General features: G+C 52.1%; 2 protein-coding genes across 2 annotated transcripts; both read right to left on the bottom strand.

Annotated features, from left to right (window-relative positions):
• Positions 1–6,184: 6,184 nt before the first annotated feature.
• Positions 6,185–29,536, bottom strand: SELENON (selenoprotein N). The gene is given in 17 exon segments (XM_038758646.1): positions 6,185–6,524; positions 7,575–7,676; positions 8,829–8,941; positions 9,612–9,717; positions 16,189–16,377; positions 16,670–16,751; positions 18,441–18,578; positions 18,928–19,052; positions 19,146–19,169; positions 19,171–19,359; positions 19,765–19,904; positions 20,352–20,469; positions 22,837–23,113; positions 23,858–23,923; positions 28,721–28,788; positions 29,103–29,209; positions 29,530–29,536. Coding segments are annotated over 17 exon segments (2,022 nt in total). The 3' UTR covers positions 6,185–6,353.
• Positions 29,537–30,082: 546 nt separating this feature from the next.
• On the bottom strand, positions 30,083–87,309 carry MAN1C1 (mannosidase alpha class 1C member 1). The gene is given in 13 exon segments (XM_038758009.1): positions 30,083–30,297; positions 30,707–30,822; positions 31,607–31,779; positions 33,371–33,527; positions 33,529–33,591; positions 34,411–34,526; positions 35,916–36,009; positions 37,680–37,803; positions 39,016–39,110; positions 43,864–43,944; positions 44,252–44,367; positions 68,990–69,086; positions 86,373–87,309. Coding segments are annotated over 13 exon segments (1,827 nt in total). The 5' UTR covers positions 86,841–87,309; the 3' UTR covers positions 30,083–30,170.
• Between the last annotated feature and the right edge of the window lie 24,870 nt (positions 87,310–112,179).

Genomic DNA, 112,179 nt, shown 5'->3' with positions numbered 1-112,179 from the left:
CTACTGATCTACATTAATATCTGCCTCACAGCACTTATACGCATTCATTCGATCGTATTTATTGAGCGCTTACTGTGTGCAGAGCACTGTACTGAGCGCTTGGGAAGTACAAGCTGGCAACGTATAGAGACGGTCCCTACCCAACAGCGGGCTCACAGTCTAGAAGGGGGAGACATTCATTCATTCATTCAATCGTATTTATTGAGCGCTTACTGTGCGCAGAGCACTGGACTGAGCGCTTGGGAAGTCCAAGTTGGCAACGTATAGAGACGGTCCCTACCCAACAGCGGGCTCACAGTCTAGAAGGGGGAGACAGACAACAAAACAAAACATATTAACAAAATAAAATAAATAGAATAAATATGCACAAGTAAAATAGAGTAATAATAATAATAATAATGGCATTTATTAAGCGCTTACTATGTGCAAAGCACAAAGCACTGAGCGCTTACCGTGGGCAAGGCGCTGTACTAAGTGCTCGGGAGAGTGCCACCCAACAATATAACAGACATATTCTCTCCCCGCAATGAGTTTATGGTGTAGAGGACCTCACTAAGTGCTGGGGAGGTTACAAGGTGATCAGGTTGTCCCACAGGGGGCTCACAGTCTTCATCCCCATTTTCCAGATGGGGTAACTGAGGCCCGGAGAAGTGAAGTGACTTGCCCAAAGTCACACACCTGACAATTGGCGGAGCTGGGATTTGAACCCATGACCTCTGACTCCAAAGCCCACGCTCTTTCCACTGAGCCACTCTGCTTCTCTATAAATATGTACAAACATATATACATACATATACATACACATACACAGATCCATAATTTATATATATTAATGTCTGTCCCCAACTCTAGACTGCAAGCTCGTCGTGGCCAGGGAGCATGCCTACCAACTCTACTGTATTGTACTCTCCCAAGTTCTTAGTACAGTGCTCTGCACACGGTAATCAAATCAGTCGTATTTACTGAGCGCTTACCGTGGGCAAGGCGCTGTACTGAGTGCTCGGGAGGGTGCCACCCAACAATATAACAGACACATTCTCTCCCCACAATGAGTTTATGGTGTAGAGGACCTCACTTGGCCTCCCCAGTGCCCTGGAGACAGAGTCAATCAATCAATCGTATTTATTGAGCGCTTACTGTGTGCAGAACACTGTACTAAGCGCTTGGGAAGTACAAGTTGGCCCAAACGGCACCCGGGGATTCCCCTGGCTTCACTCATATCAACCCCACAGGTGAAACCACAGGGCTGGGAGGCAGAGGTCCTGGGTTCTAATCCCGACCCCGCCAATTGTCTGCTTGGTGACCGTGGCCAAGTCACTTCATTTCTCTGTACCTCAGTTTCCTCATCTGTTAAATGGGGATTGAGACTGGAAGTCCCCCGGGGGGCAGGGACTGCGTCCAACCCGATTTGCCTGGATCCACCCGAGCACTTAGTACAGTGTCCAGCCCATACGAACCGCTTAACAAATACCACAATTATTATTATTGTTGTTAAATGCCGGGGAGGCCGCAACCCGGGGTTCAAGGCCTGAGGCTCGCCAATGTGAGACTGTAAGCACGTTGTTGGGTTAGGGATCGTCTCTATCTGTTGCCAAATTGTACTTTCCAAGTGCTTAGTGCAGTGCTTTGCACATAGTAAGCGCTTAATAAATGCCATCATTATTATTATTATTATTATTATTCTCTGGGCCTCAGTTCCCTCATCTGTAAAATGGGGACGAAGACTGTGAGCCCCCTGCGGGACAATCTGATCACCTTGTAACCTCCCCAGCGCTTAGAGCAGTGCTTGACACATAGTAAGCGCTTAATAAATGCCATTATTATTATTATTCTCTGGGCCTCAGTTCCCTCATCTGTCAAATGGGGATGAAGACTGTGAGCCCCCCGTGGGACAACCTGATCACTCTGTAACCTCCCCAGTGCTTAGAACAGTGCTTGGCACATAGTAAGCGCTTAATAAATGCCATCATTAGTATTATTCTCTGGGCCTCAGTTCCCTCACCTGTAAAATGGGGATGAAGACCGTGAGCCCCCCGTGGGACAACCTCATCACCCTGTAACCTCCCCAGCGCTTAGAACAGTGCTTGGCACATAGTAAGCGCTTAATAAAATGCCATCATTAGTATTATTCTCTGGGCCTTAGTTCCCTCATCTGTAAAATGGGGAGGAAGACCGCGAGCCCTCCCGTGGGACAACCTCACCACCCTGTAACCTCCCCAGCGCTTAGAACAGTGCTTGGCACATAGTAAGCCCTTAATAAAATGCCATCATTAGTATTATCCTCTGGGTCTTAGTTCCCTCATCTGTAAAATGGGGATGAAGACTGGGCGCCCCCGAGGGACAACCTCATCACCTTGCAATCTCCCCAGTGCTTAGAACAGTGCTTGGCACATAGTAAGCGCTTAATAAACGCCATTATTATTATTATTATTCTATATACACATATATTATATATCGATAATACAATAGATTATATATAGATAAATATATGTAAAGATATATATCGATAAATACGATAGATATAATAATATTATATATTATTATTATTCTCTGGACCTCAGTTCCCTCATCTGTCAAATGGGGATGAAAACTGTGAGCCCCCCGTGGGCCAACCCGATCACTTTGTCACCTCCTCAGCGATTAGAACAGTACTTGGCACATAGTAAGCGCTTAATAAAATGCCATCATTAGTATTATTCTCTGTGCCTTAGTTCCCTCATCTGTAAAATGAGGATGAAGACTGGGAGCCCCCCTGGGACAACCTCATCACCTTGCAACCTCCCCAGCGCTTAGAACAGTGCTTGGCACATAGTAAGCGCTTAATAAATGCCATCATTATTATTATCATTCTCGGGGCCTCAGTTCCCTCACCTGTCAAATGGGGATGAAGACTGTGAGTCCCCCGTGGAACAACCTCATCACCCTGTAACCTCCCCAGCGCTTAGAACAGTGCTTGGCACATAGTAAGCGCTTAATAAACGCCATCATTATTATTATTATTCTATATATATTATATATCGATAATACGATAGATTATATATCGATAAATATATATAAAGATATATATCGATAAATACGATACATATAATAATATTATATATTGTATATATAATACTGTTATTATTATTATTCTCTAGACCTCAGTTCCCTCATCTGTCAAATGGGGGATGAAGACTGTGAGCCCCCCGTGGGACAACCTCATCACTTTGTCACCTCCTCAGCGATCAGAACAGTGCTTGGCACATAGTAAGTGCTTAATAAAATGCCATCATTAGTATTATTCTCTGTGCCTTAGATCCCTCATCTGTCAAATGGGGATGAAGACTGTGAGCCCCCCGTGGGACAACCTCATCACCTTGCAACCTCCCCAGCGCTTAGAACAGTGCTTGGCACATAGTAAGCGCTTAATAAATGCCATCATTATTATTATTATTCTCGGGGCCTCAGTTCCCTCATCTGTCAAATGGGGATGAAGACTGGGAGCCCCCATGGGACAACCTGATCACCTTGCAACCTCCCCAGCGCTTAGAACAGTGCTTGGCACATAGTAAGCGCTTAATAAATGCCATTACTATTATTATTATTCTCTGTGCCTTAGTTCCCTCATCTATCAAATGGGGATGAAGACTGTGAGCCCCCCGTGGGACAACCTGATCACCTTGCAACCTCCCCAGCACTTAGAACAGTGCTTGGCACATAGTAAGCGCTTAATAAATGCCATCATTATTATTATCATTCTCGGGGCCTCAGTTCCCTCACCTGTCAAATGGGGATGAAGACTGTCCTCGTGGGACAACCTGATCAGCTTGCAACCTCCCTAGTGCTTAGAACAGTGCTTGGCACATAGTAAGCGCTTAATAAATGCCATTACTATTATTATTATTCTCTGGGCCTCAGTTCCCTCATCTGTCAAATGGGGATGAAGACTGTCCCCGTGGGACAACCTGATCAGCTTGCAACCTCCCCAGCGCTTAGAACAGTGCTTGGCACATAGTAGGCGCTTAATAAATGCCATTACTATTATTATTATTCTCTGTGCCTTAGTTCCCTCACCTGTCAAATGGGGATGAAGACTGGGAGCCCCCGTGGGACAACCTCATCACCTTGTAATCTTCCCCAGCGCTTAGAACAGTGCTTGGTACATAGTAAGCGTTTAATAAATGCCATCATTAGTATTATTATTCTCGGGGCCTCAGTTCCCTCACCTGTCAAATGGGGATGAAGACTGTCCCCGTGGGACAACCTCATCAGCTTGCAACTTCCCCAGCGCTTAGAACAACGCTTGGCACATAGTAAGCGCTTAATAAATGCCCTCATCATCATTATTATTATAATTATATTATAATTATAATAATTATAATAGCAATACTAGCGGGGTGGGGGGTGAGGACCTGTCCACTCACCTGGCGGCCCCTCGGCCAGTGCCGCCGCCGACACTTCCGCTTCCGCCGCCGCCCCCGGAAGTGACCCCTCCCGATCAACGCGCATGCGCACCGCGCCCCCGCGGCTAGGGGGCGTCCGCGCGCCGTCCCCAGCCGGAAGGCCACGCCCCCCGCCCGCCCGCCACGGCGCCTGCGCATTGTCCCCGTTGGGGGGGGGCCTCCAGCGCCCCCTCGCGGCCGGCCCCGCGGGGGTCCCGGCCTTATACGACCCCGCCCCCTGCCGGTCAACCAACGGAATCTTTGAGGCGCCTACTTTATTATTATTAATAATAACAATACAAATTTTGGCATTTGTTAGGAGCTTACTGTGCGTCAGGCACTGGACTAAGGGCTGGGGAATAATAACAATAATAATGGCATTTATTAAGCGCTTACTATGTGCAAAGCACTGTTCTAAGCGCTGGGGGGATACGAGGTGATCGGGTTGTCCCACGGGGGGCTCACAGTCTTCATCCCCATTTGACAGATGAGGGAACTGAGGCCCAGAGAAGTGAAGTGACTTGCCCCAAGTCACACAGCAGACAAGTGGCGGGGCCGGGATTTGAACCCATGACCTCTGGCTCCAAAGCCCGTGTCCTTTCCAAGCGCTATGTGCAAAGCACTGTTCTAAGCACTGGGGAGGTTACAAGGTGATCGGGTTGTCCCACAGGGGGCTCACAGTCTTAAGCCCCCATTTTACAGATGGGGGAACTGAGGCCCAGAGAAGTGAAGTGACTTGCCCAAAGTCACCCAGCTAATTGGCTGAGCCGTGATTTGAACCCATGACCTCTGACTCCAAAGCCCGGGCTCTTGTCACTGAGCAACGCTGCTTCTCATAAGACTATGAAGACTGTGAGCCCATTGTTGGGTAGGGACCGTCTCTATAGGTTGCTGACTTGGACTTCCCAAGCGCTTAGTACAGTGCTCTGCACACAGTGATCGCTCAATAAGTAATAATAATGATGGTACTTGTTAAGCGCTTACTATGTGCCAAGCACTGTTTTAAGCACTGAGGTAGATACAAGGTGATTAGTTTGTCCCATGTGGGGCTCGCAGTCTTAGTCCCCATTTTACAGATGAGGGAACAGAAGCACAGAGAAGTGAAGTGACTTGCCCAAAGTCACACAGCTAAGTGGCAGAGGCGGGATACGATAAATACGATTGAGTGAACGAATTTATTAATTCAATCGTATTTCCTGAGCGCTTACTGTGTGCAGAGCACTGTTGAATCCAAGCAAATCGGGTTGGACACAGTCCCTTGTCCCACTTGGGGCCCACAGTCTGAATCCTCATTTGACAGAGGAGGAAACAGGCCCAGAGACGTGAAGTGACTTGCCCAAGGTCACGCGGCAGACAAGTGGTAGAGCAGGGATTAGAACCCACAACCTTCTAACTCCCAGGCCCGGGCCCTATTTGCTCCACCAATTCTCCCCTGACCCCTACTGACCCAGGCCAGACCCTCCCCAGGGGATTTGTTTGTTTTAATGGTATTTGGTAAGCACCTACTATGTGCCAGGCACTGTACTAAGTGCCGGGGTACACACTGGATCGTCAGGGCGGACACACTCCCTGTCCCACGGAGGGGGTCACAGTCTAAGTCGGAGGGAGGGAGAGCACGTACGGAATCCCCATTTTACAGATGAGGAAACTAAGGTCCAGAGTAGTGAAGCGACTTGTCCAAAATTGACAGGGCGGGCACGGGTCAGCGTCAGAATGAGATTCCCGAGTCCTCTGATTCCTGGGCCCGGGCTTCTTGTGTGCGGACATGTTCCTTCTGAGGGAGCGGAGCAGGGAAGCCCTCACCCCTCAAGAGCCAGCCGTCCCGCCATCGGGCCGGATCCCTCTGGGATTTCGGATCCGACCGTCACAAAGGTCGGCTGGCCGAGGGGAGCGGCGGGGGCGGTTCGGCCCCCGCTCGGCCTCGGGGCCAGCTTAGGGCCGGAGGAAGGGGCCGGCCCGCTGCAGCCCCTCTCGCAGGAACCGGGCGTAGGTGGCCGTGGCCGGGTCTTCCAAGGCGGCCGTGAAGCCGAAGGCGCTGCCCTCACCGGCCTCGGGCTGCAGGGACGTGATGTCCAGAAAGTGGTTGGCATTCATGTGGTGGACCTACGACAGAGGGGGACGGGGGGTGGCCGTGGGCCGGCCAGGGAGGGGGGAAGGGGAGGGACAAATAATAATAATGACGGCATTTGTTAAGCGCTTACTACATGCCGAGCACTGCTCTAAGCGCTGGGGGGGGATACAAGGTGATCAGGTTGTCCCACGTGGGGCTCCCAGTCATTCATTCAATCATATTTATTCTCACTTCTCACCCTGGGCTTCAGGGCTGTCCATCCCCTCGCCCCCTCCTACCTCACCTCCCTTCTGTCCTTCTCCAGCCCAGCCCGCACCCTCCGCTCCTCCGCCGCTAATCTCCTCCCCGTACCTCGTTCTCGCCTGTCCCGCCATCGACCCCCGGCCCACGTCCTCCCCCGGGCCTGGAATGCCCCCCATCCCTCTGCCCATCCGCCAAGCTCGCTCTCTTCCTCCCTTCGAGGCCCTGCTGAGAGCTCACCTCCTCCAGGAGGCCTTCCCAGACTGAGCCCCTTCTTTCCTCTCCCCCTCGCCCCCCTCTCCATCCCCCCCCATCTTGCCTCCTTCCCTTCCCCACAGCACCTGTATATATGTATATATGTTTGTACATATTTATTACTCTATTTATTTATTTATTTATTTTACTTGTACATATCTATCCTATTTATTTTATTTTATTAGTGTGTTTGGTTTTGTTCTCTGTCTCCCCCTTTTAGACTGTGAGCCCACTGTTGGGTAGGGACTGTCTCTAGATGTTGCCAATTTGTACTTCCCAAGCGCTTAGTACAGTGCTCTGCACATAGTAAGCGCTCAATAAATACGATTGATGATGATGATGATGATGATATTTATTGAGCGCTGATGGGAAGTCCAAGTTGGCAACATCTAGAGACGGTCCCTACCCAACAGCGGGCTCACAGTCTAGAGGGATCCACAGTCTTCACCCCCATTTTCCGGATGAGGTAACTGAGGCTCAGAGAAGCGAAGTGGCTCGCCCGAGTCCCACAGCGGACACGCGGCGGGGCCGGGATTCGGACCCATGACCTCTGCCTCCCAAGCCCGGGCTCTTTCCGCAAGGCCTACCACGGTGCCGTTGGCGAGGCAGATGAGCATCTCCACGGGGAAGCTGTACTTCTCCAGGTGCCGGGCCGCCAGCTCCCGGTGGGCCTCGTTTTCAGGGTGCTTCTGCGGGAGGAGAGGCGCCGGTGGGTTGGGGGTGGCACCCCTGGCTCCTCCCGCCCGTCCATTCATTCATTCAATCATATTTATTAAGCGCTTGCTGTGTGCGGAGCACTGGACTAAGCGCTTGGGAAGTACAAGTTGGCAACGTATAGAGACGGTCCCTACCCAACAGTGGGCTCACAGTCTAGAAGGGGGAGACATTCATTCATTCATTCATTCAATCGTATTTATTGAGCACTTACTGGGTGCAAAGCACTGGACTAAGCACTTGGGAAGTACAAGTTGGCAACGTATAGAGACGGTCCCTACCCAACGGTGGGCTCACAGTCTAGAAGGGGGAGACATTCATTCTTTCATTCCATCGTATTTATTGAGCGCTTACTGGGTGCAGAGCACTGTACTAAGCGCTTGGGAAGTACAAGTTGGCAACGTATAGAGACAGTCCCTACCCAACAGTGGGCTCACAGTCTAGAAGGGGGAGACATTCATTCATTCATTCAATCGTATTTATTGAGCGCTTACTGTGTGCAGAGCACTGGACTAAGCGCTTGGGAAGTACAAGTTGGCAACGTATAGAGACGGTCATCATCATCAATCATATTTATTGAACGCTTACTATGTGCAGAGCACATAGTTTCTCCCGCTCGTCCCCCCTCCATCCCATCTTACCTCCTTCCCTTCCCCACAGCACCTGTATATATGTATATATGCTTGTACATATTTATTACTCTATTTATTTATTTTACTTGTACATATTTATTCTATTTATTTTATTTTGTCAGTATGTTTGGTTTTGTTCTCTGTCTCCCCCTTTTAGCCTGTGAGCCCACTGTTGGGTAGGGACTGTCTCTATATGTTGCCAATTTGTACTTCCCAAGTGCTTAGTACAGTGCTCTGCACATAGTAAGCGCTCAATAAATACGATTGATGATGATGATGAGCACTGTACAAACTGGCAACATCTAGAGACGGTCCCTACCCAACAGCGGGCTCACAGTCCAGAAGGGGAGAGACGGACAACAAAACATATTCACAAAATAAAATAAATAGAATAAATATGTACAAGTAAAATAGAGTAATAATAATGATAATAATGGTATTTATTAAGCGCTTACTATGTGCAAAGCACCGTTCAGCCCCCGGCGGACCACTCACCCGCAGCTCCTCCAGCTCCTTGACCAGAGACCAGCTGCTGACGAAGCTCTCGTTGAGGAGGGCGAGGACGGGCGAACTTTCCAGGACGGTCTCCCGGAGAGTTCGCCCGGAACCTGGCGGGGCGGGGTGGGGGGGGGACAGGATCAATCAATCAATCAATCAAATCAATCAATCAATCATATTTATTGAGCACTTACTGTGTGCAGAGCACTGGACTAAGCGCTTGGGAAGTCCAAGCTGGCAACATCTAGAGACGGTCCCTACCCAACAGTGGGCTCACAGTCTAGAAGGGGGACAAAGAGAACAAAACCAAAGATACTAACAAAATAAAATAAATAGAATAGATAGGTACAAAAGTAAAATAAATAGAATAGATAGGTACAAGTAAAATAAATAGAATAGATCGATACAAGTAAAATAAATAGAATAGATAGGTACAAGTAAAATAAATAGAGTAATAAATATGTACAAACGTATATACAGGTGCTGTGGGGAAGGGAAGGAGGTAAGATGAGGGGGATGGAGAGGGGGACGAGGGGGAGAGGAAGGAAGGGGCTCAGTGTGGGAAGGCCTCCTGGAGGAGGTGAGCTCTCAGTAGGGCCTTGAAGGGAGGAAGAGAGGGCAGAGGGAGGGCATTCCAGGCCCGGGGGATGACGTGGGCCGGGGGTCGATGGCGGGACGCGTCCCGGGTCACCAGGGCTGGGGGGACACGGACCCTCTGCCTCTTTGGGGTGGCGAGCCGCGTCCCGGGAGGAAGGCAGGCCCCCCACCCCGGCCCCTCACCTCAGCACGACTGGTCATCCAGAGCTCCCCACAGCAGGACCGAGTGCACGAGTTTCTTCTCCGCTTTCGCCCGCTCAAAAGCTTCGGTGAACGGCAGGTAGCTGACCTGGGAGACCCCGGTGGGAATAAGGCCAGGGGGCGGGTAAGGTGACATCATCATCATCATCACCACCATTGATATATGTATTGATATATGTTGCCAACTTGTACTTCCCAAGCGCTTAGTCCAGTGCTCTGCACACAGTAAGCGCTCAATAAATACGACTGATTGATTGATTGATAGTTTATCCATTCACTCAATCGTATTTATTGAGCGCTTACTGTGTGCAGAGCACTGGACTAAGGAAGTCCAAGGTGGCAACATCTAGAGACGGGCCCTACCCAACAGCCGGCTCACAGTCTAGAAGGGGGAGGCGGACAACAGAGCATATTAAGAAAATAAAATCAATAGAATAAATCTGTACAAATAAAATAGAGTAATAAATCCGTATAAACATATATACAGGTGCTGTGGGGAGGGGAAGGAGGTAAGGCGGGGGAGCTGTGGGCGCTTGCTGTGTGCAGAGCACTGTACTAAGTGCTTGATTTTATTTTATTAATGATGTGTATTTATTTATAATTGTATTGATTTATATTGCTTACTCTATTTTACTTGTACATATTTACTATTCTATTTATTTTATTTTGTTAATATGTGTTGCTTTGTTGTCTGTCTCCCCCTTCTAGACTGTGAGCCCGTTGTTGGGTAGGGACTGTCTCTATACGCTGCCAACTTGTACTTCCCAAGCGCTTAGTACGGTGCTCTGCACACAGTAAGCGCTCAATAAATACGATTGAATGTACTATCCTATTTATTTTATTTTGTTACTATGTCTTGTTTTGTTGTCTGTCTCCCCCTTCTAGACTGTGAGCCCATTGTTGGGTAGGGACTATCTCTAGATGTTGCCAACTTGCACTTCCCAAGCGCCTAGTCCAGTGCTCTGCAGACAGTAAGCGCTCAATAAATATGATTGAATGAATGTACTATTCTATTTATTTTATTTTGTTACTATGTCGTTTTGTTGTCTGTCTCCCCCTTCTAGACTGTGAGCCCATTGTTGGGTAGGGACCATCTCAAGATGTTGCCAACTTGCACTTCCCAAGCGCTTAGTCCGGTGCTCTGCACACAGTAAGCGCTCAATAAATACGATTGAATGAATGAATTTACTATTCTATTTATTTTATTTTGTTACTATGTCTTGTTTTGTTGTCTGTCTCCCCCTTGTAGACTGTGAGCCCGTTGTCGGGTAAGGACCGTCTCTATAGGTTGCCAACTCGCATTTCCCAAGTGCTTAGTCCAGTGCTCTGCACACAGTAAGTGCTCGATAAATACAATTGAATGAATGAATGAATATTTACCGAGTGCTTACTATGTGCAGAGCACTGTACTGAGCGCTTGGGAGAGAGCAATACAACAGGGTGGGCAGATGTGTTCTCATCGTCTAGACTGTGAGCCCGCTGTTGGGTAGGAACCGTCTCTATATGTTGCCAACTTGGACTTCCCAAGCGCTTAGTACAGTGCTCGGCACACAGTAAGCGCTCAATAAATACGACTGAATGAATGAATGAACGTGTTCTCTGCCCACCATGAGCCTACAGGCTTGAGGGGGTGACAGATGCTAATATCTAAACAAATAAATTAGGGCTGTGTTCGCAAGTATTTATTTACTATTTATTTTGTTAATGATGCATATAGCTTTAATTCTATTTGTTCTGACGATTTTGATACCCGTCTACGTGTTTTGTTTTGTCGTCTGTCTTCCCCGTCTAGACTGTGAGCCCGTTGCTGGGTAGGGACCGTCTCTAGATGTTGCCGACTTGGACTTCCTAAGCGCTTAGTACAGTGTTCTGCACTCAGTAAGCGCTCAATAAGTACGATTGAATGAATGAAAGTCGTGAGCCCCATATGGGACAGGGACTGTGTCTGGCCTGATTAATTTGTATCTACCCCAGCGCTCAGAACAGCGTTTGACGCACAGTAAGCGCTTAACAGACACCATGAAAAAATCAGGGTGCTGTGGGGCCGAAGAAGGGGTAAATATCATCAATCGTATTTATTGAGCGCTTACTATGTGCAGAGCACTGTACTAAGCGCTTCGGAAGTACAAATTGGCAACATCTAGAGACAGTCCCTACCCAACAGCGGGCTCACAGTTTAAAAGGGGGAGACAGAGAACAAAACCAAACATACTAACAAAATAAAATAAATAGAATAGATATGTACAAGCAAAATAAATAAATAAATAAATAGAGTATTAAATATGTACAAACATATATACATATATACAGGTGCAAGCATATCACATGTCCAAAGGTCACAGATCCAAGTGCGTAGGCGACGCAGGAGGGAGAGGGAGCCGGGCAAAAGAAATTTTAAATTGGGGAAGGACTTTTGAGGAGATGTGATTTTAAGAAGGTTTAACTGGGGAAGGCTGCTTGGAGGAGGTGGCATTTTTAGGCCAGCCAGCGGAAACTATAGTAGTCCATTCCAGAGAAAGGAAGAAAATAATAATAATAATAATAATAATAATAATGGCATTCATTAAGCACGTACTAGGTGCAAAGCACTGTTCTAAGCGCCGGGGAGGCTACAAGGTGATCAAGTTGCCCCACGGTGTGCCAGACACTGCGCTAAGCACTGAGATTGGTGCAGTAGTCGGATCAGGCTTTAATTCTATTTGTTCTGACAATTTTGACACCGGTCTCCATGTTTGGTTGTCTGTCTCCCCCTTCTAATAATAATAATAATGATGATGGCATTTATTAAGCGCTTACTATGTGCAAAGCACTGTTTTAAGCGCTGGGGAGGCTACAAGGTGATCAAGCTGCCCCACGGTGTGCCAGACACTGTGCTAAGCACTGAGATTGGTGCAGTAGTCGGATCAGCCTTTAATTCTATTTGTTCTGACAATTTTGACACCGGTCTCCGTGTTCGGTTGTCTGTCTCCCCCTTCTAATAATAATAATAATAATAATGATGATGGCATTTACTAAGCGCTTACTATGTGCAAAGCACTGTTTTAAGCGCTGGGGAGGCTACAAGGTGATCAAGCTGCCCCACGGTGTGCCAGACACTGCGCTAAGCACTGAGATTGGTGCAGTAGTCGGATCAGGCTTTAATTCTATTTGTTCTGACAATTTTGACACCTGTCCCCGTGTTCGGTTGTCTGTCTCCCCCTTCTAATAATAATAATGATGATGATGGCATTTATTAAGCGCCTACTATGTGCAAAGCACTGTTCTAAGCGCTGGGGAGGTTACAAGGTGCTCAGGTTGTCCCACGGGGGGCTCACAGTCTTAATCCCCATTTTCCAGATGAGGTCACTGAGGCCCAGAGAAGTGAAGTGACTCGCCCGAAGTCACCCAGCTGACAACTGGCGGAGCCGGGATTTGAACCCACGACCCCGGACTCCGAAGCCCGGGCTCTTTCCACTGAGCCACGCTGAAGAAGAGCGATAGGAGGAATAACTGGTGTTTAACGTGTCTGCTGTGTGACCTTGGGCAAGTCATTTAACTTCTCTGAGCCTCAGTTCCCTCATCTGTGAAATGGGGATGAAGACTGTGAGCCCCCCGTGGGACAAGCTGATCACCTTGTAATCTTCCCCAGCGCTTAGAACAGTGCTTTGCTCATAGTAAGTGCTTAATAAATGCCATCATTATTATTATTATTATTATTATTTAAAGCATTATGAATCCTCATAGCCAAGATCAGTAGATAAAGAGTGTTTTATCACTTTAAAGAATCACTCCATCATCTCCGGTCCTGGGCTTCCTGGTTTCCCAGCCGCAAATCAATCCCTTGCCCTTAGCGGACTCGGCTGAGTACGGGCAGGGATCACGTCTACCGACTCTGTTTTATTGCACGCTTCCAAGCGCTTAGTACAGTGCTCTGCACACAGTCGGCAATCACTAATAACACTGGTTGACTGATAAAGTGGGGGGACAATCCCTGTTCTCCCACTCTTATCAATCAATCAATCAATCGTATTTATTGAGCGCTTACTATGTGCAGAGCACTGTACTAAGCGCTTGGGAAGTACAAATTGGCAACACATAGAGACAGTCCCTACCCAACAGTGGGCTCACAGTCTAAAAGGGGGAGACAGAGAACAGAACCAAACATACCAACAAAATAAAATAAATAGGATAGAAATGTACAAGTAAAATAAATAAATAAATAAATAAATAGAGTAATAAATATGTACAACCATATATACATATATACAGGTATAATTATTATTAGAATAATAATAACTCTTTTAATCAATCAATCAATCGTATTTATTGAGCGCTTACTGTGTGCAGAGCACTGTACTAAGCGCTTGGGAAGTCCACATTGGCAACATATAGAGACGGTCCCTACCCAACAGTGGGCTCACAGTCTAAAAGTCTTTTAGTCTGGGAGTCCAGTGTGAAACAGCGGCTGTGTCTGATTCATTCATTCAATTCATTCAGTCGTATTTATTGAGCGCTTACTGTGTGCAGAGCACTGTACTAAGCGCTTGGGATGTCCAAGTCGGCAACATCTAGAGACGGTCCCTACCCGACAACGGGCTCCCAGTCTAGAAGGCAGAGACAGACAACAAATCAAAACATTCGTTCATTCATTCATTCAATCGTATTTATTGAGTGCTTACTGTGTGCAGAGCACTGTACTAAGCGCTTGGGAAGTCCAAGTCGGCAACACATAGAGACGGTCCCTACCCGACAATGGGCTCCCAGTCTGGAGAAGCAGCGTGGCTCAGTGGAAAGAGCCCGGGCTTTGGAGTCAGAGGTCGTGGGTTCAAACCCCAGCTCCGCCAACTGTCAGCTGTGTGACTGTGGGCAAGTCACTTCACTTCTCTGTGCCTCAGTTCCCTCAACTGTAAAATGGGGATTGAGACTGTGAGCCCCCCGTGGGACAACCTGATCACCTCAGTGCTTAGAACAGTGCTTTGCACACAGTAAGCGCTTAATAAATGCCATTATAAAAAAAAAAAAAGGAGGTGAGCGCTCAGTAGGGCTTTGAAGGTGAGGGGGGGGAGAGCTCCAGGTTCGAATCCCGGCTCTGACACGAGTTCCCTGTGTAGCCTTGGGGAAGTCACTTAACTTCTCCGTACCTCAGCTGCCCCAGCTGTAAATTGGGGATATAATCATACGTAAACCCTACGTTGCAGGGATGCTGTGAGGAGTAAATAAATAAATAAACAATAATAATAATAATAATAATAATAATAATAACAATAATAATAATAAGAAGAATAACTGGCCATGCTCAAAATTATAATAATAATAACAATAATTAAATAATAAAAATAATAACAATAACGATAATAATAATAATAATAATAAGAAGAAGAACTGACCATGCTCAAAATTATAATAATAATAATAACAATAATTAAATAATAAAAATAATAACAATAACGATAATAATAATAATAATAAGAAGAAGAAGAAGAAGAAGAAGAACTGGCCATGCTCAAAATTATAATAATAATAATAAAAATAATAAAAATAACGATAATAATAATAATAATAAGAAGAAGAAGAAGAAGAATAACTGGCCATGCTCAAAATTATAATAATAATAATAACAATAATTAAATAATAAAAATAATAACAATAACGATAATAATAATAATAATAATAATAAGAAGAAGAAGAAGAAGAAGAAGAACTGGCCATGCTCAAAATTATAATAATAATAATAACAACAATTAAATAATAAAAATAATAACAATAACGATAATAATAATAATAATAATAATAATAATAATAAGAAGAAGAAGAAGAAGAAGAAGAAGAAGAAGAACTGGCCATGCTCAAGATTATAATAAAAATAATAACAATAATTAAATAATAAAAATAATAACAATAACGATAATAATAATAATAAGAAGAAGAAGAAGAAGAAGAAGAACTGGCCATGCTCAAAATTATAATAATAATAATAACAATAATTAAATAATAAAAATAATAAAAATAACGATAATAATAATAATAAGAAGAAGAAGAAGAAGAAGAAGAAGAAGAAGAATAACTGGCCATGCTCAAAATTATAATAATAATAATAACAATAATTAAATAATAAAAATAATAAAAATAACGATAATAATAATAATAATAAGAAGAAGAAGAAGAAGAAGAACTGGCCATGCTCAAAATTATAATAATAATAATAACAATAATTAAATAATAAAAATAATAAAAATAACGATAATAATAATAATAAGAAGAAGAAGAAGAAGAAGAAGAAGAAGAATAACTGGCCATGCCCAAAATTATAATAATAATAATAATAACAATAATTAAATAATAAAAATAATAACAATAACGATAATAATAATAATAATAATAATAATAATAATAATAAGAAGAAGAAGAAGAAGAAGAAGAAGAAGAAGAAGAAGAAGAACTGGCCATGCTCAAGATTATAATAATAATAATAATAACAATAATTAAATAATAAAAACAATAACAATAACAACAACAATAATAATAATAATAACAATAACAACAACAATAACCCGCCGTGCCCAATGCCCCCAGGACCCACCTTCTTGAAGGGGTACATGGCCACCTCCAGCCGCCGGGCAGCCTCCTCCCGGCTCAGCGCCCGCCGCCACTGGATCTCCTCGAACACAAACGGGCCGGGTTCCCCCGAGGCCGGGCGGCCGCCCAGCGCGCGGCCCAACTCGTCCCGGATCCCGGCTGGCACCGAGGGGCCCAGGGCCTCCAGCTCCATCTGCGGGGACGGGGGCGAGGCTGGGCCAAGCGCCCGGACACCCTCCTCGGGGCAGGGGGCTCGGGGCTCCAGCCAGGACAGGGAAGACGGGGGGGGGGGGGGGGGAATCAATCAATCAATCGCACTGATTGAGCGCTTACTGTGTGCACAGCACCGGACTAAGCGCTTGGGAAGTCCAAGTTGGCAACACCTAGAGACGGTCCCTACCCAACGGTGGGCTCCCAGTCTAAAAGGGGGAGACGGAGAACAAAAGGGGAAGGAAGGTGAGGAGAGCAGGGGTGGGACCACCCACCTGAGGGAGGTAGCCAATGTCCACCTCCATGTTGCTGTGCTGGTCAGCCCCGTAGAGCCACTCCATGTCCACGTTCAGGGACCTGGGGCGGGAGCAGATAATAATAATAATGATGGCATTTATTAAGCGCTTACTATGTGCACTGTTCTAAGCACTGAATAATATCATAATGGCACTTATTAAGCGCTTACTATGTGCACTGGTCTAAGCGCTGAATAATATAATAATGGCACTTATTAAGCGCTTACTATGTGCACTGGTCTAAGCGCTGAATAATATAATAATGGCACTTATTAAGCGCTTACTATGTGCAAAGCACTGTTCTAATCAATCAATCGTATTTATTGAGCGCTTACCGTGTGCAGAGCACTGGACTAAGCGCTTGGGAAGTCCAAGTTGGCAACATCTAGAGACGGTCCCTACCCAACCGCGGGCTCACAGTCTAAAAGGGGGAGACAGAGAACAAAACCAAACAGACTAACAAAATAAAATAAATAGAATAGATAGGTACAAGTAAAATAAATAAGTAAATAAATAGCGCCGGGGAGGTTACAAGGTGATCAGGTTGTCCCCCGGGGGGGCTCACCGTCTTCATCCCCCATTTTCCAGATGAGGGAACTGAGGCCCAGAGAAGTGAAGTGACTTGCCCAGAGTCACACAGCTGACAAGGGGCGGAGTTGGGATTTGAACCCATGGCCTCTGACTCCAAAGCCCGGGCTCTTTCCTCTGGGCCACGCTGCGGATGGCGGCCGGGCGGTGGGTCGGCCGTGGGGGTGGACAGGAATCCCCGGGAGACGGCGCGGGGGCTTTGGGAGCCCTCAGCTTCACCCCCGAGAGAGGAGCAGTCTTGGGGGAAGGGGTTCGGTGCCCCCTCCCTCCATCCCTCTCTCCCCTGAGCCGCAGCCCCCTCCCCGGTCTCCCCACCGAGACTGCGTGGCTCGGTGGCAAGAGCCCGGGCTTGGGAGTCAGAGGTCGTGGGTTCTAATCCCGACTCTGCCACTTGTCTGCTGTGGGACTTCGGGCAAGTCACTTCGCTTCTCTGGGCCTCAGTTCCCTCATCTGTAAAATGGGGATTAGGACTGTGAGCCCCCCGTGGGACAACCTGATGACCTTGTAATCTCCCCAGCGCTTAGAACGGTGCTCTGCACATAGTAAGCGCTTAATTAATGCCATTAAAAAAAAAAGTCACTTAGCTTCTCTGGGCCTCAGTTACCCATCCGTAAAATGGGGATGAAGACTGTGAGCCCCAGGTGGGACAACCTGATTACTTTGTAGCTACCCCAGCGCTTAGCACAGTACTTGGCACATAGTAAGCGCTTAACAAACACCAACATTAATTATTATTATTATTATTATTACTATGATTAATATTCTGGGGTTTAATCCCTCAAGATACCAAACAATCCCTGTGCCGGCCACCTGGGGGAGCGCTGGGACCGGAGATCAATCAATCAATCAATCAATCGTATTTATTGAGCGCTTACTGTGTGCAGAGCACTGTACTAAGCGCTTGGGAAGTACAAGTTGGCAACATATAGAGACGGTCCCTACCCAACAGTGGGCTCACAGTCTAAAAGATCAGTGGCCTGGGGCCTGACCTCTGACCCGGGCCTGACCCCTGACCTGCCGGAGGAGCAGGGAACCCCGATCCGGCTAATCCCCCATCCCCACCATCGCCCGGCCCGGATCCATCGGATCCATGGGTGCTCACACTCCCGCTCCGGAGGGGCGGCCCCCGTCCCCGGGGCCAGGGGGACGAGGGGGTCCCCACCTGTGGTTGGGGACGAACAGCTTGAACTCGCGGACGTGGGAGGCGTCCCGGGTCAGCACGACGTGGCCGGCGAACTGGCCCGGAGAGAACCAGAAGGGGAAGTCGGGCGGCTCGTTCAGCTGGAACTCGGCGTGGATCCTGCGTCCGGAGGCGGGAGAGACCCACGGCTCGATGGGGCCCGGGGACGCAGATCCCCAAGGTGGAGACCCTCGCCTCCCCTGAAAGGCTGGGGACTGGGAGGAGGGCGGGAGGGGACCGGGCCACGCTGCCCTCGCTCCATTCTCCATGCTCAGGGGCAGGGAGGGCGCGGATGCCCGGTTCCCCCTCGTCCTCGGCCCCGAGCTGTTGCCGCCGTCGACAGTGAGGAGCAACATGGAGCTTCTGCTTCCCTTCCCGCCCTGGCCCCAGGGATGGAGTGGTGGAACCATGGAGCCTCCCCGAGGAGCCGGGCCCCCGCCAGGGACTCCGGCCATGCCGCGGGACTCACCGGAACACGACAGTGTAGTAGAAGTCGCTGATGGCGGAGAGGCAGGCCACGGCTCCTTGCGGGGCGAAGCGGGTCTTCACAAAGGGCCGCGGGTGGAACATGCTCAGGAGGCGATGGAGGATGACCTGCGGGGACGGAGGCCCCGCTCAGCGGGGCGTCCGGGGTGCCTCCCCCCGACCCACCCCCTTGGCGGGCAGGTGGGCGGCCGGGATCCTCACCTCCCTGCCCCTGGGCGCGGGGGGGGTAGAAGCGGTCGTTGGACAGGTAGCCGGTGAAGATGGTCAGCTCGCTGGGGACGATCCACCAGGGCTGGCCCAGCTCCAGCCGGTCCTCAGGGGGCAGGAAGGCCTTGAAGTGCCGGGCGGCGAACTGGCCCAGGGGCGAGGCGGGGGCCGTCCAGTTGCGCAGGCCTTTCAGGGCCAGGTGGGAGACCTGGGGGCGGGGCTGGAGTATCGGACCGGCCGGGGGGGACGGATGGGGCAGGCTGGGGGGCCGCCCGAGCATCCCCTGTCCAGCAGTGACCCCGTCTGGGGCCCGGGAGGACTGGGCCCCCCACCCCGTCCCTGGAGCTGGGGGTCCAGCAGGGCCTTCGGCCACTCTCCCAGGGCACCCCGCCCACCCACCCGGCGCTTAGAACAGTGCTTTGCACGTAGTAAGCGCTTAACAAATGCCATCATCACCCACACTGAGACTCAGAGTCCCGAAATCTGGGGGGATGGGGCACCCCAGAAGCAAGGGCCGAAGAGGCCGGCCTGGGGGGTGAGAGGGGAGGGGTGGGTCAGTGTTTGTGGCCACCCCAAAGGGCCCGGGCCCACCCCCTCACGGCCGGACACTCACTCCCAAGAAACCGTCTTTGCTCTTGGTCATCGACTCCAACACCAGTGGCTGGAACCTGGCCTCTATGGACAACGTCTCCCCGTCGGGGTCATCTTCCGCCGCCTCCTCCTCTTCCCCAGAGCCCCCGGCGGGCACCCCGCCTGCACACCGGACACCTCAGTGTCTCCCTCCGCCCCCGCCCTCGGGCTGTGGGGCTTCAGCCAAGCCCCTGCCCTTCTCTGGTCCTGTCTCCCCACCAGCGCCGAGTCTCAGGCCCCCACCCGGGTGGGCCCCGGTCTGGCTGGGGGCGTAGGCCTGGGTTCGAATCCTACTCTATGTCTACCCCATCCCTGGCTCTAAGTGGAGAAGAGAGCTGCTAACGGGGGGCCGGGGGGTGGTCACGGATGGGTCCAGACAGGAGTCCGGGCCACCGCCTTCTGGCCAGAGGAGGCAAGAGGTGGATGGATTATCCTCACAGACTCCCACGGGGCCGGGATCCTCCCGGCTCGGGGCCAGCCGCCCACCCCACGGCCGGGACCGGGCAACCCCCCCTGCCCCCGGGACCTCCCGCAGGCCGGACCCTCCCCTCGGGCCCTTGGGCTTCTCACCGGTCAGCTTCTCGGCGATGGGCTTGAACTCCTCGGGGCTGAGGGTCATGTCCTTGTCGGAGTCCAGCGAGGAGAACAGGAAGAGGCCAGCGGGGCCCAGAGATCGGAGCGCAGCCTCCTGGAGCGGGGAGGGGAGAGGGCGGGCTGCTGCCGGCTGGACCGTCGGACACCGGGGTCCAAGGCCCAAAGCCCGAGGCAGGAGAGAGGCGCGCTGGCCCGGGAGGGAGGGTGAGGGGGCCCAGAAGGCAGATTGGGAACATCCTTCCGGACTGCCACCGGCCCCCGAGTGGACTCTGGGTACCCGCTAGACCCTTGTTCGGTCTCCTTCTGGGCACCTGCTAGACCCTCATTCGGTCTCCTCCTGAGCAAGCCTCCCGCCTGCCCCTCGTCCCATGAGGACGGTGTTTCCGTCTGTACCCTGGTACGTCCCTCAGTGCCCGGCCCCAACACTGCCAATGCCATGCCAGTTTCCTGGGGCAGTCCGTGGGACCTCCAGCGCTTCCTGGGCCGCCACTAACGCTCCACTCCGGCGAACTCTTCATGGGCCGGGGACATCCTCTGACCCGGGCATTGTTTTTTTTAAGCGGTATCCGTTGAACACTCTTCACGTGCCAGGCATTCGTTCTGACAGCCGGGATGGGTACAAGATAATCCGATTGGACACAGTCCACGTTCCCCAGGGGGTTCCCGGTTTTATTCCCCATCTTACAGATGAGGGACTGAAGCCCAGAGAAGGGAAGTGGCATGCCTAAGGCCACACAGCGGACACATGGCGGGGCCGGGATGAGAACCCAGGTCCTTCTGACTCTCAGGCCCGGGCTCTACCCACTAGGCCGCGTGGCTCTGCTGTATTTGCAGAGTGTGAGGTGGAAAGAGCCCAGTCACTTCACATCCGTGGCTCAGTGGAAAGAGCACGGGCTTTGAAGTCAGAGGTCATGGGTTTGAGTCCCAACTGCCACATATCTGCTGTGTGACCGTGGACAAAGTCACTTAACTTCTCTGAGCCTCAGTAACCTCATCTGTAAAATGGGGATCAAGACTGTGAGCCCCACGTGGGACAACTTGATCACCTTGTATCCCCCCAGCGCTTAGAACAGTGCTTTGCATATAGTAAGCACCTAACAAATGCCATCATCATCATTATTATTATTACTATTATCTCTGTGCCTCACTTACCTCATCTGTAAGATGGGGATGAAGACTGTGAGCCCCGTGTGGGCCAACCTGATCACCTTGTAACCTCTCCTGCACTTAAAATGGTGCTTTGCACATAGTAAGCGCTTAATAAATGCTATCAATCATTATTATTATTTGCAGAGTGTGAGATGGCGAGGGGCTGGGGAAGTTGGCGGTTCGGGGGCCGCTGCCATTTCTGAATCCGAGGCACGGGGGAGGTCGGAGACCCCCGTGGCATCCCTTGGGTCCCTTGCACCTCGTGGGCAGTGAGAGGGGTTAGAGCCACGAGTAGCCAGGGGGATCAATCAATCAATCGTATTTATTGAGTGCTTACTGTGTGCAGAGCACTGTACTAAGCGCTTGGGAAGTACAAGTCGGCAACACATAGAGGCAGTCCCTACCCAACAGTGGGCTCACAGTCTAGAAGGGGGAGACGGACAACAAAAGGGCAGAGGCCTAGCTGGGGCCTCTGCCGGGGACAAAGAGGCTGCCGGCCAGTCTTTCCTTCATTCGACCGTATTTATTGTGTGCGGAGCACTGTACTAAGCGCTTAGAAAGGGCAGCTGAGCTATAAAGAGAGACAATCCCTGCCCACACCGGGCTTACGGTCTAGAACGGGGGAGACAGACACCCCAGGTGGGTGACTGTGGGCGAGCGCCTTCGCCTCTGAACTCCCGCTCAGTCGGTGGTGTTTATTGAGCGCTTACTGTGTGCAGAGCACTGGACTAAGCGCTCTGGAGAGGATGGTACTGCAGGGGGTGAGGCTGGAGGCCCGTGGTGGGCAGGGCAGGGGCCAATCTGTTGTTGTGTTGTGGTGTCCCAAGCCCGGGGAGCGCTCGGAAAGGAGGAGTGAAGGAAGGGATCGATCAATCAATCAATCGTATTTACTGAGCGCTTACTGTGTGCAGAGCACTGTACTAAGCGCTTGGGAAGTCCAAGTTGGCAACATATAGAGACGGTCCCGACCCAACAGTGGGCTCACAGTCTAAAAGGGGGAGACAGAGGACAAAACCAAACATAGTAACAAAATAAAATAAATAGAATAGATACGTACAAGTAAAATAGAGTAATAAATCTGTACAAACATATCTACATCTATACAGGTGCTGTGGGGAAGGGAAGGAGGTAAGATGGGGGGATGGAGAGGGGGACGCGGGGGAGAGGAAGGAAGGGGCTCAGTCTGGGAAGGCCTCCTGGAGGAGGTGAGCTCTCAGTAGGGCCTTGGGATGGATGGAGGGAAGGGATGGGTAACGGGGGGCGGGGGGGGGTGTGGTCTCCGGTCCCCCAGAGGGTGGGGGGCGTCACTGACCTGCAGCCCCTGGGCCCGGGCGGCCCGGTATCCCGCGTAGCGGTGGGAGGCGGCGGCCAGCAAGGCGGCCAGCAGGGCGGACAGCAGGCCCAGGCCCACCGCCCCACGACAACGGCCCCGGCCCCGGCCGGGAGGAGGCCCCGGAGGGCGGCCCGGAGGAGGAGGAGGAGGAGGAGAAGGAAGAGGGGGTCCCGAGGGTCCCGGCCCCGGGGGCGGTCGGGGGGAGTGGCGGCGGGGGGGGGCCGCGGGCCCCCGGCCCGGCCCGGCCCATGGCCGCCTGAACGCGCGCCCTGAGCTCTCCTCTCCTCCTCCTCCTCTTCTTCTTCTCCTCCTCCTCCTCTTCTCCTCCTCCTCCTCCTCGGTCCCGTTACCCGCCCTCCTCGGTGCCCCTCCTCCTGCTCCTCCTCTTCTCCTCCTCCTGCTCCTCTCCTCGTGCTCCTCCTCCTCTTCCTCCTCCTCCTCCTGCGGGGCCGGGAGCGGGAGGGGGGAGGAGGAGGAGGAGGAGGAGGAGGAGGAGAAGAGGAGCAGCACGAGGAGGAGGAGCCGGAGGAGCACGAGGAGGAGGAGGAGGAGGAGGAGGTGGGGAGACAGAGACACAGAGAGAGAGAGAGACACACACACGGAGAGACACACAAAGACAGTGACAGAGCAGGGGGCCGCCCGGGACAGCACAGCCCCACAGCCCGGGACGGAGAGACGGGGCGGGCGGAGCTGCCCGCAAACACACACACACACACACACACACACACACACACACACACACACACACACACACACACACACACACTGACAGTGACAAGCACACACGGGCACACAGTGACGCGCACACACACACAGAGACACACACTGACAGTGATACAGTGACACACACGGACACACAGTGACAGACACATGGACACACAGTGACAGACAGACACGGACGCACAGTGACACACACAATGACACACACACTGACAGTGACACAGTGACAGGCACACACAGACACACAGTGGGACACACACACACACACACACACACACACGCCCCTGCCAGGTGTCTTCCTTCACACGAGGCCTCGGCCGTTCGTCCTGCCGGGCCGGAGCGGGCACTGGGGTCAGGGGTCAGGGGTCAGGGGTCAGGGGTCGGCACTGACCCTCCGGCCCAGCCTCCAAACCACAGACCCTGAAGAGCCGGGGGTCGCAATTCCTGGGGAGGGGGTGCCTCCCGCCGGGGATGCCTGTCAAAAACTCATCACCCTGCCACGTGAAAACAAAGGCGGGCTCTGACATAGTTTGTTTCCATTTACCTCCAGAAGATCTCCCTCCCCTACACAATAATAATAATTGTGGTATTTAAGAGCTTACTATGTTCCGGACACCGTACTAAGCGCTGGGGTGGATCCAAGCCACTCGGGTTGGACACAGTCCCCGTCCCACGTGGGGCTCCCAGCCTCCAACCCCACCCTTCCCCACAGCACCTGTATATATGTAGATATGTTTGTACATATTTATTACTCTATTTATTTTACTTGTACATATCTATTCTATTTATTTTATTTCGTTAGTATGTTTGGTTTTGTTCTCCGTCTCCCCCTTTTAGACTGTGAGCCCACTGCCAACTTGGACTTCCCAAGCGCTTAGTACAGTGCTCTGCACACAGTAAGCGCTCAATAAATACGATTGATTGACTGATTGATTTTACGGAGGAGGGAACTGAGAAGTGAAGGGACTTGGCCGAGGTCACCCAGCAGCCCAGTGGCACAGTTGGAATTAGAACCCAAGACCTTCCGACTCCCAGGCCTGTGCTCTAATAATAATAATGATGGCATTTGTTAAGCACTTACTATGTGCAAAGCGCTGTTCTGGATCCAAGGCAATCAGGTTATCCCGTGTAGGGCTCACAGTCTTAATCCCCATTTTCCAGATGAGGGAACTGAGGCACAGAGAAGTGAAGGCCCTACTGAGAACTCACCTCCTCCAGGAGGCCTTCCCAGACTGAGCCCCCTCCTTCCTCTCCCCCTCGTCCCCCTCTCTATCCCCACCGTCTTACCTCCTTCCCTTCCCCACAGCACCTGTATATATGGATATATGTTTGTACATATTTATTGCTCTATTTATTTTACTTGTGCATATCTATTCTATTTATTTTATTTTGTTAATATGTTTGGTTTTGTTCTCGGTCTCCCCCTTCTAGACTGTGAGCCCACTGTTGGGTAGGGACTGTCTCTATATGTTGCCAACTTGGACTTCCCAAGTGCTTAGTACAGTGCTCTGCACACAGTAAGCGCTCAATAAATGCGATTGATTGATTGAAATGACTTGCCCAAAGTCACACAGCTTACAAGTGGCGGAGCCGGGATTTGAACCCATGACTTCTGGCTCCCAAAGCCCGGGCTCTTTCCATTGAGCCATGCTGCTTCTATCCACGCCGCTTCCCCTTTACGCCCCTCTGACCCCGGGGGGGGAAGCCCCCCTGGCTTGCCTCCGAAGGCATCCAACTGCGGGCGCTTCCAAGTGATCACCAAGTTATCAGAGAAGCAGCGTGGCTCAGTGGAAAGAGCCCGGGCTTTGGAGTCAGAGGTCACGGGTTCATATCCCGACTCCACCAATTGTCAGCTGTGTGACTTTGGGCAAGTCACTTCACTTCTCTGGGCCTCAGTTTCCTCATCTGTAAAATGGGGATGAAGACTGTGAGCCCCCCGTGGGACAACCTGATCACCTTGTAACCTCCCCAGCGCTTAGAACAGGGCTTTGCACATAGTAAGTGCTTAATAAATGCCATTATTATTATTATTATTATCACCACCGATGTTTGGGGACACCTCAACTATGACAGATGCTATTAGAAAACGCAACGCTGTTCTGTCCCGGAGCCAAGCTAACAGGGAACAAAGAAGATTGATGAGGCGAATTCCGGGGAGACAAATTAGGGGTGTTTGCTTTTCCACATCCCTTAATTCTCCAGGAGGTTGGTGAGCAGAGGCCTTTGGCAGCTGGTTTCTGGCGGGGGGCCGTCCACGGCCTGGCCCGGAGTGGGCAGCCTCTAACACGTCCATGATATTGCTCGGGGCAACGGACGCTCTGGTAATAATAATAATACTGATGATAGTATTTTTTAAGCACTTATTACGTGCCAGGCACTGTACTAAGCGCTGAGGTGGATACAAGTCAATCGAGTTGGACAACGGAGGCTCTGGTAATAATAATAATGATGATGATAGAATTTGTTAAGCACTTAATGATGTGCCAGGCACTGTACTAAGTGCTGAGGTGGATACAAGTCAATCGAGTTGGACAACGGAGGCTGTGGTAATAATAATAATAATAATGATGATAGAATTTGTTAAGCACTTTTGATGTGCCAGGCACTGTACTAAGCGCTGAGGTGGATACAAGTCAATCGAGTTGGACAACGGAGGCTCTGGTAATAATAATAATGATGATGATAGAATTTGTTAAGCACTTATGATGTGTCAGGCACTGTACTAAGCGCTGAGGTGGATACAAGTCAATCGAGTTGGACAATGGAGGCTCTGGTAATAATAATAATACTGATGATAGTATTTGTTAAGCACTTATTATGTGCCAGGCACTGTACTAAGCACTGAGGTGGATACAAGTCAATCGAGTCGGACAACGGAGGCTCTGGTAATAATAATGATGATGATAGAATTTGTTAAGCACTTATGATGTGCCAGGCACTGTACTAAGCGCTGAGGTGGATACAAGTCAATCGAGTTGGACAACGGAGGCTCTGGTAATAATAATGATGATGATGATAGAATTTGTTAAGCACTTATTATGTGCCAGGCACTGTATTAAGCGCTGAGGTGGATACAAGTCAATCGAGTTGGACAAGGGAGGCTCTGGTAATAATAATAATAATAATAATAATAATAATAAATAAATAATAATAATAATGATGATAGAATTTGTTAAGCACTTATGATGTGCCAGGCACTGTACTAAGCGCTGAGGTGGATACAAGTCAATCGAGTTGGACAACGGAGGCTCTGGTAATAATAATAATGATGATGATAGAATTTGTTAAGCACTTATTATGTGCCAGGCACTGTACTAAGCGCTGAGGTGGATACAAGTCAATCGAGTTGGACAACGGAGGCTCTGGTAATAATAATAATGATGATGATAGAATTTGTTAAGCACTTATGATGTGCCAGGCACTGTACTAAGCGCTGAGGTGGATACAAGTCAATCGAGTTGGACAACGGAGGCTCTGGTAATAATAATAATAATGATGATAGAATTTGTTATGCACTTATTATGTGCCAGGCACTGTACTAAGCGCTAAGGTGGATACAAGTCAATCAAGTTGGACAACGGAGGCTCTGGTAATAATAATAATGATGATAGAATTTGTTAAGCACAAACTTAGAGAAGCAGCGTGGCTCAGTGGAAAAGAGCCCGGGCTTTGGAGTCAGAGGTCATGGGTTCAAATCCTGGCCCCGCCAATTGTCAGCTGGGTGACTTTGGGCAAGTCATTTCACTTCTCTGGGCCTCAGTGACCTCATCTGTAAAATGGGGACTAAGACTGTGAGCCCCACGTGGGACAACCTGATCACCTTGTAACCTCCCCAGCGCTTAGAACAGTGCTTTGCACATAGTAAGCGCTTAATAAATGCCATTATTATTATTATTAAGCACTTATTATGTGCCAGGCACTGTACTAAGCGCTGAGGTGGATACAAGTCAATCGAGTTGGACAACGGAGGCTCTGGTAACAATAATAATGATGATGATAGAATTTGTTAAGCACTTATGATGTGCCAGGCACTGTACTGAGAGCTGAGGTGGATACAAGTCAATAATGATTATGGAGGCTCTGGTAATAATAATAATGATGATGATAGAATTTGTTAAGCACTTATCAATCAATCAATCAATCAATTATTATAATAATGATGATGATAGAATTTGTTAAGCACTTTTTATGTGCCAGGCACTGTACTAAGCGCTGAGGTGGATACCAGTCAATCGAGTTGGACAATAGAGGCTCTGGTAATAATAATAATAATAATGATGATAGAATTTGTTAAGCACTTATTATGTGCCAGGCACTGTACTAAGCGCCGAGGTGGATACAAGTCAATCGAGTTGGACACAGTCCCCGTCCCACGTGGGGCTCACAAGTCTCAACCCCCGGTTGACAGATGAGGTAACTGAGGCACAGAGAATAACAACAATAATAATAATGATGGAAATTGTTAAGCGCTTACTATGTGCCAAACACTGTTCTAAGTGCTGGGGAGGATACGAGGTGATCAGGTTGTCCCACGGGGGGCTCACAGTCTTCATCCCCACTTTACAGATAAGGGAACTGAGGCCCAGAGAAGTGAAGTGACTTGCCCAGGGTCCCACAGCAGACGCGTGGCAGGGCTGGGGTTGGAAGCGATGACCTTACGACTCCTAGGCCCAGGCTCTATCAATCAATCAATCGATCGTATTTATTGAGCGCTTGCTGTGTGCAGAGCACTGTACTAAGCGCTTGGGAAGTACAAGTTGGCAACATATAGAGACAGTCCCTACCCAACAGTGGGCTCACAGTCTAGAAGGGGGAGAACTCCGCCTATCCACTCTGCCTATCCACTCCGCCATGCTGTTTCGTGCCCCTGATTCGCGTGGCTGGGGGCCGGGGAAGGAACGGGTCGACTGCTTGGATAGCAGCTCTGTCGCCTTCCGGCCCCTGGCAGGGACGGGCTGACCAACCTCGCTGAAAACCCCGTTTTCCTCGCCCAACTCTCCGGTGGCCGGCGGCGAGCGGGGCGGGGTGGACGGCCCATGCTGGTTTTGGACCCGTGGCTGCCCTTTGACCCCGGACCGAAGAAAGGTGAGGTGACACCCCAGCTGGACCCCCCCCAACTCCAGCCTTCCCCGTCCCCACTGACCGATCGGTGCCACGAGAATCGGTGCCGACTTCCGCCAGCTTCAGGGCCAACAGCAGGGCATCTGATGTCTGGGATGGGCGGGTGGGCGGGCAGCAAGCGTTCAGGCTGAGATTCCTATTATTATCGCAATAACTGTTAGCACTTAGTCTTATGTCAAGCACTGCTCTAAGCGGTGGGGTCGATACAAGTTAATCAGGTCGGACGCAGTCCCTGTCCTGCACGGGGTCACAGGCTAAGTCGGAGGACCCTCGTTTTACAGATGAGGAAACTGAGGCCCAGAGAAGCGAAGCGACTGGCCCAACGTCACCCGACAGGCAGCTGGTGGAGCCGGGGTCAGGACCCAGGTCCTTGGACTCTCAGGCCCCGCTGCCTCCCCTCAGACGGATTCATCTTTGGTAGCGTTTCGGAAGTGTTCGTTCCCCGGGGAGAGGAGGCTCCGGCCAGTCCCGGTGTGAGAATCCGGGTCGGTCCGGAGCGAGCGGCCGTTCACTGGAAGAAATCCCACTGAAGGACCCGAGGATGGGGAAGGACAACTGGTCCCTTCTCTCCGGAGTGCCAATCCCGGCGCGATTCCGGATGGATGACTGTGGCCTCTCCACCTGCCACCACCCAGCCCGACTACGCACTGGCTAAATTATTTCTTACATCAAGTTTTATTGTTGATCGGCCAGTCAGGCAATAATATAGCAAGGGGGGGCTTTTCTGGGCCTAACGCTCACCTGACCCAACCCGACCGTATTTCTGCCAGGTCTTTTATGCCGGCCCACAGGTCGGCTAGTACAGCGGTGGAGAAGGTCCGGGAGACTTACGGAACATTTAGTTTCAAAGAAAAGTAGAAACCTCCGAGGTGATAGAGGCGGGTTACATGTCGGGGGTGGGTGGGTGGGTGCGGGGGAACGGGAGGGTAAAAAGCACATAATAAAATATATAAAACGCACTGGGATCCGGAGAGGGCCGGACCGGTTCCTGGTTTGGCTTACAATGTCGACATCACTTAGAAAGCACACGCCATATCGAAAATGGTCATTATAAAAGCAATAAAATCCAGCTGTATAGAAAAGGCCAAATGAAACCCAGACAAAAACGGAAAGGAAGGAAAATTAAAAGAAGATACGTCTCGTGTGGCAAAACCTGCGACCCTCTGGCCCCCGGGAAGAAGAGTCGGTGGGTTTCATAGAAATTCTCCTTAGAAAGGCGGCGGGGTGTGTGTGGGGGGGACCCCCTCCCGCCCCCCGGGCTGATCAGAGCGGCCCTACCCAGCCTTCCGTGCTCAGATGAGCCTCCTCACGGAGGAGAAGAAGGTGCTGGATGGATGGGGAGGCGCCTCCCCCCCGTTCCTGCCCGGGCACGGATGGACGGCCCCCGAATACCATTCTGGGAACGGGCCGGACCCCACCCACGGGGGCCGGAACCACCCGGCCGGGCCCGGCAGTGGACACCCGGCCCGCGGTCAGTGGGCCGTGCTGGCTTGGTCGCGAAAGTTCGTGTGGTTCACGGGGAGGGGGTGGGCTTCCGTGTTGAACACCCAGTCTTCCAGGGAGAGCAGGTGGTCTTCCGAGAACAGGAGATACAGATACCTGGGGGGGCGGGAGACACGGGATCAGGGCGCCGCCGGGGCTAGCGGGGAAATCGGGGGAAGGAGACCCGAGGAAGCCCCGGCTGCTTCTCGCCCCGGCACCCCCTGATGTCCCGGCAACGACAACGGCAGTCGGCGCTCGATTATCCGAAGGGGACGGGGTGGAGAGTTCACAGTGACTGGGGCATCGCAGGGGGCTTGGCTCCTCCTGCAGCCAGGAGCCCCCCAAGAGTGTGGGCCGTGAGCCGGTGGGGAGGAGAAGGAGAGAAAGGGGCAAGGGAGGAAGCGCAGATGGGGCAGCGGTGCCACCTGCCCGTGGCTCGGGGACCCGGTGAGAGGAGGCCCCGGGAGCAATTAGCGGTGGAGGGGGCCGGCGGGAGGAGCCGAAGCCTGGCAAGATCGGAACTCACTTGAGCGTCTCGGCCAGGAAGAAACTCTGTTGCATGTTGTCGTGGTTGGGGGTCGTGGTGTAGACGTCCCGGATCCCGGAGAAACCGGCTCCCACTCGGCAATACTTCTCCAACGCCTAGGAGGGCAGGGGGTCAGGGGGTGTTTAGCGCAGAACGAACCGGGAGAGGGGGAAGACGTCGGCGGATCGCCTGCCGGGGCCCCGATTCCCAACTCCCGTCCCGCCACAGCCCGGTTCCGGGGAAGAGCCGAACCCCGGCCTGTGAGTCGGAGAAATCGGGACGCTGTCGACGCTGCAACTTCCCGTTCCCACTCAGGGTGGGTCAAGGCAGGGCCTGGAGCCAGAAAGTGGCCACTATCGAGGGCTCGGGACTCTTGGCTCAGCAGAGGCCCAAGCCCTCTGGAGGGGCATCTATACTAGCCAGTAAGCCTTTCTACATTAGCCGCTTGAAAGAAGCGATACGGGGAAAGCAGAATTGCTTCAATTTAGGGCTGGCGTCTCCGTGCCCCCCATCCCGCCCTCTTCCTTGGGGTGATCCCGGTGGGCCTCTTAGGCCCCAAACCAGTGGCCCCTAAATGCTTTCTCGTTCATTCATTCAATCGCATTTATTGAGCGCTTACTGTGTGCAGAGCACTGGACTAAGTGGAAAGTATCCGCTGCCCGCCCACCTCCATTCCCTTTGTTGGCCTACAACCAGGGGCCGTCCAGGCCCGTCCGTCGTGATGGGGGCAACCACGGCCGGTCGCCGGGAGGGAGGCTGAAGGGATCTGGTCCGGGGAAGGGAGAAGGCAGGGGCGGGCTGAGGTGAAACAGGAAGCATCGACCCTGCGGGTGTTCCCGGGGGAAGCTCCCTGGGGGACAACCACCCCTCACTCGGGAAGAGGGGACGGGGTTGACGTACCAGGACCACCTCCCAGCCCCACTGCCGGTACTTGGGGTCGTGGGTGATGCGCCACATGTACATGTAGCTTTCCACCACTTCCGGACGCAGGATGTAGTAGCGCTCGCTCAGCCTGGTCGCCATGGCTTCGCTGCCCGAGTCGAAGCGGAAAGCCTCCGGCCCCAGCTTGGTGTCTGCGTGGACAAAAAAACCCGAGGCTTCTGGGTTCCGGGAGTTCAGTCTCAATCGATCAATGGTATTGTGTTTTGTTTTGAAAATGGTACTCGTTAAAAGCTGACTATACGGCAGGCACCGTACTAAGCGCCGGGTTAGATACGAAGCAATCAGGTTGGACATGGTCCCCGTCCCACACGGGACTCACAGTCTTAATCCCCGCTTTACAGGTGAGGGAAGTGAAAGACAGAGAAGTGAAGTGACCGGCCCAAGGTCGCAAAGCAGACACGAGGTGGAGCTGGGATTAGAACCCAGGTCCTTCTGACACCCAGGCCCGGGCTCTAGCCACTAGCCCACGCGGCCTCTCAATCGTGCACTTCCTGTGTGCATTCAGGGGAGGACGATGCCACAGGGTTGGCGATAGACATGTTCCCTGCCCACAGCGAGTCTAAGAGGAGGATGGATCTCTGATCTCTGATCCATCGATTGGTCAATCAGTGAACGATCGATCCATCGTTGGTATTTAATGAGCGCTTCCCGTGTGCAGAGCACTGTAATAACTGCTTGGGAGAGTACACTCCAAAGAGAAGCAGCGTGGCTCAGTGGAAAGAACCCGGGCTTTGGAGTCAGAGGTCATGGGTTCAAATCCCGGCCAATTTTCAGCTGTGTGACTTTGGGCAGGTCACTTAACTTCTCTGTGCCTCAGTTACCTCATCTGTAAAATGGGGATTAAGACTGCGAGCCCCCTGTGGGACAACCTGATCACCTTGTAACCTCTCCAGCTATTAGAACAGTGCTTTGCACATAGTAAGGGCTTAATAAATGCCATTATTATTATTATTACACTACAATAGAGTTGGAAGACACTTCCCTACCCACGAGCTTACCGTCTAGAGGGCCAATCGATAGGAATGGCCAAGCACCTCTGGAGGGCTGCCCGGAGCAGGCCGGAAACAGAGGATCCATTTCCTTATGTCATATTTATTTGACATATTGACATAAATATTGTACATATTTATTACTCTATTTATTTATTTATTTTACTTTTACGTGTCTATTCTATTTATTTTATTTTGTTAGTATGCTTGGTTTTGTTCTCTGTCTCCCCGTTTTAGACTGTGAGCCCACTATTGGATAGGGACTGTCTCTATATGTTGCCAACTTGTACTTCCCAAGCGCCTAGTCCAGTGCTCTGCACACAGTAAGCGCTCAATAAATACGATTGATGATGATGTCCTCCCGGTGCAGCTGCCCCGTCTGCTGGGAGGAGTTAGCAGGGGAAACTCTGGGGAGTGTGGGCTAGTGGCTAGAGCCAGGGCCTGGGTTCTAATCTCAGCTCGGCCACTTGTCTGCTGTGTGACCTCGGGCCAGTCACTTCACTTCTCCGGGCCTCAGTCCCCCTCTTCTGTAAAATGGGGATTAAGACACTCGAGCCACATGTGGGACATGAACCGCGTCCAACCCGATGAGTCTGTATCTGCTCCAGCGCTTAGTACGGCGCCTGGCACAGAGTAAGCCTTTCACAAATACCTTTAAAGCCGGCCCCCTTGCCCAAACCAAAAGCCCGGACCCTCCTCGGCCCTCTCCGCGGAAGACGTCCCCGTGGGCTACCTGAGCGGGCGTACGACTCGCGGCAGGTGCGCGTGATCTCGGCGGCCAGTTCCATGTAGTGTTTCCTCTTGGGGCCGGTGGCGCCTTCGGCCCCGAGGGCGATCATGCCCCCGGAGAAGCAGGCCAGGTGCCCCATCTTGTGATCCAGAATGCCCCCCCCGCCACTCGGCGATGTAGGTCAGCCCCCCTGCAGACTTCTTCACCAGATGGGCCTCTATGGCCTGGAGGCCGAGGGCGGGAACGAGAGGGACGAAGACGGATGTCAACGGAAACGTCCACGGCCTGGTGGGCGGGGGTGTGGGCAGCCTGGGAGTTCTCCAGGGGAACTAAGGGCGGTCGGACGCCGGTTCCCCTCCCCATCACGCCCCTGCCCCCCGCCAATCCTGGGGGCCACCCTGCTCCGGACTGTGCCGGGCCGACGGGGAGGGAACGCGGGAGAAGCGGGTGGGCAACCCGGGCCGAGGTTGTACCCGTGAGGTTCTCGGTCCGCCGCCGAGGCCGCTGCTTCCCCTGGGGGCCCCACCCTGGCCCACGCCCATTCGTGCCCACCCTGCCAGGAGGGAGGCCAAAACGAAGCAAGCCGAGGGGCGGGTGGCAGGACGGGGGCCCGTCACACGAAGGAAAGGAGGAGGGGAATGGGCGGCCAACGGCCAGAGCTGTGGGTAGGTGCCAGAGGGTGCAGCCCGACTCTCTGGGGGCTTGCCAAGGCCTGGCTCGGTGGGCAAGAGTGGTTGCTGCCGGCTCCCTTACGGCTGGGGGAACCTTCCACTCGCCCAGAGAGCTGGAGCAATATGGGGTGGAGAATAACGGGATAAGGAGAAGATCGCCCACCCCCTGCCTTCCCGCACTCAGCTACCCTAACACGATACCACATCACCAATCCCAACCCTTCCGGGGCAGCGACTCAGGTTGCCAGGCCTGGGCACAGAAGGACAGGGAAGGAAGAGACACCAGGGCCCCGTCTGGTAGTCACCCGTGCTCCCCTCTCGCCCCCGGCTCGTAGCCCCAGGCTCTGTGGGCTCCCCGGATTCGGCCCTCACCTCCAGCGCGTCGTCATACATTTTCTTGGCCTCGGTATCCGTCTTGTCCGACGCCAGCCAGGACTTGATCAGATATTCGTAGAAGCTGTCCCCGAGCCCGCCGATCGAGACGTGGTCTGTGGGGGACACAGGCCCGGGAACGGTCACCCCAGGTGGGCCCAGTCCCTCAATCAATCCGCCACCGTCGCCAAGCACCACCGATCAATCAAAACTGTGTATGGAGCGCCTACTGTGAACAGAGCCCCACACTAAAGGCTATGGAGAGTCCCACAGAGTAGGAAGGCACGATCCCCGCCCTTGGGGACCTTAACGTCTAGCCGGGGACACGGACACAGAATGAGCGGTTCTGGATAAATACTGGTGACCGTCCACTTGGCAGGGACGTCACCGGACTGGGGATGGGGTGACAGGACATTTGGACGGCCAGTTCTGACCCCACCAAGAGGCGGTCGGGGGTCCCCAGCATTGCTGCAGAGCCCTTCGCCCCACGTTCCTCCGGTACTAATAATAATAATAATGATGGCATTTGTTAAGCGCTTACTATGCGCAGAGCACTGTTCTAAGCGCTGGGGGGGATACAAGGTGATCAAGTTGTCCCACGTGGGGCTCACAGTCTTAATCCCCATTTTACAGATGAGGGAACTGAGGCTCAGAGAAGTTAAGTGACTTGCCCAAGGTCACACAGCACACATGTGGTGGAGCCGGAATTCGAACCCATGACCTCTGACTCCAAAGCCCGGGCTCTTTCCACTGAGCCACGCTGCTTCTCCTACTAAGACGGGGAGTTCACTGGTGACCCCAGAGCAGACCGACCCTAGTCAGCAGGGAACCTGCTCTGGGCATGGCCAGGGCCCCGGGGCCAGTGTGGACTGCAGTGTGGACCGCAGTGTGGACCGCGGTTCCGCTCTGGCTCGGCCGGACTTCGGTCCGGAAGCCGCCTGCAGCCAATCACAAGAGAGCAGCAGCAGGACAGAAGCCCGCCCTGGCCTCCTTAGTCCCTCGCTGCGACTTCGTTGGGCCACTGGTCCCTTAGATGGGGGAGGGATTCAGGTCTTGGGCCGTCCCCCCCCCCCCCCATCCTGACCTGACCCACCTTCCTGCCTCCCACCCTGCCCTGGGAGGAGTGGTGCGGGGGCAAGGGGGTTGCGTCCCCAGAGCGTGTGCACCAGTGGGTGTCCCCCCCACATGGGCACCATCTCAGCAAGGCTGAGGCTCCGCAGGCCGGGGGGCACCCTGGGTCTGCCAGGGTCACCCGACAGCTCTTCGGCCTCCCGGGGCTCTGGGAGCACCAGACGGCAGAAGTATCTAGATTCAGCTACCGGATGACCTTCTGGGAGTGCGGCTTAGAGCCGGAGGCTGAAGCAGACGGGCCGGGTCTGAGGGGAGGCTCCCCCAAGAAGAGGGGTCTGGGCAGAGACAACCCCCTCGTCCGTCCATCCGTCCATCTCAGCGTCAAGTACCAGTCCCGCGTCCCGGCCCGGCCCCCGACGGTGCTCTGTACGTACGCTGCACCCAGCTCCCAGTTGCGGGGCTCAGGAAGTTCGGATACAGGCCGTGAGGTTTCTCGATCCTGTTCAGGACCTGGCGGATCGTCTTCACCTGCACGGGGAGGGGGAAACGGGTCAGTCACGGAGTCTGTGGACGAGCCGGACCCCCTCACCTCGGAAAGGGCTCGGAGAACCCCTCCGGGGTGACGGGGACAGTCCAGCGGTCTGCCCAGTGCTTGCTTCTGCTGTGGACCTGCTGGGCCCTCCCTCCCCGCCCTCATTTCCCGACTCCTTCAAAACCACTGATTGACTGACAGGGCAGGGAACTGGTCTACCAAGTTCATTCATTCATTCAATCGTATTTATTGAGCGCTTACTGTGTGCAGAGCACTGTACTAAGCACTTGGGAAATACAAGTCGGCAACATTTAGAGACAGTCCCTACCCAACAACGGGCTCACAGTCTAGAAGGAGGAGGCAGACAACAAAACACGTTGTATTGCCCTCTCCCAAGTGCTTTCTTTTTAGAAAAGGGTATTTGTTAAGTGCTTATTATATGCCAGGCACTGTACTAAGCACTGGGGCAACTGCTCAGGCAGGCCCGATAGACCGCCCGGCTCCTGAACGTACACCGGAGAAGCAGCGTGGCTCAGTGGAAAGAGCCCGGGCTTGGGAGCCAGAGGTCATGGGTTCTAATCCCAGCTCTGCCACATGTCTGCTGTGTGACCTTGGGCAAGTCACTTAACTTCTCTGAGCCTCAGTTCCCTCATTTGTAAAATGGGGATTAAGACTGTGAGCCCCACATGGGACAACCAGATCACCTTGTATTCCCCCCTCAGCGCTTCGAATAGTGCTTTGCACATAGTAAGTGCTTAACAAATGCCATCATTATTATTGTTATCATACGAGCTCATCAGGCTGGACACAGTCCCTGTCCCACATGGGGCTCACAGTCTTATCCCCATTTTACTGAGGAGGGAACTGAGGCCCAGAGAAGTCAAGTGACTTGCCCAAGGTCACCCAGCAGACAAGCGGCCCAGACCCGGCCTCTAGCCACTAAGCCATGCTGCTTCTCGGGTGTATGTTCGGGAGCCGGGCGATCTATCGGGCCTGCCTGAGCAGGTGCTCTTTAGAGATGCCTCTTCTCTACCCACAGGTCACCCCCGTTGAAGGGCGTGGCTGGGGAGACTGGGGCGGGCGGAGCGAATCCCGCAGATTTCCACGTGGGGGTCGGCCAGGGAGAAGTGGCAGTTTTCCGAGGGGCAGCGCCTGCCCAATTCGCCGTTGCCTTCTGCTTAGCTTGAACTGCTGTGTTGTCACCTCGGAGCAAATGGGGATGAAACGCACAGCAACCCCGTGGCAAGCTTCGTCTCCTCTGGGGGCTCGGAGAGATGGCCCCTCGCTACCCTCCCCTGTCCCGTCGCTGGGTGGGGTCGGCGAAGGGCACGGACGGTTGGTAAATTAGTCTTGGCATGATGCCCCGCTTCGCCGCCCGCTCTGGCAGAGTGCGACAGGACCGGGGAGGGGCTGCGGACAGCACATGTGCCCGTCCGGACGGAGCGTGGATGAGGCGGCGGTGGAGGAAATGGATATGAATGCCGCCTCTTCGAGGCCGGGAGCTATCACGGAATTTCTCCTCAGTGGGAGGCTCTCCGGGGGGCCCAGTCCCCCGCCTTGCGGGAGAAGGGGCAGTCAGGACTCAGTGGGCTGTCCTTCGGCCCCAGCGGGGAGCAGTTTGACGACCGTGTCCCCCCCCCCCGCTTTCCAAGCACGGCCCACTTGCCTTCTCGGTGAAGAGGGGGTTGCCGGACAGTTCGGTGAGATGGATGAACTCCAAGTGTAGAGACCCGAATTCGGCCAGGATGCTGCTTCCCGCGGATGCCCAGCCCCAGCTCCAGCTCAGGCCGCTGAGGGGACAGAAGCCCCGGCCCCCGGTCAGCAGTCTCCGGCGGGCCCCCAGAACCGTCTTGGGGACGGGAAGCGTGGCCTCGGGGAAGGGGGGCAAATGGTCCAGGTAGGAGAGGGGACACGGGACGGGCCACAAAAGGGCCCCTGGAGCCCTCTGTTTCCTTCCCACCTTGGCTTCCCAGGTCCCACCCCCTCCACGCCCCATCCTCTCCTGTCCCCTCTCCCAGCAGAGAGCGGTCAGTGGGTCGGTTGGTCAGTGTCGGGGGGCTTGGGAGCGGTGACAGGGAGATCCCAGACGGCCAGCCCCTCCGGCCGGGCTACCCATGGGCCTCAACAGCTCTAATGAGGGACAGTCCTCGTGTTGGGGGGTCCGGGGAGGGGTGCTGGATCTGGCACAGGGGAGCAGGCTCCCTGTGGGCCAGCCCCAGGGGGAAGAGCGGGAGAGGGAGTCGGGGAAGGGGAAATGATGCACGCGCACTGAGACCACACACGAGCAGGGCTGCGGGAACCTCTCCCGGTGGTGCGGGCCTTCAACCGGGATGATGGATCCAGGCCGGGAACATAGACCTCTTATCTTTCTGCACAATCTCTCTGGTGGGGCCTTTCTCCATGCCCCTGTTCCCACCCTCAGGCAGAAAGAGGCGCGCCCTGACAGGGATCGGGGCCCAGGCCAGACCGGTCCCCTAGGTCACCGTGGCAGCCCGCTCAAACCGCCCCTCGAAGGGACAGGATGGGTTGGGGAGGGAGGGAGAGAGGTAGAGAGGAAAAAAAAGGAGGGAGGGAGGGAGCTAAGGCGGTCAACAGTTGGGGAGCAGTGCCAGGGGGAGACCAGGACAGACTGGGTGGGCTTGGCAGCTGGTGGAAATTTTCCTGTCGGATGTCAGCTGCTGTCTAACAGCTTGGACAGCGTTTAGTGAATAATTGATCGATCCTGCGGGTACCGAGTCCTCCGGCAGGTTTGGACTGATGAACGGCCTGTCAAGATGCAGTTTTCTCATGCTCTCTTGACGTGGTAGCGGCTTTTAATTTTGGCGTCAGACCCAACCCTTCCTCCTGGGCTCCTGAGCCCGTGAAGGGTCTAACTATCCCTTATGGGCTCGGCACCTTACAAATGGGCCTGAGGCAGAGAGAGCCCGTGGAGAGAGCAGGAGGAGAGAGGCCGGGGCCCCCGATCTCCATGGACGGCGAGGGGCCGACCCGACGTGTCCTACCTTCCCAGGTTGATCACTCCTCGCGGGATTCCAGTTGGGGTGTTGAAGGCCGGCAAGAGTTTCTCTCCCAGTTCAATTGCTTTTGTTCGGAATATCTGCAACAGAAGGAGGGTTAGAAGGCCTGGGAGCCGGGGGCTGGGAGCAGGCCCAGGGGGTGGGCTGGGAACGGGCCTGGGACCTAATAGGCTGGTGTGGGCTCATAAAGCGCTTCGTACAGTGCTTTGCACACAGTAAGTGCTCAATAAATGCAACTGAATGAATGAATGAATGAAAGACCGGGGCGGGTGGGAGGAAGGAGCAGGGAAGAAGTTAGGGATGGTGATGATGACGGAGCGGAAAGCAAGTCCCAGGTGACTTAGGCTGTTTGGGCAGCTGAAAACTCGAAACTTGGGCCAAAGTGCTGACCGTTGATGATGATGATGATGGAGACGAGGGGTAGACCGCCAACCTCCCCATTGTCTAAGCACTGCTGAAATCACAAATCTCCTCCAGGAGGCCTTCCCAGATGCATCTCTCATCTCCCCAGGTTATATCCCCCCACCTACCCACTTAATAATAACGAATACTGATAGCATTTGTTAAGCGCTATGTGTCATGAACTGTTCTCAGGGCCGGGGAAGATGCAAGATCATCAGGACGGACGCTGTCCCTGTCTCACACGGGGTTCACAGTCTAAGTAGGAGGGAGGATGGGTATTGCACTCCATTTGAAAGATGTGGAAACCGAGGCACAGAGAAGTGAAGTAGCTTGCCCAAGGTGGCCCAGCAGACAGGTGGAGCAACCGGGATTAGAAGCCGGGTCCCGCGACTCCCGGATCTGGGCTCTTTCCACTCAGCCGTGCTGCTTTCTAATACGACTTGGCACAGGTCTGAGGGAGTTGTGACCAACTTTCCCTCCGTTTGTTTTACCAAGGGGGCTGAGCCCCCCCAGGTAGGAGGACAGGGGTCTCTGCTCCTGTTAGTTTTGTGTCTTTTACTTCCTTTCATTCAATCCTATTGATTGAGCGCTTACTATGTTCAGAGCTCTGTACTAACCACTTGGGAGAATACGACGCGGGGTGCCTGAGTTTTAGTCCTGCTGACACCGCTTAATCCACAGAGTGTGTAAAGCCCTTTGCACAATGCTCTGCCCACCGGACGCTCAGTCAGAACCCATGTGGAGGGGGAGGAGCTGGGGGAGGTGGACGGGACCCAGGAAAATTTATTCTTGAGTATGTACAAGCCTGAGGTATCTGGCATACGTGGGCTTAGGACTCTCACAGCCTCCCTGCACGGGCCAAAGGGTAGTCCTCCCATTTTACAGATGGGGAAACCAAGACCCAGAGAGGTCGAGTGGCTTGCCCAGGTTTCCTCGGCACATCCCGGAAAGCGTGGCCCGCTTATGTTGTCCCGCTGCGTTCTCGGGATCGGGTGGGATCCTGGGCAAAGCTCGGGTGGTTCTGTTCTTGACAGGAAGGGGGGAGACAGACTGTGTCTTACCCCCTGTACCAGAGAGGGTACCTGGGGAGATGAGCTGTGCCTCCCAGGGTGTGTCGGGGGTCCACAGTGATTGAAGCCTCGCAGACTGAAGCCTTGAAGGCTGGCGTGGCTTGGGAGGCGGGAGGTGGGGGTGGTTTGGAAGAACCCCTTAATTTGGGAATTGCTTTGAAGTTCCCCAGGGATGGGAACGGCTCCTTAACTTCAAAGGGCGGGCGGGAGGAGGGGCCCGGCGGACTTGCGATGAGGTTGGGAGAAGGGGAGAAGAGAATGTCTGCCAGGTTGGGACGGTGGTTACTGAGCGTTTAGTAGAGTGCTCCGCACACTTGAGGCACTCAATAAATACCACTGATTGATAACGCAACGGGGAGGGGGCGAAGGGGAGAGGGAAGGGCAGCAGTGGCAAAGTGCAGATTTCTGGGAGCCAGGAGACCGAGGTTCTAATCCCGGCTCTACCTCTGGCTCTTTCTGGGCCTCAGTTTCCTCAGATGTGAAATGACTCTATCTTCTCCTCTTACCTCTCACCGACTGTTGATGTGAAAGTGCCCTGGGGCCCTAATCAACGAGCCCAGCCCAGCCTGTAACCTCTCACTCAGTCAGTCAGTCAGCCAGTCATTCAGCAGTTCCTAGCTGTGGCCATCACTGCGGCCTCTGCCCTGGCTTCGCACTTTCTCATCTCTCTCATCTTCCCACCTGTGTGTGTCTCAATGTCCTCCCCCGGCCACTTCCCTCTGCCGAGCCTTTGATGACACAACTCTGGTTAACCGAATGTCCCTCGGGGTGGAGACGGTGGCGGGGTGGGTGCCTTCGCCACTGCGCCCGAGCTGGGCGGACGGACAGGAGGACCGTTCGGCTGGGTCTCTCAGTGCAATCAATACACAGAAGCCTCTTCGCCTGCCCGCAGGATGATCCAGTTGCCTGACCTGCCCCAGCGACATGGACTGTCACAGTGCCCAGGCGTTTGGGGGTGGCATGACCCCTCTCCTCACCCGTGTCCTCCTTTAGACTGGCAGGGATCCCTATGTGAGACAGGGTCTGACCTGATCATCTTGGATCTACCTTGGTGTTTGGTACAGTGCTGAGCACATACGAAGGGCTTATCAAATCCTATCATTATTCTTACCTTTCTCAGGTGGCTCGAGGGCAGTCCGGCTTAGAGGCAGGGGGATGGGCTCTATGACCTCCAAGGCCCCACAGAGCGATGGGGGAGGCTCCTAGCACGAGCCAGATCCAGGTTTCTCGAGCCAATCCCTTTTTTTCTCCAAGCCCACTGCCAGGCCCCTGCTTAGGGTCACACGGACGGAGGCCTTGGGGCAGCTCGGCTGGGCCCACCCGTGAACGGTCAACCGGGAGTCGGCCGGGAGTTCCCGGCTAGGCCCAGTCAGCTATCGCCATTCCCGCGGCCTCCATCCGGACCTGGCTCCCCCAACACGCCTCCCTGCCTCCAATTGACTCTGGGCTGACGATGGCTTGGGCCGAGCACTGATCTCTACTCGGGAGGTTCACAACTCCATCCTCGGGAGGAGCCCCACAGTGACACTGGGGAGGACGGCGTGGCCTAGCCGCCGGACCCCGGGCCTGGGAATCAGAAGGACCTGGTTTCTAATCCCAGTTCCGCCACCTGCCTGCTGTGTGACCTTGGACAAGTCACTTCAGTGTACCTCAGTTACCTCATCTGCACAATGGGGATTAAGATTGTGAGCCCCATGTGGGACCTGATTACCTTGCACCTACCCCAGAGCTTAGAACAGTGCCTGGCACATAGTAAGCACTTAACAAATATCATGAAAAAAAACGCTCTGACCTCGTCACCCTGGTTTCGGGCCAAGTCCACCCCGCAATTCTGGGGAAGCAGGAAAGGATTTCTTGGAGGAGGGCTCAGGGGTTGGACGTTGGTTTTCAATCAATCAATCAATGGTATTTATTGAACTCATACTCTGAGCAGAGCACTGGACTGAGCTCTTGGGACAACGCAATAAAATGAAATTGGCAGACGTTCCCTGCCTGCAAGGAACTTTAAGTCTAGGGGAGACGTTAAAATAAATTCCGGATATGGACGTAAGTGCCGTGGGGCTGAGAGTGAGGGGACTAAAGGGTACAGATTCAAGTGCAAGGGTGATGCCTGAGGGGCTCTGCCCTCTGGGCCGGGCCGGCGACAGCCTCTGGGGAGGAGCTGGGATGCCCAAGGACTGGAAGCCGCCCAACCCCGACTCGTGGTGCTAACCACTTGGCCTCAGCTCTGACACAGAAGCGTTAGCACAACTGCACATTCAACGGGGGCTCTGATCTGTCCAGGCCAACAGCCCTGCTTCCAACTAGTTCTGTTCTCTGGGGGCTTTCGCGCCCTGTGGAATTTCCCCTGCCCCTGGTTCTCTGGTCCCTGGCGCTCAGCAGGTGCTCTATCAATGCTCCTGAATGAAGGATCGATCTTTGATTTTGAGGGGCTATGTCCCGATCGGGGCTTGGTGCAAGGCAGGTGTTTAGTACCCAACTAAGCCCTCATTTCCTTTACTACCCTGTAAGCGCCTGATAATAATAATAATAATAACGATGGCATTTGTTAAGCACTTACTATGTGCAAAGCACTGTTCTAAGCACATGGGGGCATACAAGGTGATCAGGTTGTCCCACGTGGGGCTCACAATCCTAATCCCCATTTTACAGATGAGGTCACTGAGGCTCAGAGAAGTTAAGTGACTTGCCCAGGGTCACACAGCAGACATGCGACAGAGCCGGGATTCAAACCCATGACCTCTGACTCCCAAGCCTGTGCTCTTTCCACTGAGCCACGCTGTAATGTTCAAATCCAGAGTTTATTTCAATGTCTGCCTCCCCTCTGGATCGGAAGCTCGCAGAGAATGTCTCTACTAATACTGTCGTCTTGTCCTCTCCCGAGCACTGGGGGAGGGAACGGGGAGCGGGGGCCCTGTGGGTGGGAACAGGGAATGGAGGCCCCGCAGATGGGAGTGGGGAGTGGGGGTCCTGGGGATGGGAAAGTACATATTTATTGCTCTATTTATTTATTTATTTTACTTGTACATATCTATTCTATTTATTTTATTTTGTTAGTATGTTTGTTTTGTTCTCTGTCTCCCCCTTTTAGACTGTGAGCCCACTGTTGGGTAGGGACTGTCTCTATATTGTGATGCCAATCTGTACTTCCCAAGCGCTTAGTACAGTGCTCTGCACATAGTAAGCGCTCAATAAATACGATTGATTGATTGATTGATTGATATGTTGCCAATTTGTACTTCCCAAGTGCTTAGTACAGTGCTCTGCACATAGTAAGCGCTCAATAAATACGATTGATGATGATGATGATGAAAGGGGAGCAGCATGGGCGCACAGGGACCAATGGTCCTGTCAGTCTCACCTCTTGGCCGGTCAAGTAATACGCTGACAGGAGCCCTCCGACGTAGCGGATGTTCACTTCGAACAAGGAGGCCTCGCCATTCTGGAATGAAGGACACGAACGGACCAGACGGATGGTCACCGCGGGGGTCGTGAGGCTTTGGGGTCCCCTCGTTCCTCCCCAGCAGCCCCAGCCACTCGCAATCCTCCGCTTGTGAGCATCCTTGGTGGTCGGACTGGACTCGGGAGGAGTCCAGTCCTTGGGGTGGCCAGGGCCGCCAGGGTCAGGGGTCAGTGATCACCCCCGGGGCTCAGAGCAGTGCCTGGCCCAGAGTAAACGCTCAGCAGCAAATCCCGCCGCCGCTCCTAACACCAGCCCGATGATGCGAGAAGGGAGCCGAGGGACTGACCACGTTCACGTTGAAGCTGTTTTCCACCCAGCTTTTGGCCTCCTGGAATTCGTCCTCCAGCTCCATGATGTAGAGGGTGTCCAGCGCGTCGATGACCGTCGCCCCTCGCAGGCCTCCTGCCGGGGCACAGAAAGAGTCGCGCGTGAACTCGGACCCCCGGTCTCTCCACTGAAATCCAAGTCGGAGCCTCCAGGGCTGGGCCTGGAGACCGGAAGCTCCTTGAGGGCAGGGAACGTGTCTACCCTGGAGAAGCGGCGTGGCTCAGTGGAAGGAGCCCGGGCTTTGGAGTCAGAGGTCATGGGTTCAAATCCCGGCTCCGCCAACTGTCAGCTGTGTGAGTTTGGGCAAGTCACTTAACTTCTCTGAGCCTCAGTTCCCTCATCTGTAAAATGGGGATTAAAACCGTGAGCCCCCCGTGGGACAACCTGATCACCTTGTAACCTCTCCAGCGCTTAGAACAGTGCTTTGTACAAAGTAAGTGCTTAATACCAAAATTATTATTATTATTATTATTAGTTTTACCAACTCTGTTGTGTTGGACTCACCCAAGTGCTTAGTACAGTGCTCGGCCCACAGGAAGTGCTCAATAAATACCATCGATTGACTCACTCTACCTCTGGCCGAGACTTGTTCCTTATTAAAACCACATTTACATTTTCCTGGCTCCGTCACTTGTCTGCCGTGGGACCTCGGGCAAGTCACTCCACTTCTCTGTGCCTCAGTGACTTCATCTGGAAAAGGGGGATGGGGACCGTGAGCCCCACGTGGGACAGGGACTGTGTCCAACCCGATTTGCTTGGATCCACCCCAGCGCCTGGCACATAGTAGGATCTTAACAAATACCATTATCGTCATCATGAGGAAACTGAGGCCCAGAGGAATGAAGTGCCTTGCCCGAGGTGATGGAGCAGACAAGTGGTGGAGCTGGGATTAGAACCCAGGTCCCACGGACTCCCAGGACCGGGCCATATCCCAGCCAGCCGGCCTCTTTCTAGACTGTGAGCCCACTGTTGGGTAGGGACCGTCTCTATATGTCGCCAACTTGGACTTCCCAAGCGCTTAGTACAGTGCTCTGCACACAGTAAGCGCTCAATAAATACAATTGATTGATTGATTGATCACCTCCAAGGGCCCTTCCCCACTTAAGTTCTCACTTTCCCTACTCCCACTCCCTTCTGCGACACCCTTGAGCTTGGATTGGCTCCCTTTATTCACCCCTCCCTCAGCCCCACAGCGCTTCTGTCCATATCATCATCATCATCATCATCATCGATCGTATTTATTGAGTGCTTACTATGTGCAGAGCACTGTACTAAGTGCTTGGGAAGTACAAATTAGCAACATATAGAGACAGTCCCTACTCAACAGTGGGCCCACAGTCCATCATTTATTTATTTCTATAATTCTAATTCTAAGACATTTCTAATGTCTGTGCCCCCCTAAAGACAGTAAGCTCCCTTGTGGGCAGGGAACGTGTCTGTTACATTGTTGTACTGTCCTCTCTCAAGCGCTCAGTCCAGGGCTCTGCACACAGAACGCGCTCAATAGTTACGATTGATTGTTAAGGAGAGGCAAGGAGCGAGGGGGTGAAAGAGCAGCGTTGCTGGGTCAGGCTGATGCCATGTGTTCCCCCTCTTTCCCTCTCACCCTCTCCCTTCTCTCCCGGGTCGAACGGGGTCGGGCGGAACTTGTCCCGGAGGTTACCACACAGTCAGTGGACGGATCGGTAATATTTACTGGGCGCCTACTCCTATTAGCCAAGAGAAACGTACCCAGTGCCAAGCAGCCGCCCCGGGGCTCCCCGGCACACTTTCAAAAAATAAAAATAGGCCTCGGCCCAGCCTAGGACTGCGAATTCCCAGAGCAATACGCTAATGGCTGTACTTCATTTGCCCACATAATCCTCAAAGCGGTTTCTAATCTGTTGGGAGACGCCAGGGAAGTTGGATTTGCTCAGCTGGGAGGGGGCGGGAAAGGGGGAAGGGGGCCTGGCTGCTAGCTGGACTTTCCTGAACGAGGTGCTGAGACCTCCCAGCCAAGCCTTTTGGGGAGGGATTGGAGATTTGAGGCCTTCTTTTAAATACTCAAGCACATCTAAGTATTTAAGTGTTGCCATCTTGTACTTCCCAAGCGCTTAGTACAGTGCTCTGCACACAGTAAGCGCTCAATAAATACGATTGATTGATTGACTGATTGATCTAAGGATCCCATGCAAATTCATTTCATTAAGTTTTTAGCCACAGGGGACAAGAAGGGAATGTGTCTGTTGTGTCGTTGTGCTGTCCTCTCCCAAGGGCTTGGAGAAGCAGCGTGGCTCAGTGGAAAGAGCCCGGGCTTTGGAGTCAGAGATCATGGGTTCAAATCCCGGCTCCACCGCTTGTCAGCTGTGTGACTTTGGGCAAGTCACTTCACTTCTCTGGGCCTCAGTTACCTCATCTGGAAAACGGGGATGAAGACTGTGAGCCCCCCGTGGGACAACCTGATCACCTTGTAACCTCCCTAGCGCTAAGAACAGTGCTTTGCACGTAGTAAGCGCTTAATAAATGCTATTATTATTATTATTACTACAGTGCTCTGCACACAGTAAGCACTCAATAAATATGTTTGACTGACTGACCTGATTAGCGCTTAGTAGTGTTTGGCAGAAAGCAGGTGATTACCAAATGCCACTATTATTACTATCAGGGTCTGGAATTTCTGCACTCTCCCCTACTTCTAGGACACGTTGGTAGAAAGAGACAAGACAGTGAAACAGAGACTAAAACAGGGAAATCAATCAATCAATCAATTGTATTTATTGAGCGCTTACTGTGTGTGGAGCACTGTACTAAGCGCTTGGGAAGTACAAGTTGGCAACGTATAGAGACAGTCCCTACCCAACAGTGGGCTCACAGTCTAGAAGAGATGGAAGGGAGAGATGGAAGACTGAAAGAAGACAGAGACAGAGAAGAGATACCAAAAATGGAGAGACAAAAGAAGAGAGGGAGGGGCACAGACAGAAGAGAAGGCATCTGCTTACTGCGTGACCTTGGGCAGGTCATTCAACTTCTCTGTGCCTCAGATGAAATATTTAAGCACTCATTTGTGTAAAAATCAAAACTGTGGTACTTGGTAAGCACTGACTGGGTGCCAAGCTCTGGACTAGGCTTTGGGATAGTCATTCGATTGTATTTACTGAGCGCTTACTGTGTGCAGAGCACTGTACTCAGTGCTTAATAAATACAAGATCATCATTTTGGACACGGCTCCTGTCCCCCGTGGCTAAGACCACCATGAAGTGAACTGGCGTGGGATCCTTAGATGTCTTTTGCGAACTCAAAGGAGGTCCTCAAACCCCTCCCCTACATGGTGACCGAAACTGGGTCCCCTGGCTGGGTCAGTCGTATTAATTGAGTGCTTACTGTGTGCACAGCACTGTGCTGTGTGGTGGGGAGAGCACAATGCACCAATATAACAGATGCATCCCCTGCCCAGTCTAGAGGCTGGGCTCTGGGGCCCACGTGGGGCTCACGGACTAAATGGGATTGATTGATTGATTGATTCCTTCATTCATTCAATTGTATTAAGGGCTTACTGTGTGCAGAGAACTGTACTAAGCGCTTGGGAAAGAACAATCCAACCAATGACAATCCCTGCTCACAACAAGCTCACAGTCTGGGGGTGGGGGGGAGTGACAGACATCAATCAATCAATCAATCAATCAATCGTATTTATTGAGCGCTTACTATGTGCAGAGCACTGTACTAAGCGCTTGGGAAGTACAAATTGGCAACACATAGAGACAGTCCCTACCCAACAGTGGGCTCACAGTCTAAAAGGGGGAGACAGAGAACAGAACCAAACATACCAACAAAATAAAATAAATAGGATAGAAATGTACAAGTAAAATAAATAAATAAATAAATAGAGTAATAAATATGTACAACCATATATACATATATACAGGTATATACATATATATATACATCAATATACATCAATACAAATAAATAAAATGACAGATCTATACATAAGTGCTGTGGGGCTGGGGGTGGGGGAGAGCAAAGGGAGCAAGTTGGGGCGATGCAGAAGGGAGTGGGAGAGGAGAAAAAGTGGGGCTCTGTCTGGGAAGGCCTGGGAAGTCTGGGATGTTGAATCCCCATTTTACGGATGAAGAAACTGAGGCCCAAGGAAGTTGGGTGGCTTGCTGAAGTCACAGAGCAGGAAAGCGGGATTAGAACTCAGGTCTTCCGGTCACCAGGCCTGGGCTCTGTCCACTGGACCACACTGCTTTTCTTCTCCTTCGCCTGCCAACTTTCCCTTGTGGGGAAATCAGGCCTGAGAGAAGATATGGAGCAGCGAAGCCTGGAATGGGGCGCTGGGGTTGAGGGAGGATAAGGAGCAGTGAACCCGGGAACGGAGAGCTGGGGCTGAGGGAAAATGAGGAGCAGCGACCGCTGGGATGGATGAGATGCCGAGCCTCGGCCCCCATCTCCCCGGGCTTGGCCGCCAAGCGATGGGGTTAGGCAACACTAACGGCCCCGGATGCTTTGCAGAAGCCAGAGGAATCTGGAGCTGTTCATTAGGGAGCGGCAGCCTGGCTCGGGAAGCCAGCCGGGGGATCATCGTCGGTCAGGGAGCCGTACGGGCTTCACCCCAAGATACTAGAAGAAGTAAACAAATTCCCAGACAACCATTACGCAGTGGTGGAGCTGTTTGGTGTAGGAATTGTAGGGCAGGGGTAGGCGTCCAAGATTCAGGACAAATCGCTTTTCACGTCAAGAGACGTGAGCCTCTGGGAGAGATGCCACCGGGAGAGACGCCCCGGGCAGAAAGAGGGTAACAGTGCCAACTTGGGTCTCCGAAGGGACTCCTTCAGAGAACTGCACTCACTGCATCAAGGGCTGGGGCGGAGGGGGGTGGAGGTCGATAGATGCCAAGAGGCAACAGATGTGAAGTCCGATAGCCAGATGAATGATGACAGTCGGGAGCAAAGAGTGGAAGGAAAGCTGCGAGGCTTCATTCACCCCAGTGAAACAAAGACTCCAGAGCAGGGGAGGAAGAAGGCCTTGAGCCTTGGCCTTGGACGACAGCAGTTCTGCCCCAGCTCCCCAGAGGCCACTTTTTTTTACCCCAAGGGACTCTGGCGAGTGGGTAGCTAGGGGAGGTCCACTTTCTCTCCCCGCCACTCCAGGCCCCGTGGACTACTGACAGGGCGGCGGGGTTGGAGGTCACCTCTCCGGCAGCGTCGCGGGCCCCACGGGGCCAAAACCGGCTCCGGCTTGGCCAGGGGCTGGCAACCTCATGCAGGCCCAGATTGGGCCCCGGGAGCTAAAGAGCCTTGGCTCTTGGCACCTCGCCCGGCGCGGTTCGGTGCCGAAGCCAAGAAGACGGGTTTCTTCACGCCAAAGCAGACGCACAGTTCCATTTCCTGATCGTCGGACCCCAGGAGACGGACAAATCTTTCCAGAGGAGAGGCCGTTTCCAGTTCCCAGAATCAGGGCCCCACTTCCCTCCCCTCCACCACCGGTGGCCGGCCCGGGGTGGACCAATTCAAGCGCTGAGCGGATTTTAATCCGCTGGGCTCTGGGTGCCAGCGTATGAACGTTCAGAAATTGAGGCGGGATTGTTTCTCCAAAGCGTCGTTAATTCTGTAGTAGCTCCAGCTACTAAATGGCTAGAATCGCTCGTGATTGGTTTGGGGCACAGGCCTAAGTAGACGGGAGGGCTTGAAAGAAAGAGAGGCAGAGAGAGGGAAGCCGGGGAGCCTGGATGGGGACGGTGGGTCTGTCTGTCCATCCGTCTGTTTGTTTTATTGTACTTGCTAAGCGCTTACTGTGTGTCAAATGCTGTTCTAACCTCTGGGGTAATAATAATGATGTCACTTATTAAGCACTTACTATGTGCGAAGCCCTGTTCTAAGTACCGGGGAGGTTACAAGGTGATCAGGTTGTCCCATGGGGGGCTCACAGTCTTAATCCCCATTTTACAGATGAGGGAACTGAGGCCCAGAGAAGTGACTTGCCCGAAGTCACACAGCTGACAGTTGGCGGAGCCGGGATTTGAACCCATGACCTCTGACTCCAAAGCCCGGGCTCTTTCCACTGAGCCACGCTGCTTCTCATCGGGTGGGTACACGTTAATTAGGTCGGACACAGTCCCTGTCCCGCATGGGGGCTCACAGTCTTAAGTAGGAGGGAGCACAGGTATTGAACCCCCATTTTACAGTTGAGGTGACTGAGGCCCAGAGAAGTGAAGTGATTTGCCCACAGTCACGCAACAAGCAATTGGCAAAGCCGGGATTAGAACCCGGATCTTCCGACTCCCAAACCTTGGCTCTTTCCACTATTACGTGCTGTGGATATGGGTGTTTCTGCCCTCCGTGAGTTTTGCCCCGTTGGGTCTTTGAAGCGTTTCTTCCGCTCCCCCCACCCCCTCCCCTCTTCTTATAGCGTGGCTCAATGGAAAGAGCCCAGGCTTTGGAGTCAGAGGTCATGGGTTCAAATCCCGGCTCCGCCAACTGTCAGCTGGGTGACTTTGGGCAAGTCACTTAACTTCTCTGTGCTTCAGTTACTTCATCTGTAAAATAGGGATTAAGGCTGTGAGTCCCCTGTGGGACAACCTGATCACCTTGTAACCTCCTCAGCACTTAGAACAGTGCTTCGTACATAGTAAGCGCTTAATAAGTGCCATTATTATTCTTCTAGACTGTTAGCCCACTGTTGGGTAGGGACCGTCTCTATGTGTTGCCAACTTGTACTTCCCAAGCGCTTAGTACAGTGCTCTGCACACAGTAAGCGCTCAATAAATACGATTGATTGATTGATTGATTTCGGCCTCTCCCAAGCGCATAGTACAGTGCTCTGTGCTCTGTAAATACCACTGATTGATTAATTGATGGCGGTTGTCTGTCTGTTAATAATAATGGCATTTATTAAGCGCTTACTATGTGCGAAGCACTGTTCTAAGCGCTGTGGAGGTTACAAGGTGATCAGGTTGGCCCACGGGGGGCTCACAGTCTTAATCCCCATTTTTACAGATGAGGGAACTGAGGCCCAGAGAAGTTAAGTGACTTGCCCAAACTCATACAGCTGACAAGTGGCGGAGCCGGGATTTGAACCCATGACCTCTGACTCCAAAGCCCATGCTCCTTCCGCTGGGCCATGCTACTTCTCTAAGTCTGTTGCACTAGAAACAGTTTTTGTTGGGCCCCCGCAGTCAGCAGGGGCAGGGAGGCTTGACCTGACTGATTCAAAGCCTTTCCAGAATGTTCCCTGCCTGCTGAGTTTATTATTATTATTAATATAATATATTAATTATAATATAATTAATAATACTGATAATTGTGGTATTTATGCACTTACGATGTGTCCAGCACTGTACTAAATGCTGAGGTAATAACAAATAAATAATTATTTATTTATTATAAATCATTACATTATAAATTATAAATCTTCCCCTCCTCCTCCTCCCCATCCCCCCCGCCCTACCTCCTTCCCCTCCCTATAGCACCCGTATATATGTTTGTACAGATTTATTACTCTATTTTAATTGTACATATTTACTATTCAATTTATTTTATTTTGTTAATATGTTTTGTTTTGTTGTCTGTCTCCCCCTTCTAGAATGTGAGCCCGCTGTCGGGTAGGAACCGTCTCTAGATGTTGCCAACTTGTACTTCCCAAGTGCTTAGTCCAGTGCTCTGCACACAGTAAGCGCTCAATAAATACGATTGAGTGAATGAATGAATGATGGTATTTGTTAAGCACTTGCTATGTGCAAAGCACTGTTCTAAGCACTGGGGAGGTTACAAGGTGATCAGGTTGTCCCACGGGGGGCTCACAGTTTTAATCCCCATTTTACAGATGAGGTAACTGAGGCCCGGAGAAGTTAAGTGACTTGCCCAAAGTCACACAGCTGACAGTTGGTGGAGCCAGGATTTGAACCCATGACCTCTGACTCCAAATCCCGGGCTCTTTCCACTGAGCCACGCTGCTTCTCCAGTGAGCCCACTGTTGGGTTCATTCATTCAATCAATCGTATTTATTAATCAATCAATCAATCAATCAATCAATCGTATTTACTGTGTGCAGAGCACTGTACTAAGCGCTTGGGAAGTCCAAGTTGGCAACATATAGAGACAGTCCCTACCCAACAGTGGGCTCACAGTCTAGAAGGGGGCTCACAGTCTAGAAGGGGGCTCACAGTCTGTGTGCAGAGCACTGTACTAAGCGCTTGGGAAGTCCAAGTTGGCAACATATAGAGACGGTCCCTACCCAACAGCGGGCTCACAGTCTAGAAGGGGTAGACAGACAACAAAACAAAACATATTAACCAAATAAAATAAATAGAATAAATATGTACAAATAAAATAGAGTAATAAAATCGGACAAACATATATACAGGTGCTGTGGGGAGGGGAAGTGGTAAGGCGGGGGGGTTGGGAGGGGCAGGAGGGGGCTCAGTCTGGGAAGGCCTCCTGGAGGAGGTGGGCTCTCAGTAGGGCTAAGCGCCGAGCACTACCCTGAGCGCTATCCTAACCCTTCTCCACTCTCCAAACGGCTCCGGGTTGGGAGAGGGAGTCTCCCTTGGAAATGGGCTCTGGTCTCTCGCTACTCAATCCCTGGAAATCTTACCAGCTGCCAGGAAAAAACATCACCCAGGGCGGCCCAGAGACCTGCCAGCTTTCCTTCGCTGCCACCGAAATCTTGCCATGCCTCTGGCAAACCCCTCTCTTCCGCGTGCTCCAAATACACCCATCCCCGCTCCGGCCGCACTTGGATTGGAGAGCTCTGGGCTCCGACTGGGCTTCCCGGGAGCCTTTGTTGGCCGCTGCGGCCAGAGGGATGGGGGATAGGCCCGGACGGCTAGGCTGGATGGATGCGCAAAGGCGGCTGGGTTCGAATAGACTGTGCACCCGCTGTTGGGTAGGGACCGTCTCTATATGTTGCCAACTTGTACTTCCCAAGCGCTTAGTACAGTGCTCCGCACACAGTAAGCGCTCAATAAATACGATTGAATGAATGAATGAATGAATCAGATCAGGGCCTGGGCGCTTCTAGGTCTGGGTCCTGGGCCGCCAGCCCTCCCATCTGCCATCTTCCCTCGCGGCCACCGCTGCCCAGGACCGGGGCGGGTGGCAGTCCCAGGGGGCCAGGGGTGCTGTTGGGAGCGGTGGCATCCTCTGTTGGGTAGGGACTGTCTCTATATGTTGCCAACTTGTACTTCCCAAGTGCTTAGTACAGTGCTCTGCACACAGTAAGCGCTCAATAAATACGATTGATTGATTGATTGATCCTCTCCCTGCCACCACCTTCCAGAAGAGCAGCCTCCAGTGTTGGTGGCGCACGCCACCCTTGCCCCTACTCCCGACCTGACTCCACGTCCCGGCCCCGCAGCCAATGAAGGTGCCCTCGGGCACACCGCTGAAAAACCTGGGCTCCATGACGGCCTACCAGGCGTACACGTCAGCCAGCCGCTACTCAAAGGGACGGAAGCAGCGTGGCCCGGGGAGTCAGAGGACCTGGGTTCTAATCCTGGCTCCTCCACTTACCTGCTGGGCGAGTCACTTCGCTCCTCTGGGCCTCAGTTCCCTCCTCTGCAAAATGGAGAGTTGATCCCTGGTGTCTCACCTACCTGCTCTGTCAGCCCCACGTGGGACCTGATTATCCTGGGGCTCACGGTCTAAGTAGGAGAGAGAGCAGGCATCGGACCCCAGTTTTATAGAAGAAGAAACTGAAGCCCGGAGGGGCGAAGTGACTCACTCGAGGTCACACGGCGGGCAAGTGGCCGAGCCAGTATGAGAACCCAGGTGTCCCGCCGCCCAAGCTCGGGCTCTTTCCACCAGGCCGGGCTGCCCAAACTGGATGGGAAACGGCCCAGGCTCTGACCACCCTCTCTTTGGCGTCCCGCTCTTCCTTCCTTCCGCTCTCTCTCCCCCTCAGAGCCCGCCCGGCCTTGCCCAATGTCAGTCCCTCCCTGGGACCATTGTTCGGTGGCCCTCTTCTCCTCCCTTCTGCTAATTATATTTCCCCATTGAAAAGCTTATCGGTGTTGGTGGTAAACGATGTAATCGGATTCCCCGGGCTGGAATCCAAGGAATAAAGGCGGGCGGGGAGGAGAAAATCATTAAGTGAACTTTTGATTAAAAGAAATAATTGGATGGGTAGAAGCAGGTGCTGGCGATTTCTCAGCCGCCGCCGCCAGCTTTCCGGACTGGAGGGGCACGCTTTAGAGTCCAAGTGAACGTCGTGGATCGGTTCTGCGGATGGAGCCTTTCCCCGGGCAGAGGATTCCGGGTAATCACAAAGGCCGGGACCTTTGGGAGGCCCCCTGCTTGGGACCGCAGCACAGTGGGGCCTGGTGATGTTTGGGAAGTATTTTGCTCTCGCCTCATCCGGGGTTTGGTGGGGAGGGGTCCAGTCTTTCTGGGGACAATCTTGGTGCTAGGGGAGACACGAACCCAACTGCTGCCACCAGCTGTTCCCCCCACCCCACAAAAGGGAGGGAGTGATAATCTGGGCCAGCTCGGGGGGGTATGGGCAGTGCCACAGAGACCCGCTTCTTGCTCATTTTGCATTATGAGGGTGAGAAGGGAACCGGGATTTTGTAGGGGTTGGCCAAGAGGGACGGGCTTAGGAGAGCCAACGGGCAACGGAGGCTGCCATCTTGATGCTTTTCCGCTCTGACTGGAAACTCTGCGGTCTCGTCAAAGCCCTGGGAGGAGCGAGGGTGGGAGTCCCGCTCCCACGGTGTGGGAGAGAGGGAGGAAGAGGGGGGCGGCATTACCACCCACCCCCACCCGAGTGGGAAGCTGCTCTGACCCTTCCGGAACAGCCAGAGGGGTGGGAGAGCTGAAGGCAGGGAGGAATCCGCAACTGATCCCTCGGCCCCCGCGCCCCCCAATCCCCTTGGATCGGTCACCTTGAGGGCTTCAAATGCGCCTCTCCTTCCCTTGGGCTTGTGCCGGACTGTGAGAATCCACGGACTCCCTCAAACTCCCCCCATGAGGATTCCCACCACCGAACAGGTTGGTCCGGGAATTAGAGCAGATCTATCTTCATTCGGATCGGTGCAATTTCCTGCCTCCAAAATTATGTCTCTTGAGCCACCTCATTTATCTTGGCTTGCCAAAACTCTTCCAAAACAAATCCTACTCCTTCGGGGCCTGTACCAGCAGTGCGGCCTAGTGGGAAGAGCCCGGGCTTGGGAATCGCAGGACCTGGGGTTCTAATCCCGGGGTCGTCCCTTGTCTGCTGTGTGACCTCAGGCAAGTCATTTCACTTCTCTGGGCCTCAGTTCCCTCTTCCGTAAGATCGAGATGAACACCGTAAGCCCTGTGTGGGACAGGGACCGCAACCAACCGAAGCTCTTAATCTACCTCAATGCTTAATACAGTGCCTGGCATATACAAAGCGTCAGTCAGTCAGTTGTCTCTACTGAGCACTTGCCGGGTGCAGAGCACTGCACTAAGTGCTTGGAAAAGTACAATATAACAATAGACACGTTCCCTGCCCATAACCGGCTTACAGTCTAGAGGGGGAGGCAGGCATCGATATAAATAAATGAGCACTTAACAGATAGCATTTTTTTTAAAAAAAGAGAGCCACCCACTTACTTTGAGTGCCCACCCATGGCCGGAACGCCCCTCACCCAGCAGGTGCCCAAATGAGTTTGCCAATAAATGAAAATGAGCCCTAATCATGAACTTAAAGTGGACAGAATGGGGACCTTGGTGCTTTGTTCTTGGATTTCCGGGGAAATTGGCCTGGGCCTGTGCGACTTCCAGCGGTCCCTCCTCTGCCCTCGCAACCGGCGGATATCTCTTTAATCATCATCAATCGTATTTACTGAGCGCTTACTGTGTGCAGAGCACTGTACTAAGCGCTTGGGAAGTACAAGCTGGCAACATCTAGAGACAGTCCCTACCCAACAGTGGGCTCACAGTCTAAAAGGGGGAGACAGAGAACAAAACCAAACATACTAACAAAATAAAGGAACATTTTCCATGCAGAGGCCCTTCCCAACCCAACCGAACATCGTCCTTAGCCGCTGGGCCCCGAGCGTCCTGTTTCTGTGTGCTGAGCGTCAGCTGGGGTCAAGCGGCGGGGCAGAGATGAGACGACATGCCCGCACACAGCGCCGGTCCCACCGGGCGGGGGAGAGAGAGTCCGGACTCGGCCCCCATTTTATAGATGGGGAACCCGAGGCCCGGAGACGACAAGTGACTCGCCCCAGGTCTGACGGCCGGCCAGAGCCGGGATTTCGCTCCTCCGATGCCAATCTACTTGCTATACCTCAATTGTGTCTATCGTACCGCTGACCCCTCGCCCACATCGTCCCTCTGGCCCTTCATATACGACAGACCACCCCTCTCCTCACTTTCAAAGCCTTATTAAAAAAATCACCTCTCTTCCAGGAGGGCTCCCCCGACTAGGCTCTCTTTTCCCCTACTCCCTCTCCCTTCTACGTCATCTGTGCTCTTAGATCTGTCCCCTTTAGGCCCTGGAAATTCACCCCACCCTCAGCCCCACAGCAGTTATGTCCCTATCCATAATTTAGCTGAACAGCTGTCTCCCCCTCTAGACTGTAAGCTGGTTGTGGGCAGGGAATGAATCTACAACCTCTGCTGTACGTCACTCTACCAAGTACTTAGCCCAATGCTCTGCAGACGGTAAGCGCTCGATAAATAGCATGGATTGATTGATTGATTGTCTTCTCACTCCCCCTCCCTGGCTCTTTCCCCCAGCCCACCCAGCCTACGGAAAGACAAAAGAGGACAAAGAGAAATGACTGTTCCTTTATCAGCCCCTGCCTGGAAAGAATTCGATCGAAGAGCAATTGGAACAGACTCCCTTCTACTCTGCATTTCCAAGTGGGATCTTATTTGGATGCCTCTGACGGGGGTTTTTTTCTTCCTCTCCCCCCTTTGCGAAGTGCGCCGGTATTTAGAGAAAATTACCAGCTGGGTGTCTATTTGAGGAGTGATGGCAGAAAATATGAATGTTTACGTAACCCTCTCCAAAATCCCAGCTCCTAGCAACTCCAGGGGCGATGGAGCCCTGCCTTTCTCTGGCAGGGCCCAGAACGGGGAGTCACAAGATCCAGAGAGAGACGTGCCCTTTTAAAAATCCAAACTTTTCCCGGCTGGGCTGCAGCCGGGATGGGATGGGATTCGATGGGCTCCGTGGGAAATGCTCCCTCAGAGGTAACTTGGATCGGATCCTTGTAGGAGCGGTGTGGCTCAGTGGAAAGAGCCGGGCTTTGGAGTCAGAGGTCATGGGTTCAAATCCTGGCTCTGCCAATTGTCAGCTGTGTGACTCCGGGCAAGTCACTCAACTTCTCTGTGCCTCAGTTACCTCATCTGTAAAATGGGGATTAAGACTGTGAGCCCCCCGTGGGACAACCTGATCACCTTGTAACCGCCTCAGTGCTTAGAACAGTGCTTTGCACATAGTAAGCGCTTAATAAATGCTATTATTATTATTATTATTATTATTATTATTATTATTATTCTGGCTTTGACATGGCAGGAGGGGAGAAGGCGGGGGCGGAGGGGAGGAGGTGTCAGGCTGCCCTTCAAGGGGCTCAGGCTGGCAAAGCCCGCTCCCCTCCCACTGGATCCTGGTGAGAGCGGGCAGTGACAGACGAATGGATCAGGGCATTGTGACTAAGCACTTACTATGCGCCTAACACCACGCTACGCGCAGGGACAGACACAAGATGATCTCATTAGACACCTTTTAATTAATTAATAATGGCATTTATTAAGCGCTTACTATGTGCAAAGCACTGTTCTAAGCGCTGGGGAGGTTACAAGGTGATCAAGTTGTCCCACGTGGGGCTGACAGTCTTAATCCCCATTATACAGACGAGGTAACTGAGGCCCAGAGAAGTGAAGTGACTTGCCCAAAGTCACCCAGCTGACAATTGGCAGAGCTGGGATTCGAACCCCTGACCTCTGACTCCAAAGCCCAGGCTCTTTCCACTGAGCCACGCGTGCCACCAAAATAAAAAAAAGTGTCCACAAATGCCCCTGTCTTACAGGGGCATTCACAGTCCGAGAGGGAGGAAGAGCAGCCATCTTCGCCATCACGCTCCTGAAGAGAAAACTGGGGCCCAGAGAGGTGGAGTGACTCGGCCAAGGTCACACAGCAGGCCAGTGGCCGGGCTGGGATTAGATGGGTGGCCAGAGGGCTCTCGCCACCCTAGTCGGGGGCAGAAGGGAAGACCAAGGGACAGAACTCTGGGTCCGACTGACCTCGAAAAGCGCCTGCACAGGGGTGGAGGAAGTGACAATCAATCAATCAATCAATCAATCAATCGTATTTATTGAGCGCTTACTGTGTGCAGAGCACTGTACTAAGCGCTTGGGAAGTACAAGTTGGCAACATATAGAGACAGTCCCTACCCAACTGTGGGCGTTGGAGCACAAACCCTCCGACTGGACTCGTCAGAGCTAGACGGGTGGATTTTTGAAGCGGTGGGGTCTAGTGTTCACAACTCTAAAATTTATTTGACTGTCTCTCCCCACAACCCCCCAGACTGTTTAAGCTTCTGGCGGGCAGGGACCGTGTGTCTCCCAGCTCACTGTTCCAAGAGCTTAGTACAGTGCGCTGCACACAGTAAGTGCTCAATAAATACTATTGATTGATTGGCTAATTGATAGTGGGAAGAGCACAGGACTGGGAGTCAGAGGACCTGGGTTCTAATCCCGGCTGCTTTGTGACTCTGGACAAGTCACTCCACTTCGGTTTCCTCACCTGCGGACCGGTTATTCAGTACCTGTCCTTCCCTTCTGCTTACACGTGGTGGGACAGGTATTGTGTCTGACCTGATTATCTTATCTCTATCCCAGAGCTTAGTACAGTACTTGGCACATAGTAAGCGCTTAACAAATACCACAATGATTATTATAATAATACTGTTCTGGACTGCTTAAGTCTGCTAGAGGACTTACACTTTGGGTATGTCACTCTCTGCCCGGAACTGGAAAAGCTTGGGATCTGGAGGAGGGATATTCTTAATTTTGATGTCTGTCTCCCCCTCTAGACTGTCAGCTGCTGGTGGGCAGGTAACAACGCCTGCCAACTCTGTTGTACCGTCCTCTCCCAAGTGCTCAGTAAGTGCTCAATAAGTATGACTGATCGATTGAAACCGTGATAGGCAGGGAAAACCAATCCCCAAGACCCTCCAGATGAGGAACTTTAAGTCAAGTGGGAGAATCCGGGTGGGCCTGCAGTACTGCGGTTTTGTTTCCAACCTTATTATAATAAGTGCCTGCCTGCTCGTTGGCTTTTTTTCTCTTTTAAATAGTATTTGTTAGGCGCTTACTATGTGCCAGGCACTGTTCCTCGACGGCTCGGGAACTTACGAGTCACAACCAGGAGGACAAATGTCTTCTCTGGGTGTGATTCCACAGCTCTCGCCCATCTTCTTATAATAATAATGATAATTGTTAAGCACTTACTATGTGCCAAGCACTGTTCTAAGCGCTGGGCGGGATACAAGGTAATCAGGTTGTCCCACGTGGGGCTCACAGTCTTAATCCCCATTTTACAGATGAGGTAACTGAGGCACAGAGAAGTTAACTGTCACACAGCTGATGAGTGACGGAGCCGGAATCAGAACCCATGACTTCTGACTCCCAAGCCCATGCTCTCTCCACTGAGCCACGCTGCTTCTAACCCAGTGCTTAGTACAGTGCCTGGCACATAGTTAGCGCCTAACAAATACTATTTAAAAAAGAAAAAAAAGCCAACCAGCAGGCAGGCACTTATTATCATCAACATCATCATCATCAATCGTATTTATTGAGCGCTTACTATGTGCAGAGCACTGTACTAAGCGCTTGGGAAGTACAAATTGGTAACATATAGAGACAGTCCCTACCCAACAGTGGGCTCACAGTCTAAAACTTATTATAATAAGGTTGGAAACAAAACCGCAGTACTGTAGGCCCACCCGGATTCTCCCACTTGACTTAAGTTCCTCATCTGGAGGGTCTTGGGGATTGGTTTTCCCTGCCTATCACGGTTTCAATTCATCAGTCATATTTATTGGACACTTACTGAGCACTTGGGAGAGGACAGTACAACAGAGTTGGCAGACGTTGTTACCTGCCCACCGATAGCTGACAGTCTAGAGGGGGAGATGGACATCAAAATTAATGACGGATATGGACGTGAGCGCTGTGAGGCTGAGGATGGGGTGAATACAGGGGGCAAATCCAAGGGCAAGGATGACGCAGAAGGGCGAGGGAGTACGGGAAGTGAGGGCTGAGTCGGAGAAGGTCTCTGGGAGGAAATGGGATTTTAATAGGGCTCTGAAGGTGGGGAGGGGGTGGTCTGAAGGGGGAGGACGTTTCGGGTCCGAAGCAGGACGTGGGCGAGGGGTCGGTGCAGAGCTAGACGAGATGGAGGTACAGTGAGTATGTTGGCATCGGAGGGGCGAGGTGAGCGTGCTGGGTTGTGGTAGAAAATTGGTGAGGTAGGAGAGGAGGGGGCAAGGTGAGGGCTTTAAAACCTAGGGTAAGGCATTTCTGTTTGTTGCAGAGGTGGCTGGGCAACCGCTTGAAAGTCCTTGAGGAGTGAAGGGAAATGGACTGAACGGTTTTTGGGAAAGCAAATCCCCCTAAGGTTACACATCCACCTCAGGTGGCACTTTTAATTCTCCAGTGGTTTTCTGAAGAGAAGAAATCAGCGACTGGTTCCACATTCAGGGACTGAGAGTGGTCCGTTCTCCGATTCAGATGGCGGAAGAATGTGTGCCTGTACTTGGGATTGTGACGCTGCTCCCTGGGAGAGGAGGGTTAGCTCCTTCCAAACTAAATCCTCTTGCTGTGAACAAAGCTCTATTGTTCCCAAAGGAGAGATTGAGGCCCAGGTGGAAAACGTTGAGCTGGACCGGACTGGGAGTCTGAGAGATAAAGCTCCCCGCAGGATCCGGATGCCCAGGAAAGTGTCAAAGCAATTTCCTGCCCCTGAAATGCTTTTCACGCTCAGATAACTCAAAAAATGGATAAAAGGCTTTGTTTCAAACTCTCCCCACCTAATCACCTGCAGGCTGACAACAAGCCTGTGGAGCCCCAGTCCACTGTGGAGGGGAGGGAAGGAAACCCTCCAATCTGGGCGCTTGAGAAGAGCTGAAAAATCAAAGCGCTGCGCCCCTGCCTTGGCACTCTGGACCCCAGTGGAAACCCACTGGGGAGGAGGGCATGAGAGGAGTGAGGGGCAAACCGCCAGCCTCATCGTCAGTTCCTCTTGACGAGCCCTCCACCCCGCAGCCTCGGTCTCACTACCTTTCTGGAGCTCCTGGGGGGAGGCTCTGCCGATCTGGCAGGGCGGGTGCCCGTGGCGGAGGAACGGATCGTGGGGGCGATGGGGAAAACTGCTTTGCTTTCACAGTTGCCCAACTGTGGGGATTCCCAACCCTGCAAATGCTCCCGCTCTGGGGCTCCAGAAGGGAGGAGGGGGGCTTGCTCCGGGGACTCCCACACTCCCCAAACGGCACACCCTCCCAGATGGACATAAGATTGGGCCAAAGTCTCGTGGGGACCTTCTCCCCCTTCCCGGATCGGGATCACATGCTGGACGACGGGCAAGATGAAGCAACTGCAATTACTCCTCCAGCAAGAGTTCCAAGAATTGAGCGTGATCGGGGGCGGGGAGACAGATTGGGTTTGGGCCCAGAACGGACCGGGCAGAGGTCAGAGCCTCCTCACGGGCTCGGATTGTGAGCCCAGCTGTGCCGACGACACGTTTAGGGCCAGGGGAAAGGGGTAAGCATTCCCAGCAATGTGTTGCCCGGGGCCATGAGCACCCCCATCTCCCCAAATCGGGGAGCCTTCCCCCGCCACCAGCCAGCCTCCCAGCCCTTGCCACGTTGTGGAGCTCGGCCTGCATCTCTTGGGGCTGATGATAATAATAATAATAATAATAATAATAATAATGGCATTTATTAAGCGCTTACTATGTGCAGAGCACTGTTCTAAGCGCTGGGGAATTTACAAGGTGATCAGGTTGTCCCACGTGGGGCTCACAGTCTTCATCCCCATTTTACAGATGAGGGAACTGAGGCCCAGAGAAGTGAAGTGACTTGCCCAAAGTTACACAGTTGACAAGTGGTGGAGCCGGGATTTGAACCCATGACCTCTGACTCCAAAGCCCGGGCTTTTTCCACTGAGCCACGCTGCTTCTCTGATGGGCCACCTTGGGCTCCCTCACTCCTCTGTCTGGCCTAGCCCCAAGCCCCTACCCAAACCTGAATTTTCTTCCCACCGTTAGGCACGATGCCCCGTGATTCAGAAGGCTGGGACCAGCAGGAAGAAAGCTTGATGGGGGTGGCGGGCTCCAGCGTGGCTCAGTGGAAAGAGCCCGGGCTTGGGAGTCAGAGGTCGTGGGTTCTAATCCCAGCTCCGCCACTTGTCAGCTGTGTGACTTTGGGCAAGTCACTTAACTTCTCTGGGCCTCAGTTCCCTCCGCTGTAAAATGGGGAATAAGACTGTGAGCCCCATGTGGGACAACCCAATTACCTTGTAACCTCTCCCCGCCAGCACTTAGAACAGTGCTTGGCACATAGTAGGCGCTTAGCAAATGCCATCATCATCATCATCATTCCCTTCTACCTTCCAGGGTGGAGGACGGTAAAGTTCTTCCACTAGGAAGCAAGAGACAGCAATCAGCAATGAGAAGCAGCGTGGCCTGAGAACCAGGGGACCTGGGTTCTAATCCTGGCTCCGCCATTTGTCTGTTGTGTGACCTTGGGCAAGTCACTTCACTTCTCTGGGCCTCAGTGACCTCATCTGTAAAATGGGGAATAAGACGGTGAGCCCCATGTTGGACACGGACTGTGTCCAATCTGATTATCTTGTATCTACTCCAGTGCTTAGTACAGGGCCTGGAACATAGTAAGCGCTTACTGAATACCATTAAAAAAAAAAAGGCAGGGAGATCAAAACACTCCTGCAGGCAAAGAATGCCTGAGCAGAGGGGACACAAACTCACCTTTAAAATCCCCAGACTCAGTGGGACGATCTCAAGAACAGTGCTTGGCACATAGTAAACACTCAACAAATACCATCTTTATGATTATTTCCTGAAAGGAGAAAACCTGGAAGCTGTTGCCGCCCCAGGGTGGGGAGGGAGAAGTTTTGGGGAGCATTCCTTCCATCGTATTTATTGAGCGCTTACAGTGTGCAGAGCACTGTATTAAGCACTCGGGAGAGTATAATAAGCAGATATGTTCCCTGCCCACGACGAGATCAGAGATCCTGCCGTGGCCGGAAACTTGACCAGCAAGGTGGAGCGTGCTGATGTCAATTTCCAACCGGCTCCCTCGGGGTCTGGGAGCCGATGACAGCGTGGTAGGGCCCGAATGGACGGAGGATGGAGGGGGGAATGTGGGAGGCGGTCCGGCTGGATGATGATGATGGCATTTATTAAGCGCTTACTATGTGCAAAACTCTGTTCTAAGCGCTGGGGAGGTTACAAGGCGATCAGGTTGTCTCACGTGGGGCTCACAGTCTTAATCCCCATTTTACAGATGAGGGAACTGAGGCACAGAGGAGTTAAGTGACTTGCCCAAAGTCCCACAGCTGACAGTGGTGGAGCCGGGATTTGAACCCCTGATCTCTGATTCCAAATAATAATAATAATAATAATAATAATGGCATTTATTAAGTGCTTACTATGTGCAAAGCACTGTTCTAAGCACTGGGGAGGTTACAAGGTGATCAGGGTGTCCCACAGGGGGCTCACAGTCAATCCCCATTTTACAGATGAGGCAACTGAGGCCCAGAGAAGTTAAGTGACTTGCCCAAAGTCACACAGCTGACAATTGGCAGAGCTGGGATTTGAACCCATGACCTCTGACTCCAAAGCCCGGGCTGGATGCTATGGCAGGAAGTTGGTCTGTGAGCTTGCTGTCGGCAGGGACCGTATCTGTTATACTGTTGTACTGTCCTCTCCGAAGCGCTTAGTACAGGGCTCTGCTCACCGTAAGCACTCAATAAATACCACCGACTGATCTGGGGGGCGGGGACGGGAAAAAAAACACAAACCCCGAGAATTGGCCTTGGTTTCACGTGAATCATCCTGTAGGAACCCAGCAACGAGCTACAGGGTAGGGCATCCTGACTCGCTCTGGTGCTCACAGGAAACCGGGCTGTTGCTACGGATTTCCAACGGCAGCAAAGCCGGCCAACGCTTGAATGACTCCCTCTCCGAAAGGTGGGGGGAAAACAGAACGAAACAAAACCAAAAACATCACCGGGGGAATCGATACGCCGCCTTTCATTTTTAGAGGGAGAGGTCCAGCCACTTCCAGAGGGCCGGAACGCATTTGAAAAAGGAAGTGTCTGGGAAGGCTTTGAGGGGGGGAATTGGGGCCGATCCCCCTGTGGAGAACGGTCGAACGGTCAACCGCAAGCAGAAGGCTTTGCGGTCTTCGTCACGAGGCACCGATTCCTGGGATTTTCTGTTCCCGGAGAAGACGGTGGAAACTCGGGAGCATGGCCACTGTGGCTGGCAGCCGGAGCGTGCCTGGGATCGGGGGCCAGGAGACCCGGGTTCTAATCCCCGCTCCGCCACTGCTCCGCTCTGCTGTGTGAAGCCGGACAAATCCCTTAACCTCTCTGGGTCGGTTTTCCCTTCTGTGAAATGGGAGTAAAGATACTTGCTTGCCCTTCCTCTTGGGCTGGGAGCCCTGGGAAGGGGAGGGGCAGGGACTGGGTCCCATCTGCTTCTCCCACATCTATCCCAGCGCTTTGAACGCTGCTTGGCACCTAGTTGGCGCTTCCCAGCTTTGTTACCATTATTATTACCCTGTTTTTATTGCAGTGTCTTTTCTCCAGGGCCTCTAAGAGTTCCGCCCTGCACTGCCCCACGCTTGAGGCTGGGGATGGAGCTCTGGGACAGCAGCCGGCTAAGCACGTGACTCTCCGGAAGGTTTGCTGTCCGACCTTCTGCGTGACCCCATTCCGCCTGAGGAATTGCAATTTCCCTGGATCGGAGCGGGGCCAGGCGGCTGACATCCCACTCTCCCGGCGGACTGCAGGCCGGGGGCCGGGTTGTTCACCGCCCCCCGGCTCCTGACCAACAGAGGCGGGAAATGTGGAGGAGACCCTTGGGCCTGGAGAAGTGCCACGTGGCCCCCGAGAAGCAAGGGGCGGGCACGGGGACCCTGCCTGTCTCTGGGGTCGCCGGGGGCCAGTTGGCACTTGGGTGGGCCTGCTCTATGTCATAGCTCCCAGGGCTAATGGCCGGTGCCCCCCGGAGTAGGGCCTTTGAAGCCTGGAAAGTGGGATGGCCCATGGGCCTAGCCCAACTGGTCTACTTGCCTAAGTCCAAGAGGGCTCTGCTCCTGGGGCTGACACACAGTAACAATAATAATAATTTTGGAATTTTTTTTTTTTAATGGCATTTATTAAGCGCTTACTATGTGCAGAGCACTGTTCTAAGCGCTGGGGAATTTGCAAGGTGATCAGGTTGTCCCACGTGGGGCTCACAGTCTTCATCCCCATTTTACAGATGAGGGAACTGAGGCCCAGAGAAGTTAAGTGACTTGCCCAAAGTCACACAGTTGACAAGTGGTGGAGCCGGCATTTGAACCCATGACCTCTGACTCCAAAGCCCGGGCTTTTTCCACTGAGCCACGCTGCTTCTCTTAATAATAATAATAATAATAATAGCATTTGTTAAGCACTTACTATGTGAAAAGCACTGTTCCAAGCACTGGGGAGGATACAAGGTGATCAGGTTGTCCCACGTGGAGCTCACAGTATTAATCCCCATTTTACATATGAGGTAACTGAGGCACAGAGAAGGTAAGTGACTTGCCCAAAGTCACACAGCTGACAAGCGGCAGAGCCGGGATTTGAACCCATGACCTCTGACTTCCAAACCCGGGCTCTTTCCACTGCGCCACACTGCTTCTCTGTTTGTTAAGCACTTACTATGTATCAGGCACTTTACTAAGCGCTGGGGTGGACACAATCAAATTGGGTTGGACACAGTCCCTTTCCCACATAGGTCTCACAGTCTGACCCCCCAACTGACAGATGAGGTAACGGAGGCCCAGAGAAGTGAAGTGACTTGCCCCAGGCCACACAGCAGACAAATGGAGGAGCCAGGACTGGAACCCATGACCTTTTGACTCCGAGGCCCTTGCTCTGTCTGCTGTGCCATGACGCTTCCACCACTTCCAGGAGGGCAGGGTTGGCGTCCAGCTCCCACCCCCGGGTTGAGTGGCCAATTTGAGGGGTGGCTTGGAAAGTGGGGACCAAATGGAGCGCTGAGATTGGCCTGTTCTAGACGCCTCCGCTGAGTGCACCCCCGCCCCCGAGAGCCCAGCGCTGACACCCCACTGTGGGGACGGGTCCCATTCGGGATGGGAAGCAGCCTTGAAGAAAACCAGCCCCCGAGTCCCTCCGCCACCCCCGGGTCCCCACGGGCCACCAGTATCCTGGGGGCTCGACGAGCTCTCAGCCTGAAACGAGGCAATCCAATCAAAAACCGCTTCCCTGTGCGCCTTCAGACAGAGCCACCACTCTGCTCGATGCCAAAAAGCAATTGGGAAAGTGACATCGAGAGCTCCAGATTTATTCCCTCTGACATCGGATTCTCTTCATTTACAAGGAGGGAATGATTTCCCTCCTGGCTGAGGCCGGGAGCCGCAGAGCTGGCCGAGTGGGTCTCCTCTCCCCTCTCCCTTCCCTCCCGCCGTCGCCGCAGTGGGGAAGCGGTGGGGGCCGCCCTGTCGTGGCTCCCGCGGCCCTCTGGGGCTAAAAGAAATCCCTCGGTGGGAAGCCCACATCATCATCAATCGTATTTATTGAGCGCTTACTACGTGCACAGCACTGTACTAAGCGCTTGGGAAGTACAAATTGGCAACATATAGAGACAGTCCCTACCCAACAGTGGGCTCACAGTCTAGAAGGGGGAGACAGAGAACAAAACCAAAGCCCACATGGCACGGGCCCCTTGGTAGCCCAGCCCCTCCTTCTGCAAGCCACCTTGGGGCATAGGAGCCGCTCTGGACCGTTAGCTTGTTGTGGTCAGGAAATGTGTTTGTTATATTGTCCTCTCCCAAGCGCTTAGTACAGTTCTCTGCACACGGTTAGCACTCAATAAATACAACTGACTGACTGACTTCAGGGCTCCCCAGGTTGCCGCTGGGTAGCGGGGAGGGACGAGGCGGTCATTTCTGTGGGGTCATCATCATCATCATCATCATCATCAATCGTATTTATTGAGCGCTTACTGTGTGCAGAGCACTGGACTAAGCGCTTGGGAAGTACAAGTTGGCAACATATAGAGACAGTCCCTACCCAACAGTGGGCTCACAGTCTAAAAGGGGGAGACAGAGAACAGAACCAAACATACTGACAAAATAAAATAAATAGAATAGACATGTACAAGCAAAATAAATAAATAAATAAATAAATAAATAAATAAATAAATAAATAAATAATAGAGTAATGGGGTCCTTCGCGCTCCCACCAAGAGACGTTTTGGGAGCAAGCCTGGCCAACAGCTCCCAAGCGTGTTCGCGGAGGGTGAGGGATAGTTCAGGCCGCAGGAAAGCCTGCCTCACTTACCGCATCCTCTGGGCATTTCCCGGAGGCTGGTAAAATGTCACGATGGCAGGCTAGTAAATTGGTGGATCTTATCTGCACGGCTGAGTTAACCCGAAGAAACTGACCCTATCGACAGCGCCTCCGCAGAGAGAGGCATATGCCTGGTCTGTGGCCGGAGGGGTGGCGGGGAGGGGAGAGGCCGCGGTGATCTCTTCGCAGCCCTTCCCTCCGCTCTGACACGGGCAGTGGAAGCAGCGGTTGGGTGGGCCAGATCAAAAGGGGCAACAGTGCCGTCGGGGGGGGGGGGGGGTCTCACCTCGAGAAAATCTGCCACGGCGACCTGGCTTTCCCTTGGGAAAACCAACAAGCCCCGTGATCTGCATGCGGTTACAAAACCTCAAGCGATCCGTGCCCGTCTCACGTCGCCACCCGCCAACGCACTGCCGCTTCTCGGTTCAGGAGGCGGAGCGCGTTCCAGTCAGTCAGTCGGTCATATTTATGGAGCGCCCACTGTGTGCGGAGCACTGTACTAAGCGCTTGGGAGGATACAACGGAAGAATATCACAGACATTCCCTGCCCACCACGAGCTGACAAGTCTGGAGTTTACAGTTCCAGCTCTACTGCTGGTCTGCTGGGTGACCCCCTTGAGAGGAGGGCACTGGGTGGTCCAGCCACCCCCTCATTCCACTGCCATGGTGGCAGAACCCGGTGGGGATGGAGCGGGACCCCAGAAACGCACAACGGGGCACTCGGCGGGCTGCTCCCGGAGGGGTCCGGGAAGAGGGGCTGGGTGGGAAGAACCCACCAAAGTTCTCCCGGTCCACCCTGGTCTCCTCCTCTGGAGAGACCAAAGCCAAGGGCGGAGGACTCCTAAATCTCCATCTCCAGCCCCGACCTCTCTCCTTCCCCACAGTCTGGCATTTCCTCCCGCCTTCGGGACATCTCTACCCGGATGTCCCGCCGACACCTCGAACTCAACGCGTCCATAATTCGACTCCTCATCTTCCCAACACGAACCTTGGCCTCCCGCCATCATTGCCATCACTGGAGACAACCCCGCGCTCCTCCCTAAGGTACAAGCCGGAGACCTCGGCTTGTCTCCCTCAGTCTGCTCAGGAACTCCATCCGCCACCAAATCCCGTGGGTCCCGGCCTTCCCGGCTTCGCTCGCACCCACCACTCACCGAACATGTTCCCCACGTGTCCGTTTTTGGTCAGCGGGCGCAGTTCATTCTTGCCCAGGGCGTACTGCTTGTAGCTGTCCCAGGCGAACTTCATCATCTGCAGGGGTGGGAGGAGCGTGTTAGCCGGGGCCGGGATGCCAGGCCCACACGGACAACCGGAGGACCCTATTCCCGTTCCCTCCGCCCGCCCCTTCCGCTCCTCCCTCCTTCCCACTTACAATAATGGTACGTGCTAAGCGCTTACTATGTGCCAAACACTCATCTAAGCACTGGGGTGAGCAGCGTGACTCAGTGGAGTCAGAGGTCATGGGTTCAAATCCCATGATTTCCAATTACCAGCTGTGTGACTTTGGGCAAGTCACTTCACTGGGCCTCAGTTACCTCACCTGTAAAATGGGGGTGAAGACTGTGAGCCCCCCGTGGGACAACCTGATCACCTTGTAACCTCCCCAGCGCTTAGAACAGTGCTTTGCACACAGTAAGCGCTTAATAAATGCTATCATTATATACAAGGTAGTCCGGTTGGACACAATTCCTGTCCCACGTCGGGCTCACGCTCTTCACCCCCATTTTACAGATGAGGTAACTGAGGCCCAGAGAAGTCAAGTGACTTGCCCATCGTCACCCAGCAGACATGTGGCAAAGCCAGGATTATAATCCATGACCTTCTGACTTCCAGTCCTGTGGTTTATCCACTAAGCCATGGTGCAGTTGTGGTATTTGTTAAACACTTACTATGTGCCAGGTACTGTTCTAAGCGCTGGGGTAGACACTAGATATTTGGGTTGGACCCGTCTGCTGTGTCACCTTGGGTTCATTCATTCAATCGTATTCATTGAGCGCTTACTGTGTGCAGAGCACTGTACTAAGCGCATGGGAAGTACAAGTTGGCAACATAAAGAGACGGTCCCTACCCAACGGCAGGCTCACAGTCTAGAAGGGGAGATAGACAACAAAACAAAACATATTAACAAAATAAAATAAATAGAATAGTAAATATGTACAAGTAAAATAAATAGAGTAATAAATCTGTACAAACATATATACAGGTGCTGTGGGGAGGGGAAGGAGGTAAGGCAAGGGGGTGGGGAGGGAGAGGAGGGGGAGAGGAAGGAGGGGGCTCAGTCAGGGAAGGCCTCCTGGAGGAGGTGAGCTCTCAGTAGGGTTTTGAAGGGAAACTTCATGGTGGGTCTCGTAAGTTTCAATCCCCATTTCACAGGTAAGGTAACTGAAACCCAGAGAAGTGAAGTGATTCATTCATTCAATTGTATTCATTGAGCGCTTACTGTGTGCAGAGCACTGTACTAAGCACTTGGGAAGTACAAGTCAGCAACATCTAGAGATGGCCCCTACCCAACAACAGGCTCACAGTCTAGAAGGGGGAGACAGACAACAAAACAAAACATGTGGACACGTGTCAAGTCGTTGGGAGGAGGTCGGCGGCTTTGGCCGTGCGTGGTCGTGGCGGGGGGCGGGAGGGGCTGTCCCCGGCATATAAAAGCCCAAGGGGAACAAGGCAGGAGCTGTGGGGAGGGAGGGGATTTTCAGGCCTCTTGAACCAAACTTAAAGAGTGGGGTTGGGAGCAGCTGGAGCAGGGGGCGATTCTGGCGCCTGGAGCCGGAGCTCCCGGAGAGATCTTGGATTTTGGGACTCTCTAGCCCGGAAAAGAGAAGCCCGGTGAGAGCGGGCGAGAACCGTCCGCCAGCCCCTGGAAGAGTAGTCAGTCACCGGTCAGTAGTCCTCCGGCTTCCGCTTCGGCCCCCGGGGAAAAGAACCAAAAGAGACGAGCTTCCCCGAGAGTGTGAGAAATGAAGCCGCAGCCGGCGGCGGGAATAGTTTCCGGGCTCTGAGATGACTCGCACGGGGAAACCCAGATACCACCTTCCCGGCAGGGTTGGCTCCGGCCCTGAGGGGGCATGGACGAGATGACCCTTTGGGGTCCCTTCTTGCCCAACAGTGCCTGGCCCAGATGATCAGAGACCCCACGATGACCCGGCCTAAGGCCAAGAAGGGGAGGGGAAGCCGTGTTCCTTCTTTCCTCTTCCCTCGACATCCTCCGTGCTCAGCCTGCCCCACTCCCCGGGCCCTTCCCCCATCCCGCCCCTCTTCACTCTCGCTATTTCAGCGTTCCTGGACCCCGGCAGCACCCCCTCACCCCTCTCACACAAACACACACATACAACTCTGATTTGCACAGAGGCTGATTCACATACCAACACATGCATCCACTGGACCCATGGAAGTCCTGGGGTGTGACGGGGAGGAGAGGGAGAAAGGGAGAGGAGTTGCCCCCTGACCTCTATCCCATCCCGGCCTGCCCGGCTGTCTCTCCCTGACCGCTTAAGCGCTTAGTACAGTGCTCTGCACACAGTAAGCACTCAATAAATATGATTGATGATGACCGACTCTGGTTTCTTCCTTGGACATTCGGCCTATGGCCGAGAACGGTGCTTGGCCCAGAGGAACAGCATGGCTTAGTGGATAGAGGACAGGCTTGGGAGTCAAGAGGACTTAATTCTAATTCCGGCTCCGCCACTCGTCTGCTGTGTGACTCTGAGCAACTCCTCTGTGCCTCAGTTACCTCATTTGTAAAATGAGGATTAAGACTGCGAGCCCTGCGTCCAACCCAATCACTTTGTATCTACCCCAGCGTTTAGTACAGTGCCTGGCGCATAGTAAGCGCTTTAACAAAGCTCTCCTGCTTCCTCTGCCACCCTGGCTCTTCCACGACTCTTCCCAGTCGATCAGTAGTGTTTGCTGAGTGCACAGCGCTATACTTAACATTGGGGAGAATACAATAATCAATCAGTAATACTTACTGTGTGCAGAACACCATACTGTGCAGCTGGGAGAATACAACGCTCAATCAATGGTATTTACTGTGTGCAGAGCACTTGGGAGAATTTAATAATCAATCACCAGTTTTTATTATGTGCACGGCACTGCGTGAACTAACCGCTTGGGAGGATAAAATAATCAACCAATAGTATTTCCTCTGTGCAGAACACCAGACTTAGCGCTTGGGAGAACACAATAATCAATCAATAGTATTTACTGTGTGCAGAATAATGCGCATTCTAAGGGCATGGGAAAAACAATAATAGTATCTACTGTGTGCACAGAACTGCAGAAGGTGCCTCAGAGAATACATTCATCAATCAATAGTATTCTGTTTTTTTTTAAAAAAATTGTTTTTGTTAAGCACTTAGTATGTTCCAGGCATTGGGGTAGATACAAGCAAATCGGGTTGGACACAGCCCATGTCCCACGTGGGGCTCACAGTCTTAATTCCTGTTTTACAGATGAGGAAAGCACTTCTCCTCCGAGGGGGCTTCCCTAAGCCCTCATTTCCTTTTCTCCCACTCCCTTCTGCACCTCTCTGACTTGCCCCCTGTATTCTTCCTCCTCCTCCCAGCACTTACGGACATATCTGTCATTTATTTCTTTATATTGTCTGCCTCCCCCTCTAGACTGTACGCTCCCTGTGGGCAGGGAATGTGTCTGTTTTACTGTTGTGCTGTGCTCTCCCAAACGCTCAGTACGGTGCTCTGCACAGAAAAAGCACTCAATAAAATGACCGAGATGAAGAAACTGAGGCCCAGAGAAGTCAAGTAACTTGCCCAACCAAGATCACATAGCAGAAATGTGGCAGAGCCAGAATTTGAACCCAGATCTTGGCTCTCCGGTCCGGGCTCTTTCCACTAGGCCAGAGAAGAGACAAAGGCTCGCAACCTGAAGCAATTTGATTTAAAGGGCCTGAAAATCCCAAACCAAAGAATAATTAATCTCCACAGACTAATGGGGCAGGATGGGGTTGAGGAACCTCTAGGCTCTTGCAATGGCTTTTAAAGGGAAGTTTTACAATTTTACCTCATTTGTCTGTTCAATCGCTAAGCCTCCTTCAACCTGATGGTGCTGAATCAATAACAATAATCACAGTGCTGTTGGTTAAGTGCTCAATAGGCCTCCAGCACTGTACTAAGTACTAGGGTAAACACAAGAACATCAAGACCCACTTGGGGCTCATAGTCTAAGTAGGAGGGAGAGCACAGATTGATTCTCCATCTTGCAGATGAGGGAACTGAGGCCCAGAGAAGTGACTTGCGGGGCAGGGGGTGTCTGTCGATGACCTGTGTCTGTGTCTGGGGTAGATTACCATGTATCTACCCCAGAGCTGAGAACAGTGAGCATCTAGTAAGCACCTAACAAACACCACAATCATTAAGTTCCGATTATTAAAAGGGAGCTTTGTGGAGCGATGAAAGAGGGATGGGGGCCGGAAACTTGCCTGGGAGATGCAGCTCTGCTCAGGCTTCCCAACTGATTCGTCGTGCCTCTTTAAACCATTAAGAGTTTAAACCCGCTTGTGGTGGCAGAGAGAATCAGGACTGGGGGAGGGAGAAATTTAAAAATCGGCCTCTGAATTTTTTTTCTTTTAAATCTGCCTTTGAGCCCAGCACGATTTAAAAATGCAAAGCGTTTCCAAACAGCTATTTGATTAATTCTACCCATCTAGGCTGTGGTAATTAGCAAATGCCTGGGAGATGGAATTTAAATATGCCAATCAGGCCATCTCGAGAGGTTTCTGTGAACGCTGTACGGAGCAATTATCTTTACAAGATGACCGCTTTCTGGGGTGACCGCAAAGACGCTAAATCTAAAGCGGTCAACGATTCCCCCAACTCCTCTGAAGGGGAGATACATATATGTGTAATAGGTGTATATATATATTGTATATGTGCATATTTATAGGTGTGAATTATATATTTATACTTGTATGTATTATATATAAGTATACATGAATGCATTTGTGTATATATTATACACACATGCATATATATGTATATATACAAATGTATTCATGTATACTTTTATACAATACCTGAATACATTTGTGTATATATTATACACACATGCATATATCTGTGTATGTTTATGCATAAAGAGAGAGCAAGAGAGAGAGATTGTCAGATACAAGATAATGAGTCCGGACAAAGTCCCCACCCAGCTTGGGGCTCACAATCTAAGGAAGATCAGAAACTGAATCCCCAATTTACGGATGAGGGAACTGAAGTCCAGAGAAGTGAAGTGACTCACCCAAGGTCACCCAGAAGTCTAGAGGAGGAACTGGAATTAGAATCCAGGTCCCTCTGCTCCCAGGCCCGGGCCCTTTCCCCTAGGCCACACTAGGGCCTCCAAACCAGCCACATCTCGGGCTTCGGGGAGGAATCCCGGCAGAAGCCTTCTTGGTGTGAAGTTCGCTCCTGTCCCCCTTCCCAGTGGGGCGATTCCACACGAGCAAGGCCACAGATACTCTATTACTCGCACCTGCCTATAAATTATTTAACAGTCCTGGTCTCTCCCCGGAGCCTGTAAACTGCTTGAGGGCAGGGATCGTGTCCGTTAACTCTGGAGGAGCCTCCTCGGTGCTAAATCCGGTGATCTGCTCAGTCCAAGCTCAGTAAATCCTGTTCGACCGGTGGCTCCTTAAGGGCAGAGATTGTGTCTACTTAAAGAGAATCAGGCGGCTCCCTCCCCTCCCGCCCCCACCCCGTCGGTCAGGCATCGGTCAGGCATCGCTCGTGTCGTTGGCTGAAGGGCCCTCGGTCTCTTCAGCATGTCGGAAAAATGATGGGCAGCCTGGGCCTCCGGGGGCGGGAGGCGACTCGGCCGGGAAGATCTGTTTTGCAGAATCTATTTCCTTGACAACTGCTTTTCCAGCAAACCGGGGCGGCTGTTCGTTCCATGGCTCGGCTCGATTTTGGCAGCGTAAACCGGCCTCTTGGCCAGCCATCGGTGGAGAAGCAGGGACGGCCCGGAGGAGGAGGAGGAGGAAGAGCCGGAGCAGGCCTTCCTGGGGCGACCTGAAGCCCCATATTCCCCACGGGGACACGTGGCTGGAAGTGCCTGATAAATGGGCTGGGGGACGGGGAGACAGAAAAACGAGACCCTGCCCCTTTGGCGCATCTCCATGGCCCAGATAGAACTGAAAATGGCATTTAATGGCATTTACTAAGTGCTTACTATGTGCAAAGCACTGCTCTAAGCACTGGGGAGGTTACAAGGTGATCAGGTTGTACCTCGGGGGGCTCACAGTCTTCATCCCCATTTTACAGATGAGGTAACTGAGGCCCAGAGAAGTGAAGTGACTTGCCCAAAGGAGGGAAAAAGAGGGACTGAATCGATCCCCATTTTGCAAGTGAGGGAGCTGAAGACCAGAGAAGCGAAGCAGCGGGGCTTAGTGGAAAGAGCCCGGGCTTGGGAGTCAGAGGTTGTGGGTTCTAATCCTGGCTCCGCCACTTGTCTGCTGTGTGACCCTGGGCAAGCCATTGAGAAGCAGTGTGGCTCAGTGGAAAGAGCCCGGGCTTTGGAGTCAGAGATCATGGGTTCGAATCCCAGCTCTGCCAACTGTCAGCTGCGTGACTTTGGGCAAGTCACTTCACTTTTCTGGGCCTCAGTTACCTCATCTGTAAAATGGGGATTAAGACTGTGAGCACCCCCTCCGTAGGACAACCTGATCACTTTGCAACCTCCCCAGCACTTACAACAGTGCTTTGCACATAGTAAGAGCTTAATAAATGCCAATTATTATTATTATTATTTAACTTCTCTGAGCCTCAGTTACCTCATCTGTCAAATGGGGATTAAGACTGTGAGCCCCATGTAGGACCACCTGATCACCTTGTATCCACCCCAGAACTTAGAACAGTGCTTCGCATATAATAAGTGCTTAACAAATACCATAATTACTAATATTATTACTTCCCCAGAGTCACACAGGAGGCAAGGCCCAGACTCTTTCCACTAGCTATGGGCAAGGAACATGGCTGTCCTCTCCCAAGCATTTAGTACAGTGGTCTGCACACAGTAAGCGCTCAATAAATACGATCGATTGGTCAGGGTTCGCCCGGCTGCAGGAGTCCGGCCCCTGGCCCGCGGTGAGACAGCGGCTGCGGCCCGTGGCCAATTGGTGCCCGTGACTCCCAGAGTTGGGGGCAACGCTCCTTTGGGCACCCAAACCCGGGCACCTCATTTGATGCATCACCCTTGCCTGCTGGAAGGGTGCAGAGAAGCGGCGTGGCTCAGTGGGAAGAACCCGGGCTTTGGAGTCAGAGGTCATGGGTTCGAATCCCGGCTCTGCCAATTGTCAGCCGTGTGACTTTGGGCAAGTCACTTCACTTCTCTGGGCCTCAGTTACCTCATCTGTAAAATGGGGATTAAGTCTGTGAGCCCCATGTGGGACAACCTGTTCCCCTTGTATCCCCCCCCAGCGCTTAGAACAGTGCTTTGCACATAGTAAGCGCTCAATAAATACGATTGAATGAATGAATGAATGCTGGACTAACCTATGAGCCCGGCGGCAAAGCGGGAGGGAGGGGAGAGGCTTTTTTATCCATTCTTCTCTTCAACCAGGATTAAAAAAAAAAAAATACAACATTTTAGTTGAAGGACAGCGTTTGCCCTAGTGAAGCCTGGGGCCCCCGCGGGGCTGAGAATCAACAGCCGGGCACGCTGCAAAGTTTATTTTCCAGATGGCAACGTCGGACTGATTCTCTTAATATTTATGGTACTGGTGAAGCGCTTACTCTGTGCCGAGCACTGCTCTAAGCGCTGAGGCGCATACGCATTTACTATTCTTGTACATATTTACTATTCTACTTATTTTGTTTATGTTTAATGTCTTGTTTTGTGAAGTGACTTGCCCAAAGTCACACGGCTGACAATTGGCAGAGCCGGGATTCGAACCCATGACCTCTGACTCCAAAGCCCGGGCTCTTCCCACTGAGCCACGCCGCTCCTCTGCACCCTTCCAGCAGGCAATGATGTGCATTTACCTTTAATTCTATTTATTCTGACGACTTGACACCTGTCCACATGTTTCGTTTTGTTGTCTGTCTCCCCCTTCTAGACTGGGAGCCCGTTGTTGGGTAGGGACCGTCTCCAGATGTCGCCGACTTGGACTTCCCAAGCGCTTAGTCCAGTGCTCTGCACCCAGTAAGCGCTCAATAAATACGATTCAATGAATGAATACAAGATGACCAGTTCCCATACGGGGCTCAGAGTCTATGTAGGAGGGAGAACTCTCTTCAGAGCTTGAGAGGCATCAAAAAAAGGCAAGCCCTTAGCAGATAGGAAGGTGGGGCAAACATTTACTTCCCACGCCGTCCTCTTTCAAGCCCTCAATCCCCTTGCCCCCTCTTACCTCAACTCACTACTCTTCTACTACAACCCGGCCCTCACACTCTGCTCCTCTCAATGCTAAACTTTTGACCCTGCCTCGATCTCGCCGCCGACCCCTCTCCCACATCCTGCCCCTGGCCTGGAACGCCCCCCAACCCCCTTTCAGATCCGACAGACGATCACTCTCCCCCGGGTTCGAAGCCTTATTAAAATCACATCTCCTCTTTGAGGCCTTTTTCCTCCACCCCCACTCTCCTCTGCGTCACGCGGATTTGTATTCTTTATTCAGGCCGCCCTCAGCTCTCGAGCACTTATGTCCGTATCCGTCATTTATTTATATTCGCGGCTGTCTCCCGCTCCGGAGTGTCTGCTCCTTAATAATAATAATAATGATGATGGTATTTGTTGAGCGCTTACTATGTGCGAAGCACTGTTCTAAGCGATGGGGAGGCTACAAGGTGATCAGGTTGTCCCATGGGGGGGCTCACAGTTTTAATCCCCATTTTACAGCTGAGGTAACTGAGGCCCAGAGAAGCGAAGTGACTTGCCCAAAGTCACACAGCTGACAGTTGGCGGAGCAGGGATTTGAACCCATGACCTCTGACTCCAAAGCCCGGGCTCTTTCCACTGAGCCACACTGTTACCTCCTTGTGGGCAGGTAACTCGTCTGCCGACTCTGTTGTACTGGCCTCTCCCAAGCACTTAATGCAGTGTCCCGCACCCAATAGGGGGTCAATAAATACCACTGACTGATAGTTTCAGCTCTTGGACTGCTGTTTGACCTCAGATAAGTCACTTGCCCTCTCTGGTCCTCCATTTCCTCATCTGTAAAATGGGGGTGAAGTGCCCGTTTTTCATTCATTCAATCGTATTCACTGAGCGCTTACTGTGTGCAGAGCACTGTACTCAGCGCTTGGAAAGTACAAGTTCATTCATTCATTCAATCGTATTTATTGAGTGCTTACTGTGTGCAGAGCACTGTACTAAGCGCTTGGGAAGTACAAGTTGGCAACATATAGAGACGGTCCCTATCCAACAGAGTGGGCTCACAGTCTAGAAGGGGGAGACAGACAACAAAACAAAACATATTAACCAAATAAAATAAATAGAATAAAATATGTACAAGTAAAATAAATAGAGGAATAAATATGTACAAACATATACACATATATACAGGTGCTGTGGGGAGGGGAAGGAGGTAAGGCAGGGGCGATGGGGAGGAGGAGGAAGGAGGGGGCTCAGTCTGGGAAGGCCTTCTGGAGGAGGTGAGCTCTCAGTAGGGCTTTGAAGGCCCGTTTGCTCTCTTTCCCCATCCCTCCTGGATTGGGGGCCTCCTAGACGGGATTCCCGGGGCCGCTGTCCAGGGCCCGGCTCTGGGCCCGTGGAGACGGGCCGACTCTCGCTTCTGCAGGCCGGGAACGGATCAGAAGAGACGGACTCTGAAGACCGCCACCCCTCTCCACAAAATTACGGTCCCCTCCAAAAAAAAAAATAATTAAAAAAATCCAAACAAACCACTAAACAGATCAGCAATCTCCCTGCCCCTAGTCCTCGATGAGGAAGCGTAGGTGGGAGCGGGGCCCCCTGAGGTGAGCAATTGGCTTCTGCTTTTCCGCCAGCCAATCTTCCGCGGTGCCGGGCCTGACCTCAATCTCCCGAGCGCTGACCCGGCACCGAACCTGCCACCTCTCAAGGCCCGGGCTCATAAATAAAAGGCCACTTATGGACCTAAATGCTGGCGGCCACTCCCTCCCCGCCTCACCCTCTCTGCGGATTTTCCTTCTTACCCTGGGCTCTCCCCGTCAGCCCCGGCACCCGGGCTCAATCAATCAATCAATCAATCGTATTTATTGAGCGCTTACTATGTGCAGAGCACTGTACTAAGCGCTTGGGAAGTACAAATTGGCAACACGTAGAGACAGTCCCTACCCAACAGTGGGCTCACAGTCTAAAAGGCTCCCTCTTAGCCACGGCCGGACAGGGCAAGCGGCGGTTCCCCCAACTCCAAGCCGTCCCCTCCCGGGAGGGAGTCCACTGCCCTCCCGTCAAGGGGCCACAGGCTTCAATAAGACTACTGAACACCGCTTAGAACAGTGCTTTGCACATAGGAAGCGCTTAACAAATACCAACATTATTATTATTATAATTATTATTATTATTATTATTATTACTGAAGGCTACTCCAAGAGGCCTTCCCACTTTCCCTCACCTCCCACTTCCTTCTGCGTCGCCCTGTCTTTCTCCCTCTGCTCTTCCCCCTCCCAGCGCCACAGCGTTTATGTACATAGCTGTCATTTTATTTATTTGCATGGATAATAACGATAGCATTTATTAAGCGCTTACTACGTGCAAAGCACTGTTCTAAGCGCTGGGGAGGTTAACAAGGTGATCAGGTAGTCCCACGGGGGGTGCACAGTCTTCATCCCCATTTTCCGGATGAGGGAACTGAGGCCCAGAGAAGATAAGTGACTTGCCCAAAGTCACGCAGCTGATAAGTGGCGGAGCCAGGATTTGAACCTATGACCTCTGACTCCAAAGCCCGGGCTCTTTCCACTGAGCCACGCTGCTCCTCGATGTCCATCTCCCACCGCCTAGACCGTGAGCTCGTTGTGGACAGGGAATGTCACTGTTTACTGTTGCACTGTACTTTCCCAAGCGCTTAGTACGGTGCTCTGCACACAGTAAGCGCTCAATAAATCCTGCGGAATGAATGATTCAGCCCTCCTGTGCCCCCCTGGGCCCTGAAGGGCCAGAACGGAGGGCTTCTAGACTGTGAGCCCGCTGTTGGGTAGGGACCATCTCTATATGTTGCCAACTTGTACTTCCCAAGCGCTTAGTACAGTGCTCTGCACATAGTAAGCACTCAATAAATACAATTGAATGAATGAACGAATGAACAAGCCGCTCTCGGGGCAAGAAGCAGTGTGGCTCAGTGGAACAAGCCCGGGCTTTGGAGTAAGGGGTCATGGGTTCAAATCGCAGCTCCGCCAATTGCCAGCTGGGTGACTTTGGGCAAGTCACTTCACTCCTCTGGGCCTCAGTTACCTCATCTGCAAAATGGGGATTCATTCATTCATTCGATCGTATTTATTGAGCGCTTACTGTGTGCAGAGCACTGTACTAAGTGCTTGGGAAGTCCAAGTTGGCAACATATAGAGACGGTCCCTACCCAACAGTGGGCTCACAGTCTAAAAGGGGGAGACAGACAACAAAACAAAACATATTAACAAAATAAAATAAGTAGAATAAATATGTACAAATAAAATAAATAAATAGAGCAATAAATACGTACAAACAGATAGACATAGACACAGGTGCTGTGGGGAAGGGAAGGAGGTAAGGCGAGGGGGAGGTGGGGAGGGGAAGGAGGGGGCTCAGTGTGGGAAGGCCTCCTGGAGGAGGTGAGCTCTCAGTAGGGCCCCATGTGGGACAATCTGATCGCCTTGTAATCTCCCCAGCGCTTAGAACAGTGCTTTGCACATAGTAAGTGCTTAACAAATGCCATCATTATTATTGTTATCATCGGGGGCCCAGGCTGGTGGGGCCACGGAGACGGGCCCTGGGAGCCGGCAAGGCCCCCCCCAACCCCCGGTTTCTCCGTCCCAGTTCCATTCTCGGCTCCCGGAGGAGAGGAGGCGGTCGCAGCCACCCTGAGCCAGACTTCGCCCTCTCACTGCCCACGCCGGAGCCCGACGATGGCGACGACGGGCTGGGAAACCGCCCTCTCATTCATCCCTCACCCGCCGCCACACCAGGCGGAAGGCCAGTGTAATTTAAGTAATAATAATAATAATAATAATGGCATTTATTAAGTGCTTACTATGTGCAAAGCACTGTTCTAAGCGCCGGAGGGGGGTTACAAGGTGATCAGGTTGTCCCACGGGGGGCTCACAGTCTTCATCCCCATTTTCCAGATGAGGTAACTGAGGCCCAGAGAAGTGAAGTGACTTGCCCAAAGTCACCCAGCTGAGAGTTGGTGGAGTCGGGATTTGAACCCATGACCTCTGACTCCAAAGCCCGGGCTCTTTCCACTGAGCCACGCTGCTTCTGACCCGGGCCGGGCCGGGAAGAGAGACCCAAGCCCACCTGGCCCTGGGGAAGAAAGCCTCCTCCTTCCCCTCTCTCCCTTGTTGCCACAGGTTCCCCACTCCCCTCGTTGCATGCCTCCCCCCCAATCCTCCACCAGCATCATCTCAAACAATCAATCAATCAATCAATCGTATTTATTGAGCGCTTACTGTGTGCAGGAATTCTCAAGGAATCCATAAGCTCTTAGTACAGTGCTCTGCATTCATTCATTCATTCATTCAATCGTATTTACTGAGCACTTACTGTGTGCAGAGCACTGTACTAAGCGCTTGGGACGTACAAGTTGGCAACATATAGAGACGGTCCCTACCCAACAGTGGGCTCACAGTCTAGAAAGAGTAAGCACTCAATAAATACGACTGGATGAATGGATATGAGCTTGTGGCCAGACAGAGAGGTCTCTTACAGGTCTTCCATGGGGAATAAGGGGCCTGGAGCTGGACCTGGGTGGAACGGAAGGGCAGTGTGGTCACTTGTCCTTCCCAAGCGCTTAGTCCAGTGTTCTGCGCACAGTAAGCGCTCAATAAATATGAATGAATGAATGAACTTGGCAAAAACCGGGCCCAGGAGCCAGGAGATACCGGGGTCGTAGGCCCAGCCCCTGCTCCAAGCACGCTGTGCGACCTTGGGCAAGTCACAACCTCTCTGGGCCTCCATTTCCTCAGCTGTAAAGTGGGGATAAGAAACCCGCTCTGCCTATCCCCTAAACTGCGAGCCCCAAGAGGGAAGGGCAGGAGGGTCTGTTTCCAATCTGATCATCTTTGTTCTACGCCGCCATTTAGCACGGTGCTTGGCACACAATAAGAGCAGGGGCCCTGGGAGCCATAATAATAATGATAACGATGGTATTTGTTAAGCGCTTACTATGTGCAAAGCACTGTTCTAAGCACTGGGGAGGTTACAAGGGGATCAGGTTGTCCCACGGCAGGCTCACAATCTTAATCCCCATTTTACAGATGAGGTAACTGAGGCCCAGAGAAGTGAAGTGACTTGCCCAAAGTCACCCAACTGACAGTTGACGGAGCTGGGATTCGAACCCATGACCTCTGACTCCAAAGCCCGCTCTTTCCGCTGAGCCACGCTGCTTCTCCAAAAGCCCCGGGTTCCAGCCCCGGCTCCGCCACCAGCCTGCTCTGTGACCCCCGAGTGCCTCTGTGACTCAGTTTCCTCATCCATATACAACGGGGGCCAGACCCCTGGCTCTCTCTACCTCTTTAGAAGTCTCTACCTCTTTCGAAGTGAGCGCCACGTGGGACCCCGGCTGTGTCTGATCTGATTACCTTGCATCTCCCTTGGCACTTAGGACATAGTAAGCGCTTAATGAATGCCATAATTATTCTAGCACATGCTGATTAATTACCAGGGCCCAATGTCCTTCCCACTCCCGGGCCTGGCCTGGGCCGAACGAGCTGTTGGGGTGTTTCGGGGTGGAAGAGGTGCCCTCCACCCCTCACCCCCTCGCCTTATTACCGGGCAAAGCGGGAGGGATCTCGCCCCACGGGGCGGGATGGGGAGGGCTGGCTCGCTCAGAGCTTAGTCCAAGGCCTCCCGGGGACACCTGGCTAGCCGAGATCGGACGAGTCCGTGGGGAACGTTCAGGCCTCGACTCTGGACCAGAAAACACAAATCTGCCGGTCCTTGCGTCCGCGCCCCCCCAAACACCCCAAGACCGTGCCTCGGGACGAACCGGGAGGCCCCCCAGAAGGCTGAACAGCTTAAAATGAAACCAAGCCAAGGGCCCTTACCTTCTACGGGGACTTTCCCCTAATTAAAGGCTTTAATCAGAGACTGCCTTGTGTGTGACATTTTGAACCCAAATTAGAATCGAACGCAGAAAACTGCCGAGAGAGAAAACAGGGGTGGCTCGGAATTAAATGGAAAGGAAAAAAGAAGGCCAAAAACCCCACCAGTTTGACAAGAGCAGAACGCAGCGAGGATCAGCCTCGGGGGGCTGGGAATCCTTGGAGGGGGCTCCACACCTAGGCCTGCCCCAAGGCCGCAAAGACGGGCATTCATTCTTCATTCAATCGTATTTATTGAGCACTTACTGTGTGCAGAGCACTGTACTAAGCGCTTGGGAAGTACAAATTGGCAAGATATAGAGACGGGGCAGAGCGGGTAGGGGCACCCCCAGGTGCCATTCCCTTCTCTAGGGGGGTGCCCTCTAGTCAAGTGTAATTTTATAATCATCATCATAATAATAATGACTGCATTTATTAAGCGCTTACTATGTGCAAAGCACTGTTCTAAGCGCTGGGGAGGTTACAAGGTGATCAGGTTGTCCTACGGGGGGGGGGGGGGGGGGCTCACAGTCTTAATCCCCATTTTACAGATGAGGTAACTGAGGCCCAGAGAAGTGAAGTGTTACAGATGAGGTAACTGAGGCCCAGAGAAGTGAAGTGACTCGCCCAAAGCCACAGAGCTGACAATTGGCAGAGCCGGGATTTGAACCCACGATCTCTGACTCCAAAGGCCATGCTCTATCCACTGAGCCACGCTGCTTTTCTATGCTTTATCTATGTTCATGTCTGTCTCCCCCACTAGACTGTAAGCTAGTTGTGGGCAGTGGACGTGCCAGTTATACTGTACTCTCCCAGGCGCTTAGTACAGTGCTCTGCCCATAGTAAGGGCTCAGTAAGTACAACTGACTGGCCGGGGCGCACACTGTTCCTGCTGGCCGGGATGTACCACCACTGCCCGGTCGGCCGAGCATACGTGGAGGGCTTAACTTTATGCCAAAGGGCCCAACGGTCTGCGATGACCAGAGCGGCTTTTGACGTTACCCGCCTCAGTGGCCTCTTTCTCAGCCCCCCGGTGATCCTCTCCCTGCTCCCAAAAGGAAACCAGACCGGGAAGAGCATCCCCTCCGTTGGCGGGTTTCCGCACCGCTCTGTCATTCCGACCGTATTATCGATCGCCTTCCCCCGCATCATGTGCGGTTATGTACAATTATCCGAGAGCTCAATAAAAAGAGTTTAGCAGGGCAGGCCTACATGGAGCCGCCCGTTATAGGTCACTGACGGCACGGCAAATATTTGCAGGACGACGACTCCGGACCCGCTCTCCCAAGCCCGACTCCACGGGGATTCGGCGGGAGGAGAGAAACGAGGAGATCTGGGGACCCAGAGCCTGAAAGGGAAGCTCGGGGAGCCGCGACATCCTCCGACCGGACGGAAGGCCGGACCCGAGCCCTCCCATCCAGGAGGGAGGAACCGAGGGAGGAGGGGAGGAAACGGGAAGGAAGGAAAATATAAAGCTCGGGAAGCCAGGAGGCCGGCCGGATAGACGGAAAGACCGGACAGGAAAAAATAAAGAGCGGCTGACCGAAGGGGATGGAAACGGGGGGGGACACGTTTGGTGGGGCCCCTAAGAGGGACCAAGGGAGGCAGTGCAATAAGGGAGAGGCACAGAGGGGGTGTATGGTGCTGGGGGGGCATTGAGGTGGGGAGAGAGATGAAACAAACGGTCAGCTCTTTTTTCTTTTTTGGGGGGGGTATCTGTTAAGCAATCAATCAATCAATCGTATTTATTGAGCGCTTACTGTGTGCACAGCACTGTACTAAGCGCTTGGGAAGTCCAAGTTGGCAACATATAGAGACAGTCCCTACCCAACAGTGGGCTCACAGTCTAAAAGTGGGAGACAGAGAACAAAACCAAACATACTAACAAAATAAAATAGATATGTACAAGTAAAATAAATAAATAAATAAATAGAGTAATAAATATGCACAAACATATATATACAGGTGCTGCGGGGAAGGGAAGGAGGTAAGCACTTAAGCACCGACTACGTGCTAAGCACTAGGGTGGGAAAGCAGCCCGACGTAGTGACCAGAACCCAGGTCTGGAGTCCGAAGGTCATGGGTTCCAATCCCGGCTCCACCACTCGTCCGCTGCGGGGCTGTGGGCAAGTCACTTCACTTCTCTGCGCCTCAGTTCCCTCATCTGTAAAACGGGGATTAAGACTGCGAGCCCCGTGTGGGCCAGGGGCCGTGTCCAACCCGATTTGCTCGTCTCCACCCCAGTCCCTGGCACCTAGCGAGCCCTTAACAAATACCAACCTTATCATTATGTAAGATAACCAAGTGGGACATGGTCCCTGCACACACCCCCACTCCCGCAGGGATGCCAGCCTTCGTCTCTGTTCGTTGTGGGCAGGGCACCAGTCTGCCAACTCTCTTGTAACTGCACTCTCTCCCAAGTCCTTAGCACAGTGTTCTGCACATCATAAGGGCTCGATAAATGCCCTCGATGGATACGGTTGAAATGGCGTGGCTGAGGAGGACAAGGGGCCCAGGCTGAGGGTTGGGTGCTGAAAATCGGGGAATGGTAGAGCCCAAGGGAGAGGTCAGGGGTGAACGGAGGGGAGGGCTGGTGGGGGCAGATGGCAGAGGCGATGATGAAGGCTAGGGGTGGGGATGGTCCCGGCCAGAGCCCGGGCTCGGGAGTCAGGGGTCGTGGGTTTGAATCCCCGCTCCGCCCCATGTCAGCTGTGTGATTTGGGGCCAGTCACTTCACTTCCTTGGGCCTCCATTCCCTCATCTGTAAAATGGGGATGAAGACTGTGGGCCCCACGGGGGTCAACCTGATCGCCTTGTATTTCCCCCAGCGCTTAGAACAGCGCCGAGAAGCAGACTGGCTCAGTGGGAAGAGCCTGGGTTTGGGAGTCAGAGGTCACGGGTTCTAATCTGGACTGTGCCGCTTGTCAGCTGTGTGACCTTGGGCAAGTCACTTCACTTCCCTGGGCCTCCATTCCCTCATCTGTAAAATGGGGATGAAGACAGTGGGCCCCACAGGGGTCAACCTGATCGCCTTGTATTTCCCCCAGCGATTAGAACAGCGCCGAGAAGCAGACTGGCTCAGTGGGAAGAGCCTGGGCTTGGGAGTCAGAGGTCACGGGTTCTAATCCAGACTGTGCCGCTTGCCAGCTGTGTGACCTTGGGCAAGTGACTTCACTTCTCTGCCTCAGTTCCCTCATCTGTCAAACGGGGATGAAGACCGTGAGCCCCACGTGGGACAACCTGATCACCTCGTATCTATCCCAGCACTTAGAAGAGCACTTGGGGCCCGCAGTGAGCGCTTGACAACTCCGGTCACCGCGACGGTTATTACCTCTCTGACTTTGAGCCTGCGGTGGCGGTTGTCCTCGCTGTCGGGGTGTCGGCCGGAGCCGAGCACGCGGTGTCGGAGGCGGCTCCGGAAGCGGGCGAAGTCGAAGCTGAAGGGGGGCGGCGAGGGCCGGGCCCGGGGCCGGAGCCGGGCCCGGGGGCTGGGGCCGTCGGTGGGGTGGCGGTCGGGCCGGGGTCGCCCCGCTCCTGCTCCTCCTCCGGGGCGGCGGGCCCTCCTGGCGGGGTCCCGGGGGCCCGGGGCCGCGGGGGCCGGGGGGAGGTCGGGGCGCTCGGCGGGCTTGGGCGGGAGGAAGAGTCTCTTGAGGCGTGCGGACTCGGGCAGGAGGAACAGGGCCCCGAAGGCCAGGGTGGCCAACCCCGACAGGCCCAGCAGCAGCAGCGCCAGCCGGTGGGGCCGCCGCAGGCCCAGCGCGCCCGCCGGGGACAGGGCGGCCGCCTTCCGCGCCCCCATCGCCCCCAGGCCCCCGGGCCCATCCACCAGGGCGGCTGGCTCAGCGGGGCTCGGGGCCCGACCTGGGGGCAAGGGGCATTAGCCCCCCCACCCCGGGGCGGGCCCGGTCACATCCTGCCAGGCCTCGACGCCCGGCACGTGGAAACCCCCGACGGGTCCCGTCTGGTCCTGCCCACCCCTGGGGCCTTTCCTTGGCCCCCTCCCGACCCAATCTCTTGCTCTAGGAGGGCAAGGGGCTCCTCAAAACCCCCGACCGGTCCTGCCTGGTCCTGCCCACCCTCGGGGGCCTTTCCTTGACCCCCTCCCGACCCAATCTCCTGCTCTAGGAGGGCGAGGGGCTCCTCAAAACCCCCGACCGGTCCTGCCCACCCTCGGGGGCCTTTCCTTGGCACCCTTCCGACCCAATCTCCTGTTCGAGGAGGATGAGGGGCTCCTCCAAACCCCCGACCGGTCCTGCCCACCCTCGGGGGCCTGTCCTTGGCCCCCTCCCGACCCAATCTCCTGTTCGAGGCAGGCGAAGGGCTCCCCCAAACCCCCGACAGGTCCTGTCCCCCCCCCCCCGAGTCTTTTCCTTGGCCCCCTCCAAGGGACCCGACCCAATCTCCTGCTCTAGGAGGGCAAGGGGCTCCTCAAAACCCCCGACCGGTCCTGTCCGGTCCTGCCCACCCCCGGGGCCTTTCCTTGGCACCGCCTGACCCAATCTCCTGCTCGAGGCGGGCGAGAGGCTCCTCAACGCCCCCCCCGACCGGTCCCTGTCCGGTTCTGCCCACCCCCGGGGCCTTCCCTTGGCCCCCTCCAAGAGATCCGACCCAATCTCCTGCTCGAGGCGGGCGAGGGGCTCCTCAAAACCCCCAACCGGTCCTGCCCACCCTCGGGGGCCTTTCCTTGGCCCCCTCCCGACCCAATCTCCTGCTCGGGGCGGGCAAGGGGCTCCTCACAATCCCCAACCGGTCCTGCCCACCCTCGGGGGCCTTTCCTCGGCCCCCTCCAAGAGATCCGACCCAATCTCCTGCTCGGGGCGGGCAAGGGGGCTCCTCACAACCCCCAACAGGTCCTGCCCGCCCTCGGGGGCCTTTCCTTGGCCCCCTCCCGACCCAATCTCCTGCTCGAGGGGCTCCTCAAAACCCCCGACCGGTCCTGCCCACCCCCTTGGCACCCTCCAGGAGACCCGCCTCAATCTCCTGCTCGAGGCGGGCGAGGGGCTCCTCCAAGCCCCAGATTACCCCCCATCCCTAACCACTGCCCAAAGTTAGCCCCAGACGATTACTTTCTTGTTTGGGGGTCTTCTTCTTCTTCTTATTTTACCGCAATTTTGGTCCAAGCCGGGTGGGGGGACGTCTCCCCCGCGCTGCCCAAGGACCGGCCGGCGGGCAGCGGGGTTGGCACGGACGGGGCGAATCCTTCCTGCCCCCGGCGGGTTTCCCTAAAGCATCCTCCTCTTCCCCACCGTTCAGATGCCCAACTTTCCTCGCTTCCAGGCCGGCCGCGTTGAGGAGCCCAAGACCAGCAGATGCCCGGGGGGGAAGAGCTCCATCATGCCGCTCCTCCTCCTCCTCCCTCCCCCAAAAAGGGCGAGATTTACGGATGGGAATCGGAGTTGGGTCCCATTAGAAGATGGTCCACCATGCCAACAGGAGGTGGGGGGGCGGTGCCAACGCTTCTCAGCCAACTCCGCCAGGCTGAGCGGCTCCCGGTGGGTTCACCTGTTCCCTCTTCGCCCCCCGCCCGGGCACTGCGTGTTCAAAAGAGAATAACACTGATGTTGGGCTCTGTTAAGCGCTTACTACGTGCCAAGCGCTGGAACAGCTGGTTCTCCGGAGCATCTGGTTTAATTGCATCGTCCTCCCTGCAGATGCTGCTGCTGCTGCAGGATCTGGCTAGCGGGGGGCACACGAGGGGGCACAGGGTGGGCACAGGGGCGGTCCACGCGATGCCCGCTCCTCCCCCGCTTAGCGCTCACTGCGACAGCGCGGGGCGGCCCCGCCCATCCCCCCCTCCCCCGGGCGCGCGCCCGCGCGCCCGCCCAACCTTCAGCGCCGCATCGGCGCGAGCCCATTGGCCAGGCGCGCGCGCGCGCTCCCCCCGCCCTCAGGCCACGCCCCCTCCGGCGCCGCTGGCCCGGGCCGCGCGCCCATTGGCTGCCTCCCGTTGGGCCGGAGCCGCCCATTGGTTGTCGTCCGGCTCCAGTTGGGCCGACGGGGGTCCGGACCTTCCTCCTCGCCCCACCCTCATGGGGGGCGGGGCAATGCCCAAAGCCGAGCTCCCATTGGCGGAGGGCCGCCTCCACCCCTCCGGTCCCTGCCCTCTGATTGGCTGAGCGCCGGAGGCGGCTCTCCGCCTCTACCCCTCCGGTCCCTGCCCTCTGATTGGATGAGGCCCGGAGGCAGAGCGCAGCCCCGCCCTCCGGTCCCTGCCCTCTGATTGGCTGAGGGCCGGAGGCAGAGCACCGCCCCCCCCTCCGGTCCTTGCCCTCTGATTGGCTGAGGGCCGGAGGCAGAGCGCCGCCCCGCCCTCCGGTCCCTGCCCTCTGATTGGCTGAGGGCCGGAGGCAGAGCGCTGCCCCGCCCTCCGGTCCTTGCCCTCTGATTGGCTGAGGGCCGGAGGCAGAGCACCGCCTCCCTCCGGTCTCTGCCCTCTGATTGGCTGAGGGCCGGAGGCGGAGCACCAACTCCCTCCGGCCCCTGCCCTCTGATTGGCTGAGGGCCGGAGGCGGAGCACCACCTCTCTCCATTCCCTGCCCTCTGATTGGCTGAGGGCCGGAGGCGGAGCACCACCTCCCTCCATTCCCTGCCCTCTGATTGGCTGAGGGCCGGAGGCGGAGCCCCAGGACAGTGGCCAGGTGGCCCAATGGTCTCAGGGGGCCTAGGAGGCCCCAAGGTGGGCAGAGTACTACTACTACTAATAATAATAATACTCATTCTTTGGGTTTCAGTGACCTCATCTGTAAAATGGGGATGAAGACTGTGAGCCCCATGTGGGACAGGGACTGTGTCCAACTTGATTAGCTTCTATCTACCCCAGCACTTAGAACAGTGCCTGGCACATAATAATAACAATAATAATAATAATAATAATAATAATAATAATAATAATAATAGCATTTCTTAAGTGCTTACTATGTGCAAAGCACTGTTCTAAGCACTGGGGAGGTTACAAGCTGATCAGGTTGTCCCACGGGGTGGGGGGGCTCACAGTCTTATTCCCCATTTTACAGATGAGGTAACTGAGGCCCAGAGAAGTGAAGTGGCTTGCCCAAAGTCACACAGCTGACATGTGGCGGAGCCGGGATTTGAACCCAGGACCTCTGACTCCAAAGCCCGGGCTCTTTCCACTGAGCCACGCTGCTCCTCTAGTAAGCACTTAACAAATACTATAAAAAAAAAACAGTGTGTCCCCCTCAACACATACCACCCCCCACACCTCTGGGTGGGGCCTAGCCTGCCCTGCTGCCTGCCCAGTGCCAATCAATCAATCAATCAATCAGTCATATTTATTGAGCGCTTACTGTGTGCAGAGCACTGTACTAAGCGCTTGGGAAGTACAAGTTGGCAACATATAGAGACAGTCCCTACCCAACAGCGGGCTCACAGTCCAGAAAGACAATCGCTCTCTCTCTCTCTCCTCCCTCCTGGAGTCAGCCCCGTCCCCACCCCCGGGCCCTGGAAAGTTGCTCGGTGTATCTTTCCTCCAGAAACACTTTATGGAGACAAATAACAGCGGAGGGAGAGACAAATTAAGAGATGTAATAGGCAAGAGGGAAAAGATCTGCTTTAGGCTGCGATTGAAAATGAAATGCAGGGTTGGCGAGGCAGGGATACCGCAGGGACGCTGGCGGCTTCGGGCGGAGGGAGATGTCCCTCAAATCCCACCATTCCTCCTCTCCCAAGACAGAGGAAAGGGCCCCCAACCCCTGGAGCTTAACAGACCCCCACCTTCCCCCAGTGACACGGACGTTTAGAAGCAAAGATAAATAAACAAAACTCAGGCCGTTCGTTGCCCCTAAGCGATAGGAAGGAAGTGGTGTCTTTGGGTTCATTTTTCCAGCCTCGGAGCGCTGAGGACCGAGCTGCCGATGAGGATCTTCCCAAGATGCTGGAAGCCATTTTGCACTGCTCAGCCCAGCCTGTCAGAGAGGAATATATATATTCTGTATATATGTTTGTACATATTTATTACTCTATTTATTTATTTATTTATTTTACTTGTACCTATCTATTCTATTTATTTTATTTTGTTGGTATGTTTGGTTTTGTTCTCTGTCTCCCCCTTTTAGGCCCAAGGTTGGGTAGGGGCCGTCTCTATATCTTGCCAATTTGTACTCCCCAAGCGCTTAGTACAGTGCTCTGCACATAGTAAGCGCTCAATAAATACGATTGATGATGATGATGAAGAAGGCTGGACATCAGCGGCGTAAGGAAGGTCCCCCAGGGGTCACGGCCACTTCAAAACCAGCCCGTCGTGACCGAGAGTGGCTTGGGTGAGGGGACGGTCTCGTGCCCCACCGGGGTGGCACGGCACCTGCTCGGAGGGCTGGGGAGCCGTCGATCGATGGTATTTATTCAGCACTTACCGCGGTGCCGAACGCTGTACTGAGCGGGAATCTGCCCACACCTCCGGCAGCTCTGCTTTTCCATGTCTGGGGGGTGGTCTTCGGACCCCATCCTCCCGGAAGCGTGTAGCATCAACCTCATCTGTCCACAGAACCGACTCATAATAATAATAATAATTATGGTAACCGTTAAGGCCTTATTGCGTGTTAAGCACTGTTCTCGGCACTGGGGAAGACAAGATCATCAGGTCAGGCACAGTTCCAGCTCCACACAGGGCTCACAGTCTAAGTTATAATAATAATCATCATCATCAATCGTATTTATTGAGCACTTACTATGTGCAGAGCACTGTACTAAGCGCTTGGGAAGTACAAATTGGCAACATAGAGAGACAGTCCCTACCCAACAGTGGGCTCACAGTCTAAAAGGGGGAGACAGAGAACGAAACCGAACATACTGACAAAATAAAATAAATAGAATAGATAGGTACAAGTAAAATAAGTAAATAAATAAATAGAGTAATAAATATGTACAAACATATCTACATATAAACAGGTGCTGTGGGGAAGGGAAGGAGGTAAGATGGGGGGATGGAGAGGGGGACGAGGGGGAGATAATAATAATAATGATGGCATTTGTTAAGCACTTAGTATGTGCAAAGCGCTGTTCTAAGCGCTGGGGAGGCTACAAGGTGATCAGGTTGTCCCACGGGGGGCTCACAGTCTTCACCCCCATTTTACAGATTACAGATTTTACAGTTGAGGGAACTGAGGCTCAGAGAAGTGAAGCGGCTTGCCCGAAGTCACACAGCTGACGAGTGGCGGAGCCGGAATTAGAACCCATGACCTCTGATTCCCAAGCCAGGGCTCCTTCCACTGAGCCACGCTGCTTCTTGAGTAGGAAAGAGACCAGTTATTAAATCCCCACTTTACCGACGTGGTAACTGAGGCACGCAAAAGTTAAGTGACTTGCCCAAGGTCACTCGGCAGACAAGTGGACATTTCTGCACCAGCGCTTATAACAGTGCCTGGCACATAGTAAGCGCTTAACAAATACCACACAGAGATTAGAACTCAGGTCCTTCTGATTCCCAGGCCCGGGGCTCTTTACACTAGCCCACCTGCTTCCTGATTGAGTGCATACTGTATAAAGAGCACTGCACAGGGTATTTACTACGCTCAAGCACTGGATGGGACACCTACTGTGTGCAGAGTGCTGTACTGAGAGCCCCTACTGTGTGCAGAGCGCCACATTGTAACTAGCCAGAGGGATAGGTACCAGTCAAATTCAGCGTGGCTCAGTGGAAAGAGCCCGGGCTTTGGAGTCAGAGGCCATGGGTTCAAATCCCAGCTCCGCCGCTTGTCAGCTGTGTGACTTTGGGCAAGTCATTTCACTTCTCTGGGCCTCAGTTCCCTCATCTGTAAAATGGGGATGAAGACTGTGAGGCCCCCATGGGACAACCTGATTACCTTGTATCTACCCCAGCACCTTAGAACGGTGCTTTGCACATAGTTAAGTAACAAATACCAACATTATTATTATTATTATTATTATTAAGAGCTTACTTTGTGCCAAGCACTGTTCTAAACACTGGAGTGGATTCAAGTTAATCAGGCCGGACACAGTCCCTGTCCCACATGGGGCTTGGACTCTCAATCCCCATTTTACAGATAAGGTAACTGAAGCCCAGAGAAGTGAAGCTCAATAAATACGATTGATGATGATGATGCTTCATTTCATTTGTACGTATTTATTACTCTATTTTACTTGTACATATCTCTTCTATTTATTTTATTTTGTTAGTATGTTTGGTTTTGTTCTCTGTCTCCCCCTTTTAGACTGTGAGCCCACTGTTGGGTAGGGACCGTCTCTAGATGTTGCCAATTTGTACTTCTCAAGCGCCTAGTACAGTGCTCTGCACACAGTAAGCGCTCAATAAATACGATTGATGATGATGATGAAGTGCCTTGCCCCAAGTCCCACAGCAGTCTAGTAGGGGAGCCGGGATTAGAACCCAGGTCCTTCTGATTCCCAGGCCTGTACCCCGGCCACTGTCTCTGTCTTCGAGGAGCTTACAGTCTAATGGGGGAGACAAGCAGACAAAAATCCACGAAAATTCAGTTGGGGACAGGGGATCCCTGAGGTTATTTTCCCCACCGGACACCTCGGGCAACTGAAAAGTAAGATTTTTCCCCCAATGGCCACCCTACGCCAATGGAACTAGGAAGGAGCCTCCTTGTTCTCGTGGCTAGCCCTCCTTCTGGGCTTTGGACGGGGGGTCGTGTTGGCCCTGGCCCTGGGTGAAACCCGAGCAGAAAAGTCAGGCACTAAGCGGCAGAACCCAAGCCAAGAAATAATAACGCAGTTCAATCAATCAATCAGTCAATCAATCGTATTTATTGAGCGCTTACTATGTGCAGAGCACTGTACTAAGCGCTTGGGAAGTACAAATTGGCATCACATAGAGACAGTCCCTACCCAACAGTGGGCTCACAGTCTAAAAGGGGGAGACAGAGAACAGAACCAAACATGCCAACAAAATAAAATAAGTAGGATAGAAATGTACAAGTAAAATAAATAAATAAATAAATAAATAGAGTAATAAATATGTACAACCATATATACATATATACAGGTGCTGTGGGGAAGGGAAGTTCCGCCAAGCTCGCTCTCTTCCTCCCTTCAAAGCCCTACTGAGAGCTCACCTCCTCCAGGAGGCCTTCCCACACTCAGCCCCTTCCTTCCTCTCCCCCTCGTCCCCCTCTCCATCCCCCTCATCTTACCTCCTTCCCTTCCCCGCAGCACCTGTATATATGTATATATGTTTGTACAGATTCATTACTCTATTTTACCTGTACATATCTATCCTATTTATTTTATTTTGTTAGTATGTTTGGTTTTGTTCTCTGTCTCCCCCTTTGAGACTGTGAGCCCACTGTTGGGTAGGGACTGTCTCTAGGTGTTGCCAACTTGGACTTCCCAAGCGCTTAGTACAGTGCTCTGCACACAGTAAGCACTCAATAAATACAATTGATTGATTGATTGATTGATTGATTGATTAATAGCGGGATGACAGATGTAGCCCTGAAGCTTGTACAGATTTATTACTCTACTTATTCATTTTACTTGTACATATCTATCCTATTTATTTTATTTTGTTAGTATGTTTGGTTTTGTTCTCTGTCTCCCCCTTTGAGACTGTGAGCCCGCTGTTGGGTAGGGACTGTCTCTAGATGTTGCCAACTTGGACTTCCCAAGCGCTTAGTACAGTGCTCTGCACACAGTAAGCGCTCAATAAATACGATTGATTGATTGATTGATTAATAGCGGGATGACAGATGTAGCCCTGAAGCAGGGAAAGACCTTGATTCCTCCCAGGGCCAAGGCGGGCTTGGAGCGTGCTGGGTGATGCCAATGTTCAAAGGCAGTGCGAACGGCTGAAACTCATTTTAGCGGGCCTCCAGCCAGGCCTGGGACATCATTGCTCACCGACCGCTGATTTAAGGATTCAACAAAGCCTCTGTCTGTCTCCCCTTCTAGGCCGGAAGCCCCTGTCTACCCACTCTGTTGTGCGCTTAGTACAGTGCTCTGCACATAGTAAGCGCTCAATAAATACGATTGATGATGATGATGGTACTCTCCCGTGCGCTTAGCCCAATGCTCGGCACACAGTAAGCGCTCAATAAATACGATTGAATGAATGAATCCTACCTCTCCTCACTAATTTCGTACTCCAGCTCAGTCCCCACACTCCACTCCTCCAGTGCCAGCTTGCTCACTCCGCCCCGATCTCATCTATAATAATAATAATAATAATAATAATAATGAAGCAGCGTGGCTCAGTGGAAAGAGCCCGGGCTTTGGAGTCAGAGGTCATGGGTTCAAATCCCGGCTCCCCCAATTGTCAGCTGTGTGGCCTTGGGCAAGTCACTTAACTTCTCTGGGCCTCAGTTACCTCACCTGTAAAATGGGGATGAGCCCCCTGTGGGACAACCTGATCACCTTGTAACCTTCCCAGCGCTTAGAAGCCCCTTCCTTCCTCTCCCCCTCGTCCCCCTCTCCATCCCCCCATCTTACCTCCTTCCCTTCCCCACAGCACCTGTATATATGTATATATGTTTGTACATATTTATTACTCTATTTATTTTACTTGTACAGATCTATTCTATTTATTTTATTTTGTTAGTATGTTTGGTTTTGTTCTCTGTCTCCCCCTTTTAGACTGTGAGCCCACTGTTGGGTAAGGACTGTCTCTATACGTTGCCAACTTGGACTTCCCAAGCGCTTAGTACAGTGCTCTGCACACAGTAAGCGCTCAATAAATAAGATTGATTGATTGATTGATTAGAACAGTGCTTTGCACATAGTAAGCACTTAATAAATGCCATCATTATTATTATTATTATTATCTTGCCGACGACCCCTTTCCCACATCCTCCCCCGAGCCTGGAACTCCCTTCCCCTCCACAGATGCCAGACCACCCATCTCTCCACCCTCACGCCTTCAAAGCTTTATTACGGTTTCCAGTTTAAGCCGTGAGGATTACCGTTCTCCGTATATTTTCCCGTTTCAAGTCCGGGGTTCAGACGCTGAAATGAAGAATGGGCCTCCAGGAAACGTGACCTCGTGGAACGACCTCAGGCCTAGGAGTCATGGGGCCTAGGTCCTAATGCTGTGTGACCCTGGGCAAGTCACTTCACTTCCCTGGGCCGCGGTTTCCTCACCTATAAAATGGGGGTGCAATACTAGTCTCCCTCTCCCGTGGACCGTGAGCCCCGTGAGGGACTGGGACTGTGTCCAACCTGATGATGTTGTATCTACCCCAGTGCTTAGTACAGTGCTCGGCACATAGCAAGGGCTTAACAAACATCACAGTTATTATTGTTATTGAAACTCCCCTTCTACTTGCGCGCACTCTCGCGATTAGCTGGACTTCTCTCCCGCTACAATCTGCCTACGCCCGCTCCTCTCCCTCCCTAAACGCCCTCACTGCTCTCCCTGAGAGTTAGAAGGACCTGGGTTCTAATTCCGGCTCCACTAGGGCAACTCACTTCTCTGTGACTGTTCCTTCATCTGTAAAACGGGGATTAAGACCGTGAGCCCCAAGTGGGACAGGGACAGCATCCAACCTCATTAACTTGTATCTATTCCCACGCTCAGAACAGTGCCTGACACGTAGTAAGCACTTAACAAACACCATCATGAGCATTATTATTATTATTATCGCTTCCCACTTATTCCCTTCCTAACCCTATCCTGACTGTCACTGCTCCCAGGGCATGATTCTCCTCCAATGTCCCTCCTCCCACCCTCTTTGCCCATTCTTCGACGTCTTCGCTCTGCCTCACCAAGTCACATCCTTCCCCTCCATCAAAACCTGCGACAAACTTAACCTCCGGCAGGAAGCTTTCTGAGATCACCCTTCTCCCCAACATCCCATCGTGCCAACCTCTACAGCTCCTGCAGGACTCACACTTATCTCTGCCGGGGTGCGGGAGGGTGTGTGCGTATGTGAGCCCTTGATAAACACAATCGAATTGACTTCTCTCTCTCATTCCACCCACATATTCAAGTCATCACTAAATCCTGTCAGTTCTACCTTCACAACAACGCCAAAATTCGCTGCCTCCTCTCCATCAAACGCAAGCACTTATCCTATCCGGCCTTGAATGAACAGCTTAGAAAGGAGAGAAGAAGAGAGAAGAGAGGAGGACTTAGGGAAGGTTTCTTGGAGGAGACGGGCCTTCAGTAAGGCTTTGATGCGGGGGAGAGCGCAATTATCTGTCTGATATGAGGAAGGAGGGCGTTCCCGGTCAGAAGCAGGATGGGGGCGAGAGGTCGGCAGTGGGATAGACGCGATGGAGGGACAGTGAGAAGGCTGGAGCTGGAGGAACGAAGTGTGCCTCCTTGCCGACCTCCCTGCCTCCCGTCTCTCGCCACTCCAGCCCTACTCATCGTCATCATCAATCGTATTTATTGAGCGCTTACTATGTGCAGAGCACTGTACTAAGCGCTTGGGAAGTATAAATTGGTAACATCCAGAGACAGTCCCTACCTAACAATGGGCTCACAGTCTAAAAGGGGGAGACGGAGAACAAAACCAAACATACTAACAAAATAAAATAAATAGAATAGATATGGACAAGTAAAATAAATAAATAAATAAATCGAGTAACAGTACTCCTTTCTGCTACCCGGATCATTTTCATTCGAAAAACGTTCCGACCACGTCTCCCCACGCCTCAGGAAACTCCGGTGGTTGCCCATCCACCTCCGCATCAAAGAAAACCTCCTCACCGTTGGCTTTAAAGCACTTAATCCCCTTGCCCCCTCTTACCTCACCTCGCTGCTCTCCTGCTACAACCCGGCCCGCACACTTAGTTCCTCCGACGCCAACCTTCTCCCTGTCCCTCCATCTCGTCTATCTCATTCATTCATTCATTCAATCGTATTTATTGAGCGCTTACTGTGCGCAGGGCACTGTACTAAGCACTTGAGAAGTACAATTTGGCAACAAATAGAGACAATCCCTACTCAACAATCATCATCATCATCAATCGTATTTATTGAGCGCTTACTATGTGCAGAGCACCGTACTAAGCGCTTGGGAAGTACAAATTGGTAACATCTAGAGACAGTCCCTACCCAACAGTGGGCTCACAGTCTAAAAGGGGGAGACAGAGAACAAAACCAAACGTACTAACAAAATAAAATAAATAGAATAGATATGGACAAGTAAAATAAATAAATAAATAAATAAATAGAGTAATAGTACTCCTTTCTGCTACCCGGATCATTTTCATTCGAAAAACGTTCCGAACACGTCTCCCCACGCCTCAGGAAACTCCGGTGGTTGCCCATCCACCTCCGCATCAAAGAAAACCTCCTCACCGTTGGCTTTAAAGCACTTAATCCCCTTGCCCCCTCTTACCTCACCTCGCTGCTCTCCTGCTACAACCCGGCCCGCACACTTAGTTCCTCCGACGCCAACCTTCTCCCTGTCCCTCCATCTCGTCTATCTCATTCATTCATTCATTCAATCATATTTATTGAGCGCTTATATTTATATATAATACACGTATATACATATTATATATATAATATATATTTATATATATATTTATTCTCTAATATATATATTTATTTTACTCGTACATATCTATTCTATTCATTTTATTTTGTTAGTATGTTTGGTTTTGTTCTCTGTCTTCCCCTTTTAGACTGTGAGCCCACTGTTGAGTAGGGACTGTCTCTATATGTTGCCAAGTTGTACTTCCCAAGCGCTTAGTACAGTGCTCTGCACACAGTAAGTGCTCAATAAATACGATTGATTGATTGATTGATTGATTGGTGTCTTCCTTTTTCACTACTCTTCTGGGCAGATGCCAAGACTTAGGCCAACGTCTCCGAACCCTTCACGCCCAGAAATCCCGGAGGCGATTCCTTCCAGGCCAAGCCTTTTCCTGTTTCCCTATCCAAGGGAGAGAGGATGCTGGAAGAAAGAACCTCCCCTACCTCCCCAATTTTTTTTAACGGCATTTATTAAGCACTTACTATGTGTCCTGCCCTGTCCTAAGCACTGGGGCAGATACAAGATCCTCTGGTTGGACGCAGTCCACGTCCCACCCCCCTTTTACAGATGAGGCAACTGAGGCCCAGAAAAGCAAAGTGACTTGCCCAAGGTCACACAGCAGACAAGTGCGCTCGTTGTGGGCAGGGAACATGTCCGTTTATTGTTATATTGTACCCTCCCAAGCGCTCAGTACAGTGCTTTGCGCACAGTAATAATAATAATAATAATGTTGGTATTTGTTAAGCGCTTACTATGTGCAAAGCACTGTTCTACGTGCTGGGGTAGATACAAGGTAATCAGGCTGTCCCACGTGGAGCTCACAGTCTTCATCCCCATTTTACAGATGAGGGAACTGAGGCCTAGAGACGTGAAGTGACTTGCCCAAAGTCACACAGCTGACAAGTGACAGTAAGTGCTCAATAAATGCGATTGAAGGAATGAAGGAATGAACGAACAAGTGGCAGAGCCGGGATTAGAACCCAGGTCCTCCTGACTCCCAGGATCTACCCATTAGGCTACACTGCAGCCAGGAAGAGCAGACGGGAGCGGAGAGAGCTTTACCGCTCACTCGTTCATCATTCCCCAACGTGCCCTCGCCTGCTCCGGGCACGTGGAAGGGAAAACCCTCGGGAGCGAAAACACACTCATCATCATCATCATCAATCGTATTTATTGAGCGCTTACTAAGTGCAGAGCACTGTTCTAATCAATCAATCAATCAATCAATCGTATTTATTGAGCGTTTACTGTGTGCAGAGCACTGTACTAAGCGCTTGGGAAGTACAAATTGGCAACATATAGAGACAGTCCCTACCCAACAGTGGGCTCACAGTCTCGCTCCTCCATTTTACGCAACGGTGGTCAGAGAGATGCTGAGGGGGTTTAATTGGGTTAATTATGGTATTTGCGTGGGGGCTTGAGTTTCCCGACCCCAGCGTACACTGTGCCGCCGGGGAGAATTCCCGGGCCTTCCACCGGTTTGCTTGAGCAGGGCGGGGGGCACGGATTTATAGGTAAATGGTAATTGTGCGGTCTAAAAGCAATTTATTACCCATAATCATAACGCCTCTGCCTGGGCTGGATGCCGACCTGAGATTCAGGCGAGGGGTTCATTCCGTTCATTTGGAACCGAAGAGAACTGAGAAGTAGCGTGGTTCAATCAATCAATCAATCAATCAATCAATCGTATTTATTGAGGGCTTACTGTGTGCAGGGCACTGTACTAAGCGCTTGGGAAGTACAAATTGGCAACATATAGAGACAGTCCCTACCCAACAGTGGGCTCACAGTCTCGCTCCTCCATTTTACGCAACGGTGGCCAGAGAGACACTGAGGGGGTTTAATTGGGTTAATTATGGTATTTGCGTGGGGGCTTGAGTTTTCCGACCCCAGCGTACACTGCGCCGCCGGGGAGAATTCCCGGGCCTTCCGCCGGTTTGCTTGAGCAGGGCGGGGGGCACGGATTTATAGGTAAATGGTAATTGTGCGGTCTAAAAGCAAATTATCACCCATAATCATAACGCCTCTGCCCGGGCTGGATGCCGACCTGAGATTCAGGCGAGGGGTTCATTCCGTTCATTTGGAACCGAAGGGAACTGAGAAGTAGCGTGGTTCAATCAATCAATCAATCAATCAATCAATCAATCAATCGTATTTATTGAGGGCTTACTGTGTGCAGGGCACTGTACTAAGCGCTTGGGAAGTACAAATTGGCAACATATAGAGACAGTCCCTACCCAACAAGGGCTCACAGTCTAAAAGCTTCAATGGTTAGAGCCCGGGTCTGGGGGCCAGAAGGTCCTGGGTTCCCATCCCGGCCCCGCCACTTGTCTGCTGTGTGACCGCGGGCAAGTTACTTCACTCCTCTGGGCCTCAGTTCATTTATTGAGCGCTTACGACATGCACAGCACTGTACTGAGTGCTCGGGAGAGTACAATACAACGGAAGTAGTGGACGTTTCCTGCTAATATTAATAATAATGCTAATATTAAGTGCTTACTAGGTGCCAAGCACTGTTCTAAGCACTGGGGTAGAATAATAATAATAATAATAATAATGATGATGATGATGATGATGATGATAATAATAATAATAATGATGATGATGATGGTATTTGTTAAGAGCTTACTATGTGCCGAGCATGGTTCTAAGCACTGGGGGGATACAAGGTGATCAGATTGTCCCACGTGGGGCTCACAGTCTTCATCCCCATTTTACAGATGAGGTGACTGAGGCACAGAGAAGTGAAGTGACTTGCCCAAAGCGACACAGCTGATAAGGGACAGAGCCGGGGTTAGAATGAGAAGCGGCATGACGTAGAGGATAGAGCACGGGCCTGGGACTCGGAAGGTCATGGGTTCTAATCCCGGCTCCGCCACTTGTCTGCTGGGTGACCTTGGGCAAGTCGCTTCACTCTCCGTACCTCAGTTACCTCATCTGTAAAATGGGGATTGAGACTGTGAGCCCCACCTGGGACAACACGATTTGCTTGTATCCGTCCCGGCACTTAGTACAGCACCTGGCATATAGCAAGCGTTTAGTCAATACCACCATTATTATTATTACAAGGTTATCGGTTTGGGCACAGTCCCTAACCCACTTGGGGCTCAAAGTGCAAGCGTTTAGTGAATACCACCATTATTATTATTACAAGGTTATCGGTTTGGGCACAGTCCCTAACCCACTTGGGGCTCAAAGTCTAGGTAGGAGGGAGTAGGATTTAATTTCCCCCAACTTTACAGATGTGGACAACGTAACCAGATAAGCAAGTCCCACGCGAGGCTCACGGCCTAGGCTGGAGGAAAAACAGGGATCGAATCCCCATTTTGCTGATGAGGGAACTGAGGTTCAGAGAAGTGAAGCGATTTGCCCAAGGTCACACAGCAGACAAATGGCTATGCGGCGTCTCTGAGCATTTACTGCGTGCCAAGTGCGGGACCGATGGGCAAATCCCCAGCCTCGAGGAGAGTGGAACGAGCCACTAAAGGAAAGTCGTACGGGAAGAAGTAAGAGAGTGCAGTGACCCGAATGCAAATACGAGACAGAATGGGAACACGCTGCGGGTTTTTAACAGGCAAATTGAAACCTTGGTCTCGGTCCATTGAGATCCTGGTCCCTGAGGGAAAGATTTTTTTAAGACACTCGATGTGCATAACCCAAGAAGGTATTGTACTCTCCCGAGCATTTACTACAGTGCTCTACCCCCAGTAAGTGCTCGATAAATACCTCGGATGGACGGCAAACCCTCTCCAAGGCGGGTCTCCCTCACTTTTCCCTCCCACGGTGCCATTTCGAAAGAAGGCCGGGAGAGGAAACTAGGGCAAGGGGAATCCAGCTTCATGTCGCTCAAGATAGGTTATGTTCCAAATCATCATCATCATCATCATCAATCGTATTTATTGAGCGCTTACTGTGTGCAGAGCACTGTACTAAGCGCTTGGGAAGTACAAGTTGGCAACATATACAGTCCCTACCCAACAGTGGGCTCACAGTCTAAAAGAGTCTCCAAATCTTTGAGAAGCATTTTTTGAAGTTCCCCTTGGTTCAGCTGAGCTCATTATCGTGCGCGCACAAACACATACGCACTCCTCTCTCTCCTACACACACGCCCTCTTTCGCACATACACACGTGGCTCAGTGGAAAGAGCCCGGGCTTTGGGGTCAAAGGTCATGGGTTCGAATCCCGGCTCTCCCACGTGTCTGCTGTGTGACCTTGGGCAAGTCACTTCACTTCTCTGAGCCTCAGTTACCTCATCTGTAAAATGGGGATTAAGACTGTGAGCCCCACGTGGGGCCACCTGATCACTTTGTATCCCCCCAAGCGCTTAGAACAGTGCTTTGCACATAGTAAGCGCTTAACAAATGCCAACATGTATATATACACACACACTTTTACACATCCACACACCCCCTCTGTCCCACACTCTCTTCTAGACCCTGTCACACATACACATCCTTCGATATACACACACTCTGTCCCACCCGTGCCCTCTCTTACACGTACACAACTTCTGACACACACACACACTCTCTCTGTCACACACATCCACCTCCCTCACAAGCACAAACCCTTCTCTTTAACACACACCCTCACACTCTGGCAGGCTCAGGTGGGCAGGAGAGAGGGAGGGATTTTCCCAGAGTCCCACGCGGGAGGGGACAAGTGGTCCAGAGATTGCACATAGTAAGCGCTTAACAAATGCCATCATCATCAGAGATGAATGGAGGGGGGTGTCACCTTGGTAGTGGTCCAGAGATTGCACATAGTAAGCGCTTAACAAATGCCATCATCATCAGAGATGAACAGAGGGGGGTGTCACCTTGGTAGTCCTGCAGAAGCCGCCGGCGGGGGACGTGTCGACGGGAAACGGTTGCCTCGGCAGGCTCTGAAATTGGAAGGAAGAACAGAAGGATACCTGTTAAGCGCTTACTATATACCAGGCACTGTACTGAGCGCTGGGTGGGTGGCTATAAGATCATCAGATTGGCCACAGGGGACTCCCAATCTACCCGTCTGCCCTGTGACTTTGGGCAGGTCACCTCACTTCTCCGGCCCTCAGTCTCCTCATCTGTAAAATGGAGATTTAACACCCGTTCTCCTTCCCGGTCATGGGTTCAAATTCCGGCTCTGCCGATTGTCAGCTGTGTGACCTCGGGCGGGCCATTTCACTTCTCTGGGCCTCAGTTCCCTCATCTGGAAAATGGGGATTAAGACGGTGAGCCCCCCGTGGGACAACCTGATCACCTTGTAACCTCCCCAGTGCTTAGAACAGTGCTTTGCACATAGTAAGCACTTAATAAATGCCATCATCATTATGATTATTATTATTATTTTCAGTTTGGACACAGTCCCTGTCCCGCATAGGGCTCGCAGTCTTAATCCCCATTCTACAGATGAGGTAACTGAGGCCCGGGGAAGTGAAGTGACTTGCCCAGAGCCACCCAGCAGGCAAGTGGTTGAGCCGGGATTAGAACCCACGACCTGCTGACGCCCGGACCCGTGCTCCTTCCACTACGCCACACTGCTTTCCTCACCTGTGAAATGGGGAGAGCGGCAGTGAGGAAGAGTAACAGCCCTGAACGACACAAGATGTGGTCGTTAAGTACTTGGAGGGAGTGTGGGGGGAGTCTCCATCCCACCTGGAATTGAAAAACTGGAACTGGGAAATATCGCCATGCTTTGCCTGCCCCGCTGGTTCCCTCTAATCCTCCGATTTCCCCGCAGGTTTGTTGAGGGCCTGGAGGATGCATAATAATAATAATAATAGCATTTATTATTAATAATAATGGCATTTATTAAGCACTTACTATGTGCAAAGCACTGTTCTAAGCACTGGGGAGGTTACAAGGTGATCAGCTTGTTCCTCGGGGGGCTCACAGTCTTAATCCCCATTTTACAGGTGAGGTAACTGAGGCCCAGAGAAATGAAGTGACTTGCCCAAAGCGCTTACTATGTGCAAAGCACTGTTCTAAGCGCTGGGGAGGTTACAATAATAATAATAATGGCATTTATTAAGTGCTTACTATGTGCAAAGCACTGTTCTAAGAGCTGGGGAGGTTACAAGGTGATCAGGTTGTCCCCCGGGGGGCTCACGGTCTTAATCCCCATTTTACAGATGAGGTCACTGAGGCCCAGAGAAGTGAAGTGACTCGCCCAAAGTCACCCAGCTGACAATTGGCGGAACCGGCATTTGAACCCATGACCTCTGACTCCAAAGCCGCGCTCGTTCCATTGAGCCACGCTGCTTCTCCTACAAGATGGTCTTAATCCCCATTTTACAGATGAGGTAACTGAGGCCCAAAGAAGTGAAGTGACTTGCCCAAAGTCACACAGCTGACAGTTGGCGGAGCCGGGATTTGAACCCATGACCTCTGACTCCAAAGCCCGGGCTCTTTCCCCTGAGCCACGCTGCAGCTGAGCGAAACCTCGGTGGTAGAGCCTGGAACTTAGTAAGTGCTTAATAAATACCACAATTATTATTATTAGAGATCGTGACCGCAATCGACGCCACCCCTTCTGCAACACGGCCAAGCAACTCCAGGGTTGGAGTTGAGCTCACAGCCTCCATTCCTGGGGGAATCGAGTATGCTGTGGGGAGGAAATCAGATTAATAATAATAATAATGATAGCATGAGGAAATCAGATTAGCATCCGGCCAGCTCCAAGGAGAAAGGAAGAAAGGGAAGGAAGGCTGGTAGCATTATTATTGATATTATTATTATTATTAATAATAATGGTAATATGCATTAAATCATATTTATTGAGCGCTTACTATGTGCAAAACACTGATGAAGAGTGTGAGCCCCCCGTGGGACAACCTGATCACCTTGTAACCTCCCCAGCGCTTAGAACAGTGATTTGCACATAGTAAGCGCTTAATAAATGCCATTATTATTATTATTATTATTATTAAGCTCTTGGGACAGTACACTGCAACAACAAACAGACACGTTCCCTGCCCACAACGAGCTCAGTCTAGAGGGAGAGACAGACATTCATATAAATCAATAAATAAATTACAGGTATATGCGTATGTGCTGTGAAAATAATAATTGTGGTGTTTGTTGAGCACTTAGGGTATGCCAATAATAATACTGATAATATTATTATCAGGTTGGACTCAGTCCCTGTCCTGTGCAGGGCTCACATTTTAAGGGGGAATAATAATAATAATAATAATATCATTATTATAATGTTATAATATTATAATGGGGAATAATGATGATGATAATAATATCATTATTATAATAATATAATAATGATAATGATAATAATATCATTATTATAATAATATTATAATGGGGAATAATAATAATGATAGTAATAATATCATTATTATAATAATACAATAATAATAATAATAATAAGCACTTACTATGTGCAAAACACTTTTCTAAGCGCTGGGGAGGTTACAAGGTGATCAGGTTGTCCCACGGGGGGCTCACAGTCTTAATCCCCATTTTACAGATGAGGGAACTGAGGCCCAGAGAAGTTAAATGACTTGCCCAAAGTCACACAGCTGATAATTGGCAGAGCCGGGATTTGAACCCATGACTGGCAAGGAGAGCTGGTGTTAAATCTCCATTTCATAGATGAGGAAACCGAGGTCCGGAGAAGTTAGGTGACCTGCCCAAAGTCACAGGGCAGACAGGTAGATTGGGAGTCCCATGTGTCCAGTCTGGTGGTCTTGTAGCTTCCTCAGCGCTTAGTACAGTGGCTGGCACATAATAAGTGGTTAACAAGTATCATTCAAAAAAATAAAAATGTTGTTGGTGGGTGCCGGGATTTCACCCTTCCCCCAACCTCATGTTCATATCTGTAATTAATTCGTTTATATCAATGTCTCCCCCTCTAGACTGTAAGCTCTTTGTGGGCAGGGAAGATGTCCGCCGACTCTGTTCTATCGTCCTCTTCCAAGTGCTTAGTAAAGTGCTCTGCACACAGCAAGTGCTCAATAAACACCATTGATTGATTAGTTGATTGGGATTATTATTATTATTTATAATAATAATAATGGTATTTGTTAAGCACTATGTGCCACGTGCTGTTCTAAGCGCTGGGATAGATACAAGTTTATCAAGTTGTCCCACTTGGGGTTTACAGTCTTGATCCCCATTTTACAGATGAGGGAACTGAGGCACAGAGAAGTGAAGTCGCTTTCATTCATTCATTCAATCGTATTTATTGAGCGCTTACTTCTAGACTTACTTCTAGACTGCGAGCCCACTGTTGGGTAGGGACCGTCTCTATATGTTGCCAACTCGGACTTCCCAAGCGCTTAGTCCAGTGCTCTGCACACAGTAAGCGCTCAATAAATACGATTGATTGATTGATTGGTCGATTACTGTGTGCAGAGCACTGTACTAAGTGCTTGGAAAGTACAATTCAGCAATATAGAGAGACAGTCCCTACCCAACAAGGGGCTCACAGTCTAGAAGTGGGAGACAGACAGCAAAACAGAGCAAGTGGACGGGTGTCAATATCATCAAAATAAATAGAATTATAGATATATATGCATCATTAATAAATTAAATAGAGTAATAAATATGTACAAATATACTCAAGTGCTGTGGGGAGGGGAAGGGGGGAAGGCAGAGGGAGGGAGTGGGGGTGATGGGGAGGGGAGGAGGAGGAGGAGAGGAAAAAGGGGGCTCAGTCTGGGAAGGCCTCCTGGAGGAGGTGAGTTTTCAGTATATATTTGTATTAATCCATTTATCCTCCTCTAGACTATAAGCTCACTATGGACAGGGAATGCACTTACCAACTCTGTTATATTGTGCTCTCCCAAGCACTTAATACAGTGCTAGGCCCACAGTAAGCACTTAATAAATAGAATTAATGAAATGATTAATCAGTTATTTTAATGTCTATATTCCCCTTTAGTCTGTAGGTTCCTTGTGGGCAGGGAATATGTCTACCAATTTAATTGTACTGTACTCTCCTGTTCCCTTAGTACAGTGCTCTATATACAGTATGCACTCATCAAGTACATGTGTGTATGTACTTCTAGACTGTGAGCCCGTTGTTGGGTAGGGACCGTCTCTATCTGTTGCCAACTTGGACTTCCCAAGCGCTTAGTCCAGTGCTCTGCACACAGTAAGCGCTCAATAAATACGATTGAATGAATGAATGAATGAAAAGGGAGAGAGCTAATTTGGGGGATGTGTGGAGAGAGGGCATTCCGGGTCAGAGGTAGGACGTGGGTCGACGGCGGGACAGGCGAGAACGAGCACTTAGGACTCTCCCAAGCGCTTACTACAGTGCTCTGCGCATAGGAAGCGCTCAATAAACACGACTCACTGATCCTCTAACTCTCTTCCTCCCTTCAAGGCCCTACTGAGAGCTCACCTCCTCCAGGAGGCCTTCCCAGACTGAGCCCCTTCCTTCCTCTCCCCCTCGTCCCCCTCTCCATCCCCCCATCTTACCTCCTTCCCTTCCCCACAGCACCTGTATATATGTATATATGTTTGTACATATTTTTTACTCTATTTATTTATTTTACTTGTACATATCTATTCTATTTATTTTATTTTGTTAGTATGTTTGGTTTTGTTCTCTGTCTCCCCCTTTTAGACTGTGAGCCCACTGTTGGGTAGGGACTGTCTCTATATGTTGCCAATTTGTACTTCCCAAGCGCTTAGTACAGTGCTCTGCACATAGTAAGCGCTCAATAAATACGATTGATGATGATGATGTTGATCCTCTACAGCTCCCACCTTCTCACGCAGCTCCTAGGAGGGCCCGCCCTTCTTTCACGCTCCTCCGCTGCATCTTTTTCCCTCGCCTCCGCTTCTCGTTGCCTCTCCTCCTCTGCTCTTTTACTAAGATTTTAATTAAATCACTTTAATTAAATTTAACGAGCTGTAGCCACGGATTTCTTGGGATAAGAGCCTGTGGAAGGCATTCGGCGACGCACGGCAGAGCAGTCGCTGTTCAACTCCCAGTTCTGGGGCCCTTTCAGCCGGAGAGACGTTTTGGGCTCTACGGGATTATACGGGGATCCCCCCCGCCCTACCTCCTTCCCCTCCCCACAACACTTTTATATATTTGTACAGATTTATTACTCTATTTTACTCGTAAATATTTACTATTCTATTGCTTTTGTTAATGATGGGCATATAGCTATCATCCTATTTGTTCCGACGATTTTGACACCCGTCTCCGTGTTTTGTTTTGTTGTCCGTCTCCCCCTTCTCGACTGTGAACCCGTTGTGGGGTAGGGACCGTCTCTATCTGTTGCCGATTTGTACTTCCCAAGCGCTTAGTACAGTGCTCTGCACACAGTAAGCGCTCAATAAATACGACTGAATGAACGAATGAACGATCTTATCCTCCTCTTGGAGTCAGTGAGGGTGAGGAGAGGGGGAAAGAGGATACTGAGTGCTCGGCATATAGTAAGCGCTTAACGAACGCCATCATTATTATTGCATTATTATAAATGCCATTATTATTATTATTATTATTACTGAGTTCACAACCTGCAACAAATTAGACCGGGCTCAAAACAAACCAGGCCTTGATTTGACAAGACTCTGTGCCAGAAACCAGTCGGTCCTTCCGCTTCCGTGGGACGAGACTGATGGACGCCCCTTTGCCAGGGCTTTGTGGGGGGATCACGGGCTAGTGAAAATCTCTATGGGCTGGTGGTTTCATCATCATCATCATCATCAATCGTATTTATTGAGCGCTTACTGTGTGCAGAGCACTGTACTAAGCGCTTGGGAAGTACAAGTTGGCAACATATAGAGACAGTCCCTACCCAACAGTGGGCTCACAGTCTAAAAGAGATGGGAAAGGAGGAGGAAAGGAGATGGGAAAGGAGGAGGAAAGGAAAAGGGAAAAGAGGAGGAAAGGAGATGGGAAAGGAGGAGGAAAGGAGATGGGAAAGGAGGAGGAAAGGAGATGGGAAAGGAGGAGGAAAGAAGATGGGAAAGGAGGAGGGAAGGAGATGGGAAAAGAGGAGGAAAGGAGATGGGAAAGGAGGAAAGGAGATGGGAAAGGAGGAGGAAAGGAGATGGGAAAGGAGGAGGAAAGGAGATGGGAAAGGAGATGGGGAAGGAGGAGGAAAGGAGAAGGGAAGGAGAAGGGAAAGGAGGAAGGAAGGAGAAAGGAAAGGAGGAGGTTTCATTCATTCAATCGTATTTATTGAGCGCTTACTGTGTGCAGAGCACTGTGCTAAGCGCTTGGGAAGTACAAGGGGCCTACCTGCAAGGCTACTCTGAATCCGGCCTGGGCTCCTGATTAGGGAAGCAGCATGGCTTAGTGGAAAGAGCCTGGACTTAGGAGTCAGAGGTCGTGGGTTCTAATCCCAGCTCCGCCACTTATAATAATAATAATAATGATGGCATTTACTAAGCGCTTAGTATGTGCAAAGCACTGTTCTAAGCGCTGGGGAGGTTACAAGGTGATCAGGTTGTCCCACAGGGGTCTCACAGTCTTCATCCCCATTTTACAGATGAGGTAACTGAGGCACAGAGAAGTGACTTGTCCAAATAATAATAATAATAATGTTGGCATTTGTTAAGCGCTTACTATGTGCAAAGCACTGTTCTAAGCGCTGGGGAGATTGCAAGGTGATCAGGTTGTCCCACAGGGGGCTCACAGTCTTCATACCCATTTTACAGATGAGGTAACTGAGGCACAGAGAAGTGACTTGCCCAAAGTCACACAGCTGACAATTGTGGAGCGGGGATTTGAACCATGACCTCTGACTCCAAAGCTCGTGCTCTTTCCACTGAGCCACGCTGCTTCTCTGTCAGCCGTGTGACCTTGGGCAAGTCACTTCACTTCTCTAGACCTCAGTTCCCTCATCTGTAAAATTGGTATGAAGACTGTGAGCCCCACGTGGGATAACTGGATCACCCTGTATCTACACCAGAAAATTAGAACACTGCTTGGCACATAGTAAGCACTCAACAAATACCTTTATTATTATTATTTTATTATTATTATTATTATTATTGTTATTATTATCCACAGACACTAGAGGGGGGAGACATGGTGGGTTCCCCTCCGGCCTCCTTTCCCGCCTGTAGGATAGCGTGGCTCCGTGGAAAGAGGCCCAGCTTGGGAGTCAGAGGTCAAAACAAATGGGTTCAAATCCCAGCTCCGCCGCTTGTCAGCTGTGTGACTTTGGGCAAGTCGCTTCACTTCTCTGTGCCTCGGTTACCTCATCTGCAAAATGGGGATGAAGATTGTGAGCCCCACATGGGACAACCTGATCACCTTGTATCCTCCCCAGCGCTTAGAAAAGTGCTTTGCACATAGTGCTTAACAAATATCAGAATTATTATTATTCATTCATTCAATATTTATTGAGCGCTTCCTGTGTGCAGAGCACTATACTAAGCGCTTGGGATACCAAAATTATTATTCACTCATTCATTCAATCATATTTATTGAGCGCTTCCTGTGTGCAGAGCACTATACTAAGCACTTGGGATACCAAAATTATTATTCACTCATTCATTCATTCAGTCATATTTATTGTGCGCTTCCTGTGTGCAGAGCACTATACTAAGCGTTTGGGATACAAAAATTATTATTATTCATTCATTCATTCGTTCAACCATATTTATTGAGCGCTTCCTGTGTGCAGAGCACTACACTAAGCGTTTGGGATACCAAAATTATTATTATCCATTCATTCGTTCAATCATATTTATTGAGCACTTCCTGTGTGCAGAGCACTATACTAAGCGCTTGGGATACCAAAATTATTATTACTCATTCATTCAATCATATTTATTGAGCGCTTCCTGTGTGCAGAGCACTGGACTAAGCGCTTGGGAAGTACAAGTTGGCAACATGTAGAGACGGTCCCTACCCAACAGTGGGCTCACAGGCTAGAAAGGGGTGACAGACAAAACATGGGATGGTGGGATGACAGGATGGACCCTGCTCAAGCGCCTAGTACAGTGTCCTGCACCCAGTAAGCGCTCAATAAGTACAGCAGACCGAATGAATGAATGCCCCTTGCTCCCTGAGGCGACCCTGAGGTGAGAAGGGACTCAGCGCCATTTGCGTGAGGGAAGGGCGGTGCCTTGTCCACGTGACCGCGGGCTGTTTGCGCAAAGGGGCGCATGCGCACCGCTGGGCCGGGCCGGGCCGGGCCGCGGGAGGCGGCGTCTCCCCCGCTGGCCTGCAGGGGGCGCAGAGCCTGGCGGAGCGGAGGCGCATTTAGAGAATTCATTCATTCATTCATTCATTCATTCATTCATTTTCATTCTCACTCATTCACTCATATTCATTCATTTATTATTCATTCATTCACTAATCATTATCATTCATTCGTTCCTTATTCATTCGGGATTTGGAGTCAGAGGTCATGGGTTCAAATCCCGGCTCCACCAACTGTCAGCTGTGTGACTTTGGACAAGTCACTTAACTTCTCTGTGCCTCAGTTCCCTCATCTGTAAAATGGGGACTAAAACTGTGAGCCCCCGGTGGGACAACCTGATCACCTTGTAACCTCCCCAGCGCTTAGAACAGTGCTTTGCACATAGTAAGCGCTTAACAAATACCATTATTATTATTATTATTATTATTATTATTCGTTCATTATTCATTCATTCACTCGTTCATTATTCATTCATTCACTCATCATTCTCAATCATTATTCATTCATGAATAATGGAGGAGGCCTTCCCAGACTGAGCCCCTTCCTTCCTCTCCCCCTCGTCCCCCTCTCCATCCCCTGCATCTTACCTCATCAT

Source organism: Tachyglossus aculeatus, chromosome 16 (assembly GCF_015852505.1).
Source record: "Tachyglossus aculeatus isolate mTacAcu1 chromosome 16, mTacAcu1.pri, whole genome shotgun sequence".
Taxonomy (NCBI): domain Eukaryota; kingdom Metazoa; phylum Chordata; class Mammalia; order Monotremata; family Tachyglossidae; genus Tachyglossus; species Tachyglossus aculeatus.
This window is presented reverse-complemented; position numbering and strand designations above follow the sequence as displayed.